The sequence below is a fragment of the Mustela nigripes genome, chromosome 16 (assembly GCF_022355385.1).
Source record: "Mustela nigripes isolate SB6536 chromosome 16, MUSNIG.SB6536, whole genome shotgun sequence".
In the NCBI taxonomy this organism is placed as follows: Eukaryota; Metazoa; Chordata; class Mammalia; order Carnivora; family Mustelidae; genus Mustela; species Mustela nigripes.
In genome coordinates, this window is record NC_081572.1 from 17,402,222 (window position 1) to 17,542,798 (window position 140,577).

The 140,577-nt window shown below is 52.1% G+C and overlaps 3 protein-coding genes across 9 annotated transcripts; 2 read left to right on the forward strand and 1 right to left on the reverse strand.

Annotated features, from left to right (window-relative positions):
* Positions 1–34,338: 34,338 nt before the first annotated feature.
* On the forward strand, positions 34,339–77,320 carry MAP3K14 (mitogen-activated protein kinase kinase kinase 14). The gene is made up of 16 exons (XM_059381157.1): positions 34,339–34,448; positions 57,420–57,695; positions 58,798–58,867; positions 60,662–60,872; positions 60,979–61,584; positions 62,549–62,686; positions 68,469–68,598; positions 68,835–68,966; positions 69,433–69,537; positions 70,975–71,138; positions 71,540–71,690; positions 73,199–73,573; positions 73,741–73,847; positions 74,263–74,407; positions 75,248–75,348; positions 75,665–77,320. The coding sequence occupies exons 2-16, from the start codon at positions 57,440–57,442 to the stop codon at positions 75,827–75,829; spliced, it is 2,856 nt and encodes a 951-aa protein (XP_059237140.1). The 5' UTR covers positions 34,339–34,448; positions 57,420–57,439; the 3' UTR covers positions 75,830–77,320.
* Positions 77,321–78,348: 1,028 nt separating this feature from the next.
* SPATA32 (spermatogenesis associated 32) lies at positions 78,349–89,707 on the forward strand. Its single transcript, XM_059380216.1, has 6 exons — positions 78,349–78,361; positions 86,770–86,824; positions 87,652–87,731; positions 87,844–87,869; positions 87,988–88,988; positions 89,623–89,707. Exons 1-6 carry the CDS (start codon positions 78,349–78,351, stop codon positions 89,705–89,707), a joined length of 1,260 nt encoding a protein of 419 aa, XP_059236199.1.
* Positions 89,708–94,995: 5,288 nt separating this feature from the next.
* On the reverse strand, positions 94,996–119,821 carry FMNL1 (formin like 1). 7 transcript variants are annotated; one of them, XM_059380802.1, is made up of 28 exons: positions 119,271–119,821; positions 110,835–110,918; positions 109,620–109,703; positions 108,867–108,940; positions 108,599–108,682; positions 108,106–108,243; positions 107,809–107,826; positions 106,232–106,340; positions 105,553–105,629; positions 105,244–105,337; positions 104,263–104,337; positions 103,886–103,996; positions 102,648–102,797; positions 102,072–102,173; positions 101,670–101,934; positions 101,102–101,404; positions 100,791–100,915; positions 99,531–99,733; positions 98,788–99,022; positions 98,482–98,550; positions 97,380–97,460; positions 97,161–97,290; positions 96,849–97,012; positions 96,566–96,667; positions 96,331–96,426; positions 95,959–96,067; positions 95,706–95,804; positions 95,362–95,448 (listed from the first exon to the last, which is right to left on the reverse strand). In XM_059380802.1, the coding sequence occupies exons 1-27, from the start codon at positions 119,397–119,399 to the stop codon at positions 95,713–95,715; spliced, it is 3,303 nt and encodes a 1,100-aa protein (XP_059236785.1). In that variant the 5' UTR covers positions 119,400–119,821; the 3' UTR covers positions 95,362–95,448; positions 95,706–95,712. The 7 variants fall into 7 exon arrangements, with proteins under 7 accessions (XP_059236782.1, XP_059236779.1, XP_059236783.1 ...); XM_059380797.1 differs by having other exon boundaries at positions 109,590–109,703; XM_059380799.1 differs by lacking the exon at positions 95,706–95,804 and having other exon boundaries at positions 94,996–95,448; positions 119,271–119,820.
* Between the last annotated feature and the right edge of the window lie 20,756 nt (positions 119,822–140,577).

Genomic DNA, 140,577 nt, shown 5'->3' on the forward strand with positions numbered 1-140,577 from the left:
CGTGCACAAGCAGGGGGGAGCAGGAGAGGGAGAAGCAGGCTCCCCAATGAGCAGGGAACCCGATGTAGAACTCGATCCCAGGACCCTGGGATCATGACCTGAGCTGAAGGCAGATGCTTAGGAGACTGAGCCACTCAGGTGCCCCAAAACGACATTCTTTTTTATAGTTCGGTAGTTGGTCTATTGTATGGATGGACCATAATTAGTTTGTTTCTTATTGAAGTCTCTTTTAAATGTTCATTTTTTTGTATAATTTTACCAAGACATATATAATTTTAAAGTGGGCATACTATATGAGTGTAACAGTATATGTTCCTGACATAAGTAAAGAAACACATTTGGGGGGATGTAGTGTCAAATGACTTTCCTGAGAGAGTATCAATAAACCTTGGTGACCCCTGGCTTGAGCCTTTATCCTTCTGCCGGCCAGTCTCATCCCATCCTTCAGGCCTGTTCCAGCCATCCTAAGCTTTGTAGAAATCTTGTTAAAAACCTAATCTTCTGGCAGCTTGGGTTCCCCCAAAGATGCTGATCATTGTCCCCTAACTGATGGGAGAATTTGTAGCTCAGAAGGCCCCCCCCAAGGGGTATTTGGCACAGTCTGACTTTCCAGGGCTCTGTGGCACAAAGCCTCCCTTAATTTGGGGAGCTTCAGGATGGATGACTTGATGACGTGTTCCTGGGGGGCTCCCTGAGCCCAGCAGGGGAGAGTTCAAAGTCCAAGAGCTTGCTTTGGGGCTGATGCTGCCATCGGCCCCAGGGCTCTGTGCTCCCTCCCCCATTTGGTCCCCCCACACCTGTCTGCCCAGCCTGACGACATGACCTCACAGGCAGGCGAGGTTCAGAGCGCTCCAAGGGATAAGACTCTGCGGGTCGTTTCCTCCCTGCCTGGTTGGTTCCTTCATCTTCATCTTCTTTGCCATCATTGTTGCCACCATTTTTGGCAGAGACCCTTTGTGCCTGGATAAAACGCTTCTTCCTCCCACCAAGCTAGTGAGGTGGAGCATAGTCATTCGTTCCATTTCGCTGAAGAGGAAACAGAGGCTCAGGCCGGTGATGCATGTTGGCCAGAAGGGATAGTGGCAGCATTCACGCACAGGCTGACTCTGGAGCTTGCACCTTTGGTCCATGACCGTCCACGGGAGGGACTTCTGCTGCTGATTTTCCCGATTCTTCCAAACATCTCAGAGATATCTCTGATGAGGGCAGGGTCAGGGGAGGAATTGAGAGGTGAAAATTGAGGGTAACCCCCTAGCCCTGGGCGAGGGCAGCCGCAGAGCAAGGCTATTCAGGGCAGGACACAGGGATAAGGCAGGAAAAGAATGCTGAAGAACCTGAGGGGCCCAGAGCATGGCCCCCTCTGGCCTTTCCCTGGTCCAGCCTCAGGCTCAGACCACAGGGTGGGAGAGAGGAGGTTAAGCCCAGAGTGGCGGGTCGGGGGCATGTCAGGCTTTCTGTACTTTGGGAGGAGAAAGCTAAGCTCTGTAATCACATTTGGGGTTTCCACTTTCCCTGTTTCTCAGTAAGAATTTCTATTGGAGAACTCCAGCCTTGTCTGAGTTGAACCAAAAGAGAAGAGATCTGTGGGAGCCCAGGGCACCCAGGGGATAGGGGAAAACCGGGGGTCAGGATCAGTTCTTGGGAGCTCAGATCTAATATCCCCAATTTTGGCTCCAGAAACATGCCTCCCAAATCTGATCTGTATCTCCTTGACCGGACATTCAAGGCCTCTCCCTCATTCGGCTTCAGCTTTTGCCACTCTTTGCGCTTACCTCCAGGTTTTTGCTCACATCGTTCCCTCAGTCCCGAATGTTCTTTCCTCCCCCCACTCCCCAGCTCTAACATTCAAACCCCAATCATCCTTCAAGGAGGCAACCTCTTCCATGAAGTCTTCCTTGCTTGATCCACTTAACTAGAAATGACATCCCCCTCCTCTGAACTCCCATAGCCCCTGGCTCATACCTTTGGGAGCGCACACTTCACTGTCTGACCAGCAGTAGACATGGACTGGTAGCCCCCGTAGCACTCCTCTTCCTTCTGATCATCACACCCCAATCTCCTCCGCACCTTCAGTCATGTGATCCAGAAGAAGCTGACTACACCCCAGTATCCAGAGAGGGTCCTATGACCCAGCCTAGAGGTCAAACATCCCTTCTTTTCATCCACCCCCATCCCCATCCCCAATCACTACAGAGATAGGTTCAGGGTCAGACCTGGGACCCAGAGTCCGTTCAATCAGGCCTTCTCTGGTGAGACTAGGAGATGGGCCCTGTCCTTTCAGGTGAGAATGATAAACACAGAACCTAGTCCTAGAAGTACGAGCTTCAAGAATGAAGCCATAACAAAGAAAAGCAGACTCAGGCAGATCGCATACAAGGGCTTGGAATCAACCGAGCCTGAAGTTGGAATTTTTTCAGACACGACAACAAAATATTTCTTTTTTGAGTTGGTTCAGTTGGATAACTCAGAGCATGGACTTAAAAAGGTAACCGCTAACCTAGGGGACCAACAAAAAGAGAAAAAAGATTTCAGCTTTGATAAACTTCACTTGGAATTTTGCAGTCAGAACATCTGAAGAGTCAGCGTGAATTTTGGCATACACATCACACACATCATTTCAAAAAATAGCGTTTAAAAAAAAATAGTGTTTCTGGGGTCCTGGGTGGCGCAGTCACTGGAGTGTCCGACTCTTGGTTTCGGCTGAGGTCCTGGTCTCATGGTTCGTGGGATCGAGCCCTGCATTATGCTCCATGCTTGAGGGGAGTCTGCTTGGACATTCTCTTCTTCTGCCCCTTCCCCCGCTCTCTCTCCTTCTTTCTAAAGTAAATAAATAGGACCCCTGGGTGGTTCAGTCAGGCAAGTGTCTGCCCTTGTAGGTCATTATGCCAGGGTCCTGGGATTGAGCCCTGCATTGGGCTCCCTGCTCAGTGGAGAGTCTGCTTCCCCCTCTCGCTCTTCCCCTCCCCTCTGTTTGTGCTCTTTCTCACGCTCTGTCTCAAATAAATAAATAAAATCCTTAATTAAAAAAAATAAATACATAAATCTTTTGAAAAAATAGGGTTTCAGAAAGTAACTTTTGACTGAATCAGAAAGAAGCACACCTTTTCTCTCTAGACTGTAGAGAGAAAAATGTAACTGAAATATCCCTGACCAAAAAAAAAAAAGAAAGAAAGAAAAGAGAAATCCCTGATTGATACACTCCCCTATGCCGTGTTTTTCTATAGCTACTGTCCTACTTGAACCGACAGGATAGAAGTTTCTGGAACACAGAAGCCACAGCCTCTTTGCCTTTGTGCTCCCCCAGCAGCACACACAGGGCCAGTCCCATAGAGACACTCAGAGATGAACACTGGAGGACTGTCTGGATGAGGAGTGAATACTCTCATCGTCCTGGACCAGGCAGGATCCAGCCCAGGGTCCTGAGACCCCTGCCCTCTCCCCGAGCCTGACGTGACAATGGGCAACCCTACCCTGGGCTTCCTGTGTGCCACACCCAGCCTGTGGCTCCAGCCAGGGGGTAGCCAGAAAGCGGTGACTGCCCAGATTACCACAGCTCTGTGTCCACAGGGATACATCTCAAAGACAATGTGAGGCTCAGAGACACTTCCAGGCACTCTGGCCAGCATCTGGAGAGGAGCCAGAGGCATCCGGGCCTTAGCTTCTGGAAGCTGCGTTGGGGGTGGAGACAGAGGGGCTGCGCCAAAAATGGACAGCAGGGAGAAGCCTGAGGCCAGGCGGAGGAGGAACCGGAAGGAGGGGCCAGGCCCAGGGAGTCCCTGCTGCCCAGGGGCTCGGGGAGACCCTCGGTGCTCTTCCATTTGCTTCTGTGGGCCTGTCGCGGGGCTGTCACCTCAGCCTCAGTCTTCCTCTGGGACTCTGAAAACAAAGTGTCTGAGGGACTCTGCCGTCCGTAGCCAAGTGGCTGCAGCCCTGGTGGGCTGGGCGTCCTGTTCTGGTGTGTCAGTCAGGAGCGGCCACAGTGAGCTGCGGTAACAAGGGAAACGCCCGCTCGCAGCTCAACAGGCGTCCGTCTCATTTGCACGAAGCTCCTGCAGGTCGGACAGCTGTCCAGGTCAGCTGTCCTTTCTACAAGGGCCTGCTTCCTTCTGGTGGCTCTTTCCCTTCAAGCCATGGCCTCTGTCGTCACCGTGAATGGGAAAGAGAGAACAGGAGGGTCAGACGCCAGCACTTAAATGCATTGCTCCAGAAATGACATGGGTCCCTTGCCTTCATAGCCCACTGGTCAGTCACATGACCATGAGGAAGGCCGGGAAGTGTGGAGGAACACGTGGCTATTCAGGGAGCACTGGGAGCCCCTGCCATACCAGGGGCCACAGGGAATAGGGACACAGAGGCCCAGAGGAATTAACACTTTGTAGTTGGATATCTGGGTTCAAATCCAGCCTCCACTCATCATTAGCTCTGTGACGCTGGGAAAGTTCATTTCTTGCCTGCTCTTCTTGCCTGCAAAACAGGGATAAAATAAAATCCCTACCCCATTAGACTGTTGAGAAGATTAATCAGATAGTGCTCATAAAAAGTACCTAGCAACGCCTGGCGTATGGTAAGCACTAGCAAATTCATACTATTTAATTCATCTCGAGTTGCTCAGAAAAAGTTGATCATGTTCAACAGAGGATTGAGAAATCTAGCTGAGACACCAAAAAAGTGAGACATTAGGCCCACAGCTGGCCATGCCCTAAGCATGCCCTTGTCTTCTTCCCTCCCTTCTAGAAAGATCTATGCAGACCTGCAGCATGAAAGAATCCTGCCCTCTCTCCCAAAGCACATGGGGGTTAGTTGTGGGGAGAAAGACTTGGTCCTCAGTTGAGAGAATTCGAAATATTGTGAGTGTATGAGGAAGGGGGAACTCTGCCCCTACACGTTGTTCTGCCTCCTATTTATGGCAAAAAGGCTGCTCAGAGAATGTGAGACATCAGTGTGGATATTAAGATCTCTGGAAAGCTTCTTGGAAGGGTCAGATTTAGGTGAGTGTCTAGGAGGAGGGGAACCTGGGGAGAGGGTGGTGGCCGAGTGATGTGGAAAGCAACCTCAGAGGCAGAGGAAAACCATGAGACACCCAGGTTGGGGATGTGGCTTGTCACATCCAAACAGCCCTCTACAGTTAACAGAGCAAGATCCCAGGGCTCAGTGGCAGGGACAGCAAAATCCAAGCTCTTCTTTCCAGGCTGTCGCTGGGAAAGAGCTGCTGAGCCAGGCGCCACATCTTCCAGGTCCCCTTGCCTCGAACTCTAGCCCCATGACAGGTTGTCAGTGGAAAGTGAACCAAAGTAAAGAGTGTCACCTCTGTGCCAAGGCTTTTGCCAGGTGCTTATGCTTTCTTGGGGTCTCTCTCCTCTCAGGCTAGATGGGTGCCGAGAATGACAGTTAGACCAAGGGATGACAGAGCCTCATAATGCAAAAAGCCTGGACTGTAAATCACAGCATGGGAAGAAAGCCACCGACAATCCAGGGGGAACTGCCAGGAACTGGTACACTAGTGAGAAAGAAAAATAATATATGCGGTAGGAACACCTTTCCTGGAAGGGGCTTCAAGGGCATCGTGGGGAGCACAAAAGGGTGACAGTCCCCCTTGGCACTATCACTGCCCCCTGCTACATTCCTTTTGCCCAGCCCTGGGGCAGCTGCTGTGGCATCATCCCCTCCCTCTCAACAGGGACAGAACCCAGGATGGGTGGAATTTCACTTTGTTCAGTTTCTGCTTCTTGAGAATCATTCGTAGCGCATGACGTGGAAGTTTTGGCCCTTGTGAGAGGTGTGGGCAGCTGCCTCTATAACTGGGTGGGGCGACTAGAAGAAATGGGGCCAGAGAAACCATTGAGGATGGCAGTAGGTAGGGGAGAGCTGACAGCCCGCCCAGGAATGTGGCTGTGAAGTTTTGAGCAAAGTAAAACCCAGGTGTTTCTGCTTCCATCTCCTCCCTGGAGGCTGAGGCAGTTGAGGACTGGAGGCCGTGGTAGCCTCGCATAGGGACGGCAGAATGTGCACCCAGGCCAGCTTAACTGTCCACAGAGAGCCACGCTCTTCCCAGGCCAAGGTGGCAGTCCCACCCCCAGAGGGCTGGTTGGAGGAGATAGCTCAGCAACTCAGAAGGTTGGAGAAGGGGTCGCAGAAGCACCTTCCCAAGGCCCCAGTTTTGGCGCCAGCTTGCCCTTCCTCTCCTAGGAGGCAGTTGAGGAAGGACCTCCTTTCTTAGGAGCAGGGGAGAGAAAGGAATCTGGCCTTCTGGCTGTATCGTGCCTCTGGCCTCCCTCCCATCACATAAGCCACACTTGTCACCCCCTCAGCCCCTCTGTAGCTGCCTACAGATGGCATCTCCCCCATTCCCATTTCCCCACCCCTAGGACCTCCTGAAGGTCTGTTCTTTCCGTCACTGTTATGGCTTTCAGCACTGCTTCCAATGCTAGAAAAGGAAATCTGAAAAATTTCATTCAACAACAGCATGAAAAAAACCCATGAAATACTTTGGAATACGTTTCATAAAAGATGTGCAAGATCTGTGCACTAAGGACTATAAAATATTGCACAAAGAAATCTGAAGTTCAAGAAGACCTAAAGAAATGGAGAAATATGTTCATGGACTGGTAAGACTCAAGACTGAGTATCAATATTGAGATGTCTGTTCTCTCCAAAATGATTTTTTTTAGTTTTTTAAAGAGATTTTATTTATTTATTTGACAGACAGAGATCACGAGAAGGCAAAGAGGAAGGCACCCATGCGGGGTTCAATCCCAGGACCCTGAGATCATGACCTGAGCCAAACACAGAGGCTTTAACCCACTGAGCCACCCAGGTGCCCCTCCAAAATGATTTTTAGATGCAACCCATTTTCAATCGTAATTTCAGTAGATTCTTTTGGAGAAATTCACATATTGGTCTGAAAATTTTTATGGAAATGCAAAGGATCTGGAATAGTCAAAGCTTCTTGAAAAAGAACAAAATTAGACAGAATTTACCCAGCCTGACTTCGTGATTTATTTATAAAGCTAGAGTAACCAAAACATTGTGGCATGATCACAGTGACAAACAAATAGATCAATGGAAGAGCAAAAAGAACCCAGAAATAGACCAACAATTAAACAGTCATTTGATTTTTTTTTTCTATACAATCACCAAAGAGCTTCAATGGGAAGAGGAAAGTTTTGACAACAAATGGTGCTAGAATCAGCTATCCATATGAAATAAATTTTAAAAATAAACTTAAACTCCTCCTTCACACCATTCACAAAAACTGATTTTAAATGAATGATAGACCTCAACCAAAAACTAAAATCATAAAGCTTCTGAAAGAAAACACAAGAGAATATCTTTATGACTTAGTAGTAGGCAAAGGTACCTTAAAATAGATCACAGAAAACAATAACTATCTTTACAAGATTGATATATTATACTTTAAAAATACCTTCTGCTCATCAAAATGTACCATTAAGAAAATGATAGAAAGCCTCAGACAAAAAAAAATGTTTGCATAATATATCTGACGAAGGACATGTATACAGAATATATAAAGAACACTTACAACTCCGTAAGAAAAAGATAGAGAACACAATTTTTTAAAATAGACAAAAGGTTTGAATAAAAATTTCACAAAGGGAAATATACGGAAGGCCAAGAAGCACAGGAAAAAGTGCTTAACATAATTAGTCATTAGGAAAATGCATATAAAACCATTACGAGACACCAGTAGACGCCTACCAGAACAGCCAAAACCAAAGAGTGACAGCATCAAATGTTGGCCCTGTAGTAATCAGAACTCTCACGCATGGCTGGAAGGAATGTAAAGTGGTACAACCACTTTGGATAACGACCTAGTTGCTTCCTAAAACAAAATCTATCTCAGCAATTCTGCTTCTAGGCTTTCACCTAAGAATAATGAAAGTATGTCTATATGTATATATTTATATACATATTATTTATGTATACAAACATATATAATACATTTTAATATATATACATAATCACAAGAATGTTCATAGCTGCTTTATTCATAATGGCTAAAAACTAGAAACAGCTCCAATGACTATAACAGAAGAATGAATAATTTCTTCTGGTATAATCACATAATGGGATTTACTTAGCAATGAGAAGGATTAACTACCCATACATGTAATTAACTACCCATACATGTAACATCATGAGCCAGTCTCCCACTGTGCTGAGAGAATGAAGCGAGACACACAAGAGTACATGTAATACAGTTGGACTTACACGAAGTCCTAGAATAGGTAAAACTGATCTCTGGTGAAAAAAATGAGAATAAGGTTACTTGGGTAGGAGGAGGAAGGGACTGGGAGGAAGCATGGGGGATTTTCCAGGGTGATGATGATGTACTATCTCCTGATAGGGGTTTGAGTTATAGGGGTGCAGGCAGTTGTCCAAATTCACCCATCCTTGAGATTCAGGTATAATTCAGATCTGGGCATTTCTTGTATATAAATTTTATCTTAAAAAAAAAAAAGAAACAAATACTGAACTCTTGTTGATTATATACATCCTGAAGTGTTTCTGGGTAAATGATACTGAGGTCCACAACTTTCTTTGAAATGATTCAAAAAAATAAAAAGATGAAGGGATAGATGGATGGGTGGGTGGATGGAGAGAGGTGTACAAACATACGATTAAGCAAATAGAGCAAAGTGTTCACTGTAGGATCAGTTGGCATATAAGCTCTCACATAAAACTCTTTTAAATTTTCTATATGTTTGAAATTTTCCTTAATGAAGTGGTTTGTTGGATAAAAGCAGAACAAATTGTTCACTGCTGTTAACCTCAGCACCTAGGACAGTGCCAGAGCATGCAGGGGGTGCTCAATAAATGCTTGTAGAAAGAGAGAGAGAGAGAGAGGAGGTAGGAGACAGTTTCAATTAGAATATAAAAGCAGTCCCTCTGAGTACCCTCCCTTCCCACCTCCCCATCTATACGGAGTTCTATTTCTTTTTGTGACAGTTGGAAGAATGTCGCTGCTCCTCTCCAGGACCATGGACTCCATATGCTGCAGATACCATCTCCTCTCATCTTACCAAGAACTGGACTCCTGAGAAGTTCTGTCCCATCTGCCACCAGCAAATCCTCCTCTGAATCAGATCATTTCACTTGCCTCTATCATCTCCTGTCATTTCAAACCCCTCCTTGACCTCATGTGCACATCCAGCTACTGTGTTTCTCTCTGCTCGGGTGGTTCTATTGATTCGCTGCATTACATTAATTGATTTTTGGATGTTAAACCAGCCTCACATGTCTGGGATAAATCCCACTCGATCGTGGTGTATAATCCTTCTGCTGTGGAGCTGGGTTTGGTTTGCTAGTGTTTTGTTGAGGATTTTTACATCTCTAGTCATTATTTTTATTGGGCTCTAGTTTCCTCTTCTTGTACTGACTTTTGCTTGGTTTTGTTATCAGGGCAGTGCTGGCCCCATAGAATGAGTTGGGAAGTGTGTAGTTTCTTTCTGACTAATCTTTTGCTCGAGTTTATCTCTTGATCTTTACAACACTCTGAGAAAAAGCCAAGGCCAGGGAAGGTTTAGCTGGGGTTCTTGACTTCAACCCACATCACAATTAACTGGGAACATGTTCAAAGCGGATTGTTGGGCCTTGGCTCCGGAGATCCTGACTCAGAGCATCTGCAACAGGACTACAGATTCTGTATTTCCAACAAGCACCCCCAAGAGATTCTGGAATGAGGGCCCTCCCATTTCTCTTTAAGAAACATTGACATAGCTAAGTAGACACAGGGGCCGGGCTAGAAAAGTGAGGTTTCTTCATCTAGGAGTCTTGGCTCCTGGAGGCTAAAGTATACAGTTTCCCAAATTTTTTTTTTTAAGATCTTTTTTATTTATTTGAGAGAGTGAGAGCAGTTACGAGCAGGGGGAGAGACAGAGGGGGAGGGAGAAACAGACTCCCTGCTTAAACAGGGAGCCAATGAGATGTGGAGCTTGATCCCGAGACGCCAGGATCATGACCTGAGCCAAAGGCAGACGCTTAACCGACTGAGCCACCCAGGCACCCCTTCCAAACTTATTTGTCCACAAAATTTTTTAACTTTAGAGAAGCCCCTTACAGGACCGATGTTCCCTAGGGCATGCTTTGGGAAACATTGTCCCCAGAATTATTCACATGTCCCTCTGGGCTCTCACAAGGCTTTCTTTGTTCCAAGCACTCACGCCTTTAGGCCTGCAGCTGCTTTTTTTTTTTTCCTTCACTTTTTTAAAAAATTAAATTAATTTATTTATTTTCAAATAAACAGTATTCTGTATTTTTTCACCACACCCAGTGCTCTATGCAATCCATGCCCTCTATAATACCCACCACCTGGTACCCCAACCTCCCCCCCCCCCCCCCCACTTTAAACCCCTCAGATTGTTTTTCAGAGTCCATAGTCTCTCATGATTCACCTCCCCTTCCAATTTACCCCAACTCCCTTCTCCTCTCTAAGACCCCTTGTCCTCCATGATATTTGTTATGCTCCACAAATAAATGAAACCATATAATAATTGACTCTCTCTGCTTGACTTATTTCACTCAGCATCATCTCTTCCAGTTCCGTCCATGCTGCTACAAAAGTTGGGTATTCGTCCTTTCTGATGGAGGCATAATACTCCATAGTGTATATGGACCACATCTTCCTTATCCATTCGTCCGTTGAAGGGCATCTTGTTTCTTTCCATAGTTTGGCGATCGTGGCCATTGCTGCTATAAACATTGGGGTACAGATGGCCCTTCTTTTCACGACATCTGTATCTTTGGGGTAAATACCCAGGAGTGCAATGGCAGGGTTATAGGGAAGTTCTATTTTTAATTTCTTGAGGAATCTCCACACTGTTCTCCAAAGAGGCTGCACCAACTTGCATTCCCACCAACAGTGTAAGAGGGTTCCCCTTTCTCCACATCCTCTCCAACACATGTTGTTTCCTGTTTTGTTCATTTTGGCCATTCTAACTGGTGTAAGGTGATATCTCAATGTGGTTTTAATTTGAATCTCCCTGAGGGCTAGTGATGATGAACATTTTTTCATGTGTCTGATAGCCATTTGTATGTCTTGATTGGAGAAGTGTCTGTTCATATCTTCTGCCCATTTTTTGATATGTTTGCCTGTTTCGTGTGTGTTGAGTTTGAGGAGTTCATCTATAATGAACTCCTGCAGCTGCTTATATATGCATGGCCATCAGTCAGAGGTCTGTGTAGGCCTCGATTGGGGTTACATGAGTTAGGCATTTGCCTCAAGAGCAACATTTCAGGAGGTACCAACAAACCCAGTAATCAAGATGTGTTACTATCCGGCAGCTAGGTCGAGCAGCTAGCCCATCAGACAGCCGGTGGGATATGGGAGGGCATAATTGTGTGGCGGGGGTAGAGTGACTCCTGAGAGTGGGGCCAAGAGCCAAGGTCTGCCCAGATGGAGTTCAGCCCCGGGGCAGCCAGAGAGTCAAGCAGACCTGTTGTCTGTCTCCCCCAAGGCCTGTGAACTCCTCCAGAGTAGAGGCAGGCCTTCCTCACCTCTGAACCCCCAGTCTGAATCCGCAATGCCTAGAACTCAAAAGTGTTCAACTCCCTCACTCAGAGAACACAGGGACAATGCCAAGTTCATTTACCTCCCAACCCCTGCTTGGGCATCTAACCCACCACTAGGCACCAGGAGATGCAGCCAACGCATACTTTGAGGCAATTGAGTGGACTTCATCTAGAAAGATTCCCAAGCATCTGAGCAGCCTTCGCAGTGATGCCTTACTTTGGATGTGCTCCCAAATCTGAGTTGGGGGGAAGAGGGGGCTGGGTGCCAGAGAATTTCTGGAAAAAGTCTGTCCTTTCCCGAATACCCTTCCTCTCTGTGTCCAACAGAGCTTGACCTCAAATGTGCAAGTTCTATTATTCAGAAAAGGTTGGGCTCTCACCCGATTGGGCTGGCACGAGATTTGTGTAATCATTGTGTTTGTGATTTGTGTAATCATTGCGGCCGGTTGGGCTCTGTAGCTGGGAGGCCCTCAGGCCTGAGCTTGGGAAAAAAAAAAATCTGGACTCCAAAAGCAATTGCCCGGGGATACTTTCCTGGGCCCGCCCTTCGGGCTGGTTCCAAGACAATTCCCCTACATCAGCCCTGCTCATTCCGGTGTCTCATTGGAAAGGCTTTCTCCTTCTGTCTCTTCCTTAGAATTTCCATTTCTTTCTTCCAGGAACTATAAACTCTTGTCCATTAATTGGTGACCACAGGAACAAGAACAGAGTTCCATTTAAAATGTTGGGTGTCAAGAAGTTTTTACAGTGTCTCCACGCCGACCTGCTCAAGAGATGAAATGTTTTCACTCTCTTAGGCAACATCCAAGCTGCAGATAAGCCCCTAGCTGATCACATAAGATGCTCTACTATGCAGTAAAAAACTGATTCCCCCATGACCTCTACTTGTCAACACCTCATAAGTTCACTTTGAGTTGCTTCATTGCCTCAAAATGACAATGATGTCTTCTGGGAATTGAGCTTCATCATAACGTGATTGTGCTAAACAAATAAACTTCAGCAAGTGGGGCCAGCTCGAGGCCAGGGAATCTGCATGGACACGCGGGCTTCAGGCTGGCTAGAAGGCTGGTTCTTAGGGATTGTGAAATCAGCCCTAGCTCTGAGATGCTGGCTCTCGAACGAATGTCATTTCACAGAGCAGGAAACCAAGACCCTAAGCAGGAGAGAGAGCTGCTACATCCACGTATGTTTACACAGTGGCAAAGCTTAGGACCTTGGTCTCCAGACACCCAGATCCTATCTCCCTTTTCCTTCCCACTCCCAGGCCCCAGCCCCTCTGCTCTAATCCCCTCCCTGCCAGGAAGGTGCAAAAGAACCTGACCGCCGATGGCAGAGCGCGTGTGAGAAGAGGTTCAGCCGCTCTCTCTCCTCAATTAGTCATTGCATTTTAAGCCATTTATCTCAATTGTGCCGTGGAAGTCTTCGAGCCGTGTCAAATGAATTTCAGGCAGGTGGGAAAGGAGTGGTAGGAAGGCAGAGGTCCTGAAGTCACCTCTGGGGCAAGGCCAAAGTGCTCACCCTTGGCTATACGGTACAATCACCTGGGGTCATTTTCCTTCTTCTTCTTTTACTTTTTTTTTTTTTTTTTTTTTTAAGATTTTATGTATTTATATATTTGAGAGAGTGAGAGCATGCATGCACGGGCACAAGCGGGAGCAGGAGGGGCAGAGGGAGAGGGAGAGGCAGACTCCCTGCTGGGCAGGGGGGGTGAAGAGGGGCTCCATGCATCCTAGGGCCCTGAGAGCACGACCCCAGCTGAAGGCAGACGCTTAACCGACTGAGCCCCCCAGGAGCCCCACTTGGGGCCCAACGTCCAGGCCATACCCCAGATCGATCACCTTAGCCTCTCCAAGATTGAACTCTCATCTCAGGATTTTTTTTTTTTACTGGAGACAAAGCATGTGATCTGGTACGGGGTTCCCGGGCCTGCCCCTTCGCCCGTCCCAGTCCCCACAGGGAATCTTCTCCCTGCAGCTCTCTGGGCACAGCCCCCTTTCCCCACAGCAGCCCAGCAAGCCAGGTGCGTTTATTATCGGCATTTGGAAGATGACAAAGCTGAGACTTGCTTCAATGCGACAGAAACGCGGGTGTGTGTGACTCCAAAGCCTCTCTTCCGGGAAATATTTTTCTGAAGTCCTTATTGTATGGATGAATACTGTATGCTTAAATATAATAATGGCTTCAACACATATTTCCTGGGTGCCCCCTGTGGGCCAGGCATAGAGAAAGGAGCAGGACAGGGCAAGGCCCAGCCCTCAGGGAGCTCACCGCCCAGTGGGCCAAATGGACTCTATTCTAGGACCCTGCTCCAACAACCCAACGCATAGAAACGGGTCATTTCCAGAGGCCGCGGCTGTGAAGGGGGCCACCAGGGGGGCTGTGTTGGGAGCAAGGGTGGGGGCTGCTTCCCCTACGGGTCAGAGTGGCAGGAAGTCCTGAGAAGGAGCCAGGCTGGTTCCGGGAGGCAGGAGGTCTCCCCCATCTCCTGGGAGAGCCCAAGGAGGTCCCCGAGGGTTTCAGGCAGAACAGTGACAGGATCAGCTTCAGGTCATTAAGAGACCATCACCCGTTCAGTGGATTCATTCTACGTCTCAGCCCCTATGAGCTGGATAACCTGTCCTCCCCCCCCCCAGCACCCTCACCCCCAGCCCACAAAGGAGGGGTGACAGCAGCAGCACCTCAGGCCACAAGCCCACAGAGCCCATGGGTAACGGACTGAGGAGCACGGTTGCAGACAGCCCCAGCTCAGATTCTCAGGAAATACCGAAATTACAAGAGACCAGAGTGACCTAAACTCAGCCAGAGAAGCTGGGAGGTTTTAATCAGAAACATCAGAGAAATGAGAATCTTAACACGAACAATCCTTGCCAGTTGGAAATTCAGTTCCATTCTCGCTTTCAACGTCTTTAAAAAAGAGTTCTGTGTACACAAGCCACTAGTCAGTTTTGGGGTTGAAACAACACTCATGGGCTGGGACTCCATCCCCAGCCTAAATCTTCTTTACTGAAATCAAACACGACCACCAGCTGATTTTCACCACACTTCTCTATTTGTGACCCTATGTATACTTAAGGGTAGTAAATCGTTTTCCAATAAAAAGTTAAAAATGAAAGATGAGCCTGAACTTGAATATAAAATAATAGGTGTTCCATTAAGCCACCTTCTTTCCTGGGTTCTGTATCCAGTAGGTGGCTAATCTGTGTTGCCAGAAAGGAAAGAGTGGGGCTCCCTTGAGGCAGGCCCTGGGCCAGACACTTCTCACAAGATAATCTCATAAGGGCGCCTGGGTGGCTCAGTGGGTTAAGCCACTGCCTTTGGCTCAGGCCGTGATCTCAGGGTCCTGGGATCGAGTCCCGCATCAGACTCTCTGCTCAGCGGGGAGCCTGCTTCCCTCTCTCTCTCTCTCTGCCTGCCTCTCCATCTACTTGTGATCTCTCTGTCAAATAAATAAAATCTATAAAAAAAATAATAATCTCATAAGAGACTCAGGAGGCAGATGCCCTCATGTCCCCCTTTTACAGAGGAGGAAACAGTTTCCATGCCAGGCTGAGCAGGCGATTCCCATATGATTTCTAAAAGCTCATCCCTGTGCTTCTTGGCCATGGTGGGAAGACATGGTTTCTGCGGGACGGGAAAGTGCTAGGAGCTTCCCCCATAGGGCTGATTTATCCTGTAGGCCCAGGGCCCACAATACTGCTAGGGTCACAGGAAAATGTTTTCATTTTCATTTCTTTTAAAACCACAGGATAAGGGATGCCTGGGTGGCTCAGTGGGTTAAAGCCTCCACTTTCGGCTCAGGTCATGATCCCAGGGTCCTGGGATCGAGTTCCGCATCATGCTCTCTGCTCAGCAGAGAGCCTGCTTCCCCCTCTCTCTCTGCCTGTCTCTCTGCCTGCTTGTGATCTCTGTCAAATATATAAATAAAATCTTTAAAAAAAAAAACAAACCACAGGATAAAACAATCATGAAAACATAATCATGAGTCCAGCCTGAATCATACTTATCTTTATATCAATATAGTTGTGGAATATACTTTTTAGTATTTTTTTCATAGAAGAAGGGGCTCATGAAGGCGAAAGTCATATGTGACCCCAGTGCCCTATAATTCTGTCCCCACACGGGAGAGGAAGGCCAAGAGCTCCTGCTCCTGGCTCCCCACCTCCCCACGTCCTCTTGGCCCCTGGGGAGCTCAGCAAGGCCTGGCCAGAGCCCAGCCCATCTGTCCAGGCCCAGGCCACCCTGGCTTGGCCGGCAGAGCCCCTACCCCACACCCCGTCCTGTGACCTGACCCCAGAGCCCCCCAGCGTCCTCGCAGCCCAGGGCTGAGGAAGGGTGTGTTCTGATTCCTGGCAGAGCCCAGCTTCCTGTTTTTCTCCAAGTGAACGAGGTCAGGCTGTTGCTGGACAGGGACATGGGGACTAGTTATGGGCCAATAGATCCTAACGGCGCTGAGGGGCTTGGGGGCTGAGGGAGGCGGGGGACAGCAGGCTGGTCACACTGGGCTCCTGGACACCCTCTCTTCCTGACACCCCCTCCTCCCCCCGCCGCAGGTCCCCAGAGACCTTCACAAGGCTTCCTAGTCCTCTCTGGCCTCCTGGGCTTCAATGTGCTCATCTGTGAAACAGACAGGGAGGTTCTGCAGTGTCTGTGCACCCACTAAGAGGATCCAACTCAGGCTGACATGGGAGCGGAAAGAGCTTTGTCTACTGCCAGGAGCTCATCAGCCATCGGCGCACTAAAGCTGGCGAGAGGGTGCCACCATGCCAGCATCCGTTCATCGCCTCCCTGATACGGTTTTTCGTCTTCACCTTGACACGGAGGATGGACCTATGTTCCTATTTTGTGGCTGAGGAAAGTGAGGCTAACTGCCTCCCCTTGGGTGCCAGGGGTAGGAAGGGACTGATGTCAAGCTGTCCCCACACCACAGCCCTCTCCTTCCTTGAGCTGGTGTGGAAGATGCCAGCCCAGAACTAGGGAATCCAGCTTCCCTCTGGCTGGTGGACAGGAGGGCCCTGACCAAGGTGGCTGAGGAGCTCCTGAAGTTTCATAACCTGTCTTGGCCTCAGCCCCATCCCCTAGAAAATAGGAATGATCATTATACTGACCTCACAGGGCTCCTGTTCCGACGGAAGCGCTCGTGCATTAACTCACGACAAATGTCGTCATCAGTACCCTCTCACACTTCCATCTTTTCAACCTCTCTTGCCTCCTGGGGCCTCGCTCCTTTCATCCACTTGCCCTGCCCCCTGCCCTCTCTGCCTTACCCGTCCCTCATCCCTTCCAGACCCTTTCCTGACTTTCAGAGAGGCATCCAAATAAAGGAGACACAGGCCAGGAGTACACAAGGCCATGGCCAAGGTAAGATGGAGGTGGGGAATGCAACCTTGTGAGAGAGTGGGGTTCCAAGCTGCCAAGGGCCTCATCTCCCACCAGGGCTTCTTGGGTCCAGGAGGAAGGGCCATTCTTGGGGTCATTCAAGTCATTCATGATGCTCACTCTCTGCCAGCAGCTGAAGGTCCAGAACAGAGGACAAGAGGTAGTAGCTGGACCACAACGGAAGCTGGTTTTCCATTTGGGTGACTTTGAACATGAACAAGAAATGGCAGGGGACAGGGATTCCCATCTAGGCAAAAGCAAGCCCAAGGCTGCCTGCCCAATAGCTCAAACACTTGTGGGATGCGGAAGAATAAAATAAGAATTGAGTGCCTGATGCATGGGTAGCAACTGAAGAAATATTTGTCAAATGGATAAATGACTCCATGTGGGAGTGTTGGAGAGAGGAGCTAAAAGGAGATGAAGCCCAGGAAGGGCACCAACAGCCACATCTACCATGCTGAACGCAGACCAAGATGGCAGCTCACAGGGCAATACCGACAGCTCACCCCAGAGGGGCATTTCACATATACCCCAATAGTTCTGTTATCATGACCATCATCTCTATGCTTCAGAAGCATAGAGAAATCAAGATGCTGGCCTGAGGTTATGTAAACCCAGGCACTTGGGCCTCAGGGGCCATGACCTAACCACTGCCTCTCTGCCTCTCAGGTTATTCTGAAGAGGGCTTCTCTCAGGCTTTTTGAGTTCATGTGCTCTGCTGGAGGCTCCCTCAGTGGTCTTCTGATTCTTTTCTTTAAATTATCACCATTCCTCCAGCAGCTCCATGCTGTCGGCCATCTTGGTTCAAAATCAAAACAAGAGCAGCCGTCAGGAGAGAGGAGGTGGCGGTTTGCACTAGGGTAGAGGTGCTGAGGATGGAGAAAGTGAATGGTTTGGGGCTCTGTTTTGGAGTTAATGATGAAAAAGCTTCCTGATAGTTTGGATGTGGGGCTGAGAAAAATAATTACAAATTATTGTAATTTGTAATTACAAATTACCTCACCGCAAATTAAATGATAACGATGCTTCTGCAGTGAGCGACGGTATGCATGTGAAATGATATGACACATGCAAAAGTTACCAACTGTCCCCTAGAGCAGAGGAAACAGGTGAGACAAGGGAAGAGAGCTAGCGATAAAGAGGTTACAGACTGAACAAGGCCTGAGCTTCACGCCTCCCTGCATTGATACAGGGTTCCGGCTGAAAATCCCACCATGGGCCCCCGAGGACAGCCTATTGCCTGGGCATGGCTGTCATCTGTATGCCTGCAGCAGGTCTAGGAGGCCCAAGCCCAATCCTGAGTTGTTGGGAAAGCTGCCAAGAGATGCCTTCAGCTGTCAGCCCTCTTTGGGGACAGCCTCACCCAAGGTCACACCTCCTTCCAGAGGCAACAAGTATCCAATGACCAATCAACGTGATGGTATAAAAGCCAGGCCACATACCCCAACTGGATCTGATGCCAAAGGGTCATCTGAGCTCTGAACTCCCTATGAGGTTGGCTGAAGCCTTCGCCAAGACTGCCGCACATCTCAGCTTCTCCCTCTGCCCAGTCTGGCTTTGGCCCTTTCTTTCCACAGGCATTGACCCCACAGACCTCCAATAAGCTTCCTGCACTCAAATCCCTATCTCAGAACCTGCTTCCCAAAGGATGCCACCCGCGACACTCACCTGTACTATCGATAGTGTTCCAGGAGGGATATTAAATTACATAGTCACTCTCGCTCTGTGCAACTTCCCGATTTCCAGCCCTAGTCACAGCTCATTGTAATTACATATTTAGTGACATTGGGCAGGCTTCCTGAAGCAGGCCATGTGTGGGGCCCATTCATTTCCAGTCATGCAGCCCAGGGCTTGTCATGGCAGGTGTTCAGTAAATATTAGTCCAATGGATGAATGAATCACATTATTTGAGCATTTGGAGAGCAAAGCAGCTAGGGAGTTGAGGGTTGGGAGGGGAAGATTCTTCCAATCTCCAAAGGAAAAGTAACAGCAGGACACATGTACCCCACCCCCCATATGCACCCCAATCAAATGCTTTTGCATTTAGCTCCTCCCAGTGACGTTGCACCCTGACTGTGGGCTTCCGTATTTGTGGTTTCACTCACTCATTCATTCACTCCCTCCTTCATTCATTCATGTAATACCTAAATGCCTACTGAGCTGTCCCTGCGTGTCAGGTGCAGGGTGGGACTATGGGGTACAGAGGTGAGTACAACCCCGCCTTCCATCCTCCAGAAGCTCCCAAGTTAGAGTAAGGAACAGATGTGTGAACGATTGTGATGCAGTGTGAGGATACAATGGTACACACCAAGGCTGCCCTTGGTTTTTATTCTAGTGAGACTTGCCCTGCACGAATGTTGGGTGGAGGGAGGAAATGGATCCCTGGGTTTGTACGCATCCTCAGGGCTGGCTCTGATCCCATCTGTACCTTTTCTTAAGAACCCACACCCACATCCCAACCGCACTGCTCCTCCCACTCCCTCGTCCTCCCCCTCCAACCTAAATCCATCAGTCGAGCTCACAGTGCCTTTTAAGATGACAACCACTGAATCATAAAAGTGGTGGTAGAGTCAGCTGTTCCTTCCTGGATGAGGGTCGGGTTTTAAAGCAGGCCTTCTAGAGGTAACAGCCTGTTTGATTGCCTGCTCCAGACTAGGTGGGCAGAGAGCTTGTCCTGGGTAGAAAGAGAACCCAACCCATAGACCTGCCCCATCTCTTGCACAGCTGGCAGTCAGCCACCCACCTTCATGGGTGAGGTTCTCCGGAGACCCATGTTGGCCCCTGGAGGAAACCTGGAGCCCGTCGGCACAGACGGCAGTGCCCAAGCGAGCTTTCAGGCCAAGCCGCTTCTCCACCCACCCTCTTGCTTCCCAGTCCCATCTCCTGTTAGTCAGAGGGGCCTTGGCAGCTTTGGGAAGCTCACACACAAAGCAGAATTCCAGGAACGCCAGGCTGGGCGATCTCCTGGCTGTTTTCTCAGTTCCTTTTTGCTTCTTAAAGGTCTCCAGGGCCGGAGCTTAGTCCCATGACCTTCCAGGCCGAATCCTGGTTGATTGCCTCTGTGCTGCCTGCCCCCTCCCCCCACAATTACACTTCTCAGCGGCTTCTGAGAATCCTAGAAGGTCACCGCTGGAAAGGACCGTTATAGATAGTGAAAGAGGAAGCTGAACGGCTCCAGCCCAGGAAGATGGCCTCCATCTAACTGGCCCCACCTGCCAGGCTGCATCTCCTCAGGGTCCCCAGCTTCAGGAAGTGCAGCCATTAATCAGGCGCCAGGGGCATGGGGCACTGGAACAAGACAACTTCACTCTTGCGTGACTGACCCTTCCCGGAGATGATGACATAAAAAGGTTTAATTGTTCTAGAGACGGGTAGGGGGGTTGCTGATGACATGCAAAACCCAGGCTATGAAGGGAAAAGGCAGAGAGTTCCCCATCCCACCCCCAGCAGCATGGGAGCAGAGATGCTAAATTTTCTAGAAGAATGAAGACCATCTGGAGGGACTGCTCACCTGAGTGTCTAAGTGCCAAGTGATAGGAAGATTGAGTAAGAATTGACTCCAGGCAGAAAGTGGGTGACCTGAACTGCTTTGGAGAATTCAGGAGGTGGCTTTTCTTAGCCTGTGGTCTGACCTGTGATTATGACAATGCCAGAAGCTTGAGTGTATAAGCAGACTACTCCCTTCCCCACTCCTCCTTCCCTTTCTCCCTGGAGCCACAGGGCAGATCTCTGGGTAAGATGGACTGTAGCCTGCCTTCATGTGAAGTCTCAATGCATTTATTTACTCACTTCTTCCTTTAGCAGATTTTTAAGCACCTATTTCAGATCCTGATGAGACAAGGTAGACCTGGTGTCTGCCCTCACGGAGTGTACAATCCAATGAGGACCACTACACAATGCCACAATTATGTGGGATAAAGGTTATGTGGACAGAAAAAAAAAAGAATGCTAAGGAAGCATAGACGAGGGACCCATGAGTAAGACCTGAGAGTGAGGGAAAGTCAAGTCTAACCCAAACTGGGGATGACAATGGGTTATGGGTGTTATGGAAACACCTCGGGCTCAGAGAGGCTTATTTTCCCCAAGATCACACATTCATTTAGTAAATGACAGTCACCAACTCAATCCCTTCTCTAAAAACTGACTTTGTTTGAATCCCAACTTCGCCATTTTCTTACTAAGTGCCCTTCGGTAAGTCACGTCATGTCTCTGTGTCTCAGTTTTCTGATCTATAAAATCAGAATAATAAGAAACTTGCCTCATTGGGATGTTTGGAAAAATTAAATGCAATAGGAAAGCAATTCTCAAAGTGTGGTCCCAGAACCCCTGGAAGACCCCGAGACTCTTTATGGGGTGGGAGTGGGGACCAACAGACCAAAACTATTTTCAGAGCAATAGTGAGACATTATTAACCTTTATTGCTCTGCAGTGTTTTCCAGAGACTATATGATGTCTGACATCACAACAGACTGAATACAGAAAATGTATGACTCCATCTGCCTTTGATTAAACTAGACATTAAAGGGAGTTGCAAAAATATAAAAAAGCAAGGTCACTTTTCTCAATAAAGATTTTTCTTATTTAGGAAAATCCAGTTTTTTCACAAAGAATATTATTTTTATTTGCATGTAATGGGTTTGTTATTCTTATTTTTAGTGAATTGCATATTTCAAAATTTCCTCAGTTTTCATTTCTAACACCTTAAGTAGTGATAAACGTTCTAGTCAACTAGAGTCAGTTATTCTGACTTGAGAGTTACTGTGCACATGTCTTCGCATTTCATGTCCCGTGATGTTAGGCTGGAATCTCAAAATGGCCTCAGCGGAAGTCTTTACACCATGGGAATTGGCAAGTGCTACCAATCAGGGGTTTTTCCCCCAGAGAACCAGTTGTTCAACATCACACCACCAGCTATAATCCATAGAAACAAAAGCTCATTGGGGGTCCTCAAAAAATTTTAAGAGTGAGACAAAAAGTTTGGGAACCGCTGAGTTAGCACTTAGAAAATGTTTCAGTTAGGAGTCATCTCCTCTGTGGTGGGTCCTCAGTAATCAATTCTTAGTAGTCAAGCTCCACCAGCTTCCAAATCTCAAGGATTTAACCATTAACAGATGGTCTTTTCATTGTTTCTTATTTTCCAAGGTCCCAGGTGCCCCTTCCCTCCTCCCCACCCATTTACCCTCCATTAACCCTGGCCCTTCTTATCTCCCACTACAGGGATTCCCGGCCATAGGACCTTGAGGTACCACCCACCCTCCGAACACAGCTGACCACCGGGGTAGAGACTCACTGCAACCTACTTGGCATAAAGTGTACATTTATGAAATTACCTTCACAACCACCAAGCTAATTGCATCTTGAGCTAACAAGCTAGTGGGTAATGACAGACCCAGTCGTGGCTGGGGACTTGTTCAGAAGTTTCTGGCTTTGAAATCTCCTCAACGGCCTACTTGGGTTGGGTTATTTCATCGCAGTGTATTTTAAGAGACTGAGCAAGTCTCAGCCAGATTAGGAATATCTGAGTAAGTGTAGGGCATGAGCATCCCCAGCAGGGGCGTCTCCAAATATCTCCAGAGCCAGCAAGGAAAAGAGGCCCCAGGCATCTGGGGAATCCAAATGGAAGAGATTTTCTAAAAGGAAGGCAAATTGCTCACAGTTCATTAAACCACGCGCGCATACACAAACACACAGAGAACTTTGTGACTGGAAACTCAGTAAAATCGAAGCAAATGATAAATGACAAATAAATAAACTGCCTGGGAAGAAAGAGACAGAGGCAAGACCCTTTCAACACCAAAAATGAGTGAGGACACAAACATAAACATCTAATACAGCCTGAAGAGCCTCACCTTCTCTCTGTGTTCTGTTTCCATCAGTGATGTCCTCACACCTGTCATTTGAATATCACCTTCATGGGGTTACCCCTGAATTCCACCTGTGTTATTATTTACTTAACACTCTTCTCAAAGTTGACTCCTCTTTTTTTTTTTTTTTCCTTAACTTAGATTCTTTCGAAAGGTACTGGACTACTTTGAAAGGAACCTTCGTCTTTTGACTGTAGACTGAAAACCAGTATCCTTTGCGATGAAAAATAAATCCAATGAAAACCAAACATGGTTATTAAACTCTAGCTAGGCTCTGTGGTCTGCCAAAAACTCTAATCCTTGGACCAGTACTCTGTCTAAAAAGACTAGCAAGTGTTAGAAAAAGGTGTTAAAGATATATTGGCACCAAAGTGAGACTTTCTTCCTGACTTAATTAGAAGGATTGACAGGAAGTGTGACCTGCTCCTGGGGATTTCATCCTATGTCTATTCTCCGATATGGAATGGCAGCTCCCTGAGGCAAGCACAAGGGTCTTTGTGTTCACTGCTCTAAACCCAGTGTCTAGAGCTGGCCTGGTATAAAGTATGTGGTCAGTAAACATTCATTGAATGCATGGATTAATTAATACGTAAAATGAAATACGTATAAGGCAACAATTCTTATCATAGGCGATGGTTGGAAACAGGTAAGTCCACCACTAGGGGACCAAGTAAATTACATGCTACACAATGGTATAGGATGTAGTCTTTAAAAAAGAATAGGCGACTCTTTATGTCCTTCATGGAACTCACTATATATACAGTGAAATAAGCAAGGAACAGAGCAGTCATGTATTCCATTAATTTTTTTAAAAGAGGCTATACGGGGGTGGCTGGGTGGCTCAGTTGGTCAAGAGTCCACCACTTGATTTTGACTTGGGTTGTGATCTTGGGGTCATGGGATCGAGCCCTGAGTCAGGCTCTGAGCTCAGTGAGGAGTCTGCTAGTCCCTCTTCCTCTGTTCCTCTCTCTGCTCCCTCTCGTGGTCTCTCTCAAATAAATAAATAAAATCTTTAAAAAATAAAAGAGGCTTTATGTGTTTGTAGATGCGTAAAACAGGTCCAGAAAAATACCCCAGACACTGGTAAGAATGGCTGTTTCAAAAAAGGATAACCCGTGGCCAGAGATGGGAGAAACATCGTCTTCTGAAATTTGTACGAAGTGCCCACATCACACATCAACTCTTCAAGGAATAGACAAATCAAACAAAGAATTGAAGGGCTGCTTGGGTGGCTCAGCTGGTCAAGTGTCTGCCTTTGACCCAGGTCATGATCCCAGGGTCCTGGGATTGAGTGCCGCATTGGGCTCCTTGCTCAGCAGGGAGCCTGCTTCTCCCTCTGCTTGTGCCCTCCTCTCTCTGACAAATAAATAAATAATTAAAATCTTAAAAAACGAATTGGAAAGAGAACAACTTTCTCAGCATGACATCAATGTTACTTAGGGCTCCAAGCCGCTACACAGGGTCCCGTGCACCACTGCGGGACCGGGTACCCCGCTTTGGAAAGCTGTGGTTTATAGGAAAGCTCCATCTGGATGGCAGAGATCTGAGAAAATGGTCTCATCTCCACAGGCTGACATCTGCTCTAATCTCTGAATCTCAACGTCTGGGTTTTCCCTCCAACTTATCTGAGCATCTTTGATCTTAATTAAGTAAAACACATCTTGGTCCCGACTGGCCCATTAGCAGCAGAATCACATAGTCCTCGACTGAAATTTCTGGCATTCTCTCCCTCTTAGCCCATCAAGTTACTTATCTCCTTGCACAGCTTTTGCCAGGAGAGGTTCCCTTTCTTGGAAAATGGGAGTGGCCCTCTCAACTGACCTGGGTTACAGACCCGTCTTCTGTACCACGTCCACGTGGTACATGATCCCTCGTGAGTACAAGCTTATCACATAGGAGGGTTTTTGACACTGTGATCTTATTCTCGGACCATGTTTCATGGTTGGGAATTCTCAAGACGGCTGCATTTTATGAATCTCAGCCTGCAAGTCAGTATTGCATGTAACAGAACCTCCACCGCAGGGGCTTTACCAGGGAGCAGGAACTGAGCAACAGCAGTTTGGAGGAGGTGGGCAGTCCTGGGTTGCACCGTGGTTCCTGGAGGCCATCGGAGGCTCAACCCGTCCCCCTCTTTGCTCTGCCATCTGAGAATGAGGTTTTCGTTCTTATGGGCAAACACCGGTTGCTCCAACTCCTGGCAGAGGGACCACATTCCACACTGAAGAAGGATAATGAGCCAAAAGACAAAAAACAGCATGTGCCCACTGGATTGGACATTTTTAGCAGGTTTCCCCAGAAGCCCCACCCAGAGACTCGAAGGTACATCTTGCCCGCCAGAGTTGTGTCACAAGAACCCCTAGCTGCAAGGGAGCCTTTAAAAACAGGTTACCCCGTGAACAAAATTAGAATTCCAATCTTTTTTTTTTTTTTTTATGATTTTATTTATTTATTTATTTATTTAGAGAGAGCACACAAGCAAGGGGAGGGACAGGGGGAGAGGGAGAGAGAGCATCCTCAAGCTGACTGCCGAGCTGAGCACACAGCTGGACATGGGGCTCGATCCCACAACCCCAAGATCATGACCTGAGCTGAAATCAAGAGTCTGAGGTTTAACAGAACCACCCAGGTGCCCCAGAATTCCAATCTTTAAAAAAAGGAGAGGCAAGAGAACCCGCAAGCAAAAGATACCATATAAAACTACTATTATAGTAACAAAGTATGCACAGCTTAGCCACCCTGGTAGATTAGGGAAGGCAGAGAGGATGTCTTTTCGTCATTTTTGTGTTTTAATTTTTCACACTTTGAGCAGAGAATGGAAATTAAATGTGGGACATATTTTTGGGGAGCGGGGGTGGTGGAGCGAGGTTAGATCCCTAAAATGGAACCTGGGAAGTCACTAGGAGAAACAGGCTTCTGAAGGGGTTGGCAATAAGGAGCCCCAGAAGGTTCTAGATCTGAGGAAAAGTTGTGAGCCAATTCAGTTCAAAATACATTTACTTATGGATGTTGGGGAGGGTATGTGATATGGAGAGTGCTGTGAAATGTGTAAGCCTGATGATTCACAGACCTGTACCCCTGGGGCAAATAATACATTCTATGTTAATTTAAAAATTAATTTAAAAAAGAAATAAACTGAACAGATGTAATCATGAGGGAAAAAAAACACATTTACTGAATACCAACTCACCAGGTGGTGATAACAATGACGTGATGCCTCAAGGCACTTGCTGTCTGTGAAGGAGGTGAGGCAGGCAATCAGCTGGGAAATGCCGTACTTAGAGAGGAAGCATTTCATGGGGGCCTTGAGAGATGGGTGTGATTGGACAGACAGAAGCAGACAGGTACGCCTGCACCACCCATGGGGTGGTTTGGGACAACAGTAAGCAGTACAGAAGGGGCTACGGAGGCTCCTGGGGTGCAAGGCGAAGTCATTAACAGAGAGCGATGGGCAGGGAGCAGGTTTGGGGCACGTCTGGATGGAGCTGGAGTTGCCAGGTGGCTAGAAGTTGAAATACTTCACAGGCCCCTGGAAATTCCAGTTGGGAGCTCAAGATCAAGGTCAGAGATGAAGGTGTTAATTGGGAAGTCTGATATATTATGTCCAAAGCTGGCACACCTCTTCTTCCCAGAACCTCTCTCCTATGGCTCCTGAGCAACAGTGGCATCCCAGACTTGGCCCTCCCAGCCTCCAGGCACGCCCAATCATCTGATTTATTTTCTCGGTTCTGAGTCTCTATTTTGCTAATCTCTCCTGGTTCTCCATCCCCTTGCATTGCCCTAGTCCCCCCCACCATCTCTCACCTGGTCGACCACAAGGCCCTCCAACTGGCCTTGAATCTAGAGCCTATCCCCCACCCCACCCCCAAACCTTTCACACTGCAGACAGAAATGTCTCTACAGTTTTGTCCTGGAAATGTTCTTTGTCTCTCCTCTGGCCCAGACTACGAAATCTGGCCTACAAGGCCCTCTGCAATCGAGATCGCAGCCAGAAGGACCAGCCTGAGAAGCTTGCTCTCCTCTTACTTGTACCCCACACCCAACCCCTCATTGTGTCTTGACATGTTCCTTGTCTCCATGCCTTATCCCTTTGCCAGAATGCTCTTTCCACCTCCATCACCTGGCTTACTGCTTCTATACTTGGCAGCAATAGGTTCAAGCATCACCTCCTCCAGGAAGCCTTCTTTGATCTCTTCTATGTGTTCTTGTCTTACCAGGGCTTCCTTCCACCCTCTACATTGTATGGCAACCTTCTCTCTCCTCTAGTGTAGGCTTCATGACTTATTCAACTCTCTCTGTCACCAGGGCTTAATCAAGGGCCTGGCACATAACAGGCACTCAATTAATGTTTGTTGAATGATTAAATGAAGTCAGGAGTGGAAGAGAACTCCCAGGGAGAAAGTTTAGAGAACTGGGGTGCTTAGGACTAAAACCTGGGAGTGCTTCAGTCTTTAAGAGTAGGAGGAGGAGGGACGCCTGGGTGGCTCAGTTGGTTAAGCAGCTGCCTTCGGCTCAGGTCATGATCCCAGCGTCCTGGGATCGAGTCCCGCATCGGGCTCCTTGCTCGGCAGGGAGCCTGCTTCTCCCTCTGCCTCTGTCTGCCATTCTGTCTGCCTGTGCTCGCTCTCTCCCCGCCCCTCTCTCTGATAAATAAATAAAATCTTTAAAAAAAAAAAAAAAAGAGTAGGAGGAGGAGGGGTGCCTGGGTGGCTCGGTCGGTTAAGCGTCTGCCTTCAGCTCAGGTCATGATCCTGGAGGCCCGGAATGGAGCCCTGAGCCCCACATCTGGCTCTGTGCTCGCTCAGCAGGGAGCCTGCTTCTCCTTCTCCCCCTCCCCATTCGTGCTTTCTCTCTCTTTCTCACTCTCTCTCAAATAAATAAATAAAATCTTTTTAAAAAAAAAAAAAGAAGAAGAAGAAACGTGGGAGAAAGAGGGATGCCTGGGTGGCTCGGTCAGTCGAGTGTCCAACTCTTGATTTCAGCTCAGGTGATGATCTCAGGGTCATGAGATCCCCCTGCTCCGTGGAGCCTGCTTGGGGTTCTCTCTCTCCTTCTCCCTCTGCCCCTCCCCACCCTCTGTCTCTCCCTGTCTTAAAAAAAAAAAAAAAAAGAAAAAAATTGGGGAGGGAGGAGTGGGGGAAGGAAAAGGAGCATGTACAGCATCTCCAAAGCCCAGCAAGAGAATTGGCCCCAAATGCCCGTTATCTCTTCACGGTTGCCATCATCTTGCCTTTTCCAGAACAATATGCACTTGAAATCACAAAGTCTGTCGCCTTTTCAGATTGGCTTTTCTCACTTATTAAGAAGCATTTAAGTTCCCTGCATGTCTTTTCATGGCTTCATAGCTCATTTCTTTTTAGTGCTGAATAATATTTCATTGTCTGGATAGATCACGATTTATTTATTTATTGCTATGGAGACGGTACAAAGATCAGTGGTTGCCAGGGGCTGAGGCAGAAGGAAGGAATGAATAGACAGAACACAGAGGATTTTTAGGGCAGTGAAAATACTCGGTATGATACCATAGTGATAGATACTTGTCAATGCACATTTTTCAAATCCATAGATTATACAGCTGCTGGAGTGAACTCTAATGTAAACTATTTACTTTGGGTGATTACAGGTCAATGTTGGTTCATTGGTTGTTTAAAAAATTCCCCTCGGGTGGGGGTTGTTGATACTGTGGGAGACTGTACATGGGGGACATCTCAGCACCTTCTGCTTAATCTTGCTGTGAATCTAAAACAGCTCTTAAAAATGTTAAGTCTTGGGGGCACCCGGGTGGCTCCATGGGTTAAGTGTCTGCCTTTGGCTCAGGTCTCGGGGTCCCGGTCTCGGGAGGCCGCTTCTCCCTCTCTCTCTGCCACTTTCTTGCTCTATGTCAAATAAATAAATCAAATCTTTCAAAAAAAAAAAGTTAAGTCTTTTTGGGGTACCTTGGGGACTTAGTGGGTTAGTGTCTGCCTTCAGCTCATGTCATGGTTTCAGGGTTCTGGGATCGAGTCCCACATCGGGCTCCCTGCTCAGCAGAGTCTGCTTTTCCTTCTCCTTCTGCCCTGAACACCACCCTTCCACCCCCATTCATATGCATGCATCCTCTCTCTCTCTCTCTCTCTCTCTCTCTCAGATAAATAAATAAAATCTTTTTAAAAAAATGTTGTCTTTTAAAAAAAAATTCCAGTGATATCTGGAAATAGTTTCTCCTCTCCACATTTCAGGTCCTAGCTTGGTTCCTCAAGGAAGTCTTCTCTGACCCTCTCCTCTCTGTCGGTCCCCCCTCCACACACACCGATTATCCTCTCCCATCCCATACCTGTTCTGGTCCTGGGCTATGTGCCCTCCTATCTGGTGCTCACCTTCTCTTCTCTGCACTGATGACTGATCCCTGCAACCTCCCAGGTTAATGAGAGGCCCTGGTAGAAGGCCATTGGGTATAATGTGGAAGGAAAGGAGATTCTTCGTCCCTCTTGGTTTTGAGTAATGTCTACGGAAGGAGCTGTGTCTCCTTGCTGGTTCCAGCTTCTTCCAAGAGACCCTGGTCCCCAGGCACTGATTATGCTGCTTCCCCCTCAAGAACCTCCAGCCCAGGAATAGCAGTGGATTCCTGATTACCTTGTCATCTCCTCTGGGCTTCTCAGCAATTCCATCCCTTTTGTAACCAACTCCTTGCATTAATTCCTCGCATGTTTAAAAGCTCAGAGTGACTTCTGCCTCTTAGTTGGGCCCTGCCAGGTACACTACATTCTGTCCTCCCTCTAGTTGCCTTCATCACCTAGAATGACTCAAGTCCTCATTTGGAGTCACTTGGTCAAGGTTAGTCCACCCACTAGACTGGGAAGCTCCTGAAGGGCAGGGACAGGTCTGGAGGTTTTGCACTCCCCAGGACCTGAAACAGCAGGTACACAGAGCACCACATCTGTGGTGTCTGCAGATGGGATCTGGGACGAGGTCATCTGACAGGGGGCAACTCGTGGGGGTCCATGGAGATAAGGGATGATGGGCCAGAAACCAGACAGCAAGGGGTATATGCAAGTGGGAGCGGAAGCAGACACCCAGCGTGCCAAGAAGTTTGGGAGTTGGGAGGGGAGAGAAGACTGGGCCAACAGTGTAGGGGAAAGCCAGGACAGAAAGGTTTTTCGGTTATAATTTGTCTGGCTTTTGGCTGGGGTGACTTGATCGCATTAGGAGTTTGAGAGGAAGAAGCTAAAGGCAGGGAGGTCAAGGGCAGGAGAAGCTGGGACACAGTGGGGTGGAACCCATGACCACAGTGGTGTCTTAGGAGGATTAAAGCCACCAGAAGGGTTGGGGGGAGACTGGAGGGGAGACTGGAGGCAGGAACGGGGGTTAAGAGGGGTAACCAGTTAGGAAGTAAGAAGAATTTGTGTCAAGCCTTAACCCAGGGCTCCCTAAAAGGGCTCCCAAGTTGGGAGGGGTATCAGAAGGGATGTCTGGGACCTACTCTTGGTAAGGTCATTTTTGCCCAGCGCCCCACAGAGAGCCCCCCAACCTTCCTTCCATCCTTTGCGGAGATGGGCACCTCTTCTTACCCACATCATCATGGCTCCTCCTCTTCCCCAATAATTCCATGGTTCGCCATGCCCCTTTCCAGCTCCTATGTGTGGCAGAATTGGGTGGAGGCAGCCAGGGTCCAGGACTTGCATGCAGTGGTGTGCGGATAAGTATTTAATAACCGGCTTGGGGGTGGGTAACACTGCTTAAACCGTTTGCCAATCCCCACAATGTAAATACTCTCTTCTCATCCAGTGTTCAGCTACCAACATGAGGTCACTGGAGGCAGAGTAGGAACAGAGCTCTAGCACACCACTGCCTGCATCCATTCCCTCTCCTGTTTCCCTAGCCCCCCATACACCTCTAGACTGGGTGTCCACCATGGTATGTCCAAGCAAGGGAGGGCTGTGATGGCACCATGCTTGTGGCCCTGGGCACGCTCCGATCAGGAAGATACAACTGCCCCTCCTCCGGGAACTTCCACCCCTGGCCCCCAATCATCTCTGATCTCAGCCTCACATCTGAGTTCTTCTCAAGTATAGCTCCAGGATCTCACAGGAATTTGGGGACTGAGACCCACAGATACTCAGATGATTCATTAGCCACTTTCTCACCAGACATGGCTGGACACCATGAACCATGCTGACTAAGGCAATAAAACCCATAATATAATTTCCTTTTTTTCCAAAGCAAACAGAAGAGGAGAAATGATCAAAGGAATTCCAAGCATTGTCTCTTTGAGGCACGAAAGGCAGTCTTCTACAGAACTCGTGGGCAAACGGCTACTTGAAACCCAAAGGCTCCTTGCAGAGTCCTGCACACAGAGGGGCAGGGCTCTGGGGCTGCACAGGTTTGAATCCCAGCTCTCTCTCTCTCTCTCTCTCTTTTTTTTAAAGATGTATTTATTTATTTTAGGGAGAGAGAGAGAGCATACACATGCACAGGGAGGATGGGAGAGGAGCAGAGGGGAAAAAAAATCTCAAGCAGACTCCCTGCTGAGCACAGAGCCCCCAAACAGGGCTCCATCTCCTAACCCCGAGATCACAAACTGAGCCAAAAACCAAGAGTCGGATCCTTAACCAACTGAGGCACCCAGGTGCCCCCCAGCTCATCTGTTATGGCAAAGTGACCTTATGAAAGTCACAACTTTCTGAGCCTCAGTTTGCTCATCTATGAAATGGGGGTGATAATAGTACTTACTCTGTGGGATTTGACTGTAAGTGTTCTCAACTGGGAAGGGGGCAATTTTGCTTCCTTGGTGACATTTGGCAATGTCTGGAGACATCTTTTGTTGTCTCAACTGGGTGTAGAGGGTGGTGTTACTGGAGATTAGTGAGGTGTTCTTTAACATCCTACAATGCGGATGACAGCCCTCCACAACAAACAATTACCCAGCCCCAAACATCCACAGTGCCAGGCTGAGGAGGCCCATACTAGAGTAAATATTCAGGGAGGTCGCACACACATGAAGCACTCAGAAGGGTCTGCTAACACTTTTGCAAGGTCTCAAAAAACAGACGCTGCTGTTCGTTTGAGGAAGAGCACAGGTTACCCCTTTTCTAAACCTGAATGATTGGGGCAGGATGTGGAAATCCTTAAACGCTGAGAACCTGGCTCACTTCTCCAGGTGTGAGTCACTCCGCAAATGTCAATTTCTTTTATTTAAAGCAGAGCCAGGGCTGCGCAAGTGACTCAAGGCTAGAAGCCTTTCCAGGTTATCGTGACTTAACTAGCTAGACCGGGAGGAAGTAATTTTGCCCTGGAGCTCTCCTTCCAGGAGTGCAGCCATCTCAAGGCTCAAAGATTCCGCAGTGCTCACCGGGGAGTGGGAATTGTGTTATTACCTCACCCCACACACATCAGGGCTTGGAAAGGCCTGAGAAAGGTAGCCGAAACCACGAAGCACCCCCTTGTCCCAAATGCCTTCCTCACCCGTAGGGATTTGTCCCTTTGCTGCAACCGGATTCGAAATTCCTTCTTGGGAGTTGCAGCTCTGGGCCAACAAGTAACTCTCTCCCACTAATACACATGAGTGTATTTAAAGATTTAAAGTCAGATCACCTACCTGTACCCTTGGGGCTAATAATACATTACATGTTAATTTAAAAAAAATTTAAAATATAAGGTCAGATCATCTGGATGGGGTACTGGATGCATGCAGGGAACCGGGACCCAAAGAAGTGTCAGGGGAATCTGGGTAAAGTATGTGGGCGTGGGGTGTCTTAAATGAATGATGGCAAGCCAGGGAGCGTCTGCAGACTCTGGCTTGTGCCCACGTCTTTCCTGAGAAGTGTTGTGCCCAGAGGCGAACAGGTGGTGGGAGAGGCGAGCTGAGGATCGAGGCTTACTGATACCGACCTGTAAACCACCATCTGCCCAAGCTCCACCTCTCCCGGAGTGACTGATGTCAACAACCCTGGGGCTGGAAGGAGTTTTAGGGACCCCCCAGCTTCCTTCTTGCCCACCCGCTCCAGGTCAGAGATAGAGCCGGTCAGGCACCAGACACTATCCAGCTCCAAAGCCTGGGCATTTTGAGGACCACAACCTCAAATGCTTCAGGGGCCAGAAGGATGACATAAGCTAAGTGGTTGGGTATAAGATAACACAGGCAGAGGCTGGGAGGAACTGCAGGCTGTGCTCTAAGGCATTCAAATTAAACACACACACACACACACACACACACACACACACACAGAAAAAACACAAAAACCAGCGTTCAGCCAGCCAAACAAAACATATCTGTGGCCTGAGTGTGTGGGTGAGGCCCTTAGGTTGTAAGTTTTCGACCCCTGACTAAATAAATGGTCTTCCCTACCCGCCAATAACTTAGATCTCCAAAAATAAGCTTTGAGCTACCACCGACTGTCTGAAAATGAGAACTCCTAAACAGGTCTTCGCTCTAAAACTTCCAGGAATGGGATGATCCTTACTTCCCAAGACCACCTGGGAATGGGACCTGCCTACCCCTACCCCTGGAGCCAGTTACCAGACCTACCTGCCATGGACCACTGAAGGGGATGGGGTGCCCAGGTCCCTACAAACTGTTTCTTAAAAGTTTGTAATTGTTTATTACAAATAAAACAGAAGCTCACCGTGGTACAGAGACGCAAAAGTTAGAAAAGAAAAACTACCCACAGCTCCCTAACACTACCCACCCACCCACCCTGCCCCCGTCAGAAGGAACCCCTGGTGACACCCTGGAGCATAGTCATAGTCCAAGCCCCTTTTCTTGCATAGATTAAGTCCCAGTCTACTCTCTGGCCCTGTGACAAGTAAACCCAGCTGGCAGATGCTTCGTGCTGCGCTCCCACCACGTTGCTCCTCCAGCTGTAGAAAGAGGTTGCACCAAGCCATCCGCAAGCTCTCTCATCAGACCTGGGTTTCAACATACAAGTCTGACCCATCAGACTTGGGGCTCCCCAAGCTTCTCAAGGAAAGGCACTTGAACCTGTCTTACTCGTCCTCGGGAATTCTACAGTGCCAGGCATACAGTAAGTGCTCAATAAAAGTGTTTCTAACCTTCTCTCCGCTACCCACCACCCCCCCGCAACGCCACACCTTCCTCAGCAGCCCAGGCTAAGTAGAGAGTGGAAGCAGAACCAGACCCAGGAGAGAGCGCCTCGCCGTCTCCAAGGTAACCTGAGTCCCTAGCTTGGGGAGCCCACGCATGCGCACACTCGCCCTTCCTTCCCGTAACCTCCAGAAGCACGCAACCCGTAAAAAGACTGCCAGAAGCCCAATGCGCATGTGTGGTTCCACCAACACCCCGGCCGCCTCCGCCTCTGTCAGTCCGTCCGCCTAGCAATCTCTGCTCTATAAACACTGTCCGGAAATAATGCCCATTTCTGGAAACGAGGCCTTCCTAGCCAATCTTTGCTAGGGGCCGTACGACGGGACCAGCCGGGACGCGCCGACTCATTGGTCAGACTGGAGGAGTGGGCGGGGCCAAGGGTCGAGGTGCGGCCAGAGCAAGGAGGCGCGAAGAGTGGCAAATCTGCAGCCGCCGGGGGAGGCGTGGCCCCGAGGGCGGCCGGGAAGGCGGTGAGGGGGCGGGGCTCGAGGCCGGGGCGGGGCGACCGTAGTCCGGGAGCCCAGCGGTCGGCGGCCGGCGGCGGGAGAAGGCGCGAGGGGAGCGCGAGACACTCGCTGGTTGGGGAGATCGGCGCTCAGCCGGTAGGTGACTGGGCGGGACCCCGGGGTCCGGAGCGGGGCGTCGAGGGAGCGGCTGGGATGAGTCGCCCCTCCGCTTGGGGCCAGGCCGCGGCCTGGCCCGCCGCCCGGAGTGGTGGGGGTCGGCGGCGCGGCCGGTCAGATCCGCTGGCGCGGGGGCCCTCGGCGGCAGGCCGCGAGCGCTCGCTTGACACCACGCTGCCAGGGCCAAGGTCGCACGCCTTGCTCGCCTCGCACCCCCGCAGGCCGCACACGCGCCCAGAGTGTGCCAAGGGGCGCCCTGCTTCCCCTTCCCCAGCACCCCCTTTAGCCCCGCGCTCTCCTGCCCCGTCGCGAAGCCCGCCCCTCCTGCTCCTCTCCCTTGGTGCCTCCAGGGTGGGAACTCGCCTCCGTCGGGGACGGAAGGTGGCCAATGCACAAGCGCTCCTGTCGTGCGCCCTCCCACCTGCCCTGGCAGTGAAACCCTCGGCCTTCCCTTGGGAAGTTCTCTGGTCACACCCCGAGGCGGGGAGAAGGAGCAGAGCCTGCCCTTGACACCAGAGGGCCGGTGCTGGCCACTCTCAGCATCCTCTTTCTTACCCTGACCCTCTGTAATCCTCTCCGCTCCACTCGGGACTTCATCCGTGGGCTCCGGTATAATATTCCCATCTTGGAAGCCCGTGGGGCACCAGGCAGAAAGAGGCCCCTTGTCCAGTGCAGAGTCCCACCTGCTCAGAAGCCTCCCTGGTACTGGGTAACTTGGAAAAAAGCGCTTCCTTCCTAATTGGAGTTTTAAATGTTGCGTCAGGTCTTAAATGGATGGGGGAAGTACTGTGGGGAGAAGAGAATGAATGGAGAAAATGTGCAGAAATCTGTGGTGTAAATGGCAGAATTATTTTTGTCCACTGGAGACAGTGAGCACCAGTGACTTGATTAAGGAATCTAAAAGCAAGTCAAATTAAATGTTGAGAAGTGGGGCCCAGTACAGAATAGCAGTCTGAAGTTCATTCCAGGAAAAATGTTGAAAACCCCTTGACTAGAAACATGGTCTGTCTGAAAGATTAGAGGGAGATAATATCTTAACATTAGTGATGTGTTAGTGATGTGTTTTTTTTTTTTTTTTTTTACTCTGTATCTTCCTACCTGTAACCTCCTTTTTCCTTGAGATGTCTGGGTGAAAACATAGATAGTATTGTCCTGTTTTATAGGTGAGGTACCTGAGGCAGGGTGGGGGGGTGCTTGGTATACATCATAGCTGGGACTCAGGGTGAAGAGCCTGGGCCACTGGAGTCTTACCCAGATTCCTTCCCCTGGACCAGGACCACGTGATGGGACTTAGTTGCAAGAAGAAGGGAGACGTTTGGTGTGGTGTTTTTGCCCTCACCATGAGAGGACAGCTGCTTGTCATGCCGCGATGTGTTTGAATTTACTCTTGGTGTTTTTTAAGTGATGTCAAAATCGGTTCCTGGGGTGCAGTGATGCCAGACCTCTGACACCTTGAAGACATCCTCATTTATTTTGAAGGGTGTGGTGAACTTCTCAGAAGGTCTCAAAATAAAAGTTAGAGTCTCAGACTTTAATTTTAGAGATATGTACCCAGGTGTGTGTTCCAACACCTTTGTAAAATCAGACAGCAATCAGCTACTAAGCTTTAGGTCACCTTCTGTCTGTTTCCAGATTATAAGCTTTAGGTCACCTTCTGCCTGTTTCCAGATTATAAGGAGCAGTTCTGAAGGGGGTTTTTTTTGGCCCCTGGTATTGTCTGTTAGGGTTTGTGGGAGCGGCACCACAGACGGAGACCCTGCCAAATGAGCCTTTATCTATTAAACAAAAATGTCTGGTTGGCCGTTTCGCCTCAACAGATGGAGGTTTGGTTCCTCATTTTGGTTCTCCTGTTGAACACTGACTCCTTTGTGATCTGCTTGGATTGTTTGTATATCATTTAATGTTGAGAAGCAGGCTTGCCCTGATTGGTTGCCCAACTCCAGGCAACTGTTGTGATTTTTTTTTTTTTTTTTTTTTTTGGTTTATGGTAACAGTTCATTGCAGCCAAGGCCTGGTGAGAGATCTGTAGAGATGGGAAAGGCAAAGCCTCATCCAGGGCTGTTTTCTTCGTTGTTGGCACCCTCTTAAGAGCCCTCTATCACTTTGGCCCGTGAAATCACTTTGAATTTCCTATTTTTTTTCCTGTCTCAGTGGACAGTACATGAGCTTTTCTAGCAGGTCTGCCTGCCTTGATGAAGAGCTGACAGATTCATATTGGTTGGCCTGACAGATGCTCTTTCTGGGACAATAGTTAAGAAAATGATAGAGCCAAACTCAGTCCTAAATTAAAGTATAAGTCAGCCTGATACTCGTCTAGGCAGCGTATTTGTACCAATGGCTTCCATCACCTCAAAGCTGTTTTTTTTTTTTCCTGGCAAAAGGTTAAAATGCAACTAAAATTCTGCTTTCGTGATTAATAAGTCACTACCGCAGTTGTGTCTGATGCTTCCTGTTTGCCCCATTTTAGTATTTCAGTTAAACTGGAAACATCTGAGCCTTATGGGCACTTTTGATGGCACCGGTGTAAAATTGGCGGGAAGGGAGACCATTCCATGTCGGTGGATTTGGGAAACCGTACGGATAAGCCAGGCCCTCTGGCCTCTGTGCACGATGGGAGGAAGGGAAGGGAGTGGGGGCTGAGCATTTGAAGTGAGCCTTTGAAGTGATGCACGTGTGAAGGCTTTGCATGCTCTTGGTGATGCTGACTGAAATGCTGAAACAGTAGATTAGAAATAGAAGGCTAAACTTAGGGCAGTTTGGTTAGTAGAGCATTTCAGTTGAGCTGAGATGTTCTAGTATGTTGGGTATGGAGCCTTTAGTTCTGGGCTTGTCTTATTTACCTGAGTGACACTACAGAGAAAAGTCATTTTTCCTCAGTGGCCGGTGTGCCCTTCTTAGTCTTAAAAGATCCTCTTCCTGGCTTGCTGGTTTCCGTCCTTTAACCCCTTATCATCCTGATAGAAATCCCTTAAGATTACATGGCATCAAGAGTCATGGTACTCTGTAACCATTTTGGGGAGGTACTGGTGTAAAGGAAGGCAGGACCAAAGATCAGGAGAGGGAATCCTCATTAGGAGGAATAAAGTAGATGAGATTATTCAGGACATCACTATCATACCCAGAATCTAAGCCCACATTTCTGGACCTCTAGTTCATTGCTTTGTCTACTAACCCACTCATGAAAGGATAAATTGTTTTGTTTTGTTTTGTTTCCCCCAAAACATGTCAATTGTGAATGTAACTAAACCAGGGTGGCTGCCTTATTTATCTATTTATGCTAACAAGTATTAATATTCATAAGTATTGCTGATGATTATTAAGGGCCATCGGTTACTCATAATTACTTATGAATAAAAGGCTGAAAGGTGAAGAACACCCCCACACACACAAGTCTGCTTCTTTTTGTTTGACAGATGCAGAAATTAACGTGGAGGGGTCAGGTGATCGGGCGGAATTGATAGGGCAAGTCCACAGTGTCTCCAATTTCAGATGCTGGGGTTTCGGCTGTCAAGTCAGACAGACCTGGGTCAGGTCCAGGTCTGCCACTATCTACCTGTGTGACTCAGGCAAATCACTTCACTTCCCTCGGCACTGGGTGCCGCATCTGTAAATGGGATCAGAAATACTTCATGGGATTGTTTTGAGTAGAAAATGAGAGAATAGATGTCAAGTGCTGAGCTCAGTGCCTGGCACCTAATAAGCCCCAGGACATGACGCCTACAAATGGTGGTGGTGGTCGTGGTGGTAATAGCAGTAGTCCTGGTTGCCTTTCCTCTGTAAGGGGCAGACCACCTGACAGGGGAGAGTCATTCTCTCAGGAGGACCTCCGGAGGACATTTCTTCGGGGCTGGGGTTTCGCTGTCACGTTCTCCCTGTCATGTACTACACACTGCTCTCACCACCCTCCAGAGGAGCCAACAGAGGCCCGGGCTGTGCCCGATCAGAGCTGGTGAACCTACACCCAGGGCACCCTAGGTGTTCCCAGGACTCTGAGCCAGGAGCCGGGCCGAGCCTTCCTAGGACTCCCTTCTGCCCACCTCCCACCCTCATACGGGGAAGCAGATCCCAGAGCTAAAGCTCTGGAGATGAAAAATGGGAAAATACTGTATAGAATATAAGTCAGCAAGGACTTGTTCTTTGAGGGACTCAGAGGAAGATTTTGGTTCCGTGGGGTGAGGTTCTTGCCACTGCGTGGCACCCCCCAGCTCACTGCCCTTTCCCCCTTACATATACAGCTTTGTCAGCTTATTACTACTCCTGGATCTGGGGGTCCTAGATCTATAGTCAGGGGCTTGCAGATCTTCCTTTAAATCACCCAAAGAATTGGTAACTTTGTTTTTCCCAAAGGGAAAAAAAAGTCTCACACTACATTTTAAATTCCTTTTTCCTCTTCTTAATACAAAACAAAAATACCGGCTCCCATCAGGCTGACGTTCCCTTTAAATAACATTTTGTTTTCTCTTGGGGAAGCTGTCTTCATGGCCAGAGAGTCATTTCTAAAGTGAACCTAGTTTTTAGAAAAAATAGATCACCGGATGTCAAGCCTCATGTGGAGCTCGGTTCAGATGAAAATGAAACCAGCAGGCCTGGAGTGGCAGCCTCACACTTGACTTCAGGATGGAGGTGAGAGGCAGAGCGTCTGAGCCCGGCTCACTAACTGCTTGGCCTCACGGAGTGCATTTGATAGGTGCCTTAGTCATTTTCCAGGCAGCTTTGCTTAGGTGAGCAGAGCACTTTCTCTAGAAGGTGAGTCACCCATGCAGGGGTGTAGGTGACAGGCGACTTATTCCCCAGCACAACTGCAGAGGAAGTCTTAACCAGACCTTGTCCAGAAGCCCTCTGCCGCGGGGCGCCTGGCTGGCTCAGTTGGAAGAGCATGCAACTCTAGAGCTGGGGGGCATGAGTTCGAGCCCCATGGTAGGGTTAGAAATTACTGACAAAATAATAAATAAACTTAAAAAAAAAAAAAGCCCTCTACCAAAGATCACTTTCATTTCAGCGGAAGGGCTTTGGAGGCAGGGATAAAGAAACAAATGGGAGGCTCCCAAGGCTTGCCAGCCAACAGAGAGATGGATCCCCTGGCTGGGGGAGGGGGTCATGTGGACGAGGCACAGAGCCCAGATCAGCGGTGTCACTGCGCTCCTGAGCCCAGCCACCTTGAGGGTGGGAAATGGCCCCATTCCAGTGACAGTCAGCAAAGAAGCAGGAGGGGAGCTTTGGCTCCGGGGAGCTGGGAAACCCCTTGGCAAAGAGCAGAGAGTGCAAACCATGCTTTGGTGTGAAAGACCTTTTAGGGAGCCCTTTTCTACCTGCTGCCTTGCTTTTTGCCACTTGAGTTGGAAAGCTCTGAAGCGCTCCAATGATTGAAAAGGCTAGATGAAACCCTGGACTTCGAGAAACTGTCATTTTACTGTCATTCCAAGCCTGTCACCATTTCAGTTGTCTACGCATCCAGTGCTGGTGTTTGGACTCAGAAAGAAGCAGCAGAGGAAAGTCCTGAGCCATCCCTGCCCCCCTAGTTTCTGGTTGCTATGGCTTCTGGCCACCCTCTTCCCACTAAGGCCATGACCAGGCATCCACCAAGACAAAGATCTGTTCAAAACTCTCTGTTCTGGACCCATGTAATTGGTGTTGAACTTGACAGCTAATGGTCAGGGACATCTATAGGCAATGTCCAGGGTTACCCACAAAGTGGGCTTGACTTTATTGAAGCCTCAGGGAAAGAACTACTAGAACTACTAGAACGAGAACTACTAGAACTAGAACTACTACTAATAGAAAGTATTACTAGACCCCCCCCCCACCCCGCCCAGCCCCAGAGCCACAGCCTGTCAATCCAAACTAGCCAGCCATCATTTCCAGGCAAGCATGGCTAAGCAACCTTTAGGCCCTAACCACTCTGTCAAGAAAAAGCTGTTAGAATTACAGCCTTGAAATGACCATTACCATTCACATTCTCTACTACTTTACAGAAGAGAAAATGATGGCCCAAGAAGCTGAATGGGTTGCCCAAGGTTACATGGCTAGCTCATGGCAGAATCTGAACTAAAGTCCAGATCTCTTCACCATGCTATGCTGCCACTGAGCAGAGGAACTACTCTTGGAGTAGGAATTGGATTTTTTAACTAGTTCCTCCTTTATTCCCCTCCCTTGACCCCATCACTGTCAGTCTTGCTGCAAGCTCTGCCAGATCTGGGAAGGGTGGAACCAGAGCAGCTGCTCTAAGCCTAAGAAAAAGTCAACAGAAAGCTATTCACTTGACACTCTCTTATACCATGAGTTTGTGTAACCAAAAGGAGGTCAAGGTTGATAAGAAAAAACAATTCTGGGCAGGGTTACCCGGAAGTCTCAAAGGTTGCCTGCACCTTTAGGGCACCATCCTACCTCCCCAAGCAATGTCTTACCCAGAGTGGGCATTCAGATCCTATTTATGATTGACCGTGATGGTGCAAACCCACTGGGCACCAAGAAGCTCCTCTGCATCTTTCCACTGTGAAGAAAGGACATGTTGCCCATGGGATGTAGGTGACCAGAAAAGCCAGAGTAGTCAGGGGTCATTCCAACTGGATTCAGCCAGCAATTCTCAGTGAAGAAGCTCTTCCCTGTGGGCAAAGCATGATGTCCCATCTGAATGATGGCCCCTATACATGCAAAGAACTGTTGTATCTGAGACTCACCACCCACTGTCTGCTGATATTGACATTTCCTTTCACTGGGCCAGAATTAGTCAATACTGGTCTCCTGGTCAATACTAAGGATGACTGGGAGATTTAGGAGGAAAGGGGGCCTTAGCCAAACTCAGATGAAGATGCTCTTAAAAGTTAAGATTAGAAATACTTTGGCCCAAGAAGTTAGTTGGATGAACCAGGCTCCTTGAGCCTGTGCCCAGTAGTCCCAGCCTACTGTTGGGACTGTAGTGTTGGCAGATGTACTTTGGGAGGCAGGAATAGCTTTCTAGAGATAAATAGATAAATGTAAAAGCTGGAGATTTGCGTACCACCTCCTGTCGAGGATATTTGTGCACATTGGAGCCCAGATGGATGCTATCTGGCACAGGAAGGTCTTCTTCTCAAAGAATTGGAAGTAATTGGGTCTCAAGGTCAGCATTTAGGAAAGGGGATGAGGGCGGCTCGGTTGCCAGCTTGAGTGACACCTTCTTGCTGGGGTGCAGTCAGAGTACAGCCACCCCTGGTCACCAGGCTCTGCCTGCTTCTGCTCGCCAGGTGAACGGGACAGTCTGGACACTCAGATGCCAGACCAGACAGGCTCTTAGAGCCGGGACCCTAGTGTGTTCTTTAGGAGTGTATCAGTCATCCTTTCAGTGAGCCTTTGCCAGGAATGTCACATATGGCAGGCTCTGGCAGGTGCTAGAATATGAAAGAATAACGGAGATGCTTCTCTCAGGGAGCTTGCTGTGGCCGCAGGGCGGGGGGGAGGGGATAGACATTGAAGGTGCTAAATCGTGAACCACGACTCTGGGAGCTGGAGAGGAGCCAGTAAGGCATCGCGGCCTGGTGGTCCTCCTGGTCCAGCTTGACCCAGCACTGTCACACACATAGTTCCTTGGAGGGCAGGAGCCCCAACTCCCATTCTACGGGGACCTGGGTGGGATCTATCAGCTTGGAAAAGGAGCTTGAGAACAATCAGGAAACTTCGGCAGTCTGGGAGGAAGGCAATGTATTTGCAGAGGTGAAGCCGCTGTCGGGAGAAATGTGTGCTCACATAGTTCAGAGCAGAAGCAGACAACAGGTTGCCAGCTGTTGAAGATAGGGCTGACTTAGCCCACCCTTCCCGGCTGCAGTAGAGAAGGCGGTGACACGATCCCATGTGCTTGGCGCCGCTCTGACACAGGTCCGCAGGCAAATGATTCAAAGCCTGACCCATGACTGTGCTTCTTCGTAACTAAGTTCAGCGTTCCAAAAAAGCCTTTCCAGGGTTATGATGGTGACAGCCTCGTGAGGGCAAGGACCTTGTCTGTCTTGGTTACCGTGGCATCTGGCATCTGCTGGCCAGAGCACAGCACCTGGAGCGTGGGATCCACTGGCCAAGGATTTGTGGTCCAGGGAAAGTACAAGACTGGCATCCACATTCCTCCTGCTGGGCCCTCCTGGCCCAAAAGAGGCTGAAGGAGCCACAGGCTGTTCATGGTTTCCCCTCCTTGACCAGGGAATACTCTGAGAGCCTCTGAATTCTCCCTGTTATAGCACAGGCCCCAGGCCTTTCTTCCCTTCTTAAAGGAGGACAAGAGTGTGACCCTGTATTATAAAGGGACATGTCAAAGTCACCTTTGTTGCTCATGTCCTCCAGTTGTCGGCCAATCTGTCAAAGGTTGTGTAGGGCAGCGTCTGAAATGAGGCCATGGTCAGGGTTCCACTGCCAAAAAGCAGAGCTGGACCGTGTGCTTCTTTCCAATTACCCCTATGCGTTGGAAGTCTTCTGTGGAAAACCGAGTTGTTTGGGTTTCTTGTTTATTCTGAAGTTCCTCAAACTAGTTCCTCAATTTCAAAACCAGTCACCAGTGACTACAATGAACTTGAAGCCTCCTCCCTCACAGGGAGGCTGAACCTGTCTTTCTCCGTCTGCTCTGAGTACAGGTAGACCCTGCTTGAAGCCAGTTCCACCTGGGAAAACAGAGTTCCTTACCAAGCGAGAGAGGAAGGCAGTGGTTGTATTTCCGTGAGATTCACCTTAGCCCAGGGAACTGCTCCTTGCTCAGAATCCAGTTCAGAAGGTTAAATAAGAAGAACTGTTTTTCACAACCAAATGATGCTTGTAATGATGACCTCAAGGCTTGACAAGATCCAGAAGTACATTTTGACTCATCAAAAGAAAGCTGATTGGGTTTGGTGTGATTTTTGTGTCTGGGGCAGTTCCTGGCGCTGTAATCTTTGGAAATTGATCATTACCAAATGGTATATACTGCAGCCCCGCTTAATCAAGATGTGTAATGACACAAAATACCCCACAGAACACACTTGCAATTTTTTTTGACTTAACATACATTAAAAATTCCCTGCTGCTTATTGTATAAAATGAGACACGCATATGATTGTTTTGGTTTTTTGTTTTGTTTTCTTTTCCTCACTACTACTCCTCCCCACCCCCCTCCATTCTCCTGCCTACCAATTCCATAATCGCCTGTGTGGATCAGTGATGCCCCGTGGCATGTTCTGTATACTGTTGGATTCAAAAGTTAAATTGCAAAGGATTTAAAAGTTGAATTGAAAATGCTTTTGTAACACTTTTCTTTTAGAGCTTATGCCATGCCCTTTATCAAAGCCCTGGAGACAAAGTACCGACCATATTTGAGAAGATACTAGCTGATGCTCAAGGCTTTGCTATTAGACAAACAAACAGCAACAAAAACCACAGAAGGCCTGGAGTCAGGCCTTCTAAAATGCAGGGCACATTTGAACTTTGTTGTAGAGTTCATCCTTGCAACAGACCTGCGTGTGCCTGACCTGATACCCACGCCGGGCATGGGGAGACTAAGGAATATGGGGCTGCCCCGTGTCCAGCTTGAAGTCTTTGCTTCCCGTTGCCATTTTAAAGTTGCTTTGCTGCAGAACATAGGCTGGCTGCGTTTATACTCCCTAATGGAGATGCTCCCTCCTGGGTCAGTCCCTAGGTTTCTCACTAACAAACCTTTGACTTGTGGCAGCTTCTGTGTTTGGGTCTCAATTTTTTAAAGTTTTAGATCATGTGAAAACAGAATGTTAATGTTAAGAGTCCGTACTTTGACAAAAGAGCCCCTGGGCACAAATCTGGCTTCTGCCAATTCCTTGCAGAGTAGCATCAGACTTTTTTTTAGCGTCAGACTAATTTACTTGAGCTCCTGAGCCTCAGTTTCTTCCTCTGTATAAAGGGAACAACATTAGTGCCCTGCTCACGGAATTCTTGAGAGGGTTCAAGAGACAGTGCATGCATTACCTAATATGTAGCAAACCGTAATAGCTACCGTTATTTCTATTATTATTGACACTGGCACGTAATTAGCATGTATACACATAGTAGCAGACTCTTGCTGTCCACAGGACAAAGATGTCCACGGGACAGCTAATTTCAACTTGAGCTGTCAAGGAGTTCTGGGTCCTGGTTCCTCATGCACCGGCAGCTCGTTCCTCAGTCCCTTAGGAGCTGGGCACTGCCAACAGAGGGAGAAGGTAGACGGCACACGCAGAATGCACTTCAAAGAACATCTCCCTCGTAGGCTAACCTTGCCTTGCTTAATGCTTCTACCCTTCTGATTTGGGGACTCTCCCTTCCTCCTCTGACGGCATCTATTCCAGACCTTCCTCCTGATGCTAGGGCTGCTGGCTAGAGGCTTTGCAAGGCAGATTTCAGCTCTACAGAAGCAAGGACTTTCAAACAAATGGTACTTCCAGTCCCGGAAAGGACTGCTCATCTTGTATCAGCTTCCTTCTCGTTGGAGGTTTTGCTAATGTTTACCAGAGCACCCACTATGTTCCAGGCACAGTACTTGGCATTTAAAGATTGCTTCTTTAAGGACATTCAGCTGTCCTGTAAAATCCTGTTGTTTCCGTTTGAGCATCCCTGTTTTACAAATGAGACAGCTGTGTCTCCAGAGTAAGTGATCTTCACCTATCACCCCCCAGAGTGTGAGAGACTCCACACCTCCAGCTCAGACCTTTGGACTCCAAGGCCATCCTGCTATGTAGCTGGGTGGCCATCCTTGGGATTATTAAGTGATATGTTGGAATAAATGACTTCCAAAGGCCCTTCTGATCCCAAGATCATTTTGTGATTCCTTTATTCATCCAGCCAGCCACTCTCCCCTACTAGATTATGGGCATCTGGAAGGCAAGGATCGCATCTTTCTAGCAAATGACATATAATGTTTGGGAACCACCTGTCATGGACTAATCAATGCTTCCCACTTTCCTAACTCCTAGAAATGAGAAAAGAGTGACTATGCGAAGGGTCACCCAGAAATTCCGGTTCTAGGTGTTTACCATCTAGAATTTACCTATAGAAGTACACAAAAAAGTGAATAAAGAGTTTTTGGGTTTTGTTTTGTTTTGTTTTTGCAGTAATACTTGTAAGACTGAAAAATTGGGAATAATTTGCAAGAAAATCCATAGGAGAATAGGAGGAGAAATGATTGGACAGGGGCACCTAGGTGGCTCAGTGGGTTAAGCCTCTGCCTTTGGCTCAGGTCATGATCTCAGGGTCCTGAGATCAGGTCCCGCATCGGGCTTTCTACTCAGTGGAGAGCCTGCTTCCCTTCCTCTCTCTCTGCCTGCTTCTCTGTCTACTTCTGATCTCTGTCTGTCAAATAAATAAATAAAATCTTTAAAAAAAAAAAAAAAGAAATGATTGGACATTTATACCATGGAAGACTTTTCTTTTTTTTTTTTTTTTTTAAGATTTATTTATTTATTTGAGAGAGAGAGAAAGAGCAAGTCTGGGGATGGGTAGAGAAGGACAGGCAGACTCCACAGGCAGACTCCACATAGAGCACAAAGCCCACATAGGGCTTGATCCCAGGATCCTGAGGTCATGACCTGAGCCAAAGGCAGATGCTTAACTGACTGAGCCACCTAGGCGCCCCTCTACCATGGAATCTTACAGAGCCATGAGAAAAAAATGAAAGAGATCTCCATACAATTGAAGTAGGACAGTGTCCATAATCCACTGTGGGTTTTTTGTTGTATTTTAGGGTTTTTTTATTTTGTTTCTAGAGAGGGAATGGAGGGGTAGGGCAGAAGGAGAAGGAAAGAGAGAATCCTTAGCAGACTCCAACGCCCAGCATGGAGGCCGAGTTGGGGCTCGATCTCACAACAATGAAATGACCACCTGAACTGAAATCAACGGCTGGATGGGTGCTTAACTGACTGAGTCACCCAGATGCTCTCCATAATCTATTGTTAAGTCAAACTTGTAGAATATTAGCTATCTATAAGCCCATGTTTCTTTTAAAAATAGTCCCAAATATTTTATATTTATATATAAATATATATATATTATATATATAGTCCCAAATATTTTATATTTATATATAAATATATATATATTTATATATAAATATGCTAGTGGAACTAGAAGGATTTACACCAAATTACATTGTAGGAAGGAGGGAATGAGGCCAAGTTCTCTCTTTTTTTTTTTTTTTTTTTGTTGGTCCCTCTAAGTACTTTGTATGGTTGACATTTTTACAGTGAACAACTACTTTTGTAGTTGAAAACAAAATACAAATCAAAAAAAGAAACAGGGTTCCAGGGTGGCTCAGTCATTAAACATCTGCCTTCAACTCAGGTCATGATCCCAGGTTCCTGGTATCGAGCCCTGCATCAGGCTCCCTGCTCAGCGGGAGCCCTGCTTCTCCCTCTCCCACTCCCCCTGCTTGTATTCCTTCTCTCGCTGTCTCTCTCTCTCTCTGTCAAATAAATAAGCAAAATCTTTTTTTTTAATTCTCTAATTTAAAGGAAAAAAGAAACAGGGTCAGATATTATATAAAGAAGGTAGGAGAGATTTCACCAGCACAGCTTGCCGCCTTCGGGTTTTCCAGATTCAAAACCAACCCTCAGGTCCCACCCTCGACGACATCAGCAGGGAAGGAGGGGCTTGTGGCTTTGTCTCGGGGCCAGTTCTGCTGTGTGTCCCGCTCTTTATGGGGCCTCTTGTGCCCACGGGCATTTCTTATATTTAGCCCTAGCGCGGGCCTTCACCGCTGTACACACTTGGCCTCGGTGATTATACATAAAAGCAAGGAAGCCATGGCCTTCAGAGTTGAGGATGGCTGACAGGGCCATCTTTGAGCACCTTCCTACTTCTTGAGTCATAACAGCCCCCAGTGGGAAACAAGAAAGAGACAGAAATAAAAACCAAAACCAGGAGGGATGGGCTTGCCATCTCCAGCGCTCTGTTTCGGTAGCGCTGCCGCCCGAACTCGCTGACCAGCCATAGTGATTCTGATGACGCCTCCGGGAGGCTGTGGGTTGGGAGTATTTATTATCACATATTTATTAAGACCCACTCACGCTGTGAACCAGATGCCTCTTCAATTCCCATACCATGAGACCCTTTTTTGAGTGATCGCTTGTTTCCGTTATAAAAGTAATACTCCCCCAAAGACATCTCTGGGGGGACACATAAGAAACCGGTAACTGAGATCCCCTCGGAAGGATGGGGCAAGGACGAGAAGGCCATACACTTTTCACTGTATAGCCTTTCTGTATTTTTTTAAACACTCGGAAACATGATCTGTTACAAAATGAAAACTGGGAAAAATAATACCTGCTGTCTGGAAAAAACGTGGAAAAATCAGAAAAGTATAAAAAAATTAAAACACCGTTGCGTGTCTGTGCTAGGTGTCTGCATTTTTATTTATTTTTATTTCTTTAAATATTTTGAGATTTTATTTATTTGAGAGACAGAGAATGAGCAGGGAGAGGGGAGGGACAGAGGGGGAGAGAGACAGACTCCCCACTGAGCGGGGAGCCCAATGTGGGGCTCGATTCCAGAACCCTAAGATCATGACCTGAGCTGAAGGCAGATGCTTAACTAGCTGAGTCATGTTAGTGTCCCTTTTAAAATATTTCATTTATTTATTAATTTTGGATAGAGAGCATGCACACAGGGTGGGGGCAGACAGAGGAGGAAGGAGAGGGACAAGCAGACTCGTGCTAATTGCTGAGCTTGACGTGAGCTCGCTCCCAGGTCCCTGAGATCATGACCCCACCCAAAATCAAGAGTCAGAAGCTCAACAGACTGAGCCATCCACGAGCCCTGGTTACATTTTTATAAAGGTTGATGTAGTATACAGACACAGGCTAGGTGGGATCATACTCTAGATATACTTCTTAATCTTTTCTCTATTAATACTGTGTCCCATCAGCATTTCCATATAATTAAAAATTATTTGTAAACATCATTAATGGATGTACCATGATTTAATTAATAATTATCCTCCCTCTGTAATCAGACATTTTTATTCCAGCTTTTACTATTATAAAATACACTAAGCATCTCTGATGAGGCATCTTTTTCCATAATTCTGTTTGCTCCATTATCTAGACACAGTTCTCTGAGCTGTGCACACAAGAAATGACTCTCTCCTCTTGGTGTAATGCGTCTTGTTTCCAGAGTTCTTTCGTCTCCGTTATTTCATTTGAGGAGTAGGGGAGGGTGATGGTGTGGGGGCCTGGGTGAGGCTAAGTTGAGTGAGGAGAGCCAGTGCCACAGGCAGTCAGAAAAGGAGGTGACAGTTCGGTGAAGCTATTGGGAGGGACTTCCTGGAGACCTAAGTCCAGCTTGGGGGTGAAGGACAGACTGGGTGTGTAGGGCGGCCCCCACAAGACATGGGACACACAGAGACCTATAGATTTGAGCAGCAAGCGAGTCTGATGTGGAGAGATCGGACTGGCCACAGCCAGACCCTGTATTTTTAGGGAAATAGTGGTCAGACAGATTATGGACCACAGAGTTGATACTGGGCCCATAAGTAATGCAGAGCTACCAGATGTCTTTGAACTTGAGGTTATCTTAAAGACAGGATATTTTCAGATTAGCTTGGGATGGGAGGGGGTCCAGGAGAAGCTGGAAGTGGGTGAGGCCTGTGCTAATAGAATAGACAGACATGATTGCCTAGAACATTTGAAGGGGCCTGTAGACACCAGGGTCTCTGTATGCGTGTGGGGCTAGCCAGCGTGGACGGGCATGTGGTGGCAGCCGGAGGACAGTCAGAAATTTTGTTCTGTACATTTCATTCACCAAGCAGTTTGACCTGTGGAATTGGCAAGACTGAGTTTCTGTGGGCATGACAGGTCTTTATTTTAAAATTGATCGGCAAGATTTTAATGATTGAGGTGCATTCGCGTTTCCTATCCTCAATGATCCTTAATGGGAAACACTAAACCAGAAATTGCTCTCCTGGGATGCAGGCCTCAAGCTGGCGTGCCAGGCTGGTTTGGAGATGCCTCCAGCCTCACTCGGCCTCTCCACCTGGCGAGAAAAATTCAGCGAGGCTCCCAGAGCGTGGAGTATTGTTAGCGCAGGCTAGAGATACAGGGTGAGAGTTCTGTCCCAAGGGCATAGTTTACAAGTCAGTACCCACGTCCCCATCTGCCCCTACCCTGTAGGTTCCTCCCTCTGGAACTCTGCCTCCGAATTCTACCCCTCTTCCTAAGAATTTAACCCCCGCGTGACCCGAGCTTTGCCTACCAGCAACTTGGAGCTGTTTGATTCTTCCAGACTCACCTCTCTGTGCCTTAACTTTTGCCATTCCCTCCACTTAGAATACCTTCTCCTTTTTCTGGGGTAGTTTTTGCTCACCCCTTGAGACTTAGTCTGAGGACTTTAGGAAGCCTTTTCTGACACCCACCAGGCTGAGCTAGATGTCCCTCCAAGTGTTCCCATTGTGTCTGCTGCATGTCTGTGTCTGTTGCTGTGTGACCATACTGTACTGTAATTTTCTAGCTCCATGTCTCTCCCTTGGTAGACTATGAGCTCCTTAAGGGACTGGGTCTTCTTCCTCGGTATACACCCAGTACTCAGCACAGAGCCCAGTCTCCAGCAGACCCAACCCATGCTCGAAGAAGGCTGTGTTATTAAGATCCTGCAGCTCTGGGCACCTGGGTGGGTCAGTTGGTTAAGCAACTGCCTTCATTCAGCTCAGGTCCCAGGATCAAGTCCCACATCGGGCTTCCAGCTCCACGGGGAGTCTGCTTCTCCCTCTGACCTTCTCCTCACTCATGCTCTCTTACTGTCTCTCTCTCAAATAAATAAATAAATAAATATCCTGCAGCTCTCTTTGACAGGACACTCAAAGCAGAGGCCTCACTCATCCATAAAGCCTCAACTTGCTTCCGTCCTTAGGATTTTGAGGCTCTTTATTGGTTGCGTATAAGTTATAGCCTTTCATCTTAAATATTTTGTCTGAAATGAATATTACATATCTTTGGTTAGTATTGGTCTGGCATATCTCTTTTCATCCTTTATTTTCAGTCTTTCTTTTTTCTTTTTTTTTAAGATTTTATTTATTTATTTATTTGACAGGGCGATCACAAGTAGGTAGAGGGAGAGGCAGAGAGAGAGGAGGAAGCCGGCTCCCCGCTGAGCAGAGAGCCCGATGCAGGGCTTGATCCCAGGATCATGACCTGAGGTGAAGGCAGAGGCTTTAACCCACTGAGCCACCCAGGCGCCCCTATTTTCAGTCTTTCTATATAATTTTATTTTGTCTCTTTTAGTAAGCATCTAGCTGGATCTTTTAAAATCTTATCTGATTGTCTGTCTTTTAATAGCTGGGCTTAATCTATTTGTGATTAATCCTGCCTTAATACTTCAACTTACTTTTGCCCCCTTCATTTCTGTTCTCATTTTATACTTAGTATCCTTTTCCTTTGCTCCTTTTTTCCTTCTTTCCTTGCCTTTTGTTAGAGTGATCAAGGTTTCTGGGTTTTTTTGCCCTCTGGTTTAGAAACCCTGCATGAGTGCCTTATATGTGGGCGGGGGGGGGGGGGGGGGGGGGGGGGGGGGGGGGGGGGGGGGGGGCGCGGCGGTGGTGGTGGTGTTTGTTGTTGTTTTAAGAAAGTGGAATGACCTGTTAAAACTAATCAAGTCAAACATTCTAACATCTCAGGAACATGTGGTGGTAACCCACCTAGAAGTCTGACCAGTTTATCACTGATTCGGCTTTTACAGGAGATCCCTCATTTTTAGTTCTTGTGTTTCCTGCCTATACAGGCCAAGCAGTTAACTACGAAGAGTGAGCAGATCCTGTGGGCAAAATGGGAGCAGTAATAGCCACATGGTAGTAATACTGCTCGGGCCCTTGATGTTCCAGGGGCCTTTGGCAACAAGCTTTTCTTCTAGAATGGAACTGGGAATCTTTGGGTCCCCGAGGAAAGGGCCAGGAAGCTTTAGCTCTAATCCCATGGTTGTTGCTCTAGTTGTATAAATTGGCACTCGTTTTTTCCTGCAGGAAGTTCATCTCCTAGAGCCTTAATTTCTTCATCTGTAAAATGGAAATAATATCACCCACCCTGCAAGGTTTCTGTGAGTTATCGAAATGGATAAAGCATATTACGCATGCCCAACGCACAGATGACATCAAATGAATGATCCCGGTTAGTACAGGCCCTGGCACTTAGGGGACCCTCCCTGAACACTTGTGCAGTGAATGCAGGAGCTTCGTTGAGGGACTAGGTGATAAAGGATGGATAGTAATAAAGGAAGAAGGCATTCTCTACCAGAGCAAGAAGGTGACCAAAGTAAAAGAATCTGAGGCTTACCCATTGCTGCTGTGCTCAGGCAAGTGAGAGGAGCAGACTGGCCAGAACAGAGGCCAGGGGTGGGGGAGTCTGGGGAGAGTAGGCAGGTCAGAAAGGGGAGCCAGCGCTGAGCGTGTACGAGGATCTCTGGGTCTGCTGGGCCGGATGGCTGTGTTTGCCAGGCCAGCTCACTCTGCCTGCAATTGACCTTGGTTCCTCTCCTGCTCAGCCCCTCATTCTTGATAGGCAGAAGCCAGCCCAGTGTGGCCTAGTGGCCAGGCAAGCTCACGGCTTAAAAGAGGAAGCATCAGAATAAGATTGGTTTTCAACTAATATCTTATTAAGGAAGTTGAGTCATTCTACTTCTGCTATTTGTCCCCTCTGGGCATTCAGAGGAGGACAAGTTTTTACTTCCAGATGAAATAGTCATGGTCTGCCCTAGTCTCTCGGTGGACATTTCCAAAATGAGCCTGTAAAACAGAGATTTTTATTTGCCTTTTATATACAGAGACCCGAGGCTCAGTGTGTTGAATGCTTTAGCTATAGCTGAACACCTCGACTCTGTCGCGCCCACACTGCGAAGTCCCATTGTCTCAATGATGGCATTTATGAGGCAGATGAAGGGCAAGAGAATGAACTTTTATTCAACATCTTCTGTGGGCCAGGCAGACCGACTGGCATTTCGCATAATCTGCCTCTTCCAGTCCTCAGAACAAGTCGGAAGCAGCTGAGAGAAGAATTCTCAGCGGCTTGCTCAAGGTTGAGTGTGCGGGCTTGGGGACAGCCACGTAGGTCCAGACCCACCTCTGCAACTAGTAACCGTGTGGCTGGTCTGGCAGGCCCCTGGCCTTCTCCGAGCCTCAGTCTTCACATCTGAAAATGAGGGCAGTAATGGTAGGAGCTTAGTGAATATCAAGAGTGATCGTTCTGAATTGGTCATCCTGCCCTCAAATGATCCTGACAAATCGGTTATATTTGGGGAACTAGAAGAGACCTCAGAAGGTTTCCTAGGCCACTGGTTTTCAAACTCTTCCTCGGAAGAGGACCTAGCGTTCCACAGAAATCCTTGGTGGATGAAGGGAAGCTGAGGATGTGAGGCTCCTGCCCACCTTCTCTGGCAGAGCAGCTGGTTCTCACGTGAGTTACATGTCATTTGCGTGCTTCTAGCTCTTTTATATATTGGGCGTTGAGCTATGATTTCATTTGACAGAAACGGTCCCACTGCCTTTTTTTTTTTAAAGTTGCCAAGGCTAGAACCCAGATCTTCTGGTTCCTAGTCTGGTGTTTTTGCTGCACTTACTAAAAAAGGGAACTGAAATATGAAGGTTATCATCACTGAAGATCAAAATAAAACATATTTTTGTAGCTTCCAGTTAATCGGCAATTCATTTAGCCTAAATTCCAGTCCTGTCACAGAATCTGTCTCATCAAACTTCTTGTAGTGATGGAAACGTTCTCTATCTGCACTAATACAGTAACTAGTATAATGGAGGAACTGATTTTTAAGTATTATTTAATTTTATCAATTTTTTTGAAGATTTTATTTGTTTATTTGACAGAGATCACAAGTAGGCAGAGAGGCAGGCAGAGAGAGAGGGGGAAGCAGGCTCCCTGCTGAGCAGACAGCCCGATGCGGAACTCGATCTCAGGACCCTGAGATCATGACCTGAGCCGAAGGCAGAGGCTCAACCCACTGAGCCACCCAGGTGCTCCTAATTTTAATCGATTTAAATGTAAATAGTCACATGTGGCTAATGGCTGCCATATTGTACAGCATGGCCTTACAGTATAGACCAGGGATCAGATGGTAGTCTCTGACCCCTTGGTACAGAATCACCCAGAGAACTTGTCGAAAGTACAGATTCTGGGCCTACTGCCTAGCAACTGTTTCAGGAGGTCTAGGGCAAGTGCATTTTAGAATCATCTGGTTATTTTGACTTGCAGTCAGGTGGGAAACTGCTACATTATTCAGCTTAGAGCAGTGCCAGAATCATGGCCTTGATCTTCTGAAGAGACTGTAGCAACTTTCTGGGGAATGTCAGACCCTTGGAAAATGTGATGGAAGCTGTGGACCTCTTCCCTGTAAAAATACAAACTGTATATAGTTTCTGTGAGTCACAGACCATCCTGAAGCTGTCCTTGAACCCACATGAAGAACTCCCCAACTTGGTGGTGCCCAGATGGCTCAGTTGGTTAAGCATCTGACTCTTGATCTCAGCTCAGGTCTTGATCTCAGGGTTGTAAATTCAAGCCCTACACTGGGCTCCATGCTGGGCATGGAGCCTACTTTAAAAAAAAGTCCCAACACAGACAACAGAGGTTTACTAGCTGGTGAGGGAGCCAAGTTTGTCTCAGGCCCAGGAGCCTTGCCCACAGCAGGCATGTCATACAGATAAGCCCAAAGATCACAGATATGCCCAGACTTCTCCAGGGGATCATCGAGGCCCCAGAGAAAACAGACAAGCAGTGTACATGCCCTAAAAGAATACTGAACCAGTAACACGCCTTTCCTTTCCCATTTGGTTTCCATGGCCTTGTAAGTGAACTCAGCGGGCTTGGCTATTACCAGTGCCCACATCTTCAGCTCTGACAGCGAGCAAAGGAGCAGGATGCATTTGAGGCCAGAGTGGAGCCAGGGCGAGCGTCCAGACTGAGTAATGGATTGGGATTTGAACTCACCTTCAAAGGCAGAGACACAACTGGCTCAGTCTTCACACCCCACCGGCTATAGGAGAATGAAGGGGCAGAGCTGCAGGGAAGTGGTCTGGGGCAACAAGCCCCAGAAAACAAGCCAGGGGCAAAGACCCGGCCTAGGAAGGCCGCCTGGCCAGCAGTCCCAGGCTCAATGCAGAACCCTATTTCTTGTAGGCCAGCCCCCTTGTAGAAGTGGGGAAGGAGGGACGGAGCAGACGTGTGTATGTGTAGGAGAGCTGCTGTCAGGCCAGAGTATCCTTAGAATAGCTTCTTGAACTTGGAGGCTATCAGGGAGGGTCTGAGTCATGGTCATGTGGCACTGGAGAAGCTGTACAGCTCCCAGGCTGTGATTTTGTGCCCCTGGGAGGTGAGGATCAGCCTGTTTTCCCGTGCCCTTCACAGGTTCAGCTGCCAGCTGCTGGGTTAGCCTCTCAGCGGCCTGCCTGTTCCTCTGTATGCCTGCCAGCCTCTTGGGTGAGTCATCCGGGCACTGCAGAGGGGGCCCCGGGAGCCCGGCATGCTCTTGGAGACAAGGATCAGGGCCCCTAGCCAGCAGCCCAGCTCACTGCCGAGGCAACATGATGGCTCCTGGGGGGTGAGGGGCAGCCCCGCAGCCTCTCCGGAGGGCCATAGCTCAGGATGAGCCCTGTCCAACCGAGACAGGCCGTGTGAACCGCACAACAGCTGGGTCTCAGACCAGCTTGGTGCCCTCGAAGCAAGCCCTGACGGCTTGGCCTCATTTCTCTCGCTCCTCACTTGGGACTTTCTCTTCATCCCTGGTGGTCAGGGTCATCCTGTCCCTGAAGGTCATCCTGGGATACCCGCATCCAGCCAACATTGATCATCTCATCCGTGCCCTGCTAGGAGGGCACCACCCCCGCCCTCAGGAGCCTTCTGACCAAACAGGGCATGAGCTTCCCCCTGGGGTTTGCCTGGAGCCCAGGAGACTCTGGGAGGGGGCGCCACAGCCTGAAGCTAGGGCTTCTGCGTCCTGGGCCTATTCTGTGTCCTGGGCCTGTAGTGCCACACAAGACTGGCTGACCTTGAGCAAGTTTCCACTTAATTAGCTTCAGTTTGTTCGAGTGAAAATGAGATTAAAGCACTCCTGAGGTCCTTCTCGGCCCATCTTTAATAGTGTTAGGTTCTGAGGGCTTGGGGTTTTTTCTTAAGACCCATTTTCCCCTGGCAAAGAGGCTGAGACAGGACGCCAGGGTGGCACGGTTGGTTATGCGACCGAGTGTTGATTTCAGTCAGGTCCTGATCTCAGGGTGCTAGGATTGAGCCCCATGTCTGGTTCCACACCCAGCCAGGAGTCTGCTTGAGGGTTCTCTCTCCCTCTGCCCCACTACCTCTCTCTTTCTCTCTCTTAAATAAATAAATTTTTAAAAAGAAAAAAAAATAAGAGGCTGGAGACAGCTGGGCACTTGGAAGCCAGAGCACCCCTTAGACTTCTCAAGGTCATCAGGTGACGTTGAGGCTGCCCATGCCCCTTCCCAGCATCCAGCATTCAGGGCGAAGCCTGGAAATCTGTGCTGAAAGCTGGTGCTGCTCTGAGTTCCGAATCAGCAGACCCTTGAAGGCAGAGCTGGAAGGATCAAATTAGTAGTGACCAGCCAGCCCTCTCCTACCCCCCTACCCACCACTCCCCAGTCGGGCTGGTTCAGTGCCTCGTGGCTGTTGCAGGGCCGTGGACTCCGTAGGAAAAGGGCTTCAGCCTAGCGAGGCCCAGCACCCCACCGTCCCAGGTCAGCTCCTAGCCTCCCAGGGCAAAGGGCCAGTGGTGGATGGTTTGCCTTCACGCGGCCTGCCTTTCTGCCCTGAGAGCGAATAGAGCTGTGTTCTGGGCTGAGTGCCCGGCCAGCAGGGGACACTCCATCTGTTAGCCACAGCTTTAGACCAGCCTGCCAGCAGAGAGCACTTATTAAAATCCTCTCCGAATGTGGTGCCTTCTCAGGCTTGGCGGAAAGCAAGCCCCGACCTGGAGGGACCTACACTTCGGGAGCGCGCAGGCCCAGCATTTCAAAAGGTTCCCACATGGTAGCGATCCCAGATTGGTGCAGATCTCTTTCATGACAGCTCAAGTCTGCGTGCTGTTTGCACAAGGTTGTCTCAGCCCTGGGCTTACTCTCCCCCAGGGCTTCCGGGGAACGCATAGGACTGCTGGACATAGAACCCAGGGAGACGGGAAGCCCTGTGCTTTGTCTTCAGAGTCCTAGAGGTGTAGGTTGGCATTGGGCGCGCTAATTAATTATTAAGCTCCACTACCAATATGATACCTGGGAGGGGTTTTCAGCAAATGAGCGCGGACGTTACAGAAGGAAGCCTGTCAGTTCCTTCTGGAAGGCCACAGACAGATGTGTCCTGGGAGAGGAGCTGAGTGCAGGCACTGCCATTTGCATGATGATTTCTACAAATCTTTCTACAAATTTTCCTACAAATCTTTCTACAAATATTCTACAAATTTTCTACAAATCCTCTTAATATGTCACATATGTGAAATGTATAAAATGTATATATCCACATGTAAATCTCTATACACACACACATACGTTTATCTACCTCCTGCTACGCAACAAAAACTTGATTTTCCCCATTTGGAGAAAAGCCACCGTGGCCGGTGTAGACATGTCCTCTAGAAAGGCAAGGTCTGTGCAGAGTCCCTGAGGTCACTGGCAGTCTTGGAGTATGGATTCTACCACCGCGTTCCAGGGGAGCAAAACGCAGCATTAAAAAACAACAGAAAGAGATTCGGCCATTATTTATAAAAACAAGAAAGAACAAACCCAGATGTCCGCGCCGTGGCCGTCCTGGAGGAAGTGGGCTGGAACCCGCCTCGCTGGGTGGAGTGGAGGAGTCTGCTTGTGGCAGTGTGGCTAGTAGGAAGAGGAGCCGGGGTGCAGAATCATGCCAAGGGTTGACTCCTTGGCCACTTGGGGTGTTTGGAAGATCAGTATATGAGGCAGAAAGAGGCTGAAAGCCTCTCCCCTGCTTTTCTCCTCCAACCTAGTCTGTTCTGGTCCCTCAGGGTGAGCGTGAGCCTGGGAGATGGCAGTGATGGAAATGGCCTGCCCGGGCGCCCCTGGTTCGGCTGCCGGACAGCAGAAGGAACTTGCCAAAGCCAAGGAGAAGACACAGGCAATGGGGAAGAAGCAAGGCCCTGTCACCAAGCTCGAGGTTGTGGAGAAGAGCCCTGTGTTCTGCGGGAAGTGGGACATCCTGAACGACGTGATTACCAAAGGCACCGCCAAGGAAGGCTCTGAGGGAGGACTGGCCGCCATCTCCATCATTGCCCAGGCCGAATGTAAGAGCCGGGGCTGGTGACAGAGGGCAGGCGGGCCTGCGGGGGCATTGGGGGGGTGGGGGGGTGGAGCAGTCCTTGTGCCAAGGTGGCAGGGCACAGGGGCGGGAGGTCAGGGTGACCGCTATCAGAGATTTTCACAAGACACAGCTGGGGTGGGGGGTAAGCTAAGAATGAGTTGAAGTGGGAGCTGTCACCGTGCTGGGGACTGCGTGGAGGCCTTTGTCCATCATGACCATAGCAGGGAAGGAGAGCCGGGAGACTTCACTGGTCCCGGGGCTCTTGGCAGGATCGTCAAGCAGGCCATCGGCCTTGTGCTGTGACCTTGGACAGCCCGAGCATCTCTGGAGAAGCCCCAGACAGGAAAGGCCAGGTCTTCTGGAAAGCCCCTCTGGGGCCTCTAGGCCCTTCACTACCTTCCACGTTGAGGTGGCCCCGCCCCAGAGAATGAACACCTGCTCTTCGGCCTGCAGGGCCCAGCACGGGGACATAGGCCAGTGCAGGGTGGGGCCTGTCGGGTCGTCTCTGCTTCCACTCCCAGTACTTCTGCATGACTTGGCATGGTGGCTGCCACCAGAGCCTGTGACTCCCGGGTGCCTGGCTGAGGCCGGAAGTGCTCCTTGCTACCCCCTGCCCTCCAAGGAGCTTTCTTGGGGTACAGCCTGGGGAGACGGTGGCATTTTCCCACATATCCACGTCCTTCCCCTGTCTTCCACTCCTGTCTGGCCGGCTTTTGAGGAGAAATGAGAGAATACAAATTAAAATCCTGGGGGACGTGATGGTCCTAGTACACATATACACATACGTTGATGGATACGACAGTTGACGTTTATTGAGCCGATATTATGTGCCGGCTGCCGCGTTGGGTGTGTTCCATGGATCTCACTTAAGCAGCACGGATAGTGAAGCAAGGAGGGCACCCCTCAGCACCCCCTCTGCTCCTGTTCATTGGGAAGGTGGGGCGAGGGAAGCTGGCGCTGGCAGGGGGCAGACCGGCAGGCAGGTGGTCTGAGAAGGTATCCGCGAGACGCGTCTCTCCTCAGCGCCCAGTTCCTGTTCTTCCTCTCCTTCCTGCTCATCTAACCTCTTGTCCTTCACTCGCAAGGTGAGAACAGCCAAGAGTTCAGCCCCACCTTTTCAGAGCGGATCTTCATCGCTGGGTCCAAACAGTACAGGTGAGGAGGCCAGCCCGCGTGGGACCCAGGGAACCGAAACCGCGGCCTCCCTCCCCAGCTGCTCTCCCCAGTGTCCCCTGGCTCCCTCCTCCAGCACCTGTGGTTCGGCTCTTGGAACCTGCCCAGGTTTTCCTGGCTGAACTGCTCTGTCAGCCAAAGGAGCTTTTCAAAAGCTTTTCACGGCGTGCGGATGACTGCCTCTGGGTCCTATCAGCTTGACATTTTATTTTTATTTTCCTCAGAGTCCCTGCTGCTCCCCCTTGTTTCCCATCAGCAGGGAGGGTGCTGGGAACAGGAGTGACTTTCCTGCTGGTGCGTGACCACGAATGCAGGCGCCCGGGGGCCCGCTCCAACTGTGGGAGAAACCTGCTGGGGCCCTTTCTCCTGCGAGACACATCCAAGGAGGGATGAGGGTTTGGAAACAGGAGGGGGGACCGACAGATTCGCAGCTGGGTAGCCCCACGGAAAGGAAGCCAGAGTGAGGCTCAGTCTGTTCCCAGGCTCCCCATCCCCAAAGATGATTTTTTTGGCCAGCTGCAGGTTGAACTCGGAGACAGTTCCTGCCTCTACCAACAGGCAGACTTTTTTATCATTGGGATTTGGAAAGTGCTAGTGATGGAAAAAGGTTGTAGGGAAGGCTGCTGCCCTTGAACCAAGAATTGCTCAGTGTTTGATGGGAAGCCTTGCGCTGTCCCCGATGCCTTTTGGCCCAGGGTCGAGGGTTTCTGAGGGGCCTGAGCCGAAAGACCAGCTGCCTGAGAGCCCCTAGGCCTTTGGCAGCCCCTTAGGACTGGTGTAACTCTGCCTCCTTTGTGGGGGGCAGCAGTGAGGCCACAGGAGGGCAGCTGAGGCTGTGGTCTGCTGCACGGCCGTTCAGCATGGCTTTTTCAGACACTTATCTGTGGCTGGTGGCTTAATACCAAGAGCCTTGTGTCCATGGTGCTAGGCAATCTCTAGGTCATCTGAGGAGGGAAGGCTCCCCGCTACTGGGCATCAGCCCAGACTTGAGTTGTTGGGATTTTTTTTTTTTTTTTAAGATTTTATTTATTTCAGAGAGAGGGAGAGAGAGGGGGCACAAGCATGATGGGGGCATGAGGGCAGAGAGAGAAGCAGCCTCCCCACGGAGCAGGGACCCTGGGATCCTGACCTGAGCTGAAGGCAGACGCTTAACCGACTGAGCCACCCAGGTGCCCCCATAGTGTCTGTGTTTATGCAGCAACTTACATTCCCAGAAACCAGGTATCTCCAGGAACCAATGGGGGTGGAGGTGCCCAAACTCCCTGTCCCCCACCCAGAGACTATGGAAACAAGCCCTTGTCAGAGCTGAGAATGCCCAGTGTGGAGTGTGGCCCTCCAAGTCCTGTGTGCGCCCCCACAGCCCCCCAGGACCTCTCCAGGGACAGCCCACCCTGGAGAGCAGTGAGGGAACCCTCTACCCACCCATTCCCGCCCAAGAGCGGTGTGCGCCCCATCATGGCCGTGCGCCCCATTACGGTGGTAATAACCATTGTGTGTTGGAAGCTTGCTTGGGGATTAGGCGCTGAGGTAGGCTTTTTAAATGAGCATTTTCCTTTAAACCCCAGCTTTGTCCGCATGGCAGGAAATCCTATGCCCATTTTACAAATGAGAAAACTGAGGTTCCTTGGGCTTTAGGCACCTTCCCACATTCACACAAGCACTCGCCAAGCAGGGATCTGACCTCTGGGTCTTGAGGACTCTGACCGCAGTTACCTGAGCCGTCACACCCCCCTGCCTCCTCACACTGTCAACATGCGTACCTGTCCCTTCTGACAGCCAGTCCGAGAGTCTTGATCAGATCCCCAACAATGTGGCCCATGCGACGGAGGGCAAAATGGCCCGTGTGTGTTGGAAAGGGAAGCGCCGCAGCAAAGCCCAGAAGAAACGCAGGAAGAAGAGCTCCAAGTCCCTGGCTCAGGCTGGAGTGGCCTTGGCCAAACCGCTTCCCAGAACCCCGGAGCAAGAGAGCTGCACAGTCCCCATACAGGTGAGAGCCATCGCCACAGCCCAGATGTCAGGCTCACAGGGCCTTCAGCTTGGTGCCCGGGCCTCGGCTCTGGCCCTGTGTCCTAACACCTGTGTTTTCCCCACAGGAGGATGAATCCCCCCTAGGCCCTCTGTATGTTAGAAACGCCCTCCAGTTCACCAAGCCTCTGAAGGAGCCAGGCCTCGGCCAACTATGCTTTAAGAAACTCGAGGAGGGCCTACGGCCAGCCCTGCCTCGCTCAGAACTCCACAAACTCATCAGTCCCTTGCAATGTCTGAATCATGTGTGGAAACTCCACCACCCCCAGGATCTCGGCCCCCTGCCCCAGCCCGCTCCCCCCTTCCCCTACAGCAGACTGCCCCATCCCTTCCCATTCCACCCTCTCCAGCCCTGGAAACCTCACCCCTTGGAGTCCTTCCTAGACAAACTGACCTGTGTAGATAACCAGCAGCCCCTGTCTGGCCCTCACCTGGGCAAACTGGCCTGTGCGGACAGTCAGAAGCCGGTGCCTGGCCCCCGCCTGGAGCCCAGCTGCCCAGCCCGCGAGAAGTTTTCCGTGGAGGAGTACCTTGTGCATGCTCTGCAGGGCAGCGTGAGCTCCGGCCGGGCCCACAGCCTGGCCAGCCTGGCCAAGACCTGGTCGGCAGGGGGTTCCAAGCCCCGGAAGCCCAGCCCCGAGACGGAAGACAGCGAGGGGGTCCTGCTGACCGAGGTAAGGGAGCGCCCACGCACCTGCCCCATGGAACACCCACTCTGGGGCCAAGAGCAGCGGCTGGCAGTCAAGTGGGACCCACTGGGGGGGGAAAGGAGCCTCGCTGGAAACCTGCCAGATCCACTCTCCTCGGTGGGGGAGGGTCTTCACTCTCAATGGAAGTCACTCGTGCGCGTGACAACACATCTGACAGTAGGAAAATGCGAGGCTTTGGCAAGAGGCAGTATCCCCCACCCCACCTCCAGGTCGCGCTCAGGCCTTCTAGATGTTTCTATCTTGAGTTCTTCTGGTTGGTTAGCTCATTGTTGCTGTCGCTCTCATGTATGTGTCCATGCACACACGTGTGCATGTGTGTGTTGTATCAGTGATGCGTATTCTGAGAAACAGGAATTAGCTCTGTCAACCTCAGGCATTCACTCCCCACCCCCGCTATGAAAGACAAGGATTTTGCGCATCTGCGCTAACCCCGAAACCGGCCTTCTCCCCCCACCCCAGTTCTCTGCTGGAGAGCTTTGTTAATCTTAAGTCATTTCAGCAGACTTAAGTTTGGGGGCCTTCTTCCATCCATCTGTGACATGATCATTTGCCCCCTAACCCTCTTCACAGTCCTTCTCCTTCCTTTACCTTATAGCTCCTGAGCTGTATTTTTTCAATGTCAAGGTTGTTGACAGTTCCGTTTCTGTCCCACAACCACAAAGCCCGGGGAGAAGGATCTTTCATCACAAGGATCAGCTAGACTTGGGCCACCCACGAAGCTCTCCTTTGCCTTCACCTTATGCCTGGGACCCCCGCTGGTCCTGCCCCTCCAGAGCCCTGCCTCAGACCTGGTGATGTTTTTGGTTATGAGGGCCCCACCCCTGCAGCCTGGCAAGGACTGCCGCCCAGAGAGCCTTCCTCACTGTAACCCTTCGTCCCTCTGCTGCCCTGGCCACTGACACGGGCCTCTCTCTCCTGCCAACCCCAGAAACTCAAGCCGGTGGATTATGAGTACCGAGAGGAGGTCCACTGGGTCACGCACCAGCCCTGCCTGGGCAGAGGCTCCTTCGGAGAAGTGCACAGGATGGAAGACAAGCAGACCGGCTTCCAGTGTGCCGTCAAAAAGGTACGCGGAAAAGAAAAAGCTATGGCCAGGCTCTGGGAGCTGCAGAGCAGCCTTTCTTGCAAGGGCAATCCGCGGGCAGCCGTAGTCTGACTTGTTAACGGAGGCTGGCTGTTGCTGGGCACCCTGGGGTCAGCTGGCCCTGGAAGGGAGCAGTGTCAGCCACATGTCCCAGCCTGGGAACCGCATTTGGTGTGCGTGTGTGTCAGGAGTCTGCAAATGCACCCACGTCCTGGGCCACTCCTGTTGCCAGGGCCTTCAGGGACAAGTCCAGACCCGGAAGGCAGTTGGCATTGTGGGATTCATGTTGAGCTGAAACCCCTAAACTGCACAGTGGGGGTGCTCGCACCTGGGCCAGAAAGTAATGACCAGAGCAGTAGCCTGTACCTAACAGGTGCCTCTTGCGTGAAGCTGAGCACTGGGGAGTCAGATCTGATTTGGGTCCGGGCTCTGCCTCCCATTGGCAGGAATAAGAGGTCTTGGGAGGTGGACATTATGAGGAAATGCGACCTACATCGAGAGACCCAGGCTTGTCTGTCTCCAGAGTTCAGCTGTGAACCAGTCTTTAGGAAGGGGCTGGGGGAGAAGGCTCGTGGTTCTAGGATTCGATGCAGAGGCATGAATCACCTCTCCAGCTCCCTCATTTCCGCAGTGATAGACCTTGAGACCAGAGAGCATCGTGTGCCTGGCTTCAAGCCACACAGCGAGGCCTGGCACTGAGACCTCCTTTGGTCAGGGGACCCTGTCCGGGCCCTGCGGCAGAATGCAGACCTTGCTGTCGGGCCTACTCTCCTTCAGATGTCTTTTATCCTACCCTGGCTCTCAGCTCCCTTGACCTTGTCCCCGGCCCAAACTCAGCCTCAGAGCTAGTGCCCAGGGCCACAGGAGGCAGAAATAAGAAACCCTTCCCTGGGACACGTTCTTGGCTCACAATAAAGGGACATAAGCTAGTGTAGTGATGGATCTGGTTTTCAAGTAGGTTTTGTCAGGGACACTCTGCTCTCCAAGAGGAAAGAAGAACCAAGTAGCCAGACCAGGCTGAGCCCGCCCGCCCGCTTAGGCCCTGTGCACAGGGGACACCACTGCTGTGGCTCTCGGCACTGAGGACACACGTGGGGATGTGAATCACCTGCCTTCCTTGGCTTGTGTGTGGGGCCAGGATGTTCAAGTCTGGGGGTTTGGGTCGCTGGGTAACAGGCTGAGAGGGGACTATCCGTAGGTATTACCCCAAACTTCAGACATACCCTGTCAAACAAGCAGGCTCCGCCCTGGGCCAGAGCACAGTCTGGCGGTGCACGGGTCAGCCTCCTCCCCTGGAAGCCAGGGCTCCGTGCCTGACCTCCTCAGCCACAGCCCCACCCCACACACAGGCCATCAGAGAAGGCTCAGCTGTCCCTCCTGAGGGGCGGGTGGCAGGACAGTGAGAGTGTGAAGCGTCCTGGAAACCTAGGCCCAGTGCTGGGGAGAGCTTAGTCACTGGGCTGCTCAGCTGTTGCCCTGCTGAGGTTCTCGGAGTCCAGGCAACGAGGTAAACAACCCTGATATAGTAGAAGAGGAGAGATACTCCGTTTCTCACCTCCTCAAGGCAGGCGGAAAAGCTCCAACCACACCAAGTGGGCTCCCAATGCTGGACTGTCCACCCCCCCGTCCCCTACCCTGCCCCACGACCTCAAGTGGGATGGCTCTTTGACAGCCCGCACAGCTGCCAACAAGGTGGTCAGCGGGGGCTTGAGGGGAGCAGTGGGGCAGGCACGGGCGTCCTTTAGCATTTTCAGCTGGAAGATTTGAAAAACAGTTTCCGGCTAAGAGGGTAGGGTTGGGGGAGGGGGCAGGGATCGGAGGTCAGGGGGCACAGTGGGTCAGAAAAGTCTGCGCACCCTCCTCCGGTGTTCCTTGAGGAGGACCCAGCACGTGGTACAACAGCACTTCCTTGGTCCTCCTTCTAGAACATTAGTGGCCTCAGGTCAGATGCCAGTTGGCCCTGAGTACAGGGTTTAATGTAGGCGGTTTTATTAAGGTTTTGCTTGATCTTTTAATCGCAAATAAACATAGGCCCATTATAAAATAATCCAGAGGATATCCCAAAAGTCTCCCTGTTCCCCAATCCATTCGCAAAGGTACCTGCCCTTTGACTTTTTAGACTTGATTTTATATATGTATATATATTTATATTTATATGAACATATAATTTATTTTTGAAAGATTTTATTTGAGAGAGAGCAGGGGGAGTGGGAGACACAGATGGAGAGTAGTAGACCTCCTGCTGAGCAGGGAGCGCAGTGCAGGGCTCGATCCCAGGAGCCTGAGACCATGACCTCAGGGGAAGGCAGATACCCAACCGACTGAGCCACCCAGGCACCCCATAAACATGTAGTTTCTTTTATTAAAATGAGATTATACTCTAGAGGCCGTGCCATGTTTTTCATGTAATAGTAGATCATGGTCACATTTCCTTTTTTGGTACAAAGACAGCTCTCTAGTGCTTTTCCTGAATGCAGAAGTCAGTGGCTGAAGCTACAGAACACATGAGCTCCTGGAACTCTATTCTGTGGCGTACTTGTATGTGGTGTGTGTGTACACACACATCTGGCTCAAGTGTGGAGTTCTGGCTCCTTTTGGCTCTGCCACTGATCTGGGTTAGTGTGGCCTTGGTCAAATCCAGCCAGCTGTTAACAAAGCCCACCGTGCCAGGGGCTGGACACAGAAGGGCAGAATCCATGCACCTGCCCCAAAGGAGCTGGGGGTGTAATGGGGCAGGGACATTTCTGTGGCCTAAAGATGGTAGAAACCGCCATCAGCAAGGTACGTGAGTGAGGGCAGCCCGGACACATGTTGAGGAAGCAGAGCCAGGACTAAGGGGAGAATAGCTCCATGGTGAAGAATAAGAGGGGAGCCCTGTGTTCACTGGACTTCTGTTCATTGGGCCCTGTATTGTGTTTTCACCTATTTTATGTTCCTGAGATCTTTAAAAGAATATACAGAATCGTGATTATACAGATACAATATACAGATGAAATAAAATGGATACAAATACTTTTTTTATGGATGAAATAAAATGGATACAGATACTAAAGAGGGGAGACTCTCAAGAAGGAGAAATCAATGCCCAAGGTCAGCATGCAGGCCGCTAAGCCAAGGGAGGTGGCTTGTGGATTTGGCAGCTAGGTAATGGCTGACCACACTTCCCCCCACCCCCGGGGTATGCTCGCTCCTGAATGGATGTGGGGGAGAAAAAAAACCAAAACAGTCTGGATATAAAAGCTTAGACTCCTGGAAAGGGCTTCAGTGGAGCAGGGTAGCTGGCAGGTCTGGAGTCAGGCTTCCATAACCAAAACTCCCACCTCTGAGACTGCCAGTGACCTTGGGCAAGTCACTTGTCTGGACTTCAGTTTCCTTGCCCCACAGGCTGCTGTAAGATGCAAACACTGATGCTTACAAAGCACTTAGAACCAGACCCGGCGTGTGTGAAGTGGGCAGTAAATACTAGTTTGGGGGGGAGGGGGATTTATTGATTTATTTTAGGGAGAGCAAATGCACGCACGCGTACAGACGCACGCGCATACACACATACCACACAGGTGGGGCAGGTGGGGCAGAAGGCGAGGGAGAGAGACTCCCAAGCAGACTTCCCACTGAGTGCAGGCTCCATCCCAGGACCCCGATGAGGGCACTGAAGTCCAGGGATGAGCAGGAAGGCCAGGTACATTCTCCCCACCCCCTCAGGGCTGTCCTTTCTGCTTCCTCTCCCTAATGCACATTATATTTTGAAGTGTCCCCTCTGACCCCCTTGTATCTGGGTTTGTTTGGTAGTTTTTTTTTTTTTTTTCAGAGATTTCTATTTTTAAGTAATCTCTGCGCCCCACATTGGGACTTGAATTTACAACCCTGAGATTAAGGGTCGCACACTCTATCCACTGAACCAGCCAAGTGCCCCTGGGTGAGAATGCTTTTAACATTGTTTTAACATTACTGGGACACTCCCAAGGACTTAGGGATGTCTTCCTAGTTAAAGCAGAGGTTCTCAAATGTTCTTCACAACTTTTAGTGTCAGTCATCTTTCATGGCATCCCAGGTCAAAACAAGTACCTAAAAGTTCCATTTACTGAGTAATTAGGTCACACAGAAGTGTTTAGCCTGACGACTTGGTGGTCATTTGAATAACAATGCAAAAGTGGAAAGAAAACTTTTCTTCTGTTCATAACCTTATTTACTTATGGAATGTATGCCTCAGTGGGCACTGCACAATTCTCAAATTTGAAATCTGATTAGACACCCTCACCTTCCTCTCCTGCTCCACGTTATCCCCCCTGAAGTACTTAGGTCACAGCAGCCTCCAGAAACCCAGCTCCCTAAAGACTGGAGCACAAGCTGATGCCGAAACCGAACCGTCTGGAGCTAGTAGTTTGCATGATGCCCCACGGCCAGCCATCACCACTGTTTCCCTCCAATGCCAAACACTGCAGTGCCCGGCGGAGTCCTCTGGGGTGCCCCAGACTGCCCCTACTCGCGCTGCGGGAGCCAGAGAGTTAAAGACATCGCCTAATCCAAGTCCTGTAGGGTGAATTCTTTCTAGCTCAGGTTCAGAGCTGGAAACACTGACAAAGAGTCAAAGTTTATGCGAGTTGATGAACCAAACCAGATACTCTGTAACCAGAAGACTTTTTCCACTGATAGGCGAAAGTCCAAAAGCCCAAAAGCCCCACCTCGGCAGATCTCCTGCCAAGTCAGCAGGTCTCCCAGCCAAGCCCGGCCAGGTCCTGACTGATTTCTTCCAGGCTGGTTTGGTTGCCACGGGCGCCCCCTGGTGGTGCCTCTCAAGGCTAACACGAGAACCAGCACCAGCCAGAAAGGAGGACACGGCACTGTTAGGAATACTAAGTGTTTAATAAGCTGCTCTTATCTGAGCTGGAAGGAAGGGGGTGCCTTACATTTCCTGAGCACCTACGGGTTGTCAGGCCTGGTGCTGAATATCATCCTTCCAAATCCTCACTCTACGCGGGAGCGGATACCACTGTCACCACCGTTTGCCTGTGCAGAGAGTTTAGGGGAAGTGATCTACCTTTGGAAACGGCCAAGCCAGAGTCTCTCCCAGGCCTATTTCTTCCTGCCATACTATGCTGGCCCCTACACAGAGGAGTTTGTGGTCCCTGCAGGAGGGGCCTTGGCCAAACCCCTCCCCCTAAGAAGCCTCATCTTAGGCCCAGATCCTGGGGAAACAGCTGCAAACAGAATAAACAAGGATTGCTCCGTCTACATGGACATTTTCGTCCTCAGGGGAAAAGACAAATAATTCGGAGCTGAGAAAAGCGCTGAGAAGGGTGCTGACAAGAGCCAGGATCTTGGCTACATCAGCTCTGGCTGCAGATACGATGGAAACCCGGCCTCTGGGGAAAATAGATGTGGATGTTGATAAACAAAAGGTCCCACGTCCTAGAAATGGCCCAGCCATTTGGGCTGGGTGTGGGGGGGAAGTTCTGTGTTTGGCAGATTTGAGCGTGGGCAGCATGCCAGGGGCCTGGATAAGGGTTGTGGTTTTTTGTGTGATTCTAAGTGTTTCCACACACATCCGCAGTGCAGAACCTTAACCAACTACTAGAAGTTGAACATGACCCCCAGGGTGCACAGTTTAGCCTCTTAGGGTCCAGTGGGCCCACCAGGGCCCTGCCTGGCCTCAGAATCGACACGGGGGATTGGGAGTCTCCCTGCAGGGAGTCTCCCTGCCAGGATGCTAGGGAAACAGCCTGGGCACGCACCCTGACTCACAGCTACCTCTGGGCCCCGCCAGGTGCGCATTGAAGTGTTTCGGGCAGAGGAGTTGGTGGCATGTGCAGGATTGACTTCCCCCAGAATCGTCCCTTTGTATGGAGCTGTGAAGGAAGGTCCTTGGGTCAACATCTTCATGGAACTGCTGGAAGGTACAGAGCCAGGCGCCACTCTTTCCCCCTCGCAGCTCAGAGCCAAGACTTGGGGTTTTCCCGGGTCTTGGCCAGGTTGACCTTGGTCCCCACTTACTCCATTTTTAACCTCTTGACCCTGTGACGTGGGCAGAAAAGGCCTACTTTCCGACCACCTGCCCTTGGAAGCCCTTTGTCCTTGGCCTGCCTACAGGCCTGGAAATGCCCCATGTAGAGACTGGCCATTGGTCTCCTAGGTGGCTCGCTGGGCCAGCTCATAAAGCAGAAGGGCTGTCTGCCGGAGGACCGGGCCCTTTACTACCTGGGCCAGGCTCTGGAAGGGCTGGAATACCTCCACACCCGAAGAATTCTGCACGGAGATATCAAAGGTGAGGCTCACACCCCAACCACTCTGGTCCCCAGTGGGCTCCTTCCTTACCTTACCCTTCCCGATCCTTCTGGGCCTGCCTCGCCATTCCCCGTGGCAGGGCCTGCGTCAGGCTGGGAAGGGCAAGTATGTTTCCCAAGCCCTCAGCCTGACACCGTAGTCGCCAGTGGGCAGCGCTGCCCACACAGCTCCTCCGTCCTGGTGACCACTGGGGGAGGGTGGGGACACCAGAGCTGAGTGGCAGCGTCCCAGGAGTAAACTCTGTCCCTGTACCCCAGACAGCCGCCTGCTGCCTGCCTCTAAGCCGGAACCGATAACACTCTTGCCTTCCTCATGAGTAAGGACACTCAGCAGAAACAGCAGCTGCCACTTGGGGTCAGCCAGCAGTGGCCTTGCTGGAGGTCCTGATTGGGCTGGGGCCGGAAGGGACTCACCTGTTCCTCTTCTTCTCTGGGGTGGCCTGGCAGCTGACAACGTGCTCCTGTCTAGCGACGGGAGCCGTGCCGCCCTCTGCGACTTCGGCCATGCTGTGTGCCTTCAACCTGATGGCCTGGGGAAGTCACTGGTCACGGGTAAGCCCCGCCCCCCACCACCCTCTCCACCCTTGATTCCACATTGGCCCCATATCTTCTCCCGTGCTTTCCCTAAGAGCAGTCAGAGACAGGAGCACATTTTGTCCTCCATTATATTTCAGCCCCTCGACAACAGATCTTCTCCTTAGAGCCCCATGGTTCCAACCCACTTGTACCGCCTATATGGGGAGCTGTGCTCCCAGCCTGTGGCCTCAGCCCTCCTGGGCCTCTGAGCACAGTTTCTGGAAGCACAGCAGGATGGCTGACCGAGGGGCCTAGGCTCTGTAGCTGGAGAAATGCTTGTTTTTAACTCACATTTTTCTGATTTTTTTTTTAATTTTTATTTATTTATTTGACAGACAGAGATCACAAGTAGGCAGAGAGGCAGGCAGAGAGACAGGAGGAAGCAGGCTCCCCGCTGAGCAGAGAGCCCGATGCCAGGGTCGATCCTGGGACCCTGGGATCATGACCTGGGCTGAAGGCAGAGGCTTTAACCCACTGAGCCACCCAGGCGCCCCCAGTTTTCTGATTATTAAAATAATCCACATCCACTGTAAAATTTTTGGCAATTATAGAGTTACGTGCTATAGAAGAGGAGGAGAAAAGGAGCCTCCACACTCCCCTTGCCCAGAGAGACAATCATGAACATTTTAAGTAATTCCTTCCAGGCCAACTTTTTTCTTTTTTAACCCTGTACGTAGTTAAGGCCGATATAACCCAGTTTTGTGCCCTGCTTTTTTCATTTATAGCATTAAGCATAAAATTATTTCCTCTTGACCAAAAGAAAAAGTCTTTTAGAAGTGATTCGGTTATTAAAGGACTGTCTTGGTAATTCTGAAGAAACAGACTGAAGACGGACCCCCGCCTGTCACTTTAAAATAACTAGTGGAGTTTTTTAATTTTATATTTCTATTTTAGAAATTATTATAAGAATACTTTCTATTCTAAAAATCTTTTGCAGAAAGTAGAACTAAGCAAAAATAAAAAATACAAATCACCAGAGGGGGAAAAAAATCTTCACATCTGGTATTGATCCATCTAGTTTTCTATGCATTTAAGTTTTCTTTTTTTTTTTTTTCCTCTTCACTCACTAAAATTTCAGAAACATCAAACCATTAATTAGTCTCCTACAACCTAATTTTCAATGCCCAGGGCCCTCCCCATTTTTTAAAAAAAATATTCTAAGGATGGGGTCCATAGGGTCGAGTCCCTGTTTTGAGTGATACAGCCTTTGCACCAGTTCCCAGTGGGGCCCCTGACTTAGCTTACCCTCTGGCAAGTTTGGTCTAGAAGCTTCCTTTCTATTCAAGGTACTTGAACAGAGACAAATTCCAGGTATTTCAGGAATGGGCTGGGGGCCCGGGGTGGGGGTCACTGCCGAGGCTCTTGCCCACCCGAGTTCACAGTTGGCTTTCTGGTCTCCCACCGCCTTCCCAGGGGACTACATCCCCGGCACGGAGACCCACATGGCCCCGGAGGTGGTGATGGGCCAGCCCTGTGATGCCAAGGTGGACGTCTGGAGCAGCTGTTGCATGATGCTGCACATGCTCAATGGCTACCACCCGTGGACCCAGTACTTCAGGGGGCCGCTCTGCCTCAAGGTCAGTGCCAGCACCTGGGAGGTGAGGACGGACACCCAGCCTCGGGCTTGCGGTGGCCTCGCTCTGGGCTGCTCTTTGGCGGCAGATGGGAACAGGAAGAGGCCTCATCCTAAATGTGGGGTCCTGACTCAAATACTTGCCACCCAAGTCTGCGGGCTCCAGGGGAGAGCCTGAGGGAGGGATCCCCTCAAGTTCATGGCAGGTCGGGCCTTGCCACCTGACCCTGTCCCGGTCTGCCCAGCCCCCTTCTTCCCTTTCCTTGGCAAAGTCCCAGCCCTCTCCAGTCTTTGTGACCAACTCCAGCCCCACAGGGTAGGGGAGAGTGGAGAAGAGCCAGAACTGGAAGCTGGGTGCTGGGAGTGAGGGGAGACAGGCCGCCCATGTCGCCTTCTGACCCACAGATCGCCAGCGAGCCCCCGCCTGTGAGGGAGATCCCACCCTCCTGCACCCCGCTCACTGCCCAGGTCATCCAGGAGGGGCTGAGGAAAGAGCCTGGCCGCCGGGCCTCTGCAGTGGAGCTGGGGGGAAAGGTCAGCCAGGCGCTGCACCACGGTAAGAGTCCACCCCTGGCTGCAGCGGCGGGGAGAGGCGACAGTGGGGTGTCATGGTCAGGAGCAAGGTACTTGACCTCTGAGCACCTTGGTGGCCTGGGTGTCTCCATCTAAAGCATGGGAATGACACCCACCGTGGGCTTGTTGGAAGACCAGTGATGGAGAAAAGTGCTCTGTGCTGTGCCTCGATGCTCGGACGAAGGGGGCCAGAGACTACAACATGGAGAGGGGGGCTTGATCTGATGAGGAATCAGTGACTGTGAGATAAAGCCAGGTGGCACTTCCCAGCCAGTCAGTGAGAAAAGGCAGAAAGTCAGTAGCACCCAGTGGCAGGGAGGGTGTGGAGCAGGGGCCCTTAGCTCTGCTGGCGGACACCTCACAGCACGTTGTCGACATCTGCACACAGGTGACCTGTGAGTCGTTTATGGGAGGGGAGGAGGGTGCAGGGGCACATCCCTTCCTGGGAGCTCGGAGGGGCCAAGGGCAAGGGGTGGCGCACAGGGTGTGTCCCGTGGAACTCCAAAGGGCAGTGAAAGCAAGACAGTGTTCTCGGAGGAGCCTGGCGGGATTTTCAAACTGCGGTGCCAGGAAAATGGACAGAACGAGGCCCTTTTTTGTAAACAGAACAATCCCTTTTTTGTAAACTAAATACTGATAAATAAAAACAACATACACTTTGCAGAAACATAATTAGACCCTAAGGGACACATCAAACATAATAGAATGTCACTGGGAGGCGGGCAAGGGAAAGGCAGTGGTTATGGGGATCACGGGAATAAACAAAACAGGAGAGAGACCTCACACGCCCCCCCCCAAACACAGACGAGCTGCCGCCCCCACCCGCACTCTAGAGCAACAGTTCCCCCGGAGAGACTGACTGTCGGGGGTGGGGGGTGAGAGAGACGAGGGGGGCAGGAGGAGGTCGAGGAGGCCAGTTTACATGGGAATTTGAAGTCGCTGTGACCTCAGGGCTGTTTTTTTATTTTTTAAAGCTCTTATTTATTTCACAGAGAGAGATCACAAGTAGGCAGAGAGGCAGGCAGAGGCGGGCGGCGGGGGGCAGCGGGGAACAGGCTCCCCGCTGAGCAGAGCGCCCTATGCGGGGCCTTGATCCCAGGACCCTGGGATCATGTCCTGAGCCAAAGGCAGAGGCTTTAACCCACTGAGCCATCCAGGTGCCCTAGGGCTGTTTTTTAAATCTTCTCTTTACTAGTGACAGAATAAAGCCATTTCCTGCAGCCATTGCTGTCATTTTTAAATTTATGATTGTTACCTAGAAGGAAGATGGAATAGGTAGAAATATTGTCGTATTCCCATCGTGGAAGGCCATCCTATGGAAGAGGCCTCCTTCAAGACCACACAGCGCCCTCCTAAATTGTGTCCCTTAGTGGGACCAGAGTTCTCCCTCACTGCTTGCTCCCAGCCCTCTGCTCAGGAAGGGCCACCCGGTCTGGCCCAGAGTCCGGGTTGGCCTGTTTTCCCCCTCACCAAGCGTGCTCTGTTTTGCAGTGGGAGGTCTGAGGAGCCCTTGGAGGGGAGAGTGCAAAGAGCCGAGAGATCCGCCGCCACTCCCAGCCCAGGCACTGCCCAGCCAAGGCCACTCTCCCCGGACCCCGGAGACCCCGCACGCCCAGCCAAGGGAGCTCTCGCCTGGGACTCCGGGGCCCCAGCCAACGACAGGCGGGGCCCCTCAGCTCCAACCTCCACTGCCCCCAGAGCCCCCAGAGCGGAACAAGTCTCCGAGCCTGACCTGGGGCAAGGAGGAGTCTGGGGCCTGGGAGCCAATGCCTCTGTCCTCCCTGGACCCGGCCCCTGCGAAAAACCCCAGCTCAGCGGAGCGGAAGGCTACGCTCCCTGAACAGGAGCTGCAGCAGCTGGAAATGGGTACGGGCAGCCATGGCTACGGCCCCCGGGTCCCTGGGCGCAGGCCCGGACCTCCCCCAGGGCCTGTGCACCTGCCCCCGGAGGTCCACTCCTGCAGTCCAAGCGGCCAGACACCCAGACAGGCCATCCGCTCCCGGTTGACAGCCATCCTCTACGTCTCTCTGCAGAACTATTTCTGAACAGCCTGTCCCAGCCCTTTTCGCTGGAGGAGCAGGAGCAAATTCTCTCGTGCCTCAGCATCGACAGCCTCTCTCTGTCCGACGACAGTGAGAAGGTAAGCTGGCCGCAGACCCTTTGTGTCCCGCTGGTGAGTGGGCTGCGTGCGAGCAGTGGTAAATGGAGGCTGAAGGGAATCACCCCTTCCTTTCGGAAGGGCTCCCCACCAGGGCAGGGGTTCATGGTGTCTCAGAAGGAGACAATCCATCTTCAGCCCACCTGGGAATTGGGGAATGGTTGGCTAGTAAGGATAGCGGGAAGAAGATTTGGGCTTGGGTTCTTCTAGAAATATTCCTCAGCTCAGCCCCCTGTTTACCCCCAAAAGTGCCCAGTAGAGTCACACTCCAGCCCAGGACGTGAGCAGTTCCTCACCCCCAGGGGAGGGCCCACAGCCCCTGCGCCCCCAATCCAACCAAAGGCCGGAGACAGCCCCCTGAGCCCAGGGGCCTGAGTCGTACCCACTGTTGTTTCAGAACCCATCAAAGGCCTCCCAGAGCTCACGGGACACCCTGAGTTCCGGCGTGCACTCATGGAACAGCCAGGCCGAGGCGCGCAGCTCCAGCTGGAACATGGTGCTGGCCCGGGGGCGGCCCACTGACACGCCGAACTATTTCAATGGTACAGCCCAGCTCTCGCCTGCTCAGCCGCTCCACGAGACCTGAGCCACCTGGGGCTGGCGAGTCCAAGGGAGTTTAGGTCTCCCTTCCCCTGGCGGGCGAGGGGGTAGGAAGGCTCCTGGTGCCCAGACTGGAGTGGCTATTAGGTTGGTTTAGAGCAAAGGCCCTCTCTGGCCAAGAACCTTTCCTGGTCAGGCAGCGAAGGCCCATTGCCTCCACGGGCTGCTGATGGAGTTCCAGAAGGCCCCTTGCTTGGGGCACAAAGCAGTCTCTCCTGGCCTGGAGTCAAGAAATAATGTCTTCAGAAGGGAAACAAGGAACAAGATAAGAATCAGCAGCAAGCAAGTTTGCTGGGATCCTCCTCTGGAATTTCAAGTCCTAAGACGAAATATTTTCCAGCGTGGCTGCATAAGTTGCGCTGTGATTTGGATAAAATGAGGGTTTCAGCAGCTCCCCGTTCCCCGGCTCTTCCCAGCACCGGTGTGACATGGAGCCTCAGGCCCCCATGGCCTCCCCGATGGCCTCTCCAACTCAGAGAACGTTACAGCCTGAGTTGACCACAAGCTAATTTAAGAGTCTGCGTTTCCACTTCCGTTCTGCTTTGTGTGCAATTTGGAATACTAGTTCCCCAAAAGAGCCAACCTTAGCTCTTTGTGTTGTGCAAGCCTAGTTCTAGAGTTGACAGAAAATTACCAGGAGGAGCCAGCAGGTGTGTGACATTAGGGCCACTCCAGCCTAAATGTTATGTCAGCTTCCTCAAGGCTGGCCTGTGTCCCTCTGCCTGGGGCTTCATAGGGAGCCACCGGCCACTCTGCTGACTGTCACCTTGCCTGCCTTCTAGGTGTGAAAATCCAGATACAGTCTCTCAATGGCGAACACCTGCACATCCGGGAGTTTCACCGGGTCAAGGTGGGGGACATCGCGACTGGCATCAGCAGCCAGGTAAGGGGGCAGGTACACGCTGACTTCGAGCCCGTGTACCTGGCCGAGCCCCCTGGGAGGAAGGCTTTTGAATAAGGAGAACTGGCATGTAGGGAGTGGCTGGCTTCAGATCTCCCCCGAGGTGCCAGGGCAGGCCAGGCAGTGGCAATGGAGGTCCTCAGGACCTACACTTGGGCCGGATGAAGATGAACGTCTCGGAGTCCTCTAGGCCTTCAGGACTGCCTGCTTAACTGGCGGGAGACCTCAGCAGGCACCTCTAGGCACCCTCTGAGCCTGGTGCCACGGTCTCAGACTCACTGGTCTGCTCTGCCCCCAGATCCCGGCCGCAGCCTTCAGCTTGGTGACCAAGGACGGGCAGCCTGTGCGCTATGACATGGAGGTGCCGGATTCGGGCATTGACCTACACTGCACCCTGGCCCCTGACGGCAGCTTTGCCTGGAGCTGGAGGGTCAAGCACGGCCAGCTGGAGAACAGGCCCTGAGCTAGCCTCCCACCTCTGACTCCACTCCGAGGGAGGCAGCCGCCTCATCGGTGCTCGGCTCTGCCCCTGGCACCCGGGCTCAGCCTGCTCCCAGGGACCTGCCACCCCCTGGCTCAGTAGGGGGACAAGGTTGTCCCGTGCCCTGCCTGACCCCGCCAGGAGAGCACCCTGTGCCCACATGGGGAGGAGGAGGGCAGCAGGAGACCACTTCTTGTAAGTGGGGAATGAAAAGGGTCTGCTCTGCCCTGGTCCCATGAGCTGGCCTGACCTATTAGTGGCCCCTTGCTGGCTGTCAGGGGAGCGTAGCTTCCGGCCTGGATCAGGAAGGAGTGGGCAAGTCCCTCAGCCTCCGAGCAGATGGGAGGCTGTCGAGTGTCTGAGGACCCACACCCAGGTCTGGTACAGGAGCGGACCAGCATCTGTACCTACCGTGGGGTGAACGGGGAGCCCTCTGACCCCCTTGTGTGGCCCTCGAAGCCCCTTTTTGATCTAGGAACTTTCCCGACAGAGTCAGGGACTCATGACGCTGGGAAGTCTTCCTGGGAAACCACAGCACAGCATCAGGGCATAGCAGCACAGGTCCGAAGCCGGACTCCGCTTCCGCCAGGACCACAGGTGTCTAAGTGAAATGGTTCTCAGTCCCCAAGCACGTGTCCCGTCGCTGCTAGCCACCAGTCTCTCCCAGAGCAGCAGGCCTTGAGCCGTGGCTACAGACCCGGCATGGCCCATGGCTCACTGGCCCTCTGCCCTCTCGGTCTGTCCGAATGAAGGGTGGCAGGAGCCCAGCCCGCTAGGAGCTGGGCCTACAGAACGGGCCTACAAGTGGGCTGTGATCCGTGTGCAAGAAAGTGGCAGGCGCCGGCCCTCCTGTCCCCGCCCGGCAGTGGCTTTAGACATCATGCACCCCAGTTTCCTGAGACACAGACCGGGCCTCACACTCACTCTGGCCCTGCCGTGCCCCTCTCTTTGGGGGGCATTGCCTACCGCACTTTGCACTCTGATGACCTCAAAGCACTTTCACAGCTGCCCTCCAGGAGGGCAGGTCGGGGCTCTGCACACACATCAGCAGGCTGGGAGATGGGGTGAAGGGATTCGAATCTTGACCTGTCTCTCCATGCACATGACCCCTCAAACCTCCAGATTTCTTTAAGATGAGCCCCCCCACACCATACCCCATTACCCCAGCCCAGTCTCTTCGACGATGGCAGGGCTGATCAGGACTCATGTAGCATTAATCAACTGTGAATCCTTGTGTGGGGGCGGCTGGCTAGCCTCTCCTCCTGGAGGTGAGGGGTGTCCCCTGGGAGTTCTCGGAAGAAGCTCATCCCGGTTTCTTGCCAAAGTGGCCTCTGTCCAGCTATCCACATCAAGCCATTTTGCTCCCCAGGGAGAGACCCCCCTCCACCAGCCCCCAGCACGTGAAGAGCTGCAGCCTTTCTGTACTGCAGAGTTTGGGTGGTACTCTTTGTAAGCAATAAAGTTTGGGGTGATGACAAATGTGTTAGGCCATGGCTGTTCCCCACTCTCGCCTTCCTGCTTTCAGAACCTCAGATCCTAACAGCTGCCTCCCTTTGCCTTCTGGGTGGCATCTTCTCACTTCTGCCATTTGTTTTGGGCAAGGACTGTTTACAACCCCTGAATGAGGTCACTTTTCCCTCCACCCTTCCCAGTGGGCGCTTCCAATCCCACTTTTGGCCTATCGATTCAGACCAGTTAGGCAAGATAGCCCATCCAGTGGCAGCAGGGAAGTCCCAGGCCAAACACTGCCAGGCTGAGGAGGACAGGGCGCCAAGAGCCGGGCAATGGCTGGCCGTGGAGAGGTGGGGGTGTACCAGGAGCCTGGAATGAATACGGCCCCATCCTCTCCTGTCCCTGAGGCCTGGCTTCCAAGGAGCAGAACTGGGAGCCAGCTGAGACTCAGACCCCTAAGCTAGCAGAGAGGACTTTCCAGGACAGGCGCCCTTCTGAGGATGGAAGCTATTTGGGGGGGGAGTGGGGAGCGTGTGTCACGTCTGCCTCCACACCCCCTGAAGCCTTGCTCAGGTAGCTGTGTGCACGTGGGCACATGCAGACCTTGGGGTGCAGGCTGCAGGTTCGAGGTTCAGCGGCTTCCTGGAGGGGTCCTGCCCCCCAGGAAGGGGCAGGTGCTAAGGCCATCCAAGCTTACCGGTGGCGGCTCCCGCTCCCTCTGGGCCTGCGGGGGCGGAAGAGCAGAGCAGCCCAACTTCTGGAAAGTGCACTTCGGGTGGCTCAGCCTGCTCAGGACACCCCACAGCGGCTGCCCCGCCCACACACCCCGAATCCTGAGCGGGTTTTGTTTTTGTTTTTGTTTTTGTTTTTTTTACCTCTCCGTCCTTGGGGTAGGGGGCAGGGACGTCACAGAGGCGGCGACATCACAGGCGCAGGCGCCCACAGCCTCTCCAGCGCCCCCCACAGCCCCCAACCAAAGAGCGCACTGGAGGCGGAGGGGCAGCAGCCACCAGCCCGCTCCCCGCCTCCCCGACAGAGCCTCGATCAGCATGGGGGTGACAGGTGGGAGCGGGCTGGCGCGTGCCCCGAGGGGCGGGGGCGGGCGGGGCGGGGATAGTGAAAGTCGGGGGGGGGGGGGGGGGGGGGGGATCCGCCCGGGGCCCCCCCCCCCCCGCTCCAGGGTGCGGGGAAGGTAGGTCGACCCCAGACGTCCATGGCCTCGTCCCCAGACTGCCGCGGCCAGCCTCGGCCCTGCGCGGTGCACAGGCTTGTGCCCTGCACACGGAGTATGCTTTGGAGTAAAGGCTGCAGATTCAGCCCACTCTTGTAGGGGTTCTCGGCACACGGAAAGAATCGTGGCCTTATGCCCAGGAAACGACTCACAAATCGTCCCAAACGACTGATAACCCCAAAATCACGTTAGGTTGTTCCTGGTTGATTGGAGCCTTTGCAGAAGGAAGCAGTTGGCTTCCACAAATACTGAGATTCTCCTTCCTCCCTTGCAATCTGATCTGTAACATTGAGCAAAGCTGTTTGCCCCTTAGATTTCCACTGAAGTGGGGGTTTTCTTCTCGGGACCTTCTCACCCAGGAGGACATGGGCCAGCATTTAAATTGTGCCAAGAACCAACAACCGGAGAGCAGCTTTTCCTTTCCCAAACCCGTTGGGTGACCCACTGATGCAGATGCCTTAAATCACCCCTGTGACATTTGGTGCATCTCTTTCAGCTTTTACTCTTGTGCTGGGCCCTGAGTTTGAGGAGTTAACAAAAAATTAAATATGGCTAGGACAGCTAGCTGTGTTACACAGATGATGACATTGGAGAGGTGGGTTGGCCTGTCAGGGATTAGTGTTTTGCCAGAGGAGAGACTTCCTAAGTAACTGAAGTGTAGGCAGGTGCAAAGGCCCCGAGGCACAAAAGGATCTGCTGTGCTCTGGGGAAGCTTGGGCTTAGAGCAAAGAGGGAGCTGGATGCCAGGAACTGCAATAAGAGGGCAGAGGTCAGACCATACAGGATCTCTGAAGCCACTCTACTGTCTGGATATGACCAAAGGCAGGTCACTCCAGGGTCATTAAGTAGCCCAAGTTGGAGGGAAATATGGTTGCAGTGGTCCAGCTAGAAGCCTAACGAAATTTCAAACAACACAGTGGTTAGCATCATGGGGTTCAGAGCCAGTCAGACCTGGGTTCCAGTCATGGCACTGCTCTTAGCCCATGTGAGTCCTGGGCAGTTTCCCCATCCATGAGAGCAGAGTCCTGACTGTTTGGGCATAAAGTGGCGAAGAGGATAGGATGTATGGGAACCACTCAGCATGGAGTGCCGGCAGGTGATCAGTCCTAGGTTTGTGTTGAGTTTGGTGTTAGGAGATGAGTAGGAGTGGGGGTGGGGAAAGAGACCTGCGCAAGGTCAATATCAGAGGTAGGGAGGTCAGAAGCTGGGGAAGTGAGAGGGTTCACAAATAAACAGGTTTCTAATTTGGGTGATAGAATGAAGGATTATCGGGGAGGGGGCGATTACCAGGGGAGAGGGGGTAATCACGATCCTAGTGATTAGGAAGGAAAATGGATCGGGCATACAGGCGAGTTGGCCACACTCGAGTCTAGACACACAGGATATGAACTTGAGGTTAAAAATGGAGAACAAGCCACGTGGCTTGGCAGGGTGAGAGGGATGAAGAGTTCGTTTCTTTGCACAGGCTTTTGCTGAGAATCCACCTTGCAGACTCTTATTTGCAGGGGATCAGAGATTCAAAGTGGCAGCCCACTAGGGACGCCTGGGTGGCTCAGTCAGTTAAGCCGATGCCTTCGGCTCAGGTCATGATCCCAGGGTCCTAGGATCGAGTCCCGAATCGGGCTCCTTGCTCAGCGGGGGAGCCTGCTTCTCTCTCTGACTCTGCCTGCCACTCTGCCTGCTTGTGCACTCGCTCTCTCTGACAAATAAAATCTTTAAAAAAAAAAAAAAGTGGGCAGCCCATACAGTCTGCCCGCCTCTGATAAGGAATCAACAAGAGTCCTGCACTCAAAGGTCTGCAGGGACCAGGTCTGGGTGGCGGCAACTGGAGGAGATGCCACGGGGTAGAGTCCTGAAGGTCTTTGGGAAGAAGTGAGCACTGAGCATCTTCCCAATAGAAAACAAGGGACATTTCAGGAATAGGAGACATCCAAGTCTCTGACAAGGGAGAGACCCACCCCTTTAGGGAGAAATGTGCTATCAGTGACTGGAGTTCGATCTAGAGCTTTGGAGAAGTGGGAATAAGAAATAGAGATTGGAAGGGGGTGCCTGGGTGGCTCAGTGGGTTAAACCTCTGCTTTGTCTCAGATCATGATCTCTCTCTTTCTCTCTCTCTGTCAAATAAATAAAATCTTTTTTTTTAAATCTTAAAAAGAATAAGAAATAGAGATTGGAGGATCTTCTATGGTCCCAGCCACAGGCTTGGAAGTCCCAAGAGGGCACAAACTTTGTGTGTGCCCTAGCACTGTGTCTGGCCCTTAGTCAGGGGTTCAATATTTAATTTTTTTTAAAGATTTTATTTATTTATTTGACAGAGATCACAAGTAGGCAGAGAGGCAGGCAGAGAGAGAGAGGAGGAAGCAGGCTCCCTGCCAAGCAGAGAGCCCAATGTGGGACTCGATCCCATGACCCTGAGATCATGACCTGATCGGAAGGCAGAGGCTTAACACACTGAGCCACCCAGGTGCCCCAATATTTAATTTTTTTAAAGATTTTTATTTATTTATTTTGAGAGAGAGACAGAGTGAGAGAGAGCATGAGAGGGGAGGTCAGAGGGAGAAGCAGACTCCCCATGGAGCTGGGAGCCCGATGTGGGACTCGATCCCAGGACTCTGGGACCATGACCTGAGCCAAAGGCAGTTGCTCAACCAACTGAGCCACTCAGGCGCCCTCAATATTTAATTTTATCAAAGAAATAGATGCATATGATTAAAGAGCCTGAAAAGCTTGATATTCAGTGATGAAAAGCAAGTATCCCCTATAACACACTCCCAATCTCACTCCTCAGAGCAGCCACGATTGTTTCATTAGAACCATTTTCTGCCTAATTACCTTCTTATCTTTCTGCAAGCTCATGGACTCTTTCTTGGTTTATCAGTTTTAGACATTATCACCTTCCTGCTCTAATGGCGCCATCCTCCTCCATTCTCCCAACATCATTTTTAGATCTGCTGGTGCCTTTGTAAGTTTAATATACTTACATCTTAATTTTTCATCACTTTAGATAATATCTTTTCATACCACACATAGTAAGATGAAGTTTTTAGTGCCCTTGACACTTCCCTTCAGCTCTACTCCCTCCCGCCTCCCAAGGATGCTAACCTGTATTTTTTTTTTGTATTTTTATTTTTTAAATTTCAAGGTTGGTAACATTTACATTGTCCTAAAGCCACAAATATATCTTCCAATTGATATTTATCTGTTGATTCTGAACGTTGAAAACTGGACTTAACATTATTGTGACTCCTAACTACTGTTCACAGCAGAACCGGGAAAGGTACCACAGTTACCTTCTCTTTCTCATACAGCTTTTTGTTTTTCCTGGAGTTTCTCGTTGCCTTTTCCTTATGTTCTTTGGTTTTATCATAGTCTTAGTTTTCTCCACCCTCTCCATCTAATCAATTGTTCTGTCAGGTTTTGTTTCAGAAATCTACTGTCCGGAACCCTTCATCATCTTGCCTCTATACAGTTAAAATCCCAGAACTTTGTTGATTTCCTGGGGTGGACCCCTATTTCCTTCCTGGCTCTCTTGTTTTATACCTTTATTTTGTTTTAGCACATCCTAAAATAACTTCCTTTAAAAAAGAGGAAGTAAATTTCCTGAGTCCCTCCATGTCTGAAATGATAGTTTGGCTGGATATAAACCTATAGGTTAAAAAACTTTTTCCTCAGAATTTTAAAGACAGACATTGTTGCTAACATTGCTGCCAGTGTAATTGACCCCCCTCCCCTCGTAGGTGACTGGTTTCCACTTTAGAAACATTTAAGAATTCTTTGTTCCTGGGGCAATGAACTTTGACAGAGGATCTTTTGACATCTATCGTGCAGGGCTTTCGGTGAACCCTCTTAAGCCAATGACATATCATTCAGCTCATGAAAATTTTTCTCTTTCCTTTTCCATGTTCTCTATTCTTTCTAGATCCCCTTTCTATAACTCAGAACTGACTGCCTCTTAATCATTTTCTCTCACATTGTCTTGATATTTTGGTTCTACTTCCTGAGAAAATTTTCTGCTATATTTTCCAAGTCTTTTTGTCAAAAGTTCTTTCTTTTCTTAATTTTTTTAAGAGCATCCTATTCTTGCTTTTTGGATGTAATACCTATTGCTGAATATCTACATCTCAGAATCTCAATATTTTAGAGTATATTTAAAGCTCCTTTCTGTTTCCCAAATAACCTCTGGTATTATAGTCATCTTTTCTCTTGGTCTGTCAATTGCATATGCGCAATTTCCTCAAATGTGTGGTCATGCTTAGCTGTTCATATTTAAGAGTGAAATCATAAAAAGCTGATTTGGGAGTCGCCAGGGTGGCTCAGTGGGTTAGGCCTTTGCCTTCGGCTCAGGTCATGATCTCAGGGTCGTGGGATCGAACCCCGCATAGGGCTCTCTGCTCAGCAGGGAGCCTGCTTCCCCCTCCCCACTTCTGCCTACTTATCTGCCTACTGTCAAAATCTTTTTAAAAAAAAAAAACTGATTTGGAACCTGTAACTGCAGGACTCATTCCCTGGCAGATGTCACTTTATGATGATCAGGCGAGAAACAGACATATCTCTGTCTGGTTCAAGAAGATCAACAAAATTGACAAATCTCTAGCCAAACTGAACAGGACAAAAAGAAAGAAGACAGAAATTACCAATATGAGAAATGAAGGGCGCCTGGGTGGCTCAGTGGGTTAGGCCGCTGCCTTCGGCTCAGGTCATGATCTCAGGGTCCTGGGATCGAGTCCCGCATCGGGCTCTCTGCTCGGCGGGGAGCCTGCTTCCCTTCCTCTCTATCTGCCTGCCTCTGTCTACTTGTGTTCTCTGTCTGTAAAAAAAAAAAAATCTTAAAAAAAAAAAAAAAAAAAAGAAATGAAAAAGGAGGCATCATTACAGAATCTACAGATATGAAAAGGATAACAAAGAATACTATAAACACCTTATGCCAATAAATTCGCCAACTTAGATGACATGGATAAGGAAACTCCAGGCCCAGGTTCACAAGCTTCATCTATGAATTCTGCCAAACATAAGGAAGAAATTATATCAATTTTATGCAAACTCTTTCAGAAAACTGAAGAGAGAATACTTCCCAACTCATTCTATAAACCAACATTATTCTGGTATCAAAACCTGATGAAGACAATGTAAGAAGAATATGCACCAATATACTTTATGAACCTCATGTGAGATTTCTTTCAAAAAAAGTTAACAAATCAGGGGCACCCAGATGGCTTAGTTGTTAAGCATCTTCCTTAAGCCCAGGTCATGATCCCAGGTTCCTGGGATCGAACCCTACATCAGGCTTCCTGCTCTGTGGGAAGCCTGCTTCTCCCTCTCCCATTCCCTCTGCTTGTGTTCCAGCTCTTGTTATCTCTCCCTCCGTCAAATAAATAAAATCTTTAAAAAGATTTTATTTATTTGAGAGAGAGAGAGAGCATGAGAGGAGAAAGGTCAGAGGGAGAAGCAGGCTCCCCACTGAGCAGGGACCCCCAATACGGGACTCCATCCTGGGACTCCAGGATCATGGCCTAAGCCGAGGGCAGTCATTTAACCAACTGAGTCACCCAGACACCCCAAATAAATAAATTCTTTTAAAAAAATAGTTAGCAAATCAAATTCAATAATGTATAAAATGATAATACATTATGACCAGATGAAATTTATCTCAGGGATGTAAGATTGATTTTAACATTCAAAAATTAATTTATTTCACCATAAACAGAATATAAGAGAATTGTTAACAGAATAATATATAACATTGTTTGTGTTATAGCATATTATATATATCATATAATATGTTAACAGGACATAAAAGAAAAACAAGAGCACCTGCCTGGCTCAGTTGGGAGAGCATAGGACTCTTCCTCTGAAGGTCATGAGCTCAAGCCTCACAATGGGTGAAGAGATACTAAAAAACAAAAGAAAAATAAAAGAATATAAAAGAAAAAATGTATAGTCATCTCAATAAATGCAGAAAAGGCATCAGACAAAACCTAACATCTCTTCCTAACTAAAAACTAAGTGAACTAAAGGGCCCCAGGGTAGCTCAGTTGATTAAGTGTCCAACTCAATTTCAGGTCAGGTCTTGATCTCAGGGTCTTGGGATCGAGCGCCATGTTGGGTTCTGCGCTGAACGTGGAGTCTTCTTAGGATTCTCTCCTTCCTCTAGCTCTCCCCTGCCTTGTTGGCATACATGCGCACTCTCTTTCTCTCCAAAAAAGAAATCTGTAAAAACTAAGTGAACTAGGAATAGAAGAGAACTACCCTCAACGTAATAAAGGGCATCTTTGAGGGAAAACTACAGCTAACATCATATTTAGTGGTGAAATACTGAATGCTTCTTCCCTAAGATTAGGAACAAAACAACACGTCCACTCTCAATTCAGTTCAACATTGTACTGAACACTGTTCTCAGTACACTAAAGCAGAATAAGGAAATAAGAGACATCCAATTTGGAAAGGAAGAAGTAAAACTGTCTCTTGAGTCACACACATACTTTATTTCTAAGTAATCTCTACACCCAACACAGGGCTTGGACCCACAACCCTGAGATCAACAGTCACGTGCTCTAGCAACTGATTGAGCCAGGCGCCTGAGTCACACACATTATTGTTTTTGTAGAGAACCTTATGGGATCTACAACACTAAACCAAAACAAAAAACTAGCACCGATAGGATTTTAGGATGGTTACAGGATATACATTTCTATACACTAGCATCCAGCAGTTGGAAACAAATCATTTCACATGCTATAGAATGTCACCTGAGTCCCTGACACAACATTCCCAAGTTGGGCACAGAGGTCCCAAGCTGAGTCAACCTCAGACTTTTGCTTCCACCCCTCCAGTGCCACGATGAGGCTCACACTTAATATTTTCTCTTCCTATCCACACCCCGTTCTGTTCATGGAAGGGTTTAGGCAATGGGTGTCGATTCGATTGTCGAGGGAACATTTGCAAACGAGCAGAGGAAGGCACTGAGGCGAGAGGCCTGGAGAAAAGCAGCCCTGGGGGCAGATGGAGCTAGAAATGAAGAGAGACATGAAGGAAGCCAATGGAACATGGCAGTCAAGTTGGTGGAAGGGTCCAGAGATCACTGAGCTAGCTCTTAGGAGCCTGACCGTGGTAGTAAGCTCCTAGCCCGGCCATGCGGCTGATCCAAGAGGCCCAGGCCCAGGAGGAACACAGATGTCGTAAATCCCAGACACAAACAGCCTCTACATCTCTAGGAGGAGGCCAGGGCACACTGATCCTCTGGATATAATCCTGGGAGCGATTCTTCTCAGCCAGAGCCAAGGCCATCATTTCCTGCCACACTCCAGGTCAGGAGGATCTGGCTTTCCCACTGCCATGACCAATCCACCATCGACCCCCATCTACCACCCTGGGGAGCATGGGAGAATGGAACGGCCCGGTGCCCCACCCCCACCCCCAAATGATGAAAAAGAAGCATCTTCAGTAAAAGATACAAGCTCCAGGGAGGCGACTGGGGTGCAGAAACCTTCCCCAAGGCTATGCTCAACCTCTTCTTCAGAGAGTGATGGGAACACTGCAGTCAACATCCCCACAGATCAAATGCCTGGGGTGAAAATTCCCCAGGTGGGTGACCCCAGGATGAGAAGCCTGGAGGAGAGGAAGGACTTCAGGGCAGGAGGGGCCAGGATTAGGGGGAGTGTCAGATCTGAAGCCTGGCCAGAGAAGAGAGAGGAGAGGGGGCCAAGGACCAGGTTCTTAGGGGTCCCCACCCAGTTACAGACGCCTCATAAGGTAGCACGTGGGGCAGGGGAGTGAAGAGTTTTTCTTCGGGTCAAATCTGCATCCAGCTCCTGGTGTTGGCAACCCTCGGTTGAAGGACCTTGGATAAATGAACTTCTTGTCATTTTTTGTGTTGAATCGATGAGATAAAGCACAGAATGTGCCCAACCCGTTGCCTGGGCTAGCAGCCCTCAAGAAACAGCAGTGAAACCTGTTAGCATCCGTCCTCGGGGAGAAGGGTGATGCATTGGGGAGAGGGAAAGGAAAGGCCAATTCTAGCGCGCCTGCGGAGGGGAGCAGATGTGGAGGGCAGGGCTGGTGATGCTGGAGAGCGGAGGGAGCAAGGGGCAGGATGGGAGAGGCGGTGGTGAATGGGCTGAGATGCAGGACCGGGAGGGAGGGAGTGGGTAACTGGAGCAGTACCACCTGCCCAGGGTTCCAGAATGCCCCAGGGACGCGTCCCCCTGCAGCTCCCCAGCCCTCACCTCCTTCTCCCTGCCAGGTGCCAGTGGATTCCCCTGCTGTGGCAAGGAGTCAGTGGACATTGTGGAGACGCAGTGAGAGCCAGTCCCCCACCCTCCAGGACCACCAACCCTTACCCCCTGCCACCACTGCCAAGTTTCATATACCACCACCCCCAACCCAAGATCTCCCTCCATCTTGCTTCTTTCCAATATCTCCTCAAGGGCAGTGTTGGGGGAGAGGGGAGTCCTACCACCCCCCCTTCTGCTTCTGTGTCCAGCCTCTGACGTTAATAGGACTGAGGGGTGGTGGGGTACACTCGGGGACATGGATGGGAACTGATCCCTTCTGGTTGCCTTGCTCTGAGTAGAGTGGCCCGAGGTGAGGGGGGACCCGAAGCCTGAGGAAGGAGAGGGAGTCGCAGGGGCTGAGCACTGAGGGGAAGGGCCGCGCTAGCAGCACATGGCCAGCAAGAGCTGAGGGGAGCCTCCACACACACCCCTGCCTTTGAGATTTGCCAGGCTGGGTTTGGGCAGCTCAGGAGGAGGGCGTCGCCCTGGGCTTCTCCCTCTGTTCGGAGCCGCCTTCTGGGCACCAGTCCTCCCTGGGGAGCTCACTGGCTCATGGGAATACTTGATCAGAAGGAAGAATCCTGGGCCTCACCTCCAGCTGACTGGATCCCTCTTTGGGGTAGGGGCTCTCCAGACACCTCCCAAACTCACTAAAGATAGAGAGTGTTGCTCCAGAATTCTTGGTAGATGTAGGGACCGTGAAGGGAGTGGATGCGCTGCGGGGGGGTCTTGCCAGCCTCTGCACAGGGGAGGGAATCTTGAGGGCCCCAGAGACCTCCATTCCCCCCTAAAACCACCCCACCCACCCTCCAGAAGCCTGTCATTCATTCTGCCCTCTTCTGTCATAACAGTGACCTAAACCAACAGCAGCCATTCGAAGAGGAAGAGGAGATGGAGGTAACCGTGGGCAGGAGTGCCTCTTCGGGGGGAGGTGGGAGGTAAGGGGCTGGACTCCTTAAGGCCCGTCTTCTCGAAACCCTTGCCAATCCCGGGAGCCTGCACCAGGCCATGCTGGCTCCCTTGTTCCCACCTACCCTCGCCAGTGCCCCACACTGTCTCCCTGCCCCAGGTGAGTCTCTGCAAGAGGGACCAGGAGGGGAGGAAGGCTCAGGAGAGGGGTACAGAGACTTGGTCCCAGAAGGACCTCAGGACCAGGGGCCTCTTCAGCTTCACTTGAAACTTTTCAGCTGGAGAAAGAATTGCTGGAACTGGAGCGCTCTCACAAAGTGGACCTGGACATAGAGCACGAACTAGAGCAGGAACTAGAGCGGGAACTAGAGCTGGAGACTGGGCTCGAGCCGGAGCCGGAGCTGGAGTCAGAGCCGGAACTGGAACTGGAGCCGGAGCCGGAACCGGAGCCAGAGCTGGAGCCGGAACTGGAACCGGAGCCAGATCCGGAGCTGGAACTGGAGCCAGAGCCTGAGCCCAGGGACCCTGAGCAGCCGGAGTCTAGGACAGAGTCCCTCCAGCCCCACACGCCGCGGTACACCAGCCTCTGGAGTGTGAGGTCTCATTCTAGCTACCTGAGTTTGCCAGAGGAGGACCAGGTGTCCACCAACCATCGCTCTATCCGCGTGCAGACCTCTAACCATCTCTTCTGGGCAGACAAACACATCCAGGCCTCAGAACGCAGCCTGCGACGGGCGATCAGCAATAACATAGGTAAGCCCACTAGCTGCCAGGACCAGAAGTCTGACCTCGAGGATGCCTGTGTGTGCTGCATAAAGCAAATCGAAAACCCCAGTGCCCAGCCAGCGCCGCCCACCACTGACTCCCAGCAGCTATCAAACCCCCCACCGCCCTCCTCCAGTCCCTCACCGGGCATCGACCTGGCTGATCTGGTCAACTTTGCCTCTTCCTTGGCCGTGGCCTCCTCCAGCAAAATGGACTTGCCCAACTTGGAGCACATGATCAAAGCTCTGCCTCAGAAGGCCGAGGCACCTTCTACAGATCCCACCCCCCAGCTGGTGATGGACCAGCCAGAGAAGGAAAATCTCACTAAGGACTTGATGGAGAAATCTCTGGAAACTGAGGAGTCACAGAAAGCTTGGAAACAGGAAGACAAGAACGTCTTCTGCCCTTACCTGGATTTCAGCAAGCCGGGGATCAAGAGGGCCACCATAAAAGGAGAAGTGCAGCTTCTCCAGCAGCCGGCCAGGTCCCCTCCTCCTAAAGGAGCCGTGAAGGGGTAAGTGAGTCTGGCCCCCAGCTTCCTGCAAAGGGGGTATGCTGGGATGTGTGGGTGGGCCCACTCCTCACACAGCTGGGTAGGGGTGAGGAAATGGAACGAGGGGCTGGGGACGGGACGGGTACGGGGTGGGCTGTGATGTCTCAAACTCAGTGACCTCATAAAGGCCGCTGGAAACAAGGTTCCGGTGGACTGAGGGGCAGAGCCAAGGCCAGGCCTGGAGGCGGCCCGGGGACCATGGAGGGTGAGCACTTCTGGGCCCAGGCAAGGATCCTGGGTTCGGCCCTGGGAAGGGCCATTTTAGCATTAGGAAGCTCAGTCCCCCAGAAGGCAGGTCGCCTCACCTTCATGGGCCATGCTCAGGCTAGCATCTGCCCCGCTGAGGACTCAATGGCCCAGGGCCCAGGATGCCTCCTTGGAGCAGAATATGAGGGGAACAGTGCTCTCCAGCACCCCTGGCTTCCTGGTGATGAATGGACACAACAGAGGGCCAGCTGCCCAACCGTGTGCCGCAGGAAGCGGCTCTCTTCCCCCCCCCCCACCCCTGGGCCCTCCTCGAGGAGGCGTCTGGGTTCAGCCCCCTCCCCGCCCCTGCCACTGGGGCCCAAGTGACACTCTCTCTTTTGCGTTGCAGCTCGGTGCCGGGAACCAGGAAAGGGAGTCCATTATTGCTGAAAATCCATTTTAAGGTGTCGTCCCCCACTTCCCCAGTGAAATGACTAGACAAAACCAGTAAAAGCCTCCAGTGCTGGCCCTCGGCTCAGACTTTTTGTGCAAATGCTCCCGGACTAGTGAGCTCACGGGGCTGCGGCGTCCTGATCTTGATTTCTTAGGGATGCCGCCCTCCATGGGTTTTTTTCTCTTTCAAGACTTTATTTAAATTCTAGTTGTATTAGTTTCCTGTAGTATTCGTTTCAACCCACCCCTATTTTTTAGCTGCCCCAGCCCACCTGCCCGCCCTGTCCCTGAGGGCTCTGCCAGCCCTATTTGGCCCCTCCTCACTCCCTTCCAGAACTCTCAGCCAGTGACAGAGACTCATGACCCTGTCTGAGGCTTCAGGTGTATTTTCTTTTCTTTTTTTTTTTTTTTTAAGATTTTATTTATTATTTGATGGACAAAAATCACAAGTAGGCAGAGAAGCAGGCAGAAGAGAAAGGGGGACACAGGCTCCCTGCTGAGCAGAGAGCCTGGTGCAGGGCTCGATCCCAGGACCCTGGGATAATGACCTGAGCCAAAAGCAGAGGCTTTAACCCACTGAGCCACCCAGGCACTCATCTTTTCTTTTCTTTTTTTTTTTTTTTTTTAAAGGTTTTCTTTATTTATTTGACAGACAGAGATCACAAGTAGGCAGAGAGGCAGATGGGGGAGGCATGGGAGCAGGTTCCCTGCTGAGCAGAGAGCCCAATGCTGGGCTCAATCCCAGAGCCCTGAGACCATGAGCCGAAGACAGAGGCTTAACCCACTGAGGCCCCGAGGCTCCCCAAGTCTTCCGGTGTGTTAGGTCGTGAAGTGGGTCTTCCTCTTGGCCTGAAGCCAGGGACATGTTGAGATCATCTTTGGAGAGGGCCTCTGGGGGCTGGGCTGGCCAGGTGAGGAGGCAAGTCTGAAAGGAATTCTTCCCACTTCTGTCCACAGCAAGGGCCTGGTATGGGGAATGGACAGTGCCCAGGGCCTCAAAGGAGGGCAAGAGAGAAGCCAAAGGACGGCCCCTCCAGGGGCCACACAGCCTTGAGCTACAAGTATCTCAAAATGTAGGGGCGAGCCTGAATGTATTGGTGTACTTCCCGGTGCAACCCAGACACACTTACACACGTACACACCTACCCTCCGCTGACTCGCGCACCACGAGGGCACGCACAGACACACATTCACTCACACTGGCCGTGTGCACAAGCACACCTCAACACACTTGCCTGTGCGCCAGACACGTGTCCTAAACATGCACACGCATGCACAAGCCTTCCCACGCTGAGGGAGGACAGGCCATGTGGGAGAGAGCTGGCAGCAAAGGGGGGAAGGGAATTCAGAATGGGGGGAGGGACGCGGGTGTGAAAAGGGAAGAAGGGGAAGGGGGAGCCTCCCTTGGGCCCTGTCAGCCTCCGACCCACCAGCACTAAGGCTCCAGCTGAAAACCCAGCCTTGCTGATCCTTAGAAGCCGGCCTGCCCAGGCCCTGGGAGGGTAGGATTAGGAAGGGATGAACAGCTGGGAATGGGCCAGGGCCAATGGGGTGGGGGGCCGCGTGGGGGGGCGGAGACTGGAAAGAGGAAGGAGGAGGAGCTACGGAGGTGAGTATCTGGGGAGCGGCTGGGCTGTTGGAAGCATCATCTTGGAGTATTTTGTGAACTGTGGTTTGTAAATGTGCATGGTTTGGAAGAGGAGACCCTTCCCCGCCAGGAGACCTGGGGTAAGGTGGGAGCGGGCCACAACCGGCTGTACCGCTCCTTCCCATGCCCTCACTTCCAGACTCTAAGGCCTGCTTCTCCCTGGGCCTCTGCCAGCCTGGGTTAGCACCTGGAGTACAGTCGCCAATTCAGATGCCTTAAGGGAAGCAGAAACTCAAGTGTAAGGCAGCAGGTCCCCACCCCCTGCCAGAAGAATCGGGCCTGTGGCGAGGGACAGAGTGCCCCGCTGCCAACAGCTGCTAAAACAAACCTAGGGGCTGCGGGCCCGGGGCACTGAACCAGCCTCGAGTCTGCGACTCTGCCTTTCAGGCAGCCAAAGGCAGAAGACCAAGAGATCCCCTACATTGGCACAGGGAACGTACAGGTAACCGGGCTGGCAAAGGGTCTGCTGGAACAAGCTACTGTCCGCAGAATCCCGCTGTGGGTACAGGCTGGTGTGGGGATCTGGGGAGAAGGTCGAGCTGAGCCTGAGCCGCCACACGCCTGGTCCCAGGGCCCTCCTCTTCCCCTCCTAGTCTGAGCACTCAGGCAGGCCGGCCCCTTACCCCTGTCTTCTTCTGCCTCCAAGGTCCCCACAGCAGCCTCGAAGACTGCCCACACAGGACCCAGGAGGGGAGCAGGGCTGCAGGACACAGAAGGGGAGGCCTCAGCAGCCCGCTCCCCCGCTGAGCCCAAGGGAGCCAGTATCCATCAAAGGCATAGGGGCCCGGCAGTCCTCCCAAAGACCCAGGCAGTTCAAGCGCCTTGCAGCTGCCAGCTTGGTGCGGTCAGGCTCTGGGTCTCAGCGGTAAGGGCAGGGACCAGAGACCAGGTCCAAGGTGTGGGGTTTGGGGTAAGGCCTGCCAGGCCCCGGCATCTTTCTGCAGCAGATGCAAAGTCCTCTCCACCCTCTTCCTCCTGAATCAGCTCTGCAGAGGAGAGCCTGCTGCCCCTGACAGCCCGGCTACTGGCAGGTGAGGCCCCAGGGGCTGGGAGCGGAGGAGAAGAGGGGGGTGCTCCCCGCAGAACGGCAAGGGGTGTCCTCCCCAGAGACCGGGGTTGTTGTGAGAAGTTGGTGATCATGTAACTGTCCCTCAATGCCAGTCTAACTGGCTAATCTTTACAATTCCAGGGCTCACTGATGTGTGTGTGTGTGTGTGTGTGTGTGTGTGTGTGTGTGTGTGTGATGGGTGGATGGACTGCACAAATGGAAGATGAAAGAGGGCGGAAGGAAATTGGGAGAGAGGGTGGGGAAAAATAATCTGAGTTCCCTGCTCCCCCCCAGAGTCTGGAGCTGTGGGGTCTACTTTGGGGGCCCCAAAGCCACAGTACCGCTGGCGGGGGCCCCTTGAAGCAGTCATTTCACCCACCACCAGCGATCTTCAGCTCCTGCTCCCTGCCAGGTGCCGGCCGGGCTCCATGAGCCTCGGAGCACTGAGCCCCAGAGCTGGAGTCCGAAGCCCAGCACTGCCCAGTCTACTGGTGGTGTGACCTTGACCTAAATGTTCAATGTCCAGACATGAGTCTTGGACCTGAGACTTTAATGGAGACTTGACAAGGGCCAACACAGCAGCCACTGCTGTTTTTAAATGTTCTCATGCCCCCGCGGTGGGAATGACCCAAGTCGTTAGTCCCGTTGTGAGCTGGAGTGGGCGGACGTCCCGGCCCCTGCGTGCCGACCCCTGGCTGCCTGCCTCCCTCCCCGCCCGCAGCGTTCCAGGAGATCTTCAAACTGTTCAGCTCCGGCCCGACAGGCTCTGTGGATATGCGCAGCATGAAAGCCACCCTGCGCAATGTGGGCATCCAGCTGAGCCCACAGGAGATGTGCAAGGCCCTGCAGCAGGCAGACTTGGATGGTGGGCGCCCCCCCGTCCCTGGCCTTTGGTCCTCCCTCCCTTCTAGCCCTGGACAAGGTCTTTGCCATAGAATCCCCAGCCCCGTCCTGTTTTAGAGTTCCCTCTTCCAAGAAGCCTGCTCTGATGAACACACCTATCCCATAGCCCTAAACCTTTCTGCTGTGTTAATCCTCGTGACTGGGGGATCCTCTAGGGCCAGGGCTATTTCTCCCCCATTCCACCTGGGTTGACATTTGCCTGGAGGTGGGACTGGATTCTCTAGTGTCTGGAAGGAGCTGCAGACACACCCCTAAAGCACATGCAGAGTGAGTCTTCTGCGGCAGTGGGGAAGGCACCGCTAGAGCCCCTTCCTCTCTTCCCAGGTGATGGAACCGTAAGCTTCAAAGACTTTCTGGGTGTCCTCACTGACAGCTACCGCCTGGCTCAGTGCTTGGGTGAGGGGCTAGGCTGGTTGGGGTGGGAAGGGTCTGGACCGGGGGAAGCTCCTCCTCACACGCTCCCCACCCCCAACCCCGATCTCTGCCCCCAGGCCAGGTGAGGAACCCCTGGGACCCCCAGGGCCTGCAAACCCTGTTCTTAGAGATGCTGTTCAAGCTGATGAACCAGGGCTTCCTGCCTCACAGGGTGGTGCAGGAAGTGATGAGGTAGGCCCATGTCCCCAGCTTCAGGACCCAGGATGGGGGAGCACTTGCTGCCCCCTGCAGGGGTCCCCTGAGGGAGACGGGAGCCCTGAATGCCGGGTCAGGCCTCCTGTCCTGAGGTGGTTTCTCCACCTGTGAGATGGAGAAGACTGAGGGAGACGGTATTTAATACGGCTGCCCCCCACTTGTCCCCTCAAGCTACTACACCAAGAAGCAGCGGGCTCTGCAGCTGAACCCCGGCTGGAAGGGCCGGTCCCGAGGGCGCAGCAGCGCTGGGCGCCCTCACATGGGCCTCACCTTCTTCTGCCAGGCCGCGCGTCTCAGTGGCCTCTCCAGCACCGAGCTGGAGCGCTCCCTGCACAGACTGCACAAAGCGGGTGCGCCCTGGGCCGGGCAGGGACCCGCCGGGGTGGGGGAGGGTCTACTCTCCCTCGGGGACCTGCTGTCAGGAATAAGCCTCTCCTTTTCCTCCCACCGGCTTCCTCGGCTTCCTCGGGCCAGGTGTGCACAGCCCCTACTCTCAGATACCTAACTTGGCCGTGTGGACACCCCCGGAAGACGGGATGTGGCACCGAGCCCCACGCCCCAAAGTCCGACTTCCCAAGTCCTGCCACTCCAGCCGCCACAAGCTCGTGCCCACCCAGAGGTCGCTCAGCCCAGGTGAGAGCAGGGGTGGGGGGGACAGGGCAGACAGGGGAGGGGCAGGTACCGCGTGTGAGCCAACTCCCGGAAACCAGGAAGAGGCCAGGGAAGTGACCTGGGATCATGCAGGGGCTTGACCAAGGCTGGGACCAAGTCTCAGAAAAAGGGGCAGGGTACCCAGATAGGAGGCGGAGACAGGGCACAGGGCGTAGACAGGAGGACTGAGGTGGGGCTAATCCGGAGTCTCAGAAGGGGAGCAGCCGGCTTGATCCTCCCCACAACCCCTCTGCCCTCCCACAGAGTTCATGGGCCAGCCACTAGACTATCTGCGACCCTCGAAGATGACTCCCTCCCCCCCAACTCTAGTGCAGAAGCAGCCCTACTCCCCTTCGCCAGCCTGTTTGCAGAAACCTGCTATGAAAAAGCATTTGCGGAGCAGAACAGCCTGCGTGTGTGGTGGGGCGGGCACAGAGCGGACACAGATCTTTTGCAAACATCTTTATTAATCTTGTATAAAAATAAGGTCCATGGAGAGTTTCCGGAGCTGGGGATAGAGCGCGAGGTTGCACTTTATAAGTTACAGGCCAGGCTCCGGCTGAGGCTAAGTATGGCTATTAGGGAGAGAGGGGTGCTGCAAGCAGCATTTGGGGGAGCGGCTGGCGATGCTGTCCCCCCCATGCCCCTGCACCCGACCACTTGAGGTGGGACCACCGCGGAGAATGGCAGCAGCGGCAGAGGGGGCTGCCCGGCCCAGCCGAGCTAAGGACCACCTTCCTTGGGCCCCCCTGCTTGCCATCCCCCATTCCCCACTGAGTCCTTGTGCAGAAACAGCAGTTACAGCGAGAGATCCGAGGTGACCTGCAGGGGGGGTCCTGGGGGGCGCCGGCGAGCGCTTCTGCGGCCTGTGTCTGAGCGGATGTAGGGCTGGTTCCGCAGATCTGGCAGGCAAGAAGAGAGACACTCACCCTTCCAAAGTCTGCCCCGGGGTTAGGACGCTAACTCCAGGCCACAAGCCTCACCCTTGTAGGGACCCCGGCTGTGTGCACGTGGGAAGGGACCTGTTCATGTTTACCAAACCCCGCTCAAACACACCCCAGCCACGTGTGGCCCCAGGGAGGGCAGCATGACCCAGTCCCCCGAGGGCCCCCAGGGTTGTGGGCAGCTTCTGGGCTCAGAGGCCAGGCTACCCAGGTACCTGGGGGCTAGAGAGGGATCTCTTCTCCCAGGCTGGCCTCACAGAGGAGCCTGGACGTCCGCTTGCCGGTGCGGGCCGTGAAGGGCACCGTCTTGAGCACTGAGGGTTGGGAGGGAGGAGGGAGGAGAGAAAGGAACAAAGATAGGAAAAGTAGCAAGAAGCAGTGAGGCAGCCAGACCCCTAGGGTAGGGTTGGGGGGAGAACAGCATTAGAAGGACAGACAGGATAGAACAGGCCCAAGCCAAAGCCTCACCTGTGATGATATCTTCAATGGCCCCATCGCGGTCACTCTCGTAGATGAGTGGCTCCTTCTGCTGCTTCCGCTTCAGCTCAGAGATGAGGTCCATCTGCTGCCGCCGGGCCTTGGGTGGTGATGAGGGAGTGGGGGTGGTTATGCAAGGTGTATAGCTGCAGCTCCAGAATCCCCTCTCCCCAGGCCACCAAACCCACCCTAGATTATCTATCTGCTGGCCTGGTCCCCCACAGCAGGCTGGAGCAGAAGGAGGCCATTCCTGTCTCAGGCTGCTGGGACAGGGTCTGTTCCCAGAAATGAGGGTACGGAAGAGGCCTGGGTCTTTGGGATGGGTATCCCTGCAAAGCGCCGAGCTCAGGCACAGCTGCCTACCTTCGGTGCTGGGGCTTCCTCTTTGCTGGGGGCGTCAGCGCCTGCCTCCTGGACTACTGCTTCCTTCTTCCACTGTTCCACCTCCTGCTCGGCTTTCTGAGGGGCCGAGGTAGGTCTCTGTGAGGGGAGTCTTATCCCGCCCCGGGGCAGAAGCATGCCCCACCCTTCACGCGGGCCAGGTGGAGAGGCCAGAAGGCCCCACAGGGGTCCCAGCCTGCCCACCAGACACACATACCTTGTAGGCCTTGATGAAGCGGCTAAAGAGGGAGAAGAACATGGAGGGGGACGTGGTCTTGGGGTTCTCTCCGAAGTACTCCACCACGGACTCGTAGGCCTCCTGTGGGCACAGCCCGTCAGGCCCGCCAGCACCGACCCCTAGGAGCTCCGGGTGCCTTTAAGACACTGGCCGCTTCATCTCTGCTCCCCCAGGCCCCCTGCCACCTCTCCCCACTGCGGCCCTGACCCAGGCCTTCATCCCCCGCCTCCCCACCTCCAGGGCCCAGCCAGCCCTGGCCCACCTGAGCGGTCTTGCTGTCTGCCAGCAGCTTGTCCATGGTGGGCGAGTTGGCCCTCAGGAATTCCTTGAGCACTGTGCAGTCGTCCTGCCGCACAAACTCTCGCTGGGTCAACTCCAGGCCTCGCTGCAGGGAGCGCACATCCCCCAGGACGCTGTCCAAGGACACTGGGTGGGGAATGGGGCAGCACAGAAGTAGGGAATCAGAGAGGCGGCCAATGACACCCTGTGGGCCCCTCACTCCTCCTCAAACCCCCATCAGTCCCCGGGGCTGAGCCCCTTTCCCCACCCGAGGAGGGGGGACCGGCACCCATACCTGAGCCCGCCTTGTCCAAGAAGTGCAGGTCGCTGTGGAAGCCCGTGAGCTGTGGGTACTTCTCGGCAATGACCTTCACCAGGTAGTGCAGCAGTGTCTGCTTGCGGTCAGTCGACTTCATCTCCAGCAGCTGCGTGCAGGCCTGTCATCAGCCACAGGCCACCAGCTGCTCCCCATCCCCATCCCCCAGGCCAGGGAACCCCTCCTCGTGCCCCTCACCACATCCAGACTTTGGAGCCGGAAGCCATAGGCTGCCCCACGCTTGCTGCTGTTCATATAGTTGCCAAAGGCCAGGACAATCTGGAGAGAGGGGAAAGGGGGATGTTCAGCAGGGCGCCGGGGCTGAGGAAACCCCCTCATGTATGCACTGCACAAGAAGACGTGGCAAAAAGCCAGCCCCACACGCTCAGCCCACACTGCACTCGTGCATGCACCCCTCAGGCTCATGATCCACGTACTAGCCTGTGCACCTGTCTGTCCTATGTGCCTGGCATACCCAATGTTTTTTCAGATCTGATTTTTAAGTAATCTCTACACCCAACGTTGGGGCTCAAACCCACAACCCAACATCAAGAGTCACATGCTTGGGGTGCCTGGCTGGCTCGGTTGGAGGAGTATGTCCCTCTTGACCTTGGAGACATGAGTTCGAGCTCCACATTCAATGTAGAAATTTCAATAAATAATTATAAATAAACTTTTTTAAAAATATATTTTATTTATTTGACAGAGATCACAAGTAGGCAGAGAGGCAGGCATAGAGAGAGGAGGAAGCAGGCTCCCTGCCAAGCAGAGAGCCCAATGCGGGGCTCGATCCCAGGACCCTGAGTTCGTGACCTGAGCCAAAGGCAGAGGCTTTAACCCACTGAGCCACCCAGGCACCCCTATAAATAAACTTTTTTAAAAAATGTCAAATACTCAACCAACTGAGCCAGCCAGGTGCCCCTCAGCATACCCAATTTTGTCCTCTGCTATTCCGACCCGGAACTGCGCTGCTCACATCCCTTCAGTGCGTCACCATCTAACAGCCATTTCTACTAGCTCCCAGGGACTTTGCTAGACTCCACTGAGCAGGTGTGGGTGCTCTGCTAATCACACAGTGATCCCCAGAGGGGACTTGGCCCTCAGGAGGAGTCTAAGGTACGCTGCTGTAGACATGACCCCCCCCCGCCCCGCCTTAGCTCTTTCTACATGAGAATTGGGAACATAACTGTTGCATGCTAGTAGTGCAGGGCAAGGCCGGGGTCTCCCTCTCGCAGCACCCGGAACAGGCAAGAAGTCATGGGTGGGCCCCACTTCCCAGGCCCTCGAGCTGGGCACTCACCTCCAGGATCTGGCGGAGCTTGTCAGAGGACTTGATGGACATTGAGGCTGCAATTATTGCATTCAGTTGCTAGAGGTGCAATGGGAGAGGCGAGATAAGTTGGGACAGGGTCGGGGGCAAGGCCATGGGAAGTTCAAGTACTCCTAAATACCCCTCGGGGAGCGGAGGCTGCCAGCTGCCTCGCATCCACCCAGAACACACCATCCACCCAGAACACATGCCCTGCCAGCCCCGCCCACACCGTTCTGCCTGCCCCGCCCACACCACCCTGCCCCGCCCACAAAGCTCTGCCTGCCCCGCCCACACCGGCATGAGCAGCTGGACAGTGTCCGGAAAGTTGCCCAGGAAGGTGAGCGTGGCCATGCGCTCGGGCAGGCGTGGGATGCGGCTGAAGCGTAGCATGAAGCGGTCCTCCTCTGACAGCTCCTCCATGGGTCGCTGCTCCTGCTCAAAGCGGGCGATCAGGCTCCGCTCGTACTCCGTGGGCAGAAAGCGGGTCAGCAGCTCCAGGAAGTCCAGGCCAAGGGCCTGTAGGTCATACCTGGTGGAAGATGGGGTAGTTATCGCCCTATACCCACCAGTTCTTGAGGACAGGACTAACCACCACCCCCCCACTTTCTCGACTGAATAAATGAACTTCAGTATTTGCGATTTGCCAATAACTTCAGGGACCAAGAGGTAGCAGTTAGGTCAGTTGGGAGCTGGGAAAACACAGGTCCCTATCATACAGTAGCGACAGATGCCCAGCTATAAATGCCAGGGCCTGAATGCCCACAGCTGGGCAAGGAGGCAGGGAGGAAACGGGAATGTCTCGGTCCAGGTGTGGACTCCCATTATTGACTGTCTACCAAACTGTCTGCCGCGCCCAGTGGACTCAGTTTTCTCTACCTGAAAATAGGAACAAGGTTCCCAGCCCTACTTCCTGACCAGGGTTAGCATGAAGTTTGATGGGCTCTGCCCCACAGCTGGGACTCTTTTACTGATAGCCTGATGGCCCCTGCCTAGTAGAGGGGCTGGGTTACTCACAAGCACAGGGCAGAGGTACTCACGTCTCGATGGCCTGGCAGATGCGGTCAGCCCCCAGGTTGCCCTTGCGCAAGGTGATCGCCAGGTTCTTGGCCCGGTTGGCCTCAATGAGGGTGGCCTTGCTGGGGGTCTTCTGGGCTGCCTTACTCTTGAGAGCACTGAGATCTAGGCTGGGACCTTGGGACTTAGTCTTGAACTGTTCCTCAAAGTCACTCATGTCTAGCTCCTGAGGACACAGGGAGAGGAGGTGAGGCTGGGCCAGCTGGGGTCTGCTACATTCCTGGCTGAACCAGCCATCCAGCCCTGACCACACCACCAGCAGAGAAACAAACCAGTAACCCAGCTTGACCTTGATGGGGGAGACAGGGGGAGAACAAACAGCATCGAGGAGGAAGAAGAGCACCCAACCCTGGGGACCCGCACTCCAAGCCCTTATAGCTTAAGGAAGAGCTGAACTGGCCAGGGGTAAAAAGGGGAAAGGGAAGGGCATTCCAGGCAGAAGGAACAGCATGAGCAATGGCCTGGAAGCAAGAGAACACAACCCTTCTGGAAAACTAAAAGTAGAATTAGAAGGGCTAGAGGTGCCTGGGTGGCTCCATTGGTTAAGCATCTGACTCTTTATTTTGGCTCAGGTCATGATCTCAGGGCTGTGAGACTGAGCCCCATGTTGAGCTCCTCACTGAGCCTGGAGCCTGCTTGGAACTCTCTCTCTCTCTCCCCCACTGCCCCACTCCTGCACTCCACCCTGCTCTCTCTCTCTTAAAAAAAAAAAAAAAAAAAAAAAATGTTGAAACCCTGGTTGCCTGTGGGAGTGGTGGGAAAGAAGCTTAAAAGGAGAAAAGAGAGGGACCCTGCAGTCATTAAGCATCTGCCTTCATCTCAGGCCATGATCCCAGGGTCCTAGGATTCAGCCCCACGTCAGGTTTCATGCTTGTGGGGAAGCCTGCTTCTCCCTCTTCCCACTCCCCCTGCTTGTGTTCCTTCTCTCACTGTATCTCTTTCTGTCAAATAAATAAAATCTTAAAAATTTTAAATTAAAAAAGGAGGAAAGAGACCAGACTGGAAGCCAGATGTGCCCTCTGTAGTGAAGGAAGGGAAAGCCTCCAGGAGAGTCAGGACACACTGCCTATCAGATGCACTAACCCTGTTTAGTTTAACCCCCATCCCTGGGCCTCCACGCCCTCCTCTATACAATGGGGTGCTGGAGATGACCAAGCACAGTCCAGGCCGAGTCCCCTCCTCCCCTGGCGCCCACACTGGAAGCTAGGAAGGGTCACACTTACCTGTAGCACCTTCTCATCATTGAGCTCAGTGAACACAGTGCCCGTGATCTGGTTGGGTTTCAGTGCCACCCAGTTCAAGAGTGGCATTCTGAACTTGGTCTGTATGGGTTTCTTGGTCTTCACTCCTGGGACGGGGAGAGAGTGGTTGAGCACCGGGGAGGTAAGGTGGGGTGGCTGGTGGGACAGAGGGTCCAGAATGACCTGACAGGACAGGCAGAAGGCAATAGGAGGCACCCCCATACAGCAGGTCGTGGAGGACACTGAGGTCTAGGCACCTCCATATCTCCCCCGGCCCCTGGTGGTCCACTCACCTGAGGCCATCTCAGGACCCGACTCTCCAGAGGGACCTCCTGGAGGCGGGGGAGGTGGTGGAGGCACTGGTCCATCTGCGCCAGGAGGCAGCGGTGGCGGCGGGGGTGGGGGTGGCAAGTCTCCAGGCAGCGGCGGTGGGGGTGGGGGCTCGGAGCCTCCAGGGAGGGGTGAGACCAGTGGGGGTGCCGAATGCGGGACTTCCTGCTGGTGGGGGAGGCTGGGAAGTGGGGGAGGTGGCGGTGGAGGTGGCGGTGGGGGTGCTCCTCCGGGAACCGGCTCTGCCGCAAGTGGGAGATCTGAGCCTGGAGAGAACCGAGAACCCAAAATGGGGGAGTATAGGGGAAGCGGAATCAAATTCTGGGCCTAGGTGGTCTCGCCTCTGCCTCCCCTGCCTACGCATGCGCCCTGGGTCCAGGTCTACCATCCCCGCATCCACCTGAGCCACGCCCACAACCCTGAACCTACCTCTCCTACTCTCCTGGCGGGAGATGTCCCCAGGCTCCCCCTCCAGACCCTGGTTCCCCCCCACCCCACGCGGACCCCATCTTGCCGGAAGCTCCTGCTTACCTGGGCTGGGCGAGCGGGTGGGCACTCCCGGAGGAGTCGGAGGAGTTGGGCCATCACTGCCGCTGGGAGTTGCCACAGCGACCGGAAGGATCTCGATGGAGACAGCATCCCCGGGCCCCCGCACGATACGGATTAACCCCTTCTCCTCCAGCTCCTCCACCTTCAGCTCTAGGGCGGAGGGCCGCGCCAGGACGGAGGTAGGCACTTTCTCAGGCTCAGGGGGACGCCTGGAGGCGCCCATGGAGGTCGCCTGGCTGAAGCGCTCCTGTGAGCCCCGGAGGAGAGAGGTCAGTGCCTCCGAGCAGGCCCGGGAGAGGAAGTGTCAAACCTAGAAGCCCCAACCGGTGAGTTCTTGGGAGGCTGGCCCGCCCCTGGCCCGGCCCCCTCTGCCCCCAGCCTCACCCGCAGGGTCTCCAACTCCTTTCGAGCCTGGCTTAGCTGCTTTTCCAGCTCGGCAATCTTGGCCATGGATTCGTTCTCCGCGTCCCGAAGCTTCTCTGTCAGCTGTGGCACAGCACATGGTGAGCTCCCACCCGCCGCTGGGCACTGGCACCGCCGGTGAGGGGGCGGCAGCAGGCACGCCTGCCTGCAGGGCTGGGGGAGGCTTCCGGATGTGCTTAGCACCGGGTGCCTGGCGGGTGGGCCGAGCCTGGCACTTGAACCCAAGTAGGTAAGATCCTGAGGGCACTGACGTTCTCTCGGGAGGAGGAACCCAGGCACCACTGAGGAGGGAGGTGGGTGGAGAGGAAACTGGGCTAGGACCACAGACAGGCACCTAGTTCCACCCAAGCCAGGGTGCCTGAGCGCAGGGAGAGAGGGGGGACCTGCCTGCCTCAGAGGTCCCAAAGGGTAGGAACCCAGCGAAGGCTCATTGAGAAAGGATTCAAGATTTGGATTCGGGTCAAAGTCAGGGGCCAGGCAGCCAGCCACCCCCTACTCACACCTAAAACCAAAGCCAAGTTCAGGAGCAGCTCTCACCAGGGCCACCTGCTCCTGCAGCTCCTCCATGTGTTCCAGCACAGCATTCTTGGTCTCCGTGTCCTCCAGCAGCGCACCCACATCAAAAACATTGTCCAAGTACGCTTGGATCTGCACCTGCAGCTTGTCGCTCTCTGTAAGCCGCAGCCTCTGTCCCCGAGATGGAAAGAGCGGGGTGAGGCCCGAGGTGAGAAGTCTTCCCCCCCTCGGCCCGAAAGCCTGGAGGAAAGGGCCTGAGCCCCAGCCGGCTTTTTTTTTTTTTCTTATTGAGATATAATTCACATTCCATAAAATGCAGTATTTTAAAGCATGCAATTCAGTTTTTCGGTTTTTCGTATATTCACAGGGTTTTGCCATCATCACCACTGTCTCATTCCAGAACATTTTCATCCCCCCAGAAGAAACCCTGCTGTTAGCAGGCAGTCCTTACTCTCCCCTCCCCCCACCATTGGCGACTGCCAGCAGACCTTCTGCCTCTTCTGGACATTCACATAAAGGAATCATCCAGTACTTGGGCTTTTGTGTCTGGCTGCTTTCACTTAGCTTAATGCTTTCAAGGTTCATCCAAGCGATGGTGTGTATCAGAACTTCAACCCCTTACATGGCTGAATAATATCCCCTCGTATGGTTAAATCTTCCCCTCTAGCTTTACACCTTTTGGCTTTTAGAAAAATCGAAATCCCAATCCAATCCCAAAGGCCTCCCGAAGGAATCGGGGTACCTGCAGCTTCTCTGCTCAGGCTGGACCAGGAAGCACCAAGGCCCTCTGCCCACCTTCTCCAGGGCAAGGAACTCCTCTAGGCCCTGGGCCCGTCCGACATGAGCCTGCTCCCACTTCTGCCCAGTATTTCCATGCTTCCCATTATGCTGTTGAGGCAGAACCTGTCTGAGGCTGATCCTCCCAAAGCCAGACAGGCCCAGGGCCACCCAGAGCCTGTTCCGGCGCCTGACATAACAGCTCCACAGACCGCGTGGCTAGAAGGTGGCAGAAAATGTTCTACCTCGTTTCTATTTAGAGTCATCATTACCTTTCTGATTCCCTCCTTGTACAGATGGGAAAAGTGAGACTCCCAGAGAAGAGACCCGTCCCGAGTCACATGGGCTTGGAAGTGGCAGACTTGGGATTTGAACCAGATCTGCCAACCTCAGCACCCATGCCGCTGAGCCCAGAGCCACACTCCGCAGCTGCCTAGTGGTTAAATCCCAGTTGGGGGGGGGGGGGGGGATGCAGGGCTCACCTCCAAGTACAAGTCCAGGCCCAGGTGGGTGAACTCATATTGCAGGAAGACACGGAAGTTCATGTTCTCCACTGAGTGTACCACGATGTTGATGAACTGCATACAAGCCACCTGGGGAGCAGGCCCACAAGCAGGTCTGTGACCCTCCGGATGGGGGTGCCCCGAGCCTTCTGTTCCCCATTTACTCCCAAGTCTCTCCTTCTCCCCATTTCTCATTCCACTAACCCAGCTTTGCCCCTACCCACATTTCTTTTCCAGGTCCTCTACTTCCAGCTTCCGTCTCCCACCAGTCACTCAGGAGCAGAGTCCAGAAGCTGGAGACCTGGGCCCCCTGACTCCTCCTTACACCGAGGATAGCCAGACCCTCCCGAGCTCACCATGAAGTCAATGTTGCTGTCCTCTTTCTGGAAATATTCCATCAGCTTTTCAAAGCGGTGCTGCTCTCCACACACCTGCATGGGGGAAATGGCTGTCACGAGGGCCCCAGCAACACAGCTCCCAAACCATTTCCAGCCACCACCTCGTGCTTCTACAGGCGCCTCCCTGCTAAATCAAAGTCAGGCCACTGCTCAAAACCTCCCCTCCCTCTCCATTCCCCCCCAACCCTCCCTTCACATATTGCACTGGCCACACTGCTGTCCTGGCACCTTCCCACCTCAGGACCTTTGCACCTACTGTTCCGTCGGCCTGGTGTGCTCTTACTTGAGATCCCCACCACACCCAGCCTCTCACTTCCCTCACAGCTTTGCTCAAACTTCACCATCTCCACGAGGCCTCCCTGCCCACCCTGTGACCCGTTCTTCCTGCCCTTCCAGCAACCTGGACTTATTCCTCAGCGCGTCCACTATTCTCAGACATATTATGTAATCTGCTCATTTAGTGTATTGTTCATTATCTGTCCTCCCCTGCCTTCTTTGTTTCTTTTGCTCACTGATGCAACCCAAAGGCCCACTCTGTGCCTGACACATAGTAGGCACTCAACAAATATTATTAAGGGCATGAATGACCAAATCCCACCTTATGCATCATATTCTCGTGCATCTACTTAACCAGAGTCCGCAGAGGTGTATTCAAGGAACTCTGAGATGCATGGGCCAAGTCCAGTCTGGATCCGGCCAGGCTGAGAGTCAGAGGTTCAGCAGATCCCCATAGTTGTCCCTGTCGCCCCAGGCAGTGCCCCTGCGTGACCTGGTACCTGCCCTTGAAAGCTTCCCCCTTCCAGCTTATCCCCACCCTGCGCTCCCCAAATGCCCACCGAGCCCTCCCGGCTGCCCCCAGCAGAGGCCACAACTGCCAACCACAGGACTCCAAGGGGCCCCAGAGAGCAAGCACCCTTTGGGGGTGGGGGGTCTCAGTACCTCCTTGAAGTTGTCAAAGGCCGCCAGGATGATGTCATGCCCTCCTCGCACCAGACACACGGCCGCCAGCAGCTCCAACACCAGAGCCTTGGTCCTGGGGACAAGGGGACCAGTTTATCCCTTGAAAGTGGGCCCCACAGTAAGGGGAGGGGGTGGGCCAGACTAGGGGAGGACAGTGAGGGCAGCTGATGGGAAGTAGGGCTGGGATGAGCCTGGCCAGTAGTTCTGAGAACTGGGGAGCAGAGTAGGCAAGGGGTCAAGTGGCAGGAGACTCTAGATGTGGAGAAAGGTGAGGGGCCCAGGCCTCACCTGGGGTTCTTGTTGTTGAGGCTCAGAGCAATCTCATTGACACAGGCCGGGTGGGTCATGACGAGGCTGAAGCCAGACTGGGGAGAGAGGAAAGGTCAGCTCCTCCAGGCAGACCCCCAGGACTGCCAGCACTGTCGCATCCAGAGCCTCAGGCACTGGCAGGGTTCCTGCCTTCTGGTCTCACTGCCTTCCGGCCTGGGAAGTTCTTTATAGCCTTTTCTGTGGCTGCCAAAGCCTGGTCCCTCTTTTGAAATAACTTTGTTCAAAAGCCAGTGTCAGGATTCAGCACCCCAGAAACAGGGAGCCCTCAAAGGCCTGCTAAGTAAAGGAGGGCAGGCCGCACCAATCACTCCTCCAGACAAAATCACCCAGAGCGGCCGTCCCTGAGTTCGCTGTGCTCAGCCTTCTCTGGTGGCTGTGCTTAGGTCCCTGCCAGAGGCATGTCCATGACCCCAGTCATGTCCAGTGCAGTCCAGAGGGCCCGGCCAGGAGGGGACAGAAATCTGGGCTTCCCCTCAAGCCTCAAGAAGCTCAACAGCCCCCATCCCCAGGGCTCTCCAGTGGGGAACAGGGTCGGGGGGCGGGACAGTGAGTCCCTGAACCTCGGCAGCTGAGGCAGCCCCAGGTGAGGACAGACCCAACTCCCAGGTACCCTGGTGCCTCACGCCCTCTGACCAACCTGGTAGTTCATGATGGCACGCAAACACATGATACACACGTGGACGTCATCCTTCTGACTGACGATCCGAGAATTCCGCAGGGCCTTCCTGCTGTGGGCAGGGGTCAGCCTGGGTCGGGTAGGGGGGAGGCAGCAGGGGTCAGAGTCCTACACCAGGCTTCCCACAACTACCCGCCCACCCCAGGCACATCTGGAACATTCGGCAACTGATTCCCATCCACCCAACCAAACAGGCCACTGGAGGGCAGGAAGGTTCCCTCGGTCCCTAGGACTCGGGCCTGGCATGCTGCAAGGGGGGCAGAGGGAGTGAGGAAGGCAAAGACCCTTAACAGCAACTTGGCATCAATAAGCGTTGTTATGGGGTGCCGGGGTGGCTCAGTAGGTTAAGCCTCTGCCTTTGGCTCAGGTCATGATCCCAGGGTCCTAGGATTGAGCCCCACATCGGGCTCTCTGCTCAGCGGGGAGCCTGCTTCCCCCCTCTCTGCCTACTTGTGATCTCTGTCTGTCAAATAAATAGATAAAATCTTAAAAAAAGAAAGAAAGTACAAAAAGTGTTGCTGTGCTGTGGGGGTAGACAGCCTAGAGAGGGAAGACAGCCAATGCTTGGAAACCACCATGGAAATGCTCTCCACAAGGTGGCGCTCCCAGCGTCCTGGGCTTATGTGCCATCTCCAAAGGCCAACTCTGAATTCAGATGGTCTGGGTTCCAATCTTAGGTCTCCACTTATACTTGGTGAGTTTACTTGATCACCCTGTGCCTCTGTTTCCTCATTTGTAAAATAGGAATGGTAATAATAGTACCTTCCTGATAGGGTTTGGGGGACTATGAAATAAGCCTGGAACAGTGCCTGATACATAGTAAATGCTATGAGTGTCCTCGATTATTCTTTACTAAGAAATATGTGATTTGTGATTCTTTTTCATTGTTGCAGAACTGCCAATCATGACTTCCACATCAGTGTGTCTTGACAATTCTATCACATTTCCAACAACACCAGGAAGCCCCACCTCCTCCCTCCAACTGCCACATTGTCCTTCTGTCATTACTCAGATAGGCCTGAGTCTTTGCTTAGGCTGTTCCTCCCACCTGGAATGCCCCTCCCTGTCCCCACCACTGCCCGTAGAGCCCGTATCCATCTGCGAGACATTATTCTAGAGCTATCTCTCCCAGTAGCCACCTCCCCTCTCAGAACTCCTGCTCACACCTCCATGAGAGCCTGTCAAATACTGTCCCCTTCTAGACCAAGGGCTCCCAAGGGCAGGGTGATCTGTTTCCTGAGCACCTGACACCATGCCTAATACATAGCAAAGGCTAAAAAATATTTGTTGAATGAATGAGCAAACAAAGAAACATATTGTGAGGGTTTGGGGCTTATGTTGGAAGGATAGAAACTGGGGGTCCACATGAGGCTCCTGGGCTGTCTCCTTCCCTCTCCCTGCCTCCCAGCAGGATGTCCTACATTAGGGTGGGGAGGCTAGCCAGAACAGGTGAACCCAGGGGTGTCAGCTGAACACCCAACCCCACCCCCACCCAGGGAGCCAACCAGGCATGCACCTGCCCCCAGGTGGCTACGTACCGGGGAGAGGGGGGGCACCTGGAGGCCGCACAGGAAAGAAGAAGGGGTTAGAAGGGTACAAGGCAGGTCTCACCAACCCAGAAACACCTTCCTTATCCCAGACCCACCCAGATTCCAGTTTCTAGGTGCCCACCCCTGGAAGGCTTCATAACACGCCCATCTCTCAAGCCCTGCTTGAGGTCCTTACTGGGACCCCCAATGCCAGGCTGCTGCTCCCACCATCCCCAAGGGCCTGGGGTGGGGCTGGCAGGGTGCAGCAGTCTAGGCCCCCCACCATCCTGCAAGGGGCCCACATACTTGATGGTCAGGTGGCGGCTCTTGGACTGGGGAGGCAAGGCGGAGGGCGGCCCCTTGCTGAGATCTTCCACAGACTGCTCCAGGGGCTTGCTCCTCTCCGAGGCGGGGACCCCATTGTCTGCGCTCTCCATGTCATACCTGCAGGGGTTGGATGGGGTTGGGTGGCCCGCGGCTCAGTGGCCCTTGAGAGCAGGGCGAGGGATGCTGAGGGGAGAGATGGACGGACATGCAGGGGAGATCAGGGGCTGTTCTCGGCACTCTCCTGGGCAGAGGAGGGGGCTGAGGAAGTCCCAGGTCCCAGCTGGCCACCCCAGGCCATGTCCCTCCCTATCCACGCAGGCCCTGAGGAAGTGGCATCACCCACCACAGGGGTGTGGTGCGTGTGAGCTCCAGGGCGGCACTGCTTGGACGCGGCCAGAGGCATGGACAAGGGACAGGAAAGCACAGACCCGGGCTCTGAGGAGTCGTGTGAGGGCGGGTGCAGGGGGCTTACGTGACGGAGCACTGGGCAAAGGCCAGGTACTCGAGGAGCACATCCAGGCCGCGGTTCTCCTCATTGAGGAACTCCTCCACCCACCTGCAGGGCACAGGGCTCCCTGAGTTCCAGCCAGGAGAGAGGTCCTGCCCAGGCTGGGCATGGAACAGGCACAGCCAGGGCCCATCCCCGGTAGTAAGGGGAGCAGCAACGGGAAGCCCCAGGAGCCCGCCTGGGGGCAGCGCTGTCCCAGGCCCTGAAGAGGGAAATCTGAGCCCTTGCATACCCAATATGGTTTGTCCTCAGGGAGATCTCCAGCTCCCGCAGAACCTGTGTGGACTCCTGAACTCGCCTCTTAAACTGGGGACCAAGAACAAGAGAGTCTGGTGGGTGAAGCCCAGGGCCTCCCACAGGCCCGCTGAGCGTGAAGGCAGCAGCCAGCAGCCCCTGCCCGCCCCCCACGACTGGCCTTTCACGCTCAGCCTCCCACACCACCTCCACACACCTGCCTGGCAGATCAAGCATCTCAGGCTACACATGGCCCCGTACACAGATGAACACGGTGCACACACAGACCTTCACACACACAGACACAAGGCACACGCGCGCACACACGCACATCCATACACAAGCACCGTGGGTACAGATATGACACCAGTGCATCCACACATGGACACATGGGGTGCACACACCACTATATACGGACCCAAGGGTACACACTCACAACCATATGTGGACACAAAAGCATGCACATAGTACACACACACCCACGCACGGCCACATGGTACACACACACACTGGAGCGCACACACGAGTGGACCCACGTAAGCATCCGCAGCTGGGCCGAGCAGACTGCCCCGGGCCCCCTCCAGCCCCTAAAAATAAACACCCACACTCACACACATACCCACAAAGTCCACCAAAATCTGATTCACACAGTTAACTCCAGCTGCCCAGAGCTTGGCAGGTGCAAGGGAAAAGGGACAGAGAAAAAGGGGGAGACATATACCCCCAGGTTAGACATCCAGTCCGTCGCTACCTTGCGGCCGACCCCACCAGTTTCCAGGTAGCTCTTCAGCTTCTGGATATAGGCGGTGGGAGGGTTCTTGACTTGAAACCGCTCCTGGGGAGATGGAGTGGGGTGAACAGGAAACCAGCCACAGCTACCCCAGCCCTTGCCCCAGAATCCCATCCTCAGCTCTGACCCCAGGCCCCAGGCTCTCCAGGCTCTGAAATAACAAAGGTCTAACTAAGCCACCCACCAGGGCACGTTAGAAGACCCCAGTTCTGAACCTTCCCCACCCAGATCCCCCAGATAACGCCCAGCCAACCCCCTCAGCCTCCCACTTCTCCCAGGCCTCTGAGTCCCCAGCCTGAGATGCCAGGCCAAGTGGCAGGGACCCCAAACACAGCCCCCTCCAAAGCAGCTCCCTGCCCTCCCTCCATGGCCCAGCCCTTACCCCCCAGACTCCATCACGGCCCGCTCATCCCATTCCGGTCCATTAGCAGGAGCCGAAGGCCCAGCCCTCGCTCCCAGGGGAGGCTCCTTGCTCCCCAGCTCCCCACCCCCTGCCTCCCTCCCTCCCCGAAGGACTGCAGCAGCCAGGCCCCACCCTGGCCCAGCCAAGGGAGAGGGGCCTTCCCTGCTACCACGGACAGCAGCCCTAGAAGCCAGAGAGGCAAGGGCAGCCAGGGAGCCACGGAGGTGGCAAAGCCAGGTGCCCGAGCACCAGGAGACGGAGCGTCTCATTCTCACTCTGCCACTTGGGAACAGCTCTACCTTTGGGTTGTTGCTTGGTTGACAGTAGCTCCTCTGGCCCCCAGGAAAGGAGGGACAGGGATCCTGCCCCTTCCTCCTCACCTCCCATGGGGTCAAAGAGGCCCAGCCCTGGGGTTGCCCCCTCTCCTCCCCAGCCCTGAGCTGGAGGGTCAACAGAGGCTGCTCCAAGAAGCTCCGCAAGGAGGACAGTGACGTGGCTGGACTGGATGCACCGGCGGCCCGCACTACCCCTGCCGGCCCTTCAGAAGGCGGACCCAGCCCTGCTAGGGACTCATAAGGTCCCTGGGGAGACGCATGTCCGAGGGAAGGAGACCCCAGAGTCTTGAAGACACCCCCAGCACACTCTGGAGATGCTACGCAGGCCTCTGGGCAGGGTCTTGGCCCCCTGGGCAATGTGGCAGGGCCCCCCTCTCCTGCCAGCCCCAGCCTGGCCAGGGCAATGTACCCCGCTGCCAGAAGGGGCCTGGGACCCACCTGGTCACAGATGAGCTCCCACTTCTTCTCGTTGTCATACTGGCTCAGCAGCTGCACCTTGTCCGGCGGCAAGTTCATGCAGTTCTGGGGTGGGGGAAGAGACAAGGGAATGACCTTGAGCCTGGGCCCCCAGTGGGAGGGACAAGGTATGGGCATTTTCAGAGGAGCCATGAGGGGTCAGGTCCCTAGGACATCTGTCATCCATGTGAATCCCCGTTACCCTCTCTCCCTGGGATATAAGCAGCATTAGTCAATGAGAAAACCGAGGCCCAAAGGCAGAGCACCTTCCCCTTGGTCCAAAGCTAGAAAGCGACACTGGGATTTGGCCCTGAGTCTGCCTGATCCCAGAGCCTGGGCTCTGTCAGCCATACCCCACCTCCCCGGAGCGTCTGCCATGATACTCAGCGCATGGGTTCTCAGCCTAACTTCTGGGACCTCCGGCAGCCCCAGACTCACTTCCCCATGTGCCATAAGGGGGTACCATCTCTTCTCCCACTTGGGCAGGCTCCGTCTCCAGCCACAGGAGCTGTGGCCCACTCCTGCGTGCCACCAGAAACCACGGGGACTGCATGCGGTCCCGGCCCAGGGCACCAGTGTCTCACACACACCGGGAAATCTCTTGCCAGGATGGCATCGGACGTCTCCTGCTCAACCCTCTCCAGCCCCCTCCGTCCTCATCACTTCTGGAAGGCGGAGACTGACACGAACCAAGGGAGCTAGTCAGACAGGCAGGGAATTCCAAGCAGGCCCATCACAGCTGCACGGGCAGGGGGATTCCTGGGGAAGGCCACCCCGCCACAGGAACTGGGGCCAGCAGCCGACACGCTGGGTCCGTGGGGCTGGTGGCCCAGGCTGGGACTCCCCTCAGGAGCTACGAAAGGTCAGCCTTGCTCTGCCTGGTCCTCCTCCCCCAGCCACAGACGTGCCTGGCCAGCTTCTCCTTCCCAGGGCAGACACAGGGTCCTGTCCCCTGCCACCAGCTCCAGGGGGTCCCTGGCCCCCTTGAACTTGGTGTGTCTTCCTAATAGACACAGAAGATGGCCCCGGTTGACCCCAATTCCATAATCCCCAGGCTAAAAAACAGTCTCCTGTGAGTCAGGCCCTAAAGACAGTTCTTGCCCTCAAGGAGTTCTGTCCCACTGGGGCTGTGGGAGTCCCCAGGAATCCCCAGCCCAGAGTCAAGAGGCCCCTGTCACCAGCTCTGGTGGCTCAGGACGCATCCTCAGTCACGTGAGCCTGAGAGGAGGCCCAGCTGGAGCACAGAGGGGGCCACACCCACCCGAGGCTCAGTAGCCAGCTTCCTCTCTGGGGTGCCGGGCCCAGTTCTGGCACTCTGGCCAGACCTCACCCCCCCAAAACAATCACTGCCTTGGGTCAGTCCCAGACAACAGGAAGCTGGGTGCTCTCAGCCCTCATTGCCCAAGCTTTCCGGCCGGGGCCCCACTTGAGAGGTGAAACTGCCTACCCACCGGGCCCCCCAGGCCAGCTGGGGATGGGGATACGTCATTCTTCTCCCCATTGCGAAAGTGAGCCCCTGGATGAGGGAAACCGCTGCTGCCTCATCTGCTGCCCTCCCACAAGGCGCCAGTGGCCAGAACAGCTCCTGCCACCACAGCACCAACTGCCCACGAAAGGCCCTTGGAGGAGGGGGAAGGCCTCCCAGGACCACTCTCCATCTCCGTCTCTCTCTCTCCTTGGTCTCTCCTGATCCATCCCCACCCCACGGAGATCCACAGTGGGGCAGGGCAGAGCAGGGCAAGGCTTAGGGGGAAGGAGGCAGCCAGGGGGCCACCAGTGTCAGGGAAAATGGAACAGTGGCCGACTCGGAGAGGGGGGTGGCAGGGAAGGGGGGTGAGCAGGAGCGAGAAGGGTGAATAAGCTCCAGCAACAGAGCCTTACAGGGACAGCTGCTTCCCAACAGGGGTCTTTCCAAGCCATCCCCCACCCCAGGGATCTGTCTGGTTCCTGGAATGGCCCCAGTGGCCCTTCTAGAGGCCACAACTAATGCTAATAATGTCCCTAATAAATGTGGTAGCCAGCTCTGCCTGGACGCTTATCATGCCTGGCACTGCTCTGAGCCCCACCCCCCACGCAGGGGACACCCTCGCCACCATCGGCAGCATCGGTCCCATCTTACAAGTACAAGGACAGATTAGTTTAATGACCTGCCCAAGGTTACAAAGCCAGGAAGCGGGCAGCCAGGCCAGCTTTGAGCTCAGAGCTGACTATGAACCAGTGCCCTGGCCCTCTTCCTTGGGGTCTCTTCCCGGGGTTATTCCTGGGGAGGGGGAGGCCTCTGCGGCAGGGTCCACCTGTCTCTGACCACGGTGGCGGGCAGGGCACTCCTTTGCCCCTTCCCCACCTGGGCATGCTCAAGCCCCCGAGGCTACTTGCCCGCCTGCCAGACGGGCTAAATTTAGGCTCGGAAATCAGAAATAGCCATGACAGCGTGGAGAGCTAATGAGCAGCTGTTCCTCACTGGGCCCACCGAGGAGACAGGGACCCTGAGGAGCATGACAGGAACCAGAGGGTGCCACTCGCTCAGGGAGGAGCGAAACCCTCCTAGAAAATCAAGCCCTAGACCCCAGACTCAGGGCCCTCAGCAACGAGGCAGTCCATGGGGTGGGGGGCTGCGAGAGGAGCCGAGGGTTGGCTGACGCGCTCCCATGGGACAGGAAAGGACAGGGAAGGCCAGGTGTGGTGGGGGGACACTTGCCTCCTGTGAGGGGACAGGGGGTGGAGGAAGAACCTGGGCCGGATTCAGAAGATCCAGCTTCTGGGCCCACCTAGCCTGCCGACTTCTCTGTCTCCTTGAGCCTCAGCTTTCCCCTCCATAAAATAGGCACACTTCCCTTCTGCCTCACGGCGCCCCGAGCTCCTGGAAATACTCAGGGAGAAGCTGTGTTTTGATGTAATAATACTTTCCAGTGAGCACACTGTGAAAGAGGCGTCTCCCAGACTGGGGGGGGGGGGGGGGGGGGCACTGAAGACCCCGAGGGAGGGCCGGTGGGATAAGCAGAAGTCTGTGAATACATCCAGACCCAACAGACCTCCCTCCGAGGCTTGGCTTGAACTGACCCTCCAGGCCCCCTTTCCCTGCTGCCCTTGAGGCTTTGGGTCAGAGGAAGAGGGAGAAATGACCCATCTCTGAGGGCGTGGACAGGAAAAGGAGCTGATTCCCCAAACTTTCTGTTAGAATGTGTGGGGCCTGTCCTGCCTCCCTGCCCCTCCGTCCTGAGGGCCAAGAGGGGCCTCCAGCCTCGCTACTCCAAGACCTGCCCCTGGCAAGCTCTGCCTCGACCCACTGTCCCCCGCCAAGTGCTGACATCTGGAGGGGTCTCCCTGGAGACTGAGCAGCTCTGTCTGCCTCGGGACACAGCCACACCCTCCGGTTTCACTTTCAGCTTGGGCTCAGACTCTGCCCCGGCCTACCTGCCCACCCTCTCCTCATGACGTCTGGCCCTTTGAGTCCCAGAATGCCCTTGAACTTGGCAACTAGGCCCAGTCTCAGACCAGCCCTCCAGGGCCTCCATAACCTGATGGGCCCAGAAGCCAGGAAGTACCCCCCCCAGCCCCCATTTCCCCATGCATCTCCCCTCGGCCCTCCTCTCCATGGCCTCGATCTTGGTTTTTAGAGCTCTCAGTGCGTCTCCAAAACCAATCCATTTTGTCCAAGTTTTTAAATCCCAGTATATAGATTTTCTGGGGCAGTTAGAGGCAATCCCAGACTTAGAAGAGAGCTCTGGGCCGATTGGCCCCAGGATTAGGTACTGAGAACCCCAAAATGTTCACAGCTTCTCCCATCAGGGTTGAAGGGTCCCCATGGCGGGGACAAGGGCAAGTTAGATGGGAGCCAGGATGGCAGGCACTGCCCAGACGATCCAGGCCCTGGGGGGAGAATTACAGCAACGACAGTAAATATTCCCCAAATGTCCATGCTGGGTTAAGGGCCATTCCAAGTGCTTTCTATCTACCTATCACTTAAACCTCCAAAAGAAGCTTACACAGCAAATATCCTGATGATCCCCATTCCACAAAGGGAAAACTGAGGCACAGAGCGATGATCCCCATTTCACAAAGGGGAAACTGAGGCACCGAGCAATGAAGTCGCTTGCCCAAGCTGAACTGATTGGCAAGCTGGTTCAAGAACACTCGGCTCCCTTCTCACTGAGGGCAGCAAGAAATGTTGAGTCCCAAGCCCCCAGGGTCTCCTGCAGACAGCCTGGCCCCAGCCCCCCCCCACCGTCTGAGGAACCAAGAACAGCCAGCCCCACTTCCTGCCACCCAGCACCCTACGCTTCCTGTTGTTGCCCACACTGAGCTCTTACTCACTGGGGAACCCCCCCCCCAACCCAAGCACACCGTCTCTCAGAGGGAAGTGGAGGCCTCCCCACCCCCTCCCCATGTGCACACAGCTACCGTTAGCACCAGCACTGCCCCACCCTTCAGGAGAGGTGGGCCCTCCCTCTCGTGGTTTCCGGCCGCCAGGCAGTCTTCGGTCTAGGCCCCAGTGTTGTGGACCTGCATGATGGCAGCGAGGGCAGCCTGGCCTGTGATGGCTAAAGTTGGCAGCCTTGGTGGATGTCGGTCATGGAGGTGGGAAGCAGAGCAAGGCACAGTCTAGAAGGGTCTAGAAGGCCTCCAGTTTGGAGAGGGCCCTACCCTCTCCCATGTCATCCCCTTCCTCAGCGTCAGGGAGAGTTTCTGGAGCACCTGCTCTGTGTCTGGCAAACTCCACTTAATCGTTCAACGGTCGGTCCGCAGAGGCCAGCCTCCTTCTACCCATGGGGATAATTGAAGCCCAGAGAGGTCAAGTAACTTGCTCAAGGTCACCCAGGTAGTAAGTGGCAAAGAGAAAACCCAACCCCCCAGCCTAATAACTCAAAGCTCAGGAAGTTACTCTGCCTTTCCCTTGAGTGACCTTTGGCCTTCTCAGGGGCGAGGAGGCCTGAGCCACCTTCCGGGGCCCCATGAGCCTGGGAAAAATGCAGAGGTAGCCCCCAGAACAGCTCCACCTGCTCCTGCCCGTCTCACCCAGCTCTTTGCCAACTGGACCCAGATGTCCCCATGAATCATGCCTACCACATCCCTGGGTTTCCAGGGTCAGCGTGTGCCAGCCAGGCCCGCTAAGAATGTCACCCATCAGCGCCTGCCCAGCCCAGCATGTGCCCACTTGCCCACAGCCCCACTGGGGTTCTCCGTGTAAGGCACCTCAGAGAAGAGAGGTCCAGGGCCTGATCACCCCTATCTACAGCCACATGTCCCCAAACTTCATCTGCCTCACGCCAGAGAAGTGCACTGGCCAACACAGTGTAGGCCAGGGAGTTCAGGGAAAGGGTCCCGCTGAAAGCAGGACCTTCAGGATCCACACCGTGCGTGGGGCCATCCTGACCTCCCCACACAGCCTCCCTCAATGTCTATACCCCTGGACACATGCTAAGGGCATGTCAGGGGGCTAAGCCCCAGCAGGAAAACTCATCTCTGAATGGTTCAGCCTCCATGTCGGTCAGCATCACCCTTGACCTCCAGCCCAACATCCGGGGCACCTTCCCTTGGTCCCTTGGCCCCAAGGTCACAGGCTCCTCCCTGACCAGACAGATCAGGGGTATCCTATGCCTGGCCAGAAGCATGAACTTCTGGAAGGCCTGGAAAGAGTGCCTTGTCATCCCAAACCCCGACCCTTACAGGGGAAGGTGTGCAAGGAAGACACGAGCCTTGGGCACAGTGTAGGAGAGGCGAGAGCCTGGCGTCTGGCGGGCTGGTTTTCCCACCATTACAGCAGGCCCATGTCTCTGGGCAGCCATCGCTCCTCCACTGTTGCTAAGGCAGCAGCCGGAAAACCCTGGCTCAACCTGCTCTTCCTCCCCACCCCCTTTTTAAGCAGGGGCACCCCTCTCTCTCACAGCCTCCTTAGAAAATTAGCCCGCCCTCCTGCTTGGGAGAAAGGCCACGGCAGGGAAAGGGAGAGAGAGCTCCATCTCCTGTCTGGCGTAGGCCTTGGTGGGAGCACCCTTCACCCACAGCCAGGCGCCAAGGCATGGTTTGGGGTCTAAGGATCCTACTCCCCACCAGGGACCAAAGGGCTGCCATTAAGCTAAAGGAAGAGCTCCCCTGGGGGTATGTGACAATATGCAAAGGGGCTATGCTTTTGCTGTCAAGACTCGGGGATTCCTGGCGGGCAGTGGGCCCATCACTCAGCTGTCTGAGGCTCTCCTCCTCCTCTCAGACAGTCAGTAAGGACAGGACTCCTCTCTGGCCATGGAGGCAGAGCTCTGATGGAGACGCGCCCTGCAATACTGCTTGCCAGGCTCGTGGTTTCAGCCAAATATTTAGCCCAGGCAGCTGCAGGCAGGGGCCAAGGCCATCAGCCCAGGGCGGGGCTCATGCCCCTGTCGGTGGGGAGTGAGGGGAGCCAGGTTCTTAGCCAAGCGACCTTGGGTGGGGTGTGTTCTGCTCACACAAGACAAGGGACAGACTGATCCCTCCCCAGAAAGAAGGCCAAGTGTAAACACAGTGGGGTTCCTGCGGGCTGGGGTGGAAAGCTGAGCCCCAATGGGTGCTGCTGCCCTAGATTTCTACCCAGCCACCGCTGCTTTCTCCACCAAGACACCCTCTCAGACCCGGCCCTGGGCCTCCGCCCTCCATGCCCTGGTACTCAGGGACTCCCAAAGGCGGTTAGCATCAGACTCAGTCAATCAGAGCTAAGGCCAAAACACCGAGCAGGGCAATCAAGAACTACACATGCATCAGAAACTCACCATTTGACTTTTGGATTTCCCACTGGTCTGAATTATTCACACCACTCCTGCCCACTAATGTGTACCTAACAGAAAGTGGACAGGGGCCGGAACCTCACTCTGACAGCCTGGCCCACCCCTGTCCACAGACACACACTTAAGGGGGAAGGACAGACCTATACCCCCCCCCACGTCAGGCTGGCAGGGGTCCAGGGATCCACCACCAACTCAGGCTCCCCAGATGGTCCCCCAGAGACTGTCTCTCCTCATTCTCCCCCCTCCCCCATCTGCTCAGCTCAGCTCAGCTTTGCCAGGCCATGGGTTTGGGGAAAGGAAAACGGGTGGAGAGATGGGGTAATCAGGGCCTGACCCGGTGTGAGGTGTCCCTCCGGGTCCCTCCCTCTCCCCAAGCAAGCAAGGTGCCTTCACAAGGATGAACCAGATCCCACTCTACGCGCGATAGCTCCTCCTAGCCTTCCTTCTGGGAGGGGGGTGGCCAAGATTTCTAGAAACTCTGATGAGGGGCCACGCGGAGAATCTGGCAAGTACTGCCCAGTGACGGGCCAAGGGAGGGGAAATGATGTCAAGGAGGTGGAGGGACAAAGGACTGAGCACTGCCACACACCAGCTTTGCTCCACTGCCTAAGTCTCCCTTGGGCTCCCACGCTCAGACCTGCAATGCCAGCCTGCTTAGGCTGCGAAGTGCCCCTGAGAAAAAGCACGGCCTCATTCGCCTGTCACCCAGAGTCCAGCAAGGGAGCTGACAGCAGACAGGCCACCAGGCAATTAGTTAGAGAAGGGAGCCTGGGCCAGGGCTGAGGTAGGGAGAGGGAAGTGAGAATGAGTGGCCCTTCCCCCTCCCTACTTCTGCCTCCCACCAGGTCTTAGGGAGCCCTGATTTTGCTCTGAAGCCCCTCCCCAAACACATCCTGACTGCTTCCAGGCTCAGCCCCAGCTGATGGCTCTCTCCCCAGGGGCTTAGTCTCCGAGCCCCCCAATTCCTCCAGCTGGCCATAGTGGGGAAGGTGAGTCGACAGGGGTTTCCAGAATTCTGAACCACCCCAAACCAGAGTGGTCAACCCATCCTGACCCCACCCCTCCTGACCTTAATCCCTTCAGTGGGCAGGAGGAAATGCCCAAGATAAGGACCCACAGGCAATCTCTCCTGCACAGGTCGAGGGTGAGAAACACAGACGCTCCCTCTGCATGATCTGAGGACCCAGCTCCCAGCTGCCCAGGCACGAACGAACGAATCAGGACCGAACACCTGAACTCGGTCTCCAGCTCCCAGCACGTTAAGATGTGACCCGTCCATCTTTAGCCCTGAGACACCAGCAGATGCTCCAGACCTGCGCCCGGTGGCCCGGCATGCGTGCAGTGCGGAAGGGGATCCCCCCGGGGACCCCCTTGCGTGCTAGGCTCCCAACTTCCTCGCAGGACATTTTTGTTTAGACCTTTAAACCCAGGAGCGCCAGGGAAGGGGGTGTCTTGGGGAGGCAGACTGGGCGACTGCAGAAGAAAGTTTTTGGGGGGAGAGTGCTAAGTCACTCTGAAAGCACCCACGGTCACTCCCACCCCCTGTAGGGGCAGCCACTGGGCCAGGGATCTCCAAGCGGTACCTGAGCCCCCGGCGGCGGGGACGCGTGCCGAGCTCCCGCCGCCCCCCGCCCGCGCCCAGCGCGCGGCGGGTCACACTCACCAGAACCCGGTTAAACCTCTCCTCCAGCTCTTGTGCCGCGGGCATCGGCTGCTTGGGCGCCGCGGGCTGCTTGGGGGACGGCGCGGCGGGGCCCGCTGGCTGCTCCGCGCTGCCTGCCGCGTTGCCCATGGTGGTCCCCACCCAGTCGGCCAGGCGCCTCCAGCCTCGGAAATCCAGCTTTCCGGGGGACCGGGGACGCGGCTGAGGGCCTAGGGGTGAAGGGGGGGGTGAGCAGGGCAGCGGCGGGCGGCTGCGGCGCGGGCTCGGCTCGGCGGCGCTCGGCTCAGCGGCGCGCAAGGGCCGGGGCGCGGCGTCCCATCGGGGCGGCCCCGTCCGAGGAGCCGGGCGGCGAGCTGCGGGGTGGGTGGAGGAAGTCAGGCTGCAGGCCGCCGGGGCCAGAGGGCTGGGCCGGGGGCAGGAAGCTGCGGCGCGGGCTCCCCCCTCCGCGATTTTCTAACTTCTGCTGTCGCTCCCCGAGCGCGCAAACCGCATTTCGCCGCCGCCGCCGCTACGCACCCGGCCCCCGGGGGGCGGGCTGCAGGGAGGGGGCGGGCGCGGGGCGCGGGCCGGGGGTCCGCCGCAGCCATGGCGCGGCGGGGAGGGGGCGGCCGACCCGCTTCACCTGCCGCAGAGGGGGCGGCGGGCGCCGCTTCACCTGCCGGAGCGGGAGGCGGCCGAGGCCAGGCAGAGGCGGCGGCGCGCGCGGCGGCGCCTCCGGGTCCTAGAACCGCATGCTCCCGCTCGCTCGGAGCCGGGGATCTGCGGGGTCTGGGGGGGGGGGGGGGGGGGGGGTCACGGTCTGGGGGTCAGGCGGGGCAGACCTCCTGGTCGAGGATTGCCAGCAGCTGCGAGCGCGGCTTGGAGACCCATGATGGTGCGGCGTTGGGGCGCAAGGGATGGGTCCCCCTCTCGGTTCCCGACTGAGAAGGTGGAAACCCCCTTTCGGGCCCCCCACCCCTTGTTTCTGTCCTCTGTTTAGTCCGGAGAGGAGCTGAGGACCGGAGGGAACCATCTGCAAATGAGAACCCCAAAGCAGGGCGGGGGCGCGGATTCAGGCCAGCGGAGACCCCCACAACCTGTCTCACCCTGGACCAGCTCTGCGCGCATGCCCACACCCCCAGGATCGTAGAATGGGGGCGCCTATGGAAAAAGGCAAGGTGCGAGAGAATCTGGAGACCACCAGAGTGGTCTCAAGGAGAAGCGCGGGGGCTGGGGAACAGAGGATTAAAGCCAGCATCCAGACTGAGAAAGGAGCAGGCACCGCAGAGGAGGAAAAAAAAAAAAAAAAAAAAAAAAAAAAAATCTCCTGACGCTGTCACCTCCAGGGACCTAAGGTGGCCTCTCACCTTGGAGAATAATAATCCCTGAATTCTAGCAATTACAGAAATGCTTCCAGACGTCTCCTTTCATTCATCCCGACAATGACCAGGGAAGGTAGGTGTTGATATCTTCATTTAGAGATGGGAAGACTGAGGCTTGTTGTGGTTAAGTCACTTGCCCAAAGGCACACAACTACTAAGAGAGGAGGACTCTCTCTGCCTACCTTCAAAATCCACACTGCCTTGGGGCTGCTGTCCTAGCCCCCACTGCCTCTCTCCTCCAGGGTGGACCAGAAAGGTGAGGGAGTACTGGGGGGCTGTAGAACCCCAGGTCTTAGACATAATCTCCAAGCTGTATTCGAGGTCCTTCTCTCTCAGTTGCTCCTTGTGTTCCCCATTATCCCCAGTTGCCCCTCCCTGCACTTCCAAGACATTAAGGAGGGAGGGCCCACTAAAGGAGCCCTGGATTTCCTCCAGGCCATGCCAGAGGCCATAAGTGTCCCTTCCCTTTAGAGCTTCCTCTCCCCCCCACACACCCATCCAGAACCACTGACAGGAGTTAAGCAGGAGCTAGGAAATTTATCTAATTTTAAGGAAGGCCCTGAGATGAAACAGCCCCTTCTACCACACCGACCTGATTTAAGCGCTTCTTCTGCCAAGGTCACCAGCACCTCTAGTGGGTAAGATAGATGTGGTTTCTGATTTCATGTCCAGCCAGGGACCCAGAAGGTAAGACAAAGCAGGATTTTCCTTGGGCATGCCAAGAAGGTGACCCGTGCTGTGCCTACGACCCCTAACTTCAGACAAGGATGGTCCCATCTTGTCATTGGCTTCTTGCCCTTGAGATTAACTAGGACCTCCTTTTTTTTTTTTTTTTTTTTTTAAGAATTTAGTCTCTGGTCCCCTCGATGGTTGTCTCTTTCCATTTAACAACAACAAACTTTTAATTTACACCAGCTGTATGCCCAGCACTGCACTCACCCCTGGAGAATCTGGGGCAGATGAAAAGAGTCCCCATTGCTCACCCCTAGCAAGGGACAGACTCCAGACACATCTGGGGAAGTGACTGCCACCAGTCCGCCTAGGTGCCCAATGTTCATGAGTCTTCTTGTCAAAGAGCTACTTCTTTGAATGGGTAGGAGAAGGGTAGGAGTTGGGCCCCACAGCTGAAGATCCGAGCAGGGTCTGCCTCTAATGAAGCAGTTGCCAGCCTGAGCCCCCAATCCCTGGGGATGCTCTGGCTAACCACCGCCACCCAAGGCCTGGTGGGAACAAGGCTGGGCTAAGTAGAACCTCTTACAGGGAAAATGATGAGCTCACCAAGGCTACACTCTGTTATCTGCACCCTGACCAGAAATGTGGGGTACCAAAATGGAGAGAATTTAATCAGTTATTGCCTAATAAATTTGGTTGGTTTGGCAGGAAATATCTTTCCAATCAGGGTCCACAGAGGAGGAAATCCTAGAAGGGATGCTTGATGAAGTTTGGAACCAATGCTTTGGTGGGTCTGTGCTTCCCCCTGCTGGGCACAAGAAGTATGACAGCCAAGACAGGGCGAGGCCTCGGGAGGTGATGGAGATGGAGTCACAGCATGGGTGACATTTCTGGACATCGTGCCCTTGTCACCTCATATGGAGGAATTGTGCAGTCACTGGGGACACTCAAAGCTCAGGTGACTGATCAGGTCTCCCCAGGAATTTCTCTCCCTCTGCCTGCTCACCATTACTCAGCGGGTACCTCTTAAAATTTAAAAAAAAAAAAATTTTTTTTAAGGTAACACATTTATGTTCTCAATTTATTTATTTTTTAAAAGATTTTATTTATTTATTTGACAGACAGAGATCACAAGTAGGCAGACAGGCAGGCAGAGAGAGAGAGGGGAAGCAGGCTCCCTACTGAGCAGAGAGCCCGATGTGGGGCTCGATCCCAGGACCCTGGGATCATGACCTGAGCTGAAGGCAGAGGCTTTAACCCACTGAGCCACCCAGGTGCCCCCATGTCCTCTGTTTAAAAGAACAACAGTTTTAATGCATCTTTCCAGAGATGCTTCAGGCATATAGAAGCAGTGGTGGGGGGAGTTTAACACAAATGGTAGCATACGCTCCACAATTTATCACCTTGCTATTTTCACTTAGTAACATATCTGCCTCTACAAAATCTGCATAGTCCTCCGCCACAATCTATTTCACTATTCCCCTCCTAGTGGGTATTCAGGTTGTGTCTGTCTTTTCTTGTCACAGACAATGGTGCCTTCAGGAAATATCTCGATACATATCCTTGTCGGTACTTATTTGTGTTTCCATAGGACAAATTTATAAAGATGACAGTGCTGCATCAAAGGTTATGCACTTTGGGGTAGATTTTTGTAATCTGGGTAGATTTGGAATTGCCCTCAAAAAGTTTCCACCACAGGGCATCTGGGTGGCTCAGTGGTTTAAGCCTCTGCCTTCGGCTCGGGTCATGATCTTGGAGTCCTGGGATCGAGCCCCACATCAGACTCTCTGTTCAGCTGGGGGCCTGCTTCCTCCTCCCCCTCTGCCTGTCTCTTTGCCCACTTGTGATCTCTCCGTCTGTCAAATAAATAAATAAAATCTTAAAAAAAAAAAAAAAAGTTTGCACAAATTTGCAACCCCCGACAATGGATGCCTATTTTTCCAAACCCTCACTCTGCTATATTATAGGTATTACAAAGCCTCCTGATGTTTGGTGAGGCCTAGTTGAAAGTGTCACAAGAGGGGCGCCTGGGATCATGAACTGAGCCAAAGACAGACACTTAACCAACTGAGCCACCCATGTGCCCCCCCCCCCCCACATAGCCCCTCTCTTGCAGGAGCCTCCCAGATTTTGAAATCTGAGGTTGAAGGCCCAGCACTTCCAAAGTAGCTCTCACTCAGCAATCCTGCATCCCAGGTATGGCTGGCATCACCACTGAACACCACTGAACCGCCTGAAGACTGGGAATGAGCCAGGTGTCCCGCCACGGGGGATCCGTGAAAGCAGCAATCCACTAGAACTTTCTGCAACGATGGGTATGCTCCATTCTGTCTGTGCTGTGCAACATGACAACCACTGGCCACAGGTAGCTGTACTGAGCTCTTGAGATGTTGCTAGGGTTGCCGAGGAAATGAATTTCAAATTTGATTTAATTGAAAATAAGTTTAATGTAAATAGCCACATGTGGCTACTATACTGGACAATGAAGGGTTAAATAAACTATAGTCCATCTCTACAATGAAAAAATAGGCAGCTGAAAAAAAAAATGAACCTGTCGGTATTGATATGGAAAGATCTCCAGGATATATTTGGAAGCAAAAAAAGATAACATATATGCTATGTTATCTTTTGTGTAAGAAAGGGAGGTGGATATAAGAATAAATGTATTTGCTTAAATATATGTCAGCAAGGGCGCCTGGGTGGCTCAGTGGGTCAAAGCCTCTGCCTTCAGCTCAGGGCATGATCCCAGGGTCCTGGGATTGAGCCCCTCATCGGGCTCTCTGCTCAGCAGGGAGCCTGCTTCCCCACTCCCTCTGCCTTCCTCTCTGTCTCTTTGTGATCTCTGTCAAATAAATAAATAAAATCTTTAAACATATATATGCATAAATATATGTCAGCAAAGTAACAAAAGTAGTCACCTATAAGGAGCGACGAAACAGGGTAGACAAGGCAGAAGTGGGAGTAAGTCTTCTCCATGCATTTCTTTCTAAACTGTTCAGATTTTGAACCATATGTATTTATTCCCTATTCAGAAAGTGAATGTAACATAAAGGCAAGTTGCTTGCTAACCAAGGAGAGCTGTCCCTCTTACTGGCAACTTGTGGCAGCTAAGGGAAGTAAGCCCATTGTCCTGTCTGTGTGACCTACCAGAGAACAGCCCAGGGGAAGGAGAGGGACAAGCCCTCGTGAGCCATAACCCATGGGACACATGTGCCCACACCCAGGAGTGCATCCGAATCAGAATCTCCACATATGTGTTTTCTCTGGTCCACCAGGGAACTCTCCAGCAGGTGCTGAACTATCCTTGTCCACATCTCCCAGTGAAGAGAGGACAAGCTCCTAGTACCAGACACCTGTCCCTGCCCTATGGACAGCCAGGCCTAGACACTGGAAAGTAGCCAGGGGATCACTAGTTAAATGGTCACAGATGTCTTCCGAGCATCGATGCCATAGTGGGGGCTTTCCGCGTGTCATTCGGAGCTGGACAGCCACCTTGCAGTCAGGCCCGACCGCTGTACTCTCTGAGCTCAGTGTCCTCTGAAATGACGGATTTATATCCAAGGCCACCCAGCTGGTAAATGTCAGAGCTAGGATCTGAACCCAATCCAAAAACCACTGAGCCTCAGTTTTCTCATTACAAAAAAATGGTGATAGGATTTTATGCATAGAATTTTTCTTATAGATTTGATTTATTTATTTGACAGAGAGAGAGAAACCACACAAGCAGGGGGAGCGGGAGGCAGAGGGAGAGGGAGAAATGGGCTCCGCATGGAGCAGGAAGCCTGATTGGAGGCTAGATCCCTGGACCCTGGGATTATGACCTGAGCCAAGGGCAAACACTTCACCAACTGAGCCACTCAGGTACCCCTCATAGAACTGATTTAAATAGTAAATAAAAATCTCAAGTTAAGAGCTAGCAGAGACTTTTATTTTCAGCAATAAGGTTGACTATAGGTCCAGAGAAACCCTTCTGGTACAAAACAAACTAGAAGTGCTAAATAAAGTGTGTGCGTGTGTGTGGGCGTGCGCACACGCGTGTGTGTCTGTGTCTGTGCACGTGCGTGCACATGATATTTTCAATACAAGGCCAAGCTTGCAAGAAAAGAAAATCCCCCAAATCTCAAATCCAAAATGGAACGTGACAAAATCTGGGGCCTGGTAAGGTAGGAGGAGCAGACACAAATCTGCTCCTCTCCAAAGTCAAGGGACCCAAAAGGTAACATCGTTGGGTAAACATGAAAGAAAAAACCCACCTTGCTGAGAGAGAGAATGAGATACTTGCTTGCCTCAATTTATTAAGAACATATAACTATGCTGCAGTTATATGCACCTAATAACATAGCTTCAAAATCATAAAGAGAAATAATGGGAAACACAGACAAGTCCAGCAATATAAAAGAAGATTTAAATCACTTCTCTCTGGAATCGGTAGTTTAAGCAGGCAAACAAACAAACAAACAACAATAACAAAAAAAATCAGTAAGTGTGTAGAAGATTTGAACAATATAACTGACAGGCTTAATTTGATTGAATACTTGGATTTCTCCAGTCAACAACTGGCAAACACACTTCTGCTTTCAGGCACACACTTACCAAAGTGACCACATATTAGATCACAAGGCAAGTTCCGACCAATTCAAAACAATCCGGCAGACCTCATTATCTGACAACAATATAATTAAATTAGAAATCAATAATCAAGGGGTGCCTGGCTGGCTCAGTGAGAGGAGCGTGTGACTCTTAATCTTGAGAGTTAATGAGTTTGAGCCCCACGTCAGGTGCAGAGATTACTTAAAAATAAAATCTATTGGGGATGCCTGAGTGGCTCAGTCAATTATGCGGCTGCTTTCAGGTCATGATCCCAGGGTCCTGGAATTGAGTCCCACAAAGGGCTCCCTGATCAGCAGGGAGCCTGCTTCTCCCTCTCCTTCTGCCTGAGGCCTGCTGCTCCCTCTGCTTGTGGTCTCTCTTCCTCTCTGTCAAATAAATAAACAAATAAATAAAATCTTTTTTTTTTTAAGATTTAAGATTTTATTTGTTTATTTGGCAGAGAGAAAGATCACAAGTAGGCAGAGAGGCAGGCAGAGAGAGGGGGAAGCAGGCTCCCCACTGAGCAGAGAGGCCGATGCAGGGCTCGATCCCAGGACCCTGGCATCATGACCTGAGCCGAAGGTAGAGGCTTTAACCCTCTGAGCCACCCAGGCACCCCAAATAAATAAAATCTTTTAAAAAATAAAAAAAATTTTTAAAGATCTTATTTATTTATTTGCGAAAGAGTGATCAAGAGAGAGAGAACACAAGCAGGGCGAGTGGCAGGCAGAGAGAAAGGCCGCTGAGCAGGCAGCCTGATGAGGGGCTCCATCCCAGGACCCTGGGATCATCACCGGAGCCAAAGGCAGACAATGGACTGAGCCACCCGGGTGTCCCTAAAAATAAAATCTTAAAAAGAACTCAATAATCAGGGCACCTGGGTGGCTCAGTGGGTTAGGCAGCTGCCTTCGGCTCGGGTCATGATCTCAAGGTACTGGGATCGAGTCCTGCATCGGGCTCTGCTCAGCAGGGAGCCTGTTTCCTCCTCTCTCTCTCTCTGCCTGCCTCTCTGCCTACTTGTGATCTCTCTCTGTCAAATAAATAAATAAAATCTTTAAAAAAAAAAAAAAAAGAACTCAATAATCAAAAGACAGCATAAAAAGAGAAGACAATCCCATGCATTTCAAAATGTCAAAATGTACTTCCAAATAATTCATGAGTTGAAGAACTCCTAACAGAAATTAGAAAATATTTGGAATAGAATATCGAAATTATTATGTAGAGGGCACCTCAGTGGCTCAGTGTGGTAAGCCTCTGCCTCTGGCTCAGGTCACGATCTCAGGGTCCTGGGATGGAGCCCCACATCGGGCTCTCTGCTCAGCGGGGAACCTGCTTCCCTCTCTCTCTCTGCCTGCCTCCCTGCCTACTTGTAATCTCTCTCTCCCTGTCAAATAAATAAATAAAATCTTAAAAAAAAAAAAATTATGTAGAAAGCTCTTGGCAGACAGGGCCCTAAAAATGGCAGGATGATGTGACTGTAGTTTGTGGAGGGAGAGGTGTGTGTAAAAAAAACTTGACAGTAGTTAGTTCTAAGGTCAAAGGAGGCGTGAAAACCAAAGGACGGAGTCTGGAGGTAACAAATGAGTCTGGGAAGAGGGGACCCAAAGGACGAGTTACAAACAACAGCCCTGCCAGCGAAAGATTATTCCGGTCCTATTTTCCTAATGAGGCTCCTGAGGCTGTTACCAGTGGGGCAACTCAAGCTACCCAGTTAGAAAATGGCACAGCCAGGATTCAAACCCATGTTGGCCGGCTCACTTTTCCTGCGGCCCCTGAGGGAGGAAGGCAGAGACAAGCTTTTTGGCGAACACCAAGAAGGTATTTGGTCCCCTGTCAAGCTTTGGAGTGTGTCTGATCTAAGAGGCCACAGACCACAGCTGTCACCTTCATTGGTCTGTCTGTCTGTCTGTCTGTCCCAGCCAGCTCTGCTAGCCCACCCAAAGTAAAAAATGTTGTTTTGAGGGAAATTTCGTTTTTGAAGTCACGCAAACTAGGTCAGATGAGGCCCCAGCCAGCCAGCGGCCACATGAAAGGTGGTGCCTGTGTGCTCAGAGTTGCTGAGCTAAGACGGAGGCTTAGTGGGCTGAGGGAGCCAGTGGGAGCACCCAGGCCTATCAGGACTAGGGGACACCTACAATAGGGAACGGAGCCTGTACTTGGCATACAGTAATTGCTGATTAAGGGCGCATTTATGGGAGACATAATGAAATACCAGGCATTGGGTCTGTGAGAGGGTCTCATTTATTTTGATCCTCTTGGTAACACACTGTAATTGGTGTTATTAGACCCATTTTTTTTTTTTTAATGGAAGGGGAGATGGGGACTCAGAGAGTGACTTGTCCAAGGTCAAGAAAATGGCAGAACAAAGACAGGTCTGGGGGCACAGTGCCCCTGGCTGCTTTCCGCTGGAGCAGGGACAGCCAGCTCTGGAAGACCCCCACCCCAGCCCCCACTGCCAACAAGCCAGCTGACCCGCCAGCCAGCCAGCTGACCCCCTGGCCACTGTTATGAAAGCCAAGGCCTTGGGCCAGCAGCTGAGACTCTATACTCATTATCCAATGATGATTTATGGTGGGCCCACAGCGTACCAGGCCCCAGAATTAGTAGAATAGAATTCTCTAATTCTATTAGATTGGAATTAGACCCAGGCCTGCCTGGGAAGAGCCTACAACAGGGTGCATGAGGGGAGGTTCTGTGTGCCAGAGAGCTAGTTAGTGAAGAAACTAAGCTTAAACCCATTTCTGAGGGGCATCTGGGTGGCTCAGTCGTTAAGCATCTGCCTTCAGCTCAGGTCATGATCCCAGGGTCCAGGGATAGAGCCCTGCTTCAGGCTCCCTGCTCAGCAGGAGGCCTGCTTCTCCCTCTCCCACTCCCCCAGTTTATGCTCCCTCTCTCTTTGTCTCTTTACCAAATAAATAAAATATTTTTTTAAAAAGAAACTAGGGGCACGTGGGTGGCTCAGTGCGTTTAGCCTCTGCCTTTGGCTCAGGTCATGATCTCAGGGTCTTGGGATTGAGCCCTGCATCCAGCTCTCTGCTCAGTGGGGAGCCTGCTTCCTCCTCTCTCTCTGCCTACTTGTGATCTCTCTCTCTCTGTCAAATAAATAAATAAAATCTTAAAAAAGAAAGAAAGAAAGAAAAACTAACCTTAAACCCACTTCTGAAGGGCATCTGGGTGACTCAGTCGGTTAAGCCAACTCTTTGATTTCAGCTCTGGTCATGATATCAGGGTCATGGAATAGAGCCCTCCCCACCTCCACCCACCCACCGACCCTCTGGCTCAGCAGGGAGTCTGCTTGTCCCTCTCACTCTGCCCCTCCCATCCACCCCCACGCACATGCTTTCTCTCTCTAAAATAAATAAGTAAATCGTTTCTAAAATAAATAAATCTTTTTTTATTGGGGCACCTGGGAGCTTAGTGGGTTTAAGCCTCTGCCTTCGGCTCAGGTCATGATCCCAGGGTCCTGGGATCGAGCCCCGAAATGGGCTCTCTGCTCAGCGGGAAGCCTGCTTCCCCCCCCTTCTCTGCCTGCCTCTCTGCCTACTTGTGATCTCTGTCTGCCAAATAAATAAATAAAATCTAAATATATATATGTGTATATATATACACATATATATGTATATGTATGTATGTATGTATATATATAATTTATTTGAAAGAGAGCACAAGTCGGGGGAAGGAGCAGAGGGAAAGGGAGAAGCAGACTTGCCCTATCACAGGACCCTGGGATCATAACCTGAGCTGAAGGTAGACACTTAATGGACTGGGCCACCCAGGCACTCCAATAAATAAATAAATCTTTAAAAAACAAAACAAAACAAAAACCCACTCCTGAAATTTGTGGTTCAAGGGCCAGAAGTCCACTAGAGCCCACTTACAATTCATCTAAATATTTAAAAGTTATAAACCAAGCCAACACAAATAAATAAGTTTTATCTTCTTACCCTGGTAAGAAGAATATGCCCGAGGACTTGAAAACCCAAATTCAAATAAAAAATTCTAGGACTGGGACACCTGGCTCTTTCAGTCGGTGGAACCTGTGACTCCTGATCTGGGGGTTCTCCCAGGAACTCCTGATCATGAGTTCAAGTCCCATGGTGGGCATGGGGCCTACTTAAAAAAAAATTCTGTGGTGCCTGGGTGGCTCAGATGGTTAAGCGTCTGCCTTTGGCTCGGGTCATGATCCTAGGGTCCTGGGATTAAGTCCTTCATTGGGCTCCCTGCTCAGTGGGGAGCCTGCTTCTCTCTCTCTCTCCCTCTCTCTCTCTCTTTGTCTCTCAGGAATAAATGAATAAAATCTTTAAAAAAGAAAAATAATAAAATTTAATATAATTTAATAAAAAAAATTTAAAAGCATTCTAGGACTATTCACTGGAACATGATGGTTCCCTTCCCACCCCAGGCGCTGTCCTGCATGAAGAGGAGCCACAATCACACACACACACACACACACACACACACACACCAGGCCACATATCCAAGCCCCACCCACACCCCCATAAACAGCACCCTTACCCACATACACACACCAACTCTACAGTCTGTCCTTGGAAGAATAAACCTGGGACATAGTCTGTGCAAGCCCTGGAAACAGGGCTAGGGGCCCTCTGGGCAGGGAACCCCAAGACCCCAGGTACCTAAGACATGGTCAAGTTCTATGCTCTCCCAAAACAGTAGCCTCTAGCCACATATGACTACTTAAATTTTGACTTAAATTATTTTATTTTATTTTTTTTTAAAGATTTTATTTATTTATTTGACAGAGAGAAATCACAAGTAGACGGAGAGGCAGGTAGAGAGAGAGGAAGGGAAGCAGGCTCCCTGCTGAGCAGAGAGCCCGATGCAGGACTCGATCCCAGGATGCTGAGATCATGACCTGAGCCGAAGGCAGCGGCTTAACCCACTGAGCCACCCAGGCGCCCCTTAAATGAAATAAAATTTAAAAAGTCAGTTCCGAGGCACGTGGGTGGCTCAGTGGGTTAAGCCTCTGCCTTCGGCTCACGTCATGATCTCAGGGTCCTAGGATCGAGCTCCCCATCGGGCTCTCTGCTCAGTGGGCCTGCTTTCTCCTCTCCTTCTGCCTGCCTCTCTGCCTACTTGTGATCACTCTCTCTCTCTCTCTCAAATAAGTAAAATCTTTTTAATAAATAAATAAATAAAAAGTCAGTTCCGGGGTGCCTGGGTGGCTCAGTGGGTTAAGCCGCTGCCTTTGGCTCAGGTCGTGGTCTCAGGGTCCTGGGATCGAGTCCCGCATCGGGCACTCTGCTCAGCGGGGAGCCCACTTCCTTCTCTCTCTGCCTGCCTCTCTGCCTACTTGTGATCTCTCTCTCTGTCAAATAAATAAATAAAATCTTTAAAAAAAAAAAAAAAAGTCAGTTCTGGGCCCTCTGGGTGGCTCAGTCAGTTGGATGTTTGCCTTTGGCTCAGGTCATAATCCCAGGGTCCAGGGATCAAGTCCCACATCAGGCTTCCTGTTCAGCAGGGAAACTGCTTCTCCCCCTGCCTACTGCTCCCCCTGCTTGTGTTCTCCCTCCCTTTTTCTCTGACAAATAAATAAATCTTTAAAAGAATAAAAATAAATTTAAAGTCAGTTCCTAAGTCACAGTGAGCCACATTCCAAGTGCTCAATAGCCACATGTGGCTAGTGGCTACCATATGCACAGCGCAGAGGGAGAACAATTGCATCATCACAGAAAATGCCATTGGACAGTGCTCCCAGTGGGCTCCTCTGCTTCTGCGGAGGGATAGAGCTGGAGGAGGCCAGAGCTGGACCCCTCTTTCCCAGATACAAGTGTAGAACTACCAGAAGATGTCAGAAAGTCTTCACAGAGAGAGTGACAGTAGAGCATTTGACCAAATTAGTGGGAGGGGTAGAAAAGGGTGGTGAGCGGCCCCTCAAATAGAAAAACTCTGTGCAAAAGTCCAGTGGCAATGATAGGCTGGGAGAAACACAACAGACTGGGTATGCCTGGAATGCAGGGCGTGGACCTAGAAGGGGGAGGATGGGAGTCTGGAAGGATCCACTGCCGGACCTCTCAAGGTGTGGGAGCCATGCTAACACGATGAGTCTGAAGCCTCGTCATTGGTGGGATCAGGCGTAGCTTGAGGGACTGGACCAGCTGGGCACATCGGAAAGAAATGGTAAAACTGAAGACCAGTTACAGACTTAAAAACAAAACAAGAGACCAGGAGAGAAGCAGAGGGGAGGGAAGGGAGATATCTTTTAGAGGAAAGATAATGGCTTTGATGTAAGGGTGAAAGCTCATGCATGAAGCTTCAAGCTCCTGCTTGAAGAGCAGGTGACAGAGAGCGAGTGAGTCAGTGGAAGAGAAGTAAACAGTTTCTTAGAAGTGGGATTCTTAGGAGCTGAAGGGCATCCACAGGGCCAGTCCAGACAGAGGAGTGGAGATTCAGGGCTGCACTACTAAGTGGGTGAAGAAGAAAGGGATGTGGAAGCCACTAGAAGCCTGAGCTCTGGGGCACCTGAGTGGTTTCGTGGGTTAGGTGTCTGACTCTCGATTTCAGCTCAGGTCTTGATCTCAGGGTCGTGAGTTCAAGCCCCTCCATGCTGGGTGTGGAGTCTACTTTAAAAAAAAAAAAACAAAGAAGGCAGCAGCGGCCGAGCTCTCCCACGGAGGTAAACAAGCCCCGAGACCCAGCTTTGGATTAAAACTGGGAGGATGCCTCCACTGAGGTTTCAGGAGGCCACAAGAAAAAGCAGGACCTGCAGATTTCCCCAGATAAACCGCCTTCTGCAGGACCAACTCCCAGAGCACCCAGCAGCCACAAGCTACCATTCTGTCATTTGCTGGTCATTTGAGGATGGGTGGAGGCTGAGGCAGCCCAGCTCTGGGAGGTTTCAGGGAGGAAGAAGAGTGAGTCCCAGGCACTGTGAGGCAGTCAAGAGGGTAAGGACTATGAAGACACTGGACAGGGGCGCCTGGGTGGTTCAGCAGGTTAAGCTGCCTTCCTTCCGGTCAGGTCATGATCCCAGGGTCTTGGAACTGAGCCAAGCATGGGCTCCCTGCTCAGCAGGAGGCCTGCTTCTCCTTCTCTCCCTCCACCTGGTTGTGTTCCCTCTCTCCCTTTATTTAAGATAAATAAAATATCTTTAAAAAAAAAAAAGACATTGGACAAGTAGGGTGTACCTAATGGCCTTCAACAAGAATAATGCTTTCAACAGGAACTGCTGAATTTCAAAGGCAGTTTGGAGGCAGAAGGGAGAAAGGGGGAGAAAAGAAGGGGGCAGAGCCTGAGCCTAAGCCTATCATCAACAGAAAGAAAACACACATATAATTAATAGTGTCATTCTTAACCTGTGTTGAAAATCTGATAGGAGTTTTTACAGATAACTCCGGGGGTTAGTCCTTAGAAATTCAGGATTCAGGGGCGCCTTGGGTGGCTCAGTGGGTTAAAGCCTCTGCCTTCGGCTCAGGTCCCCCTCTGTGCCTGCCTCTCTACCTACTTGTGAACTCTCTCTCTCTGTGTCAAATAAATAAAGAAAGAAAGAAATTCAGGATTCAGCGGTTCCAAAAACCCCTTAAGGTGGAGATCCCCATCCCCAAGAACATAATATTGCTTACGCAATATTTCCAACAAGAGTGTGGGGCCTGACCAGACAAAACCAAACTGAGGAGCACTCAATTAAAAGAAAGCGGGGGAGGGGTGGGGAGAGCTCTACTCTGAAAAATTGTGAAAGATGGAAAAAGATAAGGAATTTCTCCCAATTGAAGAGGCTTCAAGAAATGTAACGTGTGATCCTAGTCTGGATCCTACGGAAAATGCTCTAAGGCACCTTCACTCCATCGATTGATAACGTTGGAATATGCACGGTCAATTAGTTACAAGCATTGGATCAAGGTTAAATTTCCACAAAGTTATGCAAGGGAATGCCCTCGTTCTTAGGAAATAGCCCCTGAAGTATTTTTGAGCAAAGGATAGTAATGGTGGCCACTCTCAGTTTGGGAGGGAAAAAATACACACACACACACACACACACACACACACACACACACACACACACACACACACAGTGAGAGCTGAAGCAAACAGGACAAAATTTTAACAACTGGTGATGGCATACGGGTATTTTGGTATATGGTATATTTTAGCGACTCGGTAAGTGGTATGTGGAGGATTTTTGTCTAGTTCTTGCAACTCTCCTGTAAGCTTGAAATTTTTCCAGATAAGAAGTTTAAAAAAAATTTTTTTTAAAACAAAACAAAACAAAATCCTTCTACCCAAACCGGAGGCTCTGAAGTTAGGGACTTTTATCCCGCTCTTCCCCAGCACTGTCCCTGGATCGGCCCCGTGGCAGATCCTCGGTCGGGATGCTGAGTCTATTCGGCAGAATCAGGGGCACAGGTGGTGACTGGAAGGGCCGAGGCCGCCGCTTGGGGACATTCCTCGCCCCCGACATTTTCTGACCTGACAGCTGACGCCGCCGAGGACTTGAGCCGAGTGACTCACCCGCGGGGCTCCCTTGGCGGAGGGAGAGCCCCGCCCCGCAGGGAGGGCCCCGGCCAGCAGGTGCCGCTGTTGAGCCAGCTCTGGCCGACCCTGGCGGAGGCACCGCCGGGACCTGGAGGTGGTCAGCCCACCGGGTGTCTTCCAGATCTCGGTGCAGGGGTCTGTAAGCCCGCTCGCTCATCCTGGCCGGGGTCTAAATTCACACTCTCAAGCCCTCAGCTTCCCCGCACCCCTTCCCCCACCGTGGATGCCCCAAAACTACTCCCTAGGATGACGCCTGGTGGAGGAAGGGAGAGGATAAGCAGGAAGAGGCTTCAGTCCTTGGCCCTAGAGTCTGAGTAGCAAATTAATCCTCTCTTTTCTTGGCCCCATCTTTTCTTCCTCCTACCCCTCCCCCGTTCACTCCCTCCTCCTCTTTTCCCTCCTCTCCCTCCTCTTCCCCTCCTCCTCCCCGGACTCGAGCAGCACCAGGCTTTCAAAACAAACACACACCCCTCCTCAACCCGTCCCCAGCCCGCCAGGCCCTTTCGCAAGAAGTTGTTGCTCCTGGACTCCAGTTCCTTCTGCTGGTCTGGGAATCCGGATGGAGCTGGGGAGGGGGTATCAGGGTGCCGAGGCGGGCCGGGAGAGGCCCTGTGGTGGTTCTTCTTCCTGGGTAGAAAGGAGTTGCTCTCCCACTGCCTGGCTGGCTCACTTGATCTCAGGTCGTGAGTTGGAGCCCCACATGGGGCATAGAGATTACTAACATAAATTTAAGAAAAACAAGGACGAGAGGGGGGGAGGGAAGAAGGAAGGGAGGAAGGAAAGGAGGGAGGGGGGAGAGGGAAGGAAGGACTGAAGGAAAGAGTTGCTCTCACACAGCCCCTCCTACAGCAGAGTGGGCTGGGCTGGGGAGGTGGGGTTGTGGGAGTCCTTCCTGCCTGCGATGGTGGAGGGTTCGTTACTGCCGCTCTCTCCTGGCTTTCCCAGACTCAGGATGAAAGGGGCCTACAGCGGTCGTTTGCTCCATCCCCCTGGTTCCAGGAAGGACCATAACCTTGTGAAACTCTCCCAGTGCTCCATGTTCACTAGTTCCTCAACAACCCTCCACCGAACACCAGCTTTGTACAAGGTCCCAGGAGCTTTCCCTGATGCCAGCGCCTAAACCTCATTAGGACCCCGGGAGGTGGACGCTGTGTGGCTGCACTGACTTGTCCAAGGATCCAGTTCAATGCAGGGCTCTGCTGTGGCTCCTTCTGACTCACCCAGTGGGACCGACCTCCTTTAGCTTTGGGGTCACCACGGTACCTCGAACAAGGTACTTCCAGCATGTGTCTCACCGCCTCCCAGAGATGTATTTTGTTGGGTCCACCACCTCTGCCAGACAGGGCTCCAGATCACAGCGGCTGGAGACCATGAAGCTTGGGGGCCCTGCTCTAGCCCTCACTGGGCAGCCTTGAGGAAGTTTCTTAAGACCTTCAAGATCAGTTTTCTGTGTGGAATGCAGCCTCTGAGAACAGCACAACCCACCCAAGCATGCCCAGCCCCGAGAGGGGCTTCTAGGAATGCAAACGATGGGCTGCTGGGGTACCAGTAAGCAGACTTAACAGCATAGCGAACACACACAGGGCGGGGACGGAAGGCTTGGAGGGTTGTTTTTAAGGAAAAGAAATAGGTCCAATCCTGTGGGAGGCTGATTATCTGCTTCCCTCCAACCAGAGCTAAGAGTTTAAAGAGTTTCAAATGACACCGGTGTGGCTGAAGCTGCTGGAAGCCCGTCCATGCGGTCGTCCACATCACCGAACATCGGTCTACACAGCGAATCTTCACCCTTAACTGATTTGCGTTAAGAAGCAAGGCCTCTGGCATGGATGGAGGCAGTGGCGTCCTGCACTTGGTGTAGGAAAATGATAATTCTCTACAAAAACACTCCCGCTCAGACTTCCCATTCTGACTGTCCTCTTGCCACGAGCAGCAGCTCCCCACCCCCGCAGGGCAGGCTGAAATCAATGGAACAGCTCTTCATTCACTCATTTAATCAATTTAATATTTGATTTTTAAAAATTAATCTGTGCCCACCATTGTGTCAGATGCTAGAATGGCAAAGATGATTAATAGGGTCCCTACCCTTAGGATCTCAGAGTCATGCAAACAAATAATTAGGATTCCGGGTGATTAGGGCAATGGCAGAGGGAAATTCAGAAGAGAAGTCCCCAAGGAGGAGAGGGATGGCTGTTTATCTACCTTCCCAAGCTCCCTACCTCTCCTCCCAGTTGCCCAACAGCGGCTTTCTGAACTCATTCCTCGGAGTCTCTGCCCTACTTTTCTCTCTGCTAGTGATGTCCTTTCCCACGCACAGATGACTCTAGGCCCTCGCTTCTCCCCCAAGTTTCAGCTCCAAAGGATAAGCCCCAAATTCAGGTGGCTGGTTCATCAGGAAGGACTCCTGAGCAGGGAGTCCTCTCATTCTATAGGCCTTTCTGTGTCTGAAGTATTTTGGCATAATATATTTGCAAAAGAGATCCGGTTCAAGCTATACCTCCACCTTGATTCCCCACCTCCTGCTATGTTTTCTTGTCAAGAATCAAGCTCACAAATTCCTACTGTCAGTCAAAAGCAACTCTGTGTTTCTACAGATGCATGGAAATGATTGTCACCAATCTAGGATCCTGGGTGCACACCCCCCCCAGGGGGCAGAATGCAAGTGGGGTGTGATAAGATGCTAGGGTTTCGGGGCACCTGGGTGGCTCAGTGGGTTAAAGCCTCTGCCTTCGGCTCAGGTCATGATCCCAGGGTCCTGGGATCTAGCCCCGAATTGGGCTCTCTGCTCAGTAGGGAGCCTGCTTCCCCTGCTCTCTCTGCCTGCCTGTCTGCCTACTTGTGATCTCTGTCAAATAAATAAATAAAATCTTTAAAAAAAAAAAAAAAAGATGCTAGGACTTCAACAGTAATAGTAATGTTGCTATTTCTTAAACTGGGTGGTGCATACATGGGTGTTTGTTTGATGTCTAAAATATTGTATATAGGGACGCCTGGATGACTCGGTCATTAATCGTCTCCCTTCGGCTCAGGTCATGGTCCCAGGGTCCTAGGATCAAGCCCTGCATCAGGCTCCCTGCTCAGCAGGAACCTCGCTTCTCCCTCTCCCACTCCCCCTGTTCATGTTCCCTCTCATGCTGTGTCTCTCTCTGTCAAATAGACAAACAGAAATCTTTTTTTTAAAATAAAATATTATGTATAATAAATAAGACATTTGAAAAAGCAACTTTGTCTGGAGTGAGAAGAACGGGAGGGAAGAAGAGGAAGAGAGAAGGAGTTCAGAGAACTTGGATAAGGAAGAGCAGAGAGTGGCTCTCTGCTAGGCATGGAGGGTACATGAGTAATCAGGCTTGACTTGCTGGTGTAGAGCAGACAGCAGCAAAAAAGATATAAGGTCATGTCTCACTGTAGAGAACTATATGGTGGTGGCAGAGAGCATGGAAGCAGGCATTGGACCATCTAGGTTCAAATCCCAGTGCAATCTTCTATTAGCCTCACGGCACTGGGCAACTTACTTCAATTCCCTCACCCCCAAAAATGTCTGTGGCAATCAGATGAGATGAAGTGTGTGAGGTCACACTGGCTGGTATCGAGCAAGAGCTGAATTTGATTGTTAACTTGTATTATTACTTGTTAGTCATGTGACCATGAACAGGTCACTTCTGTCCTCCAAGACTCAGTCTCTCCATCCGTGAAATGGGAATCCTATCATATCGCCCAAATACACTCTTGAAAGAAAGCAGCTTGAACACTCCAGGCTACTCAGGGTATTTGTGAGCAAGAGTTATAATTAAGGAGCGCCTAAGTGACTCAGTCAGTTAAGGGTCCAACTTGATTTCTGCTCTGGTCATGAACTCAGGGTCATGGGATCCCGCCAGCCCTGTGTGGGGCTCCACGCTTAGCTGGGAGTCTGCAGGACATTCTCTCTCCCTCTCCCTCTGCTCATCACCCTGCTCTCTCCCTCTCTTAAATAAATAAATACATACATACTTTTTTTTTTGAAGAGTTAGAATTAAATAATGAGCTATAGCTGGAATGATCACCCAGCTTGCTCAGTTGGTATAACGCACATGACTCTTTTTTTCTTCTTTTTAAAGGATTTTTTAAAATTTTATTTATTTGTTTGACAGACAGATTACAAGTAGGCAGAGAGGCACACAGAGAGAGAGAGGAGGAAGCAGGCTCCCTGCTGAGCAAAGAGGGAAGCTCAATCCCAGGACCCTGGGACCCTGAGCCTAAGGCAGAGGCTTTAAACCACTGAGCCACCCAGGTGCCCCTTTAAAAGATTTTATTTATTGCAGCACCTGGGTGGCTCAGTCTTTTGGGCATCTGCCTTCAGCTCAGGTCATGATCCTCGAGTCCTGGGATTGAGTCCCACATCAGGCTTTCTGCTCAGCAGGGAGCCTGCTTCTTCCTCTGCCCCTCACCCCACTTGTGCTCTCTCTCTCTCTCTCTCTCAAATTTAAAAAAAAAAAAAAAAAAACGTTCAGGGTGCCTGAGTGGCTCAGTGAGTTAAAGCTTCTGCTTTCGGCTCGGGTCATGATCCCGGGGTCCTGGGATCAAGCCCCGAATCGGGCTCTCTGCTCAGCAGGGAGTCTGCGTACCCCTTTCTCTCTCTCTGCCTGCCTCTCTGCCTACTTGTGATCTCTCTCTGTCAATAAATAAAATCTTTAAAAAAAATTCAAAAAATGAAAAAAATAAAGATTTTATTTATTTGACACAATGAGAGAGCTAGCGAGAGAGCGAGAACAAGCAGGGTGAGTGGCAGGCAGAGGCAGAGGGAGAAGCAGGCTCCCTGCCCAAAGCAGGACTCAATCCCAGGACTCTGGGATCATGAGCTGAAGGTAGACACAACTGACTGAACCACCCGGGTGCCCCTGAACAGGACTGTTGATCTCTGGGTTGTGAGTTCAAGCCCCACATTTGGTGTGGAGCCTACTTTTTAAAATTAATTAATTAATTAATTAAAAATTCTTTTAAAAAGGAAGAAGAAGCTATAGGTAACACAAGAGAGGATAAGGTCCATGAGGACAGTGAGTATGTCCATCAGGCCTCCTGTAACATCCCCAGTGACCGGCACAGTGTTGGGCACTGCATGGACACCCGGAGTTACCGACTGACTTAAGTCCCCCCACCACCCGCCCACAAAAAAGATATGTTGAAATCCAGATCCCCAATACCTTAGAATACAACCTTTACATAGGAAATCAGGTTGAAAGGAGGTAATTGCGGTGTCCTTCTATTTTACTATATGTGCTGCCAGAGCGAGCACAAGGGTGTTCTCATACAAAGGGGACATTTGGACACAGACAGACATGCAGAGATTGAAGTGATACAGCCATAAACCAAGGGACACTACTGATGGCCAGGCCAGCGAAGCACCAGCAGCTAAGGAGAGGCAGGGAGCGCTTCCTGCCCTGCAGGTTTTGGAGGGAGCCCGGCCCTCCCCACGCCTTGGGTCCGGACTTCTAGACTCCAGAGCCATGTGAAAACACATTTCCATTGCTCCAAACCACCCAGTTCACGGTGCCTTGTTCCCGAGGCCCTAGAACACCAAACAGCCAGTGAGTATCTGTCGGAGGGACGGTACGGCTCCTGGTGTGTCTAGAGAGACATGCCATCTCTTCGCCCACAGAGGAGGGTGTGGGTGCCCAGACAGGCTGTCTGGCCTGTCCTTGCTCTGTGTGGGCAGGGAGCCGCTGTGGGCAGAATAAGGTAGGATTTAAACCTCCTCCTGCCTCCCTCTGCTCTGGGTGAGCACAAAGAAATGGGGTTTAGTTTCCCAGTAAAAATGGAAGCTAGGATAGCATTTGATTCTGAAAGTCCTGGCAAACACACACACACACACACACACACACACACACACACTGGCGCGTTTCTTTCTCTTTCTCTCAATCAATCTCTCTCTCTCTCTCTCTCTCTCTGCACTTGTTCACAGCTGGACGCCCATAGCAGGAGGCCTGGGTAAACTCCCAGTCTGGAGGGCCCCCCCCCACCCCCCGCCCAGATAGGGCAGAAGTCATCATCACGCACACAAGCCGTTGGGCGGCTTTGCTGTGGCCGCGGCCGGCCGTGAGGCAACCAATCCTTGCCAGGCGAGATTTCAAAATCTGACTGCTGGAGGGGCCCGCAGCATGTTTTCTGCTCTTACGTCATAAGCCCTGGCACATCCATGAAGGCCAGGAGTCTCAGGAGAG

Coding starts and splice junctions, on each gene's coding strand:
- MAP3K14 (XM_059381157.1), top strand. CDS start 57,440: ATGGCAGTGATGGAAATGGCCTGCCCGGGCGCCCCTGGTTCGGCTGCC. Junction 58,868..60,661: donor GCTGGGTCCAAACAGTACAG/GTGAGGAGGCCA, acceptor CCCTTCTGACAG/CCAGTCCGAGAGTCTTGATC. Junction 71,691..73,198: donor CAGCCAGGCGCTGCACCACG/GTAAGAGTCCAC, acceptor TCTGTTTTGCAG/TGGGAGGTCTGAGGAGCCCT.
- SPATA32 (XM_059380216.1), top strand. Junction 86,825..87,651: donor GTGGACATTGTGGAGACGCA/GTGAGAGCCAGT, acceptor CTGTCATAACAG/TGACCTAAACCAACAGCAGC. Junction 87,870..87,987: donor ACACTGTCTCCCTGCCCCAG/GTGAGTCTCTGC, acceptor GAAACTTTTCAG/CTGGAGAAAGAATTGCTGGA.
- FMNL1 (XM_059380796.1), bottom strand. CDS start 119,399: ATGGGCAACGCGGCAGGCAGCGCGGAGCAGCCAGCGGGCCCCGCCGCG. Junction 105,338..105,552: donor CTCAACAACAAGAACCCCAG/GTGAGGCCTGGG, acceptor CCTTGTCCCCAG/GACCAAGGCTCTGGTGTTGG. Junction 97,291..97,379: donor GGCTCCAAAGTCTGGATGTG/GTGAGGGGCACG, acceptor GCCTGCACGCAG/CTGCTGGAGATGAAGTCGAC.